The 144179-nt window shown below is 39.3% G+C and overlaps 4 protein-coding genes and 2 long non-coding RNA genes across 9 annotated transcripts; 2 read left to right on the top strand and 4 right to left on the bottom strand.

The window, feature by feature from the left end:
• Positions 1–18092: 18092 nt before the first annotated feature.
• Positions 18093–19969, bottom strand: LOC124874375. Its single transcript, XR_007039786.1, has 3 exons — positions 19912–19969; positions 19528–19666; positions 18093–18128 (listed from the first exon to the last, which is right to left on the bottom strand). It is a non-coding gene; the product is annotated as an uncharacterized LOC124874375 (long non-coding RNA).
• Positions 19970–30083: 10114 nt separating this feature from the next.
• Positions 30084–33506, bottom strand: LOC124874295. Its single transcript, XR_007039752.1, has 2 exons — positions 32118–33506; positions 30084–30521 (listed from the first exon to the last, which is right to left on the bottom strand). It is a non-coding gene; the product is annotated as an uncharacterized LOC124874295 (long non-coding RNA).
• A 4009-nt stretch (positions 33507–37515) lies between these two features.
• On the bottom strand, positions 37516–48471 carry cth (cystathionase (cystathionine gamma-lyase)). Its single transcript, XM_047375754.1, has 12 exons — positions 48199–48471; positions 45936–46017; positions 45628–45723; positions 45429–45538; positions 45098–45232; positions 44952–45009; positions 42194–42271; positions 41666–41818; positions 39864–39985; positions 39341–39393; positions 38957–39095; positions 37516–37890 (listed from the first exon to the last, which is right to left on the bottom strand). The coding sequence occupies exons 1-12, from the start codon at positions 48379–48381 to the stop codon at positions 37873–37875; spliced, it is 1227 nt and encodes a 408-aa protein (XP_047231710.1). The 5' UTR covers positions 48382–48471; the 3' UTR covers positions 37516–37872.
• Positions 48472–52183: 3712 nt separating this feature from the next.
• ankrd13c (ankyrin repeat domain 13C) lies at positions 52184–85496 on the top strand. 2 transcript variants are annotated; one of them, XM_047375173.1, is made up of 15 exons: positions 52184–52276; positions 52377–52842; positions 56838–56879; positions 62024–62128; positions 70376–70461; positions 72148–72193; positions 73901–73967; positions 75192–75336; positions 77123–77254; positions 79207–79368; positions 79954–80004; positions 82715–82794; positions 82931–83029; positions 85072–85172; positions 85292–85496. In XM_047375173.1, exons 2-15 carry the CDS (start codon positions 52479–52481, stop codon positions 85420–85422), a joined length of 1611 nt encoding a protein of 536 aa, XP_047231129.1. In that variant the 5' UTR covers positions 52184–52276; positions 52377–52478; the 3' UTR covers positions 85423–85496. The 2 variants fall into 2 exon arrangements, with proteins under 2 accessions (XP_047231129.1, XP_047231131.1); XM_047375175.1 differs by lacking the exon at positions 79954–80004 and having other exon boundaries at positions 52198–52842.
• A 6678-nt stretch (positions 85497–92174) lies between these two features.
• Positions 92175–101440, bottom strand: LOC124874079 (serine/arginine-rich splicing factor 11-like). Of its 2 annotated transcripts, XM_047375272.1 has the most exons (12): positions 101098–101440; positions 99790–99923; positions 97235–97344; positions 95263–95352; positions 95134–95180; positions 94923–95056; positions 94216–94297; positions 94007–94120; positions 93817–93906; positions 93632–93703; positions 93373–93550; positions 92175–93225 (listed from the first exon to the last, which is right to left on the bottom strand). In XM_047375272.1, exons 1-12 carry the CDS (start codon positions 101217–101219, stop codon positions 93025–93027), a joined length of 1374 nt encoding a protein of 457 aa, XP_047231228.1. In that variant the 5' UTR covers positions 101220–101440; the 3' UTR covers positions 92175–93024. The 2 variants fall into 2 exon arrangements, with proteins under 2 accessions (XP_047231228.1, XP_047231229.1); XM_047375273.1 differs by lacking the exons at positions 99790–99923; positions 101098–101440 and adding an exon at positions 97618–99774.
• Positions 101441–101955: 515 nt separating this feature from the next.
• On the top strand, positions 101956–125464 carry xxylt1 (xyloside xylosyltransferase 1). Of its 2 annotated transcripts, XM_047374033.1 has the most exons (6): positions 101974–102103; positions 102539–102618; positions 103186–103805; positions 107027–107174; positions 115034–115166; positions 124613–125464. In XM_047374033.1, exons 3-6 carry the CDS (start codon positions 103275–103277, stop codon positions 125007–125009), a joined length of 1209 nt encoding a protein of 402 aa, XP_047229989.1. In that variant the 5' UTR covers positions 101974–102103; positions 102539–102618; positions 103186–103274; the 3' UTR covers positions 125010–125464. The 2 variants fall into 2 exon arrangements, with proteins under 2 accessions (XP_047229988.1, XP_047229989.1); XM_047374032.1 differs by lacking the exon at positions 102539–102618 and having other exon boundaries at positions 101956–102103.
• Positions 125465–144179: the final 18715 nt, after the last annotated feature.

Genomic DNA, 144179 nt, shown 5'->3' with positions numbered 1-144179 from the left:
ACACATATATTCAAGACTGTCAAAGTGACATAAATATGTATGTTCACTTGACACAAACACACATCACTAGTGAAGTTGACATATTTTTTTTTGTGTGTGTTGAGTCAACAATTTTGGATGTTTGAGTGAGTTTTACTATAAGATTTAAAGGCGATTTAATTAAACCCTAATTAGTTTAAGGCCAAACAACAACAGATAGATTGTGCAATTAGAAAATAGTTTTTCACCTCTGGAGATCATTGTGCAAAGACTGATTCTTCATAAAATGAAGAACATTATGGAGAACCCTGAGCATCCTCTTCATGAGACTGTCCTACAACAACAGAGTGTCTTCAGTCAGAGGCTTCTTCAGATGTGCTGTAAGACGGAGCGCTACAGGAGATCCTTCCTGCCCACAGCCATCAGCATCTACAACGGCTCTTTGAACCTACATAATGAGCTACAACAACATTTAATTTCCCTTTGGGATTAATAAAATATTTTTGAATTTGAATTGAATTGTATTAGTTTAATTTACAAACAAAAATGGTGTAATGATATGAACTCAATGTTTGTACGTCCATATGACAAGTAGTCACTTTATTGTAAAATTTATGTTATGGTTATAATGTTACGGCTGATTTCGATTTTTGTAATATTGATAGCAAATAACATTAACGGCATTAATCAGAATCAGAATCAGCTTTATTGCCAAGTTCGTACATACAAACAAGGAATTTGACTCCGGTACACTTTGCTCTTTTGTTCTGTTTTTGCATTATAGAATATACAAAATTACAATGTACAATATACACATATATAATAAAAAGGTGCATTTGCAACATCTGTATGCTGTTGTTTTGTACTTTATTGAATGTTCAACAGAGAAACAGCCTGGGGGAAGAAACTGTCTCTGTGGCGGCTGGTTTTAGTGAACAGTGCTCTGTAGCGGCGGCCTGAAGGTAAAACTCTGAACAGTTTATGTGCAGGGTGTGTGGAGTCTGCAGAGATTTTAGCAGCTCTTTTCTTGACCCTAGACCTGTATAAGTCCTGGATGGAGGGAAGGTCAGCCCTGATTATTCTCTCTGCAGACCTGATTGTTCATTGCAGTCTGGACCTGTCCTGTTTTGTGGATGAGCCAAACCACACTGAGATGGATGAAGACAGGACAGATTGAATGATGGCAGTGTAGAAGATGACCAGCAGCTCCTGTGGAAGGTTGAACTTCTTGAGTTGCCTCAGGAAGTACAGTCTCTGCTGGGCCTTCTTTCGAACAGTGTCTATGTGTGAAGACTATCTCAGGTCCTCAGAGATGGTGGTTCCTAAGAGCCTGAAGTGGTCCACGGCCGATACCGTGTTGTTGAGGATGGTGAGGGGGGTGTATGGGGGTGGTGTTCTCCGAAAGTCCACCACCATTTCCACAGTCTTGAGTGGGTTCAGTTCAAGGTAGTTCTGACAACACCAGTGTACCAGCCGATCCACCTGCTGTCTGTATGCAGACTCATCACCGTCCTGGATCAGTCCAATGACAGTGGTGTCATCTGCAAACTTAAGGAGATTCACGGACGAGTCCGATGAGGTGCAGTTATTTGTGTACAGGGAGAAGAGGAGTGGGGATAGAACACACCCTGGGGGGCGCCAGTACTTATTGACCTGGTTTGGGAGAAGATGCTCCCCAGTCTCACCTGCTTCTGTCGGTCCGTCAGGAAGCTGTTGATCCACTGACAGGTGGAGGCTGGGACGTTGAGCTGGGTGAGCTTCTGGTGGAGGATGTCTGGTATGATGGTGTTGAAGGCCGAGTTGAAGTCTACAAACAGGATCCTGGCGTACGTCCCTGGGTGGTCGAGGTGTTGCAGGATGAAGTGTAGACCTAAGTTAACAGCATCATCTGCCGACCTGTTTGCTCAGTAAGCAAATTGCAGAGGGTCCAGCAGGGGGCCTGTGATGTCTTTCAGGTGCTTCAACACCAGCCGCTCAAAGGATTTCATGACCACAGACGTCAGGGCTACCGGCCTGTAGTCATTTAATCCTAGGATGGTGGGTTTCTTGGGAACCGGGATGATGGTGGAACGTTTGAGGCAGGAGGGGACCTCACATTTCTCCAGTGACTTGTTGAAGATCCTTGTGAAGATCAGAGCGAGTTGATTTGCATAGGCTTTGAGGCATGATGGGGAGACGTTATCAGGTCCTCCAGCTTTCTTTGTTTTCATGCGCTGAAAGAGCCTGTTTACATCTTCCTCGGAGATCTTTAGTGCAGGCAGCGGATCTGAAGGTAGGGGGTTGGTTGTTTTATGGGTCAAATTTGTTCCTGAATGGGATGTGGAGGAGATGGTTTGAGGTGTGAATGGCTTCTTGTCATGTCTGCAGTAGAAGCCATTCAGACGGTTGGCCAGGAGACGACTCTGTTCAGGATGGGTGGGGGGGCTCCTATAGGCAGTCAGGTTTCTCAGACCGGTCCATACAGCTGAAGTGTCACCAGTAGAAAGGCTGTTCTTAAGCTTCTCACTGTAGCTTCTCTTGGCTGCTTTGATGTCTTTTGTAAGCCTGTTCCTGGCCTGCCTGTAACGCGCCCAATCTCCACTGCTGTGAGCTTCTTCGATTTCCCTGCGCAGATTCCTGAGGTGTGGAGTAAACCATGGCTTGTTGTTCCCAAAGGTGCAGAAGGTCTTGGTCTGCACACACATGTCCTCACAGAAACTGATGTATGATGTCACCACATCAGTTGGTTTAGGTCAGTGGCTGAGGTTTCAAAAACAGTCCAGTCTGTGCATTCAAAGCAGGCCTGTAGCGTCTGCTTTGATTCCTCAGTCCACGTCTTAACAGTGTGAACCTTGGGTTTGGAAGCTCTTACTCTCTGTCTGTAGGTTGGGATGAGGTGGATTAGATAATGATCCGAAAAACCCAGAGCAGCCCTGGTAACAGCATGATATGAGTCCTTTAAAGTTGTGTAACAATGGTCCAGTGTGTTTTTGTCTCTGGTGGGACACTTAATATGCTGTCTGTATTTGGGGAGTTCATTGGAGAGGTTTGCTCTGTTAAAATCTCCCAGTATTATGATTCGTGTATTTTTTCTCCACATCTGTAATCAGCTCAACGAGATGTTTTTCCAGAAGTGCAGCCATGCGGTGGAAAATATGAGCCAATTATTATAAACGAGGAAAACTCTCTCGGTGAATAAAACGGTTTACAGATTATGGAAAACGACACCAGATCCGGACTACATGTTTTCCCAGCACTTTTACGTCTCTGCACCAACCTTCATTTATATAAAAGCAGGTTCCGCCTCCTCGCCTCTTCCTCGATAGCTCCGCGCTGCGATCCGCTCTCAGCAGCTGGAAGTCCGGCAACAGCAGTGCGCGGTCCGGGATGTTTTCACTCAGCCATGTCTTGGTGAAGCAGAGAACCGCTGATCCGCGGAGGTCTGAGTTTATACCGGTGAGAAGAAGCAGCTCATCCATCTTGTTGTTTAGAGAGCAGACATTTGCCAGGTGGATTGAAGGCAGTGGTGTGCGAAGTCCTCTTTTGCGGAGCTTTACCAGCGCGCCGTCACGCTTTCCCCTTCGACGCTTTTGGTGCAGTATCCCGTATAGCGCCGCAGCTCCGCTTGCCAGGAGCTCAGTGAACTTTGGATCGATGAAAGATGGTGAAAAAATCCCAAGAGAGGACTGATGTTGAGAAGTTCCTCTCTACTGAATGAGACCACAGGATTGTGGCCCGAGACCATAGAACTGTGGCTCGAAAAACATAAAAACACTCAAAATACAAAAACAAAGAGAGAACGAAGCTCCGAGGCTGCCAACGTCGGCGCCATCTTGGTTGACTACTATTAAAGAAATAAGTTATTTTTGAAAGGAAATCCACGCATTTTTCTGAAGTTCAATTTTCAGGCGGGCAACTATAGGTAACAGAAGAGTCTGATGACGAGAGTTCTGATCCTGCTGCTGTCAGCCAATCAAAGCTAGCTGGGGTCTATGGTCTGTTCAGAGACTGGTGCGGCAGACTCACTCGACTCAACGGTCTACTGTGGATGAGAATTGAGTCAGGAATTGTGACCTAACAGTAAGTTTACTAAATGTTTTTGATTACTCTGTATGGCTAAACGTATTTAATATAACACCAGCAAACAGTAAACTTCGTTTCTTGACCATAAATTAACGGTAGTTCCGTGAGACGCGACAAATAAGGCATGTGTTGTCATGCGGTTAGCTAGCAAGTTCATGTAAACGTGTGGTTGACTCTTGCATGTAACGTTAACCTTACACTTGAACTAACGTCAGACTGACATGCCCGTCAGAAACTACAAGACACACTACTGTAAATTTTCTTTGAACGGTAACCATATATTGTACAAGTGAATAAGGAACGGTACAATTCGGCAGTTCAGGCTCTTGAGCCAGCTAGCGAGAAACAATATAAGGGCACGTGAACCATGTGTGAAACATACGTGTTAAAAAAATTGATCAGTTACAGATACTGTTGTCTGTGTGAACACGTGATGTGCAGAGTTTTTCATGCCTGCTGAGAATTGCATTCATGTCAGGAGGTGACTGATGTGTTCAGAAAAGAAGTGGCTCTCTGCAGGCCTAACCTTACAATGTCTGCTCTGCTGAATAATGCATCCACCTCCTTTGTAGACACTTATTTGTAGCCTACACATTAATCACCACACATTTTTGTTGAATCTCAAAAAATGCTACTTCTACTGAGTGTAAAAAGTATTAATGTCTCTAAACATTCACAAAATATAAAACGTTATCCAGAGTATTGTATCACTATTGTCCGAGCTACCTCACCCTGTTGGCAGTCAGATGCCTCGGAGCCCCACCAGTACTTGGACCCCGGAAACAGTCACCACTTCTATCTAAAGACTCTTAAAGGAACGACTCTCAAACAGTTTCTAACTTTTAGCTCTTTTAATCTAAAGTAAGGCAGAGGAATGATTACAGAGATCAGCGCTGAGGCTCCCGTCTCGGATCGTCGCCGTCTGTTAGAGCATGACGAAGAGCCCCGATAGAAGGTCACATGAGTTTTATATCTGGCACTCCAATGCAATGGATGTTCCCTCCCTCAGTGATTATCAGTAGGCTATGTGTCACCATTGTGGTGTCTATCTGTTAGATTGCGTAGTAGCGGGTGTCCATACTTAATCGAAGTGTGCTGTAGCTTTCTAATCAAACCAGTTATACCAGCTCATTTATGACAGTCTTTGAGCCATTTATCCTTGTACTGTATGTCTATGAGCATTCTTATCCTATTGTAACAAAAGGGAAACTTTAGAACTTATATTTATTTCACTATAGTATAAAAGGGAAAAACAGCTATGAGCATATTAATAAAGGTTATTCCTAACAACCCCCGTGATGAGGTGTCATTCAAAGGCACCTCACTAATTTTTAGATCAGTTAACACCCTAGGCACTGGATAGTGGACCACCTGCAACTGGGTATCCACCTCCCGAAACAATCATTCAACCCTGTATGTGTGTGTTAAACCTATATATGACCAGGGAATCTCCTTCCAGCTGTCACGTGGTTAACCGCTCCCCCCCCAAAGAAGTAACGCCATCTCCTGCAGACCCCTGGTTGTGTCTAAGCAACAGTTGATACACGTAGTGGAGACAAGTCTAACCCCATTAAAACTGTATATGTATGATTTAGAGGAGAGAAAGGACAACAGCCTGAAGCACTGCAGAAAATTTTGTCTAACATCATGTGAATCAGTTCATGTATACCCTAAGTGTTGATTGTCTTCGTCCATCTTCTCTGCCCCCTGAGCGACATCCATCCCCAAGCGTCTTTTGGCAGGTTCAGCTACCTGAAAAGGTTAGTCTTAAAATGGAATATAAAAATCATATGTTCATACCGGCAGGTTACGCCCAATTGTAAGTAATTAGGAACTAATATTATCATTATCATTAAAGCAGGCCACATAGTGGCTTAATCAAATGGATCTTAGTCAAAAATATTTAATCAAAATCAGAAACAATGTACCTGTTTAGCACAATTAGAAACCTTTTCACTTTAAAGAAGCCTACATTTATTACCTAACACATGTCCTAAAAATCAACCTATGGAGAGGTGAACACATAACCAAAACTAACCTGCGAGGTCCTATTAATACTTTCATTCATGACATGTGCTTAACTAATTTCACTTAATCAATCTGTCATTAACTTATCTGATTATCTGTACAGCATTCATACCATTAAATCAAATATTCTGATTCCTTTAATATCAACATTATTCATTAAGTCACAGAAATCACTGTAAAGGATATCGGCTCAGACGGGGGTCCCCCTTTTCACTTATGGGTTATCCTCTGTCAATCCAGTGAGCCTGATCACGGCCCCCTCTTTGTTACATCCTTGATTTGAGGGGCCTGACCCCTTAACTATTTGCATCTGACAGGCGGTCGGCACCCTCAGTCCCCCTGAGTCCATGAAGCCCATGGTTGTAGTTATGCCCCTAAGGATGAGAGCCTAAAGGGTGTCATCCTCTTGTATCAGTTTATCTTTGACTATGTGTTGCATCTTATGTGAAATCAACAGCTATATTGTGTAAGCTGTAGCAGTGAGCGGTGCGGCAGATAAGCAACAAGGGCAGATATATTTAATTAAGGCAGCAAAGAGATAATTAGAAAAGGCCACAAAATCATACACCTATAACAATCCCCCTGTTGAGGTGGGAAAAACCCACCTTACATGTGTGTGGTGCATATGGACCTAAACTAGAATATGGGAGGCAGTTCCTTCCGTCCGTCACATAACTCTGTCCCCCAAACGGAGTGCCATTTCTCCGGTTACTGCCTGCAGCCCTCAGTGTCTGCACCCCCTCTGTTTCCCATAGAACAGACCTATGCTGGTGTGTGTCTGAAATTTAAATGATTAAAACATCGCAAATAGAAAATAATGCCCTGTTGAAAAATTTAAAACAACAAAACCCTAGAAGCACAGCGGAAATGAGCAGCACAATGTGCATCAGTATATTGTAGACCCTGAGTCGTAAACCCTGTTCAATTATCTATTGCAGTTGTCTGGTCCTCCTCCTCCTAGCACAGTATCATAATTTTTCCAGCACTTTGGTTTGGTTCCATGAGATCCACATCATCACTTGTGCTTAAACATTCAGTGGACAACATCCGTGTGTGCTCTGGCACCACATCCATTTGATATTCTGGTAATCTCAAACCTCTGGTATCACTGGAACCAATCGCACGATCAATACACTTGAGGATGAGAGCTCGAATACACGTTGCACAACAGCATACACAACCTGCGATCACCACAACAGTCAATGAAGTGAATATACTCACCAGTAGGTTTCCCCATTTTCCAGACCACGTCTCAAACATTTTTGTGAATTGTTCATCGATTCCTGAGTGCAATTTTAATTCAATGGATAGTGATTGCAATCTTTTAGGGCCTTTGTTGGAGATCCATCAGGTGCTGTAATTGTTGGGAATAAAATAACAACAAGCCTCTCCACAAACATCAATCAACCATTTTTCTGTCTTTTTTTCTTTTCTTTTTTTTAGGATAATATCCAAAGCTATTCTATTTTGACAAGAAACAATTTCAGCATCCTGTTTACACAGCCTTCAGCTGTCTCTCTTGTTTTGCCTTGTAGTCATTTAAAAGATTAGAATCGGTTCTAACAGGTTCTGAAAGGTTCCCCCTGACGAAGTGGGCCAATTGGTGTCAGGGCATCCTGGATGGAGAGGGAAACCAGGGCACAGCTTTCCTGTCCAGTCAATAGCAATTATTATTAATTATTAAAGCAATTATTCCCCATAAATCAGTTCTGTTCAGCAGCAAGTAAAAGTTCAAGGCCTTGTATAAAGTTAATTTACAATCTAAGTTGTAAACAACATCATCCATAAATAAATAACTCAGAAGCAAATAGGAAGTTGTAATTTCTATTCATCAAGTTATTTGAATTGATTAAATAGTTGAACACTCCTTTAACCCTTCATGCAAATTATTCCACAATTTCCCACATTCACAGAAGTAAACATTTGTTTGTTGATTATTCACACAGTTTTACTTTAGAAATCCTTCTCCCCTCCTTGTGTCCTTATTTCAAATTTATCTGGACATACTCCTTCAAGCTTTAACCCAGCAAATAGAATTTTTATTGTTTATTTCTTTATTACGTTCCCTCTGTTGAAGTAACCCAGCCCACTCAAAATATACGAAACAGGTTAGTTGAAAGCAAAAAGATGAGTTAATCTTACCTTATGATGTTATGGTTACTGGAATAAATTTATTTAGTTTCATAAGCACATTTATGATGTATTAGCTGGAAATGAAATGTTAAGTCAAAAGATATCCAATCGAACCTATTGGTATGTTCTTCCACAGGTGCTTTCTGATTTCTCTGAGGTTTCCTTCGGATGATGGCTCTCCCTTCCTGCGATATGATCTGCTGACCTTAGTTTTTTCCTCATCCAGAGCTCCATTTGTTTCTCCTGTTGGTTCTTTGGTTAGAGCCTCTTGTGTGTTATGAGATGAAAACTTCACAGCAGATTAAAATCTTTGAACATGTCAGTTGCTCTCTCTGAATCCAGACTGGGTTCACACCACGACTGAAGAGAGGAGGTGAAAGGTCAGGGAACGGTCCTTCCTGTGAGCAGCTGATGGGGAGTTAAACCCATGAGCTCAGTGGGTGATGATCTGATGTAAAACATCACCAAGGGCAACGCATCTTCAGCACACTTCATTTTTGCATCAGCACAAACTTTAGCCAAATGTTCTTTGATTGTGCGATTAGGTCTCTCAGCAGACCTGGTGAATGTGTCAAGCACATCTCTACATCCTTTGACTCTGTTGTCAGTACCCATAAAATCAATAACAGTTTCCTTTAGGGCTTGTTGGGAACAGGAATTGCTCCAGTACCTGTTTTCATGAAAATCTTATATGTAGATAATATAACAGAGTCATCTTCTCACCTTTAACCCACAAATCATATTTATATTGTAACCCAGTTAGTTGCTACTTTATTGTCCATTAACTAGTAGCCAAAGTTAGATATGTTCAAACCGTTATTTTCCATAATAATTTTTGAAATCATCCCCAGATTCATTAGTTGTCTGAACATAACTATGAATCAAAACCCAAAACAAATAATGAGCTCACAGAAACTAAAACATACCATTTGATCCAAGAACCTTTCATTCATGTGGCCCACATGATTCATCATTCATACCTTGGGCCTTCATTCATTCCTGTCACATCCTTCTCAACCACACGTTTTCAACCCTCAAACACAATCTTTGGATTCCTATTGTTCCTGAAACCCAGAGATCTCATGTTCTAAGTAATAATGTGTCAATGGACCCATTTGTCAGGCTGGTCCCAGCCACCTTTTCAGGCCTTCTTCACCTAGGAGAAAAATATATGTTTAGGGTTATCACTCACATCATCAGTGGGACGACTCTTCATCAACTTTTCCAGAGAAACCATGAGTATTGGGACCGGCAATGCCTGAATATAAACAGTTTGATCATACAGCCATCCCAGTATAACAAATTAACACAAACAACAAATCACAAACTTGGGTAGTGAAATCAGCATTTTTCTTTCCTTCGCCATCTTCATTTCAAAACACATAATTATATTTGTACATTGTTATTTCCATTATTATTATTATATACAAAGAAGACAAAAATAAACGACATTGCAGTCTTGCTGTGTACCAGCTTATTAAGGAGTAAAAGAAGATAAAAAGCAAATAGATTAGTTATAAACAGAATCATTCGGTTCGGAAAAAGGAAAGGATAGCCTACCTTTGTAGCACCAGGTGGTCTGACATAAAACTATGGATACTTGGCCTCTTGTTACCATTTTGCAGCATCAAGTAGTGAAAGCTGAAATATTAATTTGTACTTCTGCCTACCTCAATAAACTTATTCATGCATAAATAATGACTCTGACATCTAAACATTATTAGTTAAGTTTTAGTTAAGTTTCAGTCCAACTTTCCTTTTCATTTTCTTATCCATCCTTTTATTCTTACCTCTGTTATTTGATTTTGCATCACTGCAATGCCCCTCGTTATGCAGAGCATCCTGAGTGCCTTGTTGTTGGAAAGCGCTATATAAATAAATTTGACTCGATATAAATCGGTATGTACAATTCGCCTGGCAATTTATTGTTTTTATTGCCATCAATTAAATCAACTCTATCATTTAATGAAGCTACCACTTTTGGTGAAAACCAAGTTTTAATATATGACATTAATTTGAATCTTGTCAGAAGGCAATGGTAGATTTATTCTGTTCAAGTTATATAAAGTTAACAGCCTATTTCCTCCTGCTGAAAGTCTTAAATGATTGAAAGTTTTTCCATAAAATCCTAAATTTAAAATTGTTTGAAAGGCTGTTGCCTTAAAATTGTCACATTATCATTCTGAGAATGTTTTTCCTTCCAGCTCGTAAAATAATTTTCCACAACTGGTGCTGCCAATCCTAGAACACGCTGATGTTATTTATGGCCATGCCACAGAAACTAATCTTCATCCCCTCAAACTTTGAAATACTGCGTATTTAGAAATACTTAATCCAATTTAATTCACAATATGGCATGAGAAATACTGATCAGTTATCTTTTTGTGTTTTACACTAAGAATTAGGAAAATGAGACGTTTTGCATTTCAGTTTAAAGCTTCATCAGCTTGGAATACTTTGCCTCACTTACTTACTGTATCAGTGTTATTCATATTTACTTTATTGTAAAACATCTTTTTCTTGCTTTCAGTAAGAATAAAGGTTCATTTATTCTGGACTTAATCCTCACAGAGATGTGCGCATGAACTCTGTATGTGTATGTTGTCTTATTTTGTGTCTTGTGATGGGTGTCATGCAGTTGCTATGCTGGTGGTTGTGATTTTGGTTGTGTGTGACTATGTGGTTGTGAGAGAGTGTGTTTGTGTGTGTGTGTATTCTTGAGAATGTTGTGGGTATTCCGGTGTGATTTTTTTCATATTTGTTTGATTCGTTTTACAGAACATCTTCTGTTCTGCAAGGACCCTGTCAAAAATTAGATGGTGCATCTCAAGGGGTTACCCTTAAAATAATCAGGTGTCAGTGCTGCCACTTGTACTTTTTATTTCTTTCCATACATAATATGTGTCATGATAGGGTTAAATAAAGTCAAAATCAGGTTGAAGGACATTGGATCTGCCCAGCAAATGTTTCTGTTTGGCCCTGATAAAGCTACTCTCTTGTAATCATCTGGTTTCATAACAATGTTTGTGGTATTCATCAGCAAGATTATAATGGCTCTGAATGTTCTATTCTAATCTAGCCTTATTTAGATCTATATTTTCTAATGCAGTAAGTCATTATATTTAAGAGAGGGGTCAATAGTTTGTATTAGTTCCTATTCTTCTAATTTGTGCTAATTTCATTAGTTCTAGTGCTTATTTTAATCTCTTTCCATACCTCGATTGGTCTCTTTCTGGATAGTGTAGGCATCAGAAAGATCAGAGTATTGTGTTCATTTAATTGTGAATGTAAATATTAAATCTGAACCATAGGTACCATTTTTTAAAAAATCTTGTTAAATTACATTTAACTGTAACTGAGTCCTGTGGAAAAAACTCACTCCTCATCCGTTTAGAAGGCTTAATGAATTTGATGAACACAGAAATGAAGGACATGTTATGTCTCATAATCTTAGTTTGTCTTACCCAGTTTTATAAACACACTGTACAGTTTCCTTTTTAATCACACTTTGTATTTATTTCAAGTAACTAAAGTTTGTTTCATTTAGCTAAAGTTTTCTCCATTTAGTCCATCCAGTCCAGTAATTCTGTTAAAGTACATTTCATCTTGTGTTAAATTTGAGTCTAATTTGATCATTCTGACTGGAAAAAGTCAAACCATCTGTTAAAATCATGTTTTGAGGGGAGAGATTGTCCCTTTCTGGCACTTCGTTTCGTGTTATCATAAAGAACTGACCTAATATTATTATGGTACTGTTGGATCAGACCTGCTCTTGTAGTCTCTAATTATTAATGTGATACCTTATTTAATAAATAACGCTGAGTGTCAGATAGTTTAAAATGTTTTTACCTTTCAAGCAGGCGGTCCATGGTCAGGACTGCTTCCCCAGACATAAAAACTCAAAATTCCAATTAGTTTCATATCAGAAAACAATTTAAATTAAATGAATCCTGCCACATATACCCTCATTTTTACATAACATGAAACAGACATTCATTTCACAAAAACAGACAGACAAAATGGACGAACATTGGCCACATAAAGTTTGATTACCCTGTAAATACAGCATTTTTAGAGTGGAACCACTTTGTGTCACTTAATGGTTAAAATTTATTTCTTACCCTTTTCTGGTGACTCGGCAATTATTTCCGTGTTACTTGTTAAAGCACCTTTGTGGGTGAAACTTGCTAATATGTTTCTCCTCCCTGTCTCCAAGCATTGCTCCTACAGAACAAGCAGGGAGCTCATTTTCTAGTGACGTCTCAGTCATTCTCTCACTTCACACACACACATTCACACACTCTGGCCAACCAGGCGGTACAGCACCGTTTCCTGGTCCACATGAGAGCTTATTTCGTTATCTCTCAGACACCAAAGGTTATTCACAGTAGAGTTTATTCAGTGAGCTATGGTCTGTTAGCTTCGCATGTAGCAGTCAAGGTCCGTCAGTCTAATGTGTCCCCCATCACTTCAGTCTGCTCACTGTTGTGACTCACACACATCCACACTGGCCAATTGATGTTACACTTTTATCTTTATACAGCTGTTTACTCAAAATAATAAAAAAGAGCGGGCGGCTTTTAACCCTTTTTCTTTAGCAAGGTTAGAAAGGCCTTTTAAACTTGTATCACTCCCCCCGGCAGTATTTTTGACCGTTCTTATGGAATAGTCAGGACCCAACAACCTTACCCGGGTATGCGCATCTATATCCCTGCGTCTTTACTTTTAAAGAAGTGGGCAGCTATGAGATCTTTTAAGAAGATCAGGGAGGCCTTTTAAACCCATACTCTTCCCATCTGTAGTATCTTTTGACCCTCCTTATGGGATGATCAGGACCCGACAAACCTCTAACCCGAGTATTAGCATGCTTCATTCAGGAGGTGGCTTTTATATTGTGTGCTAGGGAAACTGATCTTCCCTTGCATACAATAAAGGAACTTGAAAGGTACAACCCTAGATTTTAGCTGTCTTTTAGAAGATTGTACAGTTCTTCCTGGCTGACATCGTTAAAATCGCACCGCTTATCTACACGCCTTACGGTTCAACGCGTTCGCAACAATTATTCTGAACCATTTCTCTGCCTCCAAGAATTACAAAAACAGCTCACTCAGAACTAACAACACAGCCAGAGTATTTTTACAGGGAAAACATTGGAGATTTTTAATAGGAATCTCCTTACCTGTCGCGGCCGCTGCTGTGATGCGTTGTCCTTCCGTGGCAACCCTATCCTATCCAAAAGTGGTTTCCGCTTCCGGGGCGCAGGCGGAAACACCAATTTGTCCGAGCTACCACACCCTGTTGGCAGTCAGACGCCTCGGAGCTCCACCGGTACTTGGACCCCGGAAACAGTCACCACTTCTATCTAAAGACTCTTAAAGGAACGACTCTCAAACAGTTTCTAACTTTTAGCTCTTTTAATCTAAATTGTCACCACCACTATTAATGAGCCCCATAGAGCGGTGTTTTTCAACCCTGGTCCTCAAGGCACACTGTCCTGCATGTTTTAGATGTCTCCCTGTTTTAGCACACCTGATTTAATCTGATGGTTGATTACAATATTTTGCTGAACCGCATGGCCGCATAGACATGGCCTATGTCACATTTGTGACAATATTTTGACTGTGGGAGTTAAAATTACACATGGTCACATTTGTTTGAGTGCATAATAAGCTTCAGGTTCTTCGTCACTGGCTCAGTCATACTCTCCTTGCACACTGATGATGAAACGCACCAAACAATCCATTTAGTTTTTGCCTTGGTCCAAAAATAATGTGATAGAAGTGCAACCGACCATTGTAATAGCTTCCCTGAACTACTGTCTCCACTGGCAGGACCTTCTTGCTGCTAGGCAACAGTGCTACAAACTGTGCCACTGTGCAGCCATTAAATCAGCATAATACATTTTATGTAATATTATTGTAATAGTGGAATACTGCCAATTCTCCAAAGTAAGAGGATCCTGTTCTGCTTCAGTATGTCATAGTACATGTTGGCATTCATGGTTCTCTCAAGGAACAGCAGCTCCCCAGTGCCAGAAGCAGTCATGCAGCTCCAGACCCTGATAATCAGGCCGCCATGCTTTACTGTAGGCAAGATGCACTTGTTACAAATGTGGGACATATGTAACAAATTTTGATTTGTTGTACAGAGCCGCACACAAGCCGAACTGTATTTGAAGAGTTGACAAAAATAGGTGTTTGACAAAAGCAAGTTATTTTGCAAGGGATTAAATGCTGGCCTGATGCACTCATGTATTTGTATGGTTTGCTTTATGTCATCCAGGATATGTACCCAAAAGCAATGACCCACATGTTTGAGTTAATTCAGAAGGTCCTTATGAAGCATAAACTGCTGAGTCTTGGCCTGATGAGTTTACTCCACCGAGAAAACTGACTGCAGATTTTATCCAATCTGTGGCTTGGTGTTCATCTGTGTCAGACTAACAAAGACCCACAGTAGGCATGTATGTATCTGTACATATGTTTGTTCTGATCAGCTTAAGATGGGTAATTGTTTCAGACGAGAAGGTTTTATTTTCTATGGCCCGATGTTGTGACACATGCCTTAGTGCACGTACTGAGACTTGTGAGATGCACTTGTCTTTGTATTCCTCACTTGGTTCCCGCCACACACACTTGACACCATCTGAACCAAATGGGTGTATATCTGTCTCATCAGAGCATAGATATGGTTCCAGTAATCCATGTCCTTAGTCTGTTTGTTTACAGCAAAGAAGAGGCCTCCTTCCGGGACGACAGCCATGCAGACCAATTTTAAGCGGGGATCTCTTTATGTAGAGCAACAATTCTTTTTTTTTTTTTGATACTCAGAGTTCTGTGCTACGAGATGCCATGTTGAACGTCCAGCGACCAGTATGAGGGACTGTGAGAGTGATAACACAAAGTGTATCAAATCTGCTCCCCATTCACAAGTGAGACCTTGTAACATCAATGACTCACATGATGCCAGGGAGGGAAAATAGTTAATTGGCCCCAATTTCACATTTTCACCTAGAGGTGTAGTCACATTTTGTTGCCAGCAATTTAGAGATTAATGGCTGTGCGTTGTTATTTCGAGGGGTCAGTACTGTTATACAAGCTGTACACTCACTACTTTGCTATAGAGTGTCATTTCTTTAGTGTTGTCGCATGAAAAGATATAGCGAAATATTTACAAAGATGCGAGAGGTGTACTTCATTCTTTCACATACTGTGTGTAGATATGTAGAAAATCTTAAATAAAGGGTTGGTATTTTAGCTTTTTGTTGTCTTTCCATGTTTTTCACTACAGCAAACAAAACATCAGTGTGGACCAGATTGCAGCTCTTTGGTGTCTACCACTGCTTCTTCAAGAAGATGACACAGAGCTTTTCTTCACCTGTCAGGTGAGCTAACATACTTGAGCAAGCAACCATAGGATTTTGAGTATATTATCAAAATATTGTTTGGATTTTTGAAGCAACACATTGAAAAAAAACATAGTGCATACTATACAAATCATAGCAACATATTGAATATCAATGCAGACTAACCATTTCTAAAAATCCTTCGAAACACTAAATCTACCATCTGGAGAATGTTTGTTGATTTTGGTTGCATTTGAACAAAGACTTGAGTAGATCTAGATGTTTCATTTATTTCTAAAAACTATTGAGTGACTGACTTCTGAATTGATTATAAGTTGCACTGAGGCAAACTTTGGTCACATCAGTGGATGTGCTGAAAACATTCCAACTCTGAGACATATGTAACAAATTTTGATTTGTTGTACAGAGCCGCACACAAGCCGAACTGTATTTGAAGAGTTGACAAAAATAGGTGTTTGACAAAAGCAAGTTATTTTGCAAGGGATTAAATGCTGGCCTGATGCACTCATGTATTTGTATGGTTTGCTTTATGTCATCCAGGATATGTACCCAAAAGCAATGACCCACATGTTTGAGTTAATTCAGAAGGTCCTTATGAATTTGGATGGTAAAAAACTCAGACCAAATACATCGTCTCTAAAAAATACACTGCCTTTGTACATTAGAGTTTAACACAAAAAAAGAGGTCTGTTAAGCTTCTAAGTCACCCAGGTCAAGGGTATCCAAAAACAGTTCAATTAAGGGAAACTGGACTGGTCAAGGTTTCTTTAAGATGTTTTAAGACAACAAACCTCCTCTGTTGAGTGAAAGCCGTTCACTGCAGGTGTAGAGGACGTCTTTGAAACCTCAAAGAAGCTATCCTCCCTGTCTTAACATCTGGACCTTGTGGCTTTCAAAGAAGTGTCATTTGTCTTTCAGATGTAAGCATAAACTGCTGAGTCTTGGCCTGATGAGTTTACTCCACCGAGAAAACTGACTGCAGATTTTATCCAATCTGTGGCTTGGTGTTCATCTGTGTCAGACTAACAAAGACCCACAATAGGCATGTATGTATCTGTACATGTGTTTGTTCTGATCAGCTTAAGATGGGTAATTGTTTCAGACGAGAAGGTTTTATTTTCTATGGCCCGATGTTGTGACACATGCCTGAGTGCACGTACTGAGACTTGTGAGATGCACTTGTCTTTGTATTCCTCACTTGGTTCCCGCCACACACACTTGACACCATCTGAACCAAATGGGTGTATATCTGTCTCATCAGAGCATAGATATGGTTCCAGTAATCCATGTCCTTAGTCTGTTTGTTTACAGCAAAGAAGAGGCCTCCTTCCGGGACGACAGCCATGCAGACCAATTTTAAGCGGGGATCTCTTTATGTAGAGCAACAATTCTTTTTTTTTTTTTGATACTCAGAGTTCTGTGCTACGAGATGCCATGTTGAACGTCCAGCGACCAGTATGAGGGACTGTGAGAGTGATAACACAAAGTGTATCAAATCTGCTCCCCATTCACAAGTGAGACCTTGTAACATCAATGACTCACATGATGCCAGGGAGGGAAAATAGTTAATTGGCCCCAATTTCACATTTTCACCTAGAGGTGTAGTCACATTTTGTTGCCAGCAATTTAGAGATTAATGGCTGTGCGTTGTTATTTCGAGGGGTCAGTACTGTTATACAAGCTGTACACTCACTACTTTGCTATAGAGTGTCATTTCTTTAGTGTTGTCGCATGAAAAGATATAGCGAAATATTTACAAAGATGCGAGAGGTGTACTTCATTCTTTCACATACTGTGTGTAGATATGTAGAAAATCTTAAATAACACAAATCATATTGTGAAGAGAAAATAAACATTTGAGCTAATAAAAATTTGTTCGGTTTGCTCAACTCTATTTTATTGGCCAGGTCTTTCTTGCCAAAACATATTTTGATCTCAGTGGGCCAAACCTGGTTAAGTAAAGGTTATTATTATTATTATTATATGTGACATTTGTAGCCCATGTCCTGGTACATGTCTGTATGTGGAGATTCTTGAGGGACTAACTGTAGCTGTACTAGCTGGATGCCTCGAGAATCTTGAAAAGGCTTTATTTTGAAATCCTCTCAGGACTGAGGTTACTCCTGTTGCTTGTGCAACTTTTTTTTTAACCAAACATCTTCCCTCCACTCAACTTCCAGTTAATATGCTTAGATACTCTGAAGAGCCAACTTCTTTAACAATTTCCAATTGGTGACTTATGCTTCTTGCATTTTAATTTTGTACAAATAGGATTTTTCCCTTTTTTTTTTTATAAAGCTTTCAAAGAAAAAATTTAAACAAAAAGTAAAACCGACATTAGATAAATAAGATTACAAGTGATGCTATAGTAAGGACATTAATAGGTTATCATTTAAAAAATGTGATAATTATTCACAGATGGAATCATTTGTACCGTTTTTAGAACATTTTGTTCCCTGAAAGCCATCGGGTTTTAGATCTCAGGTACCTCCTACTATCGTTACTACGACAACCTCAGTCTCGAGGATGGCATGACGATGTTTCAGTTCTTCTTTGGATGCTATCAAAGACAGCAGGAGAAAAAACACAGAGATCAATAACTTGTGCATTCAGAGGCTGAAACACAGACATGAGGTTAAAACTGATGGCTCGCACTGATCCATGGAGCTCAAACAAGGAAACGTAATCTACAAAATCAGTCACCTTGTCTTTATGAGCCACAGCGAGATGCCAGGCAGTCTGCAATAACTGCGAGCCAAAAGCAGATTAACAGAAGACATACCATAGAGGGTGAAAAATAGCTCCAATTTAAATTTAACAAATCTTCAGAGAGCTCCACATGATTACCCAACATCCACGTTTCTGATTCTAATCCTTGGATAAGGACCACTTGACCTGGAGTCATTTTCAATTAAAACGTTCACCAATTAGAGGGGTGAGTGTAGCAGTGCACAGTATGCACTCCGGTGAGAGAAGGTGAAACTGAGCAGTGAACCTCAGAATGGTTTCTGCACATACAAAGCGAACAGGCATGTAGCTAGTTAATTGGATACATCCTTCATCTACTCAAGATGTGAATGTCTTTGCAAAACACTCTACATATGTTCTAAGTTTAACTTGAGGAACATAAAGAAGAATTAATTCTAAAGATTTTTATGAGGAGAGTATGTGTCTCTTTAGGTCTGTGTTGCACTGCCTGCAGCACAGAATCAAGGAATGATGAATCTGCCCCTGCAGCACAGAGAGAGGATTAATCTGCACACCTTGCTCAGCTCTCATATGATTTTGCTCCAGGACTGGCTCTCTGTAAATATTCCCAAAATATTCCCATTGCTTCCTCTGGCCTGATTTGTCTTCATTTTGACACGTCCTTCTCTTTACTACATGAATCATGCTACACTGGCAGTTCCCAATCTCTGTTTCCTGAGACAAACCTCTGGCCACAAATATATTATCTCTTTATCAGTAATGTAGCCCTGGTTTTTCACCAGCAATGTTAATCTTTTATATTTCTTCCCAGAGATTGCTAAAGGCTTGTTTTTGTTTCTTTGTGAAAAGGTCAGATTTGTCCAACGTGGTCGTAGTACTGAAGGAGAGAATAATCTGAAATCAGCCTGAGCACATCAACTAGTCCTTTGGCCATCAAAACCATTTTTATCACCATCCTGAGAATTTTCAGGAAATCTAACGTAATACTTTTAAAACTTTGAATCAGCTTGAAAAGTGGTGAGTTTATCTCACCTGATTTGTATGGCCTCAAGTTTCCTACACATCTATACAACAAAATGCTTACTTCCCCCCGCTAGTTGAGTTCTAGCTCGGACCCAAGAGGAGACGGTTTCAGCCTTAGTCACCTTGGGAAATCTGGCAGAAGTTCAGATTTCCACTCTCATATTCAAACACTATTTTGACTATCAAACTGAGGTCTTTCTGGTGTTTTGCCGGTATCTAATACTTACAGCTGCATTCAGTGCCTGGTCAAGGTCTTCGATTATGTCAGCCGTGTCCTCCAATCCCACCGAGAGGCGGATCAGAGTGTCACTGATCCCCAGAATGGCCCTCACATTCTCCGGCACTGACGCATGGGTCATAATTGCCCTGAATTCAGACAGAAGACAGTGTTAGTTACACTTGAGCTGAACTCAGAAACAAATCCTGAGGTTCTGATGGAAAGCAGAATATACTCAATGCAAAGAAAGTAAGGCTAGAATAGATTTTCTTGTTGACCTCTGCTGCCCTCTAGTGATATTATTGTAAAGTGCTGCCTATCTTGCAAATGTACACATGTATAACCCAAGAATCTATTTTTAAAACTGTTAGCAGGAAAGATAGGAAATACTTACGGATGTTCTGCTAAACGTTCATAACCCCCAAGGCTCTCTGCCACTGCAAACATCTGAAACCAAACAGGCATTAAGAGAAACATAGAACAGCAGCGAAATTTAAAGGATTTGAGCAAAGCAAATTTATTTGTACAGCATATTTCAGTAATAAGACAATTCAAAGTTCTTTACATGAATTAAACATAAAAAACGAAAGCACACAATAAAGGCAGTTAAAGAAAAGTTGGACTACAAATTGAAAATTATTATGTTTCAGTTAATAGTTTGAGTACAACAGACAAAGTCAGCTCTTAACAAATGGAGTTTTAACCTTGATTTATACAAACTCAGGAATTCAGCATTTTTGCAGCATTCTTGGAGTTTGTTCCAGATTACTGGAGCATGAGAATTGAATACTGCTTGTTCTGGTTTGGTTCTGGGGATGCTAAGCCATTCAGTGATTTATAAACTATTCTCTGAGGTGCAGGGAGCCAGTTTAAGGACTTTTAAAACCGGGGTGATGACCTCTAATTTCTTAGTTTTAGTGAGAATGTGGGCAGCAGCTCTGGATCTGCTGCAGCTGTCTGATCAACTTTTTTGACTGACCTGTGGAGACTGTTGCAATAATCAATTTGACTGAATAATCAATTTGAAGATAAACACATGGGTGAGTTTTTCCAGATCCTGCTGGGACATTTAATCCTGGAAATGTTCTTCAGGCCAACTTAGTGATGGTCTTTATGTGCTTCTAAAGGATCAGGTCTGTGTTCATAGCAATGCCCAGATTTTAGGCCTGATAAGTGGTTTCAAGCTGTAGTAGCTGAAGCTGTGCTGACTCTTGAACACTTACACATTTGGTCCAACAATTTATACTTCAGTTTTGTTTTTATTCAACAGAAGAAAATGATGGCACATCTACACGTTGATTTGACCTACCTAAAGCTTGAATGGGTTCAAAGTCACCTGGTAACATCGTAATGTTAAGCTGTTTGTCATCTGCGTAGTTATGTTAAAAATCATTTTTATTAATGGTGTGAGGATATATGTTACTGGTGCCTTGGATGACTCTGCAAATCAGTTCTTTTGAGATGTCTTTAGGTTCTCAGAGAACTTGAAGGATAGAGTTAAACTGTGTGACTAACATTTTATTGGTTGCTTTCATTCATCAAGGTTTTTTAAAGCTGTTCTTCTTGATCCTCCCATGCTGACCTAATTTGCTAAATCATGAGTACTACTTAAATATTTTTGATTTTCTAAAGTTGTTTGCCTCTTAAAGAGATGAGTCTATTCATATGTCTCCAAACTGATATCTTACCATTGGCCATCCTAAATCTCTAACGTTTTGTGATCAACTTTAAAAAAAGTCAACTTTAAATGGCAAAAATGTTTCATTAACAATTATTTTATTGAATTTATTTGAGAAAAAACAAAAATGGTTGCACTGATGAATTTGTTAAAACAAGAAAAATTCATTTCATATACTGGGAACTTTGTCCAGAAGGAGGTTGTGTCAGGTGTGGTAAGTTGGAGGAATCAAGAATTCAGATGCGCAGACATCTTTGCCGTAAGTAAAGGAGGTAGGAACAAAACAGGCAGGGACGACGGTAAGAAGGAGTGACGTTTCCACAATGAGTAAACAGAATGATTGTGTATATATGGAGCGTGGTACAGGTAAGACTGATTGCATGATGCAAGTGGACCGAATGAAGCTGATTGCAGGTTGACAGATGCAGGGAAACAAAACCTGACTAGGCAACACAGAAATCCAATAACACAAACTAATCGGGAAGACATAACGTACGGAATTCGAAAAGGCTATGGAGAGAGACTTTGTTTGACTAAGAAAGGGAAACGAGGACCATCCCAAGCCGTGTATGCTTCAGGAGGATGTGGACCCAGACTTGGAGGAGAAGGAGGTAGTGCCTGAAGACTTGAGAGAATGCAATTCCATCACTGTGGCAGAGGTTGGCAGAGCTTTTAGTTAAAAAGCTTCCGGCAGCAGGGCGCCAGGTGTGGATGAGATTCAGCCTGAGATGCTGAAGGCTCTGGGACTGTCATGGTTGACATGCCTCTTCAGTGTTGCACAGAGGACTGGGACCATTGATGTACACTGCTCACAAAAATAAAGGGAACACTTAAACAACACAATATAACTCCAAGTACATCAAATTTCTGTGAAATCAAACTGTCCACTCAGAAAGCAACACTGATTGACAATCAATTTCACAGCTGTTGTTCAAACTGAATAGAAAACAGGGGGAAATCTTTGGTGATTAGCAAGACACACTCAATAAAGGAGTGGTTCTGCAGGTGGGGACCACAGACCACTTCTCAGTACCTATGCTTTCTGGCTGATGTTTTGGTCACTTTTGAATGTTGGTGCTGCTTTCACACTCGTAGTAGCATGAGACGGACTCTACAACCCACACAAGTGGCTCAGGTAGTGCAGCTCATCCAGGATGGCACATCAATGCGAGCTGTGGCAAGAAGGTTTGCTGTGTCTGTCAGCGTAGTGTCCAGAACCTGGAGGCGCTACCAGGAGACAGGACAGTACACCAGGAGACGTGGAGGAGTTGTGCTCACAGCCCAACACCGTGCAGGATGTTTGGCATTTGCCAGAGAACACCAGGATTGGCAAATTCGCCACTGGCGCCCTGTGCTCTTCACAGATGAAAGCAGGTTCACACTGAGTACATGTGACAGACGTGACAGAGTCTGGAGACACCGTGGAGAGCGATCTGCTGCCTGCAACATCCTTCAGCATGACCGGTTTGGCAGTGGGTCAGTAATGGTGTGGGGTGGCATTTCTTTGGAGGGCCACATGACCCTCCATGTGCTCGCCAGAGGTAGCCTGACTGCCATTAGATACCGAGATGAGGTCCTCAGACCCCTTGTGAGAGCATATGCTGGTGCAGTTGACCCTGGGTTCCCCCTAATGCAGGACAATCCTAGACCTCATGTGGCTGGAGTGTGTCAGCAGTTCCTGCAAGATGAAGACATTGAAGCTATGGACTGGCCCGCCCGTTCCCCAGACCTGAATCTGATTGAGGACATCTGGGCCATCATGTCTCGCTCCATCCACCAACGTCACGTTGCACCACAGACTGTCCAGGAGTTGGTGGATGCTTTAGTCCAGATCTGGGAGGAGATCCCTCAGGAGACCATCCACCGTCTCATCAGGAGCATGCCCAGGTGTTTTAGGGAGGTCATACATGATACTGAGCCTCATTTTGACTTGTTTTAAGGACATTACATCAAAGTTGGATCAGCCTGTAGTGTGTTTTTCCACTTTAATTTTGTGTGTGACTCCAAATGCAGGCCTCCATTGGTTAATAAATTTGATTTCCATTCATGTTTTTTGTGTGATTTTGTTGTCAGCACATTCAACTTTGTAGAGAACAAAGTATTCAATGAAAATATTTCATTCATTCAGATCTAGGATGTGTTATTTGAGTGTTCCCTTTATTTTTATGAGCAGTGTATATTACTGGCTTGGAGATTGCTTATTAGCTGCTATAGCTATTGACACACGGTCACATGCACCATTGCTGTGCATTGAGTCACGTCAGCCAAAACCACTTTGTTCTGATGCTGGATGAGCATGCATCTGTCACAAAAATGGTCATAGCACCTTTATTTCTTATCCGATTTTCATAAAATATAGATTAAATTAAAGGTGAGAAAATTGCTGATGTCATGATGCATAGAAATATGTACACTCCTTTAAAATAAATCTATGAGCAGTGTGGGACCTGTGCATTATAGTGTGGAGAGGTATACCAACTGTGCTAAGATCTGCCATTTTTAGCAGCTCAAGCTGCATAGTTGTGATTATTGTATCACAGTTTATTGGTTTCTGGCCTTGATGGTGAAATTTCTAAACTGATATATTAATAGAGGGTTCATGTGAGTCCTGTCACCTAGGACTATTATGAAATCAATCTTATGCATCTTCATTTGACATTAGAAGCCTGAAACTGAGACATTAAAGTCTTTAAGAATATCTTACATTTTACAGCAATAAAATAATAGGAAAATAAAGGGGTTGTCACTGCAGAGGGACTACATATAATTTAAAGTAGTTTGAAAGAGTTAGAAAAACCGGATATAATTGCATCGCAGCTTTATTTTACATTATACATCAATTGCTATAAGTGTGGAAATAAGTAAAAAATGTCGGGGAAACAGGTCTGTGAAGGCCTGGTAGATATTGTTTGTGCTTCAATTTCCTAATTGGCCATTAAGTGCTCATGGAAGCTCTGCCCTCCCATTTTATAGTTTAACATATTGTACTTAACCAAAAATATAAGTAAACTGTAGCAGGAAGGGGAGCTGGTCTTTAATGATGACTATGCTGTTTTTGCCTGTCTTACTTTTTTCTATAAAGAGTAGGTCTTATTAAAAATTCTTACCTGTTTCTAATGTGTGCTTTACTGTCTGAAGGACACATAATTATATAAATTGACATGTCACAAAATATATCAGTTTTTCCAATATCATATATTTTAGGATGTGTCATGCAGTAGTCACATAATGTCCAATCCAGTAACACATGTCAATGCTGCAGATGTATGGGGAATCTGGGTTTTATCTGATCCTTGCACGCCCAAAACAAACAATCCTGTTTGTTATGGACAGGATTTTAAGGCGCAGTTAGGCATCGGTAACCAACAATGTAATAACATTTTGCCAATAACAAAAGGAGATATTATGTTATTGGCATTGTAATTTTAAAAAAATTGTTTCAAAATGTAACGACTGTAGCCAACAATGAAACCTTAAATAAGGACTGCAAATACTGGCAAAAAAATATGTTTTGCAGTTTATTTTGGCTCATCAGTGGATGGCATAATCTACATATTTTTCCATTCATTCATTCATTAATTCAAGGATACATACAAAGTAGCTCTCTCTCCAGAATTATTTGTTAATCTTTTTAAGATGTTCCTTTAGCTTAGATACACTGTATTGCCAAAGGTAATGGGTCAGACCACCAAATCAATGAATTCTGGTGTTCCAATCATTTCCATGTCTGCAGGTGTATTCAGTGTGTGTGTAGAAACTTGACTGTCCTGCGCAGAGTCCTGACCTCAACCTTCTTGAACACCTTTTAGATGAATGAGAGCGGCGGCTGGAATTCCATTTTTCTTATCTAACTACCAACACTCTCCTAAACCTTGTGGAAGATGTTTACAGAATAGGTTGCTATTGTTGGCAATGGTTGGGTCCATGGACAAATTAAACCATATAGGTTAGGAATATGATGTCATCGAAGTGAAGTGGCTTTGATCATTAGATCACTTAATGCTATGCGCTAGAATTCAGGAACGAAACGGTCATGTATGTGTTACAAAGTTTCTATCAAAACTTTACATACATACTTTACAATGTGTTATTACATTATCAGCAAGTCTATTTGTTATTAGTGTCATTACATTTAAAACTGACAAAATGATTAAATTAATGGCAGGTATTATGTTATTTCAGCCTGGAAAGACTCGCATAATGAAGAAACAACAAGATGACGGTTAAAGAGTTTATTAATGAAAGATTATTTCTTTGGCGCTCGGACCCCTGAGGGAGACGTAAACGCTGAGGATGAAGTGGGTTTGAATAAACATCTTGGGATTATGACTAGGTACGTCTTCCCCCCCGGGATCCGATCCTGGTGAATGGAAGGAGTTGGGAGCCTATGGTGGAGAAGGGGTGGAGGAGGGTCGAAGCTCAGCAGAAGAGCGGTGTCTTCCATGCAGAAGGTCTATAAAAGTGATGCACTGGGAGATGATTGGCCGAGGAGAAGAGCGGGCCTGCCGTTGATTGGAGCAGCCAGTGAGGAGTGATTGGATGCGGTGGTGAGTCTTCCATGTTGAATTTTTGTTTAAACTCCATTTATTGCTAAAAGATGTTACTGACACCTTACTGCGATTCATGAAAATAGATTTGGCTCATTAAGAGAACCAATTGCTCATCTGAAATAACACCAACAGCAGGGTGGATCTCAGCTACCTGAACTGTAACTTAGAAGATGTTTGCTTAGAACATTAAAGGCTGAAATTGCATGTATTCTGTAACTGTGCTTTCACATGTTAAAAATAATTATTCTTTCCAAATGTGTATTACTGGCAAAATAAGAAAAAGATATGCCCAATAATGAGCCCATGTTTATGTGATGTTTAGGCCAGACTATAGTACTTTTTATTTTTTTTATCAGGATGTCCAAGGAGTCTCAAAATGCAGCCATAAATACTGTTGAATGTAGACTGCTACAGGTCATAGTGGCTACCTTTTCCCACTCTGCTGTCTTTAATCTCTATAAAATGATCACTGTATGTATAGTTGAAACCAGATATTTACATACACTATAATAAAAACATGATAGTATAAATATTAGCTGGTGCACCTCTACCGTCAGTGGTGCAGCACCAAGGGCCACAAATATCTGCAGAGAGCGCTCTATACCATAGGGGTTTGTCAAAGCATCTGTAAAACTACTGCAAGATATCTACAAATGCAGAATATGCTGTAGAGCCAACCTTCTCCTCATCTGACCAGCAGCACCTTTTCACTTTCGAATCCTCAGGCAGATTCAGAAGTCAGAAGAGTTAAAAATTACATCTAAAGAACAATTTATTTCCCGAAGAGGTTAAAATGAATAATTCCTTCAAACGTTCATGTCAAAAACTCGGAACTGTACAACAGTTTTTGCAACATTTAAATGTATCCCTACAGAGTTTTATTATTTTTAAGCCTAATTTGTTTGTAAAATTTGTTCTATTTTTTCATCTTATTGCTTCAGTGTGCAAGAAAGAATGGTCCACAGTGCATGACTTGTAGTACTTTACATATAGGTTTTTCCCTGCTGCTTTCTTGATTACCCTATTACAGTGACACCACTGCAAATTTCATTTTTTGTCCTCAGCGTCATCAATTCATCACAAACTTTAATTCACATCACCAAGAAGGACATGCATGTAACAGGCCTGTCAGTGATGAGGAGAGCTAAAATACTCCCCCATCCACAGGTCTGACAATTAATTCAAAGCTTCTTCAACAATGGCTCGGTGGCTTAGTGAAACACTTATCTACATTAGCAAGGCACAAATAAACATAAAGCTCCACTATTTAAAGCGGGTGTATTTTCTTTTTACGACGACTGTATGTTTCCGACACTGTCAAACTTAAAGATGAAAACCTGCAGTGAGAGGAACAGCTTGCTATCATTTGTTTCTCTTATTGCTTGATCCAGAAGCGGTACTTCCTCGTTTTACCCAGTTTTCATCGTTAATCATTATTTGATTGTTTTTTTCAATTTACTATTGGTGTTATCTTTTTCTTTAATAGTTTGGTGAGTGTTGCTAGTTTAGGTGGAGAGTCTATTGGCTTACATATTTTGACTGTAAAGTTGAATTAGTTATAGTTGATTCACACGTATATATATTAGAGAAATGGTTTGTACTTATTTATTGCTGTTCAAAGGTCAATGCTATTCCACAGTTTTACTTATTTCTTACTGAATTCAACGGTCTTGGGTTGTATTTATGGAGCAGTACTCAACAAGACTAGATGTTAGGCTAAAATTAAATATTCAAATGTTTATTGGGGTTTTGGTTTGATCATTGGTACTCAGGATTATTAATTCTAAATATTAATAGGTGCTAATAGCCCAACAATCACAATCTGAAACCGGGTTTCTCGCCAGCGCATTTCAGCGCTGAAAATCGTCACCACTACTCTGAAATTAGGCCGATATTTTTTATGAGCGTAGCGGCCCTTTGGCTGACATCTGGGCTCCCTCCGTGTTGTTTTTATGTCAGCTATAGCGCATGTACTGAGTCTGTACCCGCTTCCTTTTACCCTGTGGTCCTGTGCGACCGCTAACGATAAAGCTTTCTAAACTCATGTCAGCTTCGAAGGGTGGGAATAAACGGGCCTGCTGAAGAAACCCCCCCCCCCCAATAATATCTAAACATATGTTCATAACCAAGCTATCGTAATTTCATTACACTACATATGAGTTGCACATTAATTTGCATTCAGTTACTTTATGTTTTGCTTTTATTACAGCTGGGTGAGTTGGAGACAACAGCCTGCGGTGCACTTCACAGCGTTCAGAAAGGCCTGTTTCCGGAGCGTGTGTTGAACAGTCCCAGGACAGAGAAAGCAGACTGATGGCGCCAATGGCCCGTGAAGTCTGCAGACACAAGGAAGAGCACAAGAGGTGGACTCGAGATGACCAAACACTCACTTTGTTTTGTAGCTTCGACAGAAGACTGCTGGGAGAGAAAAGCTGCAAACCCTAGATGGAGCCCTTGCATGTTAGCTGCACCGTCAGAGGAGATGCCTACACGTCCCAATGTCAACTGTAAGCATTTGCAGGGTCCATTTTAACAGCACGAGTAAATCGTTGCCTGCGGATTTTTCACAGTTTATCTTACTAACCAAACGCTCATGAATGGCATCTGTGGCGTATCCTACAATGATTGCACATTGATCTGTTGAGGTGATATCTTGGGCGGTATCAATTTAGACAGAAAACATTCCTGCCTTTCTATCCTCATCTGCAAATGAGTTCTTTATTACCTGGCTAAGAACATCCATAACTAACAAGAATGTCCTTTGACAAAGGAGTCACAAGTGAACCTCTTCCCTTTTCACTACTCTCATAATGATTTTTGCTTTACCTAATGCATCTGTCGATGTGCTGTTGAAGACACGGGTCATATCCACTCAAAAGTAACAACTCTTGAGAAGTTGCCATGGTTTACAGCAGTATTTTCAAGAGAATAAGATTTGTTGTGTCCCCTGTAACTAAGTCCACATTTGCCTATGACTTTTAACACATCAATGATTTGTCCCATCGCCTGATCCCTCTTTTTTCACCTGCTCATGATTCAGACATTTGTTTGCCAGCAAGAAAGTTTTTGCTATCATGAAGTAGGCTTCCACACTATCTCTATAGAGCTTACTCTTCTCATGTTCTTTTATTCTCATGAACATGTTTCCATGCCTTGTTTTTCAAATGCATGTGAAACAAGTGCAAATGCCAAGCACACAGAACAAAAAGTGTTTATTATTTGACTGAGTATGTCAGGCATTTCCGGTTGGTACCATGGTTGTTGTGCTAGTAGGGGCTGTTTAATAGGCTGCTGAGGAAGGTAATCATAAAAGTGCCAGGGCACCAACAGCATCTTTATGTTCATGCATATATTAAAGACAATGAACTATATGTAATGCTGAAAAATTGCTGTCTCTTTCCTTTGTTTATTTAATACAAGTGAATTTCTTGCCGTTTTGTTTTTGCTAGCCCATTTGTTTCTTTCATATTTATTACCAACCAATTATATTTAAAACATGTTATTTTGCCTTCAAATATATATATTTTTATCAAATTAGTTTATTGTTGTTTTAATTCTTAAACATTGATATACTTTCTCTAATGTATGTCTGTTGTATTTTCTTCTACAGATTTCCCTGAGCCCATTTATTTTTGTCTTTTCTGTCTCAACATGCAACTGGAAATGTAAAAACAAAGGGGGACAGAGACAGAGGGAGCGGTCTGTGGAGCAGTGTCACCGTCTTAACTTCTCTCCTATTAGCTGAGGTCCAGCCTCCAGGAAGTAGGTGCTGAGCCTCATTATGGCTGCCTGGTTTTAAAAAGCATCTGGTAGTAACGGCCAACTTAGGTCATATTGTTGCAAATAAAGTCAGAAGCGTTTTGGATTTGACAGTAGATAGTGCTGTTAGTCGGGATAGATTACTGTATCCTGTTGACTAACTGGGAGAATACTTCAGTTTGTTGGGATGTACTAAGTATTAAGGCATTTACGGACCAGGTTTCAAAATAAAAGCGTGACACAATGACGGACTGTTTTCCCAATCTAACCAGAAGTAAAAAATGTTAAAAACTTCAACGTTAAATTTGCATCTTTAAGCATTTCTCGTGATACTTCATAAAGATATTGAGATATACATGTAATATATTTATGTATCCTAACAATAGACTGCAATTACTGTCTATAAATGACCTGATACAGAATCAATAGCCTAGTAAATCAGAAGAGCGGGTTGCGACTCGGAAGGAGGAGACAGAGACCGAAGTTTATGCATTTGTTCTGGTAATGCCATATAGTTAAAGTGCAAAAAGACAAGGAAAAATATTTACAATTCAACAACTGAAAAAAACATGTTCTGAATGGCCATTAAAAAGTTTATTGCACATAAGTTCAAAAGTAAACCAAAACTAGAAAGAAAAATGAAAAACATATTCATCAGGAACAGTTCATCATTTGACAGAACAGATTTCTTTTGTTTTTTGTTTTTCTTTCTAATAATAGTCCAACAGCAAGGTTTCCACAAGAATAATCAAACAGCAAAGTTTTCCCATCAGTCGTCCAACAGCAAGGTTTGCCTACTAACTCTCAAGTCATTAAACCCAACCTGGGTATAGAAGTTCAGTCCAGAGAGGCTGAAAGTGTCGCTTCCAGTACAGGTTACCTGTTGTGATGAAATTAGTGGAATACAAATTTCATGAGCTGCAAGGAGTCCCCTACCAACCTGGCAGGAGAGGTAGCAGTCTTCTGGCGGCTCTAGGCCTGCTCCATCAGCTCGCCATCAAAAAGGTACCACCTGGCCTGCACAATAAAACAAGACCAATGTTTTAATAATAATGCAAAAATCAAATATCTAATATAAATCAAATTATGCACACAAATTCAGATTATTAGCACTCACTGCACTATAAATAAATCAAAATGCAATAGTCAACGCATATGAGAACAAAATAAAAATGGTTCAACACAATATAAATCACATTCAACAATCCAATAAATATGCACCATACAAATGAGATGATATGCAATTCAATTATACACATTCAAATATTTCAGTCAGAAATAGCAGCTCATTCTGTTAAAAGTGCCAGTTAAATATTTAAGGCAATTTATTTTCCTCCAAAGGCCAGTATGGAAATTTGGGCTCATTATTGCTTCATTCAAATGAATCAGCTGTAGTGCTGCGGTTGCCAGCTACAAATACTCATTGAAATCAAAGATAACAGGTGAGCTAACCTTAGCACCAACAAGGAAGCACCAATTCCGCGATTTACACTTCACACACACTCATTCAACACAGCGTGGGTCACGATGGACGGCTACTATAGTTGTAACATATTAGCAGTAAGTGTCACGCATAATTATTACAAAACCGGCAAAAAAAAAACAACTTGAGCCATCCCACAGCTCTGCTTCCATTACTTGCCACAAAATCCATGCTGAGTGTTCTTAGCCAACACGGTGATGGGCTCTTTGGATTATCTCTTCCAAAGTGAGCGGCCTGTGGCGGTCATCCAGGAAATTATTGACTCTGTAGTTCATTCCCTGGATGACATCCTTCAGCCGCTCCCTGCGGAGAATTTATCATACTGACCGGCGGGAGTCATCCAGATGATGATTTTTATTTTCATTAATTAACCTTGTGTCACAAAAACTGTTTTTGTAAATAAAACAGCTAGATTATATAACTATTAAGTTGAAAATAATGAATCTATTAATAAACCTCCCTACAAAACCTGTTAAAAAAATTTTAAATATTAGTTTTTGATTAAAGACATTCTCCGGGAAAACTTTGCACTTCTGACACTTAGACTCTCCATCTGGACAGAGGTTACACCAGCCCTGTTTGTCACAGTGAAGTGCCAAGTGTCCAAAGTTGTCATAACACATATCTGGTTGTGGCTGCAAAGGTTATGGGGTGTAATGTTTCTTCTAGGGGTCAATCATCACTCAGATCAGCATCAGAATCTTGACCTGGTTCCGATGTCAGAGCCTGAGAGTTGTGTGTCCTTGCATCATAAAATGTGTTGCTGTCCATCTAGTATTTGTTGATTAAAACGAAGGAAAATAGAAAACACAAACAAAAAAAGAACATGACAATCTATGCATCAGTAAAGTGGTTGTGGTATGTCAACATAATAAGTAAATAAGGGATATTAATAGTTTATGAAATACTTGTATAAATAATTCAATCATTATACTTTACAGTAAAAAGTTATTTCCAACTATATTAGTTTTTTGTCAGTGCCATTATTATAACCAGATAAATCAACAGTTTGGTAACGTATTTTTAGGGAAATATTTGACCCTCATAAAAAATTTTTCTATTATAATATTAGTACATAATGTTAATGCTAAAGGGTTAAATATAGGAAGTCTGCAGTTTGCGATACTGACCAGCAAGAGTTATATGGATGACATATCCATCCCCCACGTATAAGCTGGCACCCTCGCCTAAAGACCTGAATAAGATCTCCCAGTTGCAGGTCAGCTGTGTTATTAGGATCCATCTAAAACACAGAGTGAAAAGGCAATTGCATTTCTATTTTCATCAATTAACCTTATGTGTAAAAAAAAAAAAAAGCGTTAAAACAGCGAGATTATATGAATATTACTTTTGAAAATGCTGAATCTATAAATAAAGATCCCTAAAGAAAATCCATTGTTAAAAATGTATTCTTTTCTGATTGAACCCATTTTGCAGTTATTTATTTATTACATCATTAAATAATTAAATATACCTTTTAAATGATGAAGTTAATTAAATGTAATTTTGAAAAAAAAAATTTCACTTATAAATACATATAATTATTTTACATTATATTTATTTCATGGCTCTTGCGCTGCAGTTTCATCAGGAAATTATTGAAACAGTCTACTTGACCCATTAATTACTGGTAATGTATACATTTTCTTCCACTTCACAATGATGCACTACTTTGTTTTGGTCACATAAAATCCCTGTAAAACACATTAAGGTTTATGGTTGTAATGCCACTGCACAACGAAAGGTTTCATGGGTGTAAATAAAAGGCACCTTCTTAGATGGGGATTTAAGCTATTCAGGTAAGGTTGCAAGTTTCTTCCTTTCTAAGCCGTGGCAGCTTTTTAAACATTCAACAGACTCGAATTTATATCAGTTAAATCCAGGAAGTTCACTTCAAAAGCAGATGTTTCATATTTGACGGACGAAGGGCAATTTTATTCAGATTAAATATAGGAACTCTGCAGTTAAGTCGATGGCATATCCATCACCTACCTATAGAGCCCAGTGCTGCTACCCTTGCCTAAAGACCTGAATAAGATCTCCTGGTTGCGGTTCAATTTGGTCATTAGGACAGACCGAATGGAGCTCGGTGTTTGTGTGCCCTGTTCGCCATCTTCCCGAATGTCCACCAGGCAGACAAAATGAGGCTCAGCACTTGCTTCCCAAAGGCTTCACCTGAGCCAATAGGACAGAAGCTGAGTGGGTGATGCTGTTCTGTGGTGATGACTCCGTGTCACTCCATGGTACGTTTATGGTTTTAAGGACAGAAGGGATGTCTGTGTTTTCAGTTTAGACACCTGACACTTCAGTGAACATCCTTCACAGCTGTCAGCGCTCATGCAGCCTTAGCTTGCATGGTGCATGGTTTCAGGCATGTTGAGATTCATGTTTGGTGTCTAAGGACAAAGGGAGAGATAATGAGATCACAAGGAACCAAAGACTCCACTGCTGATCTTTGAAATCACTGGTAAAGAAATGGCAATCTGGCATGCAAGTGCAAACCTTTTCCCAATCTTTAGTATTTCATGACTTAAAACAGTTTATATATATATATATATATATATATATATATATATATATATATATATATATATATATATATATATACTTTGAGTTTCTGAAGCTTGTGCCTTATCTTTATTTATCACTATACTTTCCTGATCTCTAATCAATGCTGGCATTTTAACTACATTTCTTTTCTCTCTCATTTTCTTAAACATCGACCAGACATTTTGTTTTTTATTTCTTAGCATACGGAGGAACGTTATTCTCTCCATGAGAGCCTCTGCCCTTTTCCTTTTGTAGTCTATACAGTTTTCTGTTGTTTTATTCGTCCCTAATGATTTAAGTGCCTTATGTTCCTTTAACCTTATTGGTACATTACTCTGTTTTCCGCTAGTGTTATCAGATGGCTTCTCCTTTGACAGTATATTTAAAACTTTTCCTGGTTAGCTTTGTTAAAGCACCATGTTGTTGATATGAATTCCTCTTGTCTGAATATATTGTCATGTATTATTGTACTCACTGGAAAGTGATCCCTCCCTAATGTAGATGCCCAACTAACATCCTGTTCACATGAGCTTACAAGGCAATTGGATGCTATTGTAATGCAGAGGCATGAAACTGTACCATTATTTATATTAACACTTGTACCCTGTCCATTGTTAAAGCAAACCAACGATCTTAGATCCATCATTCAACTCATTTTTGTTTTCACAATCATATGCCTTCTTTAAGACCAGTCTTCTGGACCGTAGGATCACTCTATGACAACGATGAAACCTGCTGCTGCCATTTGTTGTTTTTGGTGTTCTTGTTTTTCTTGTTTTCTCATTACCCTCTTTCATGGATTTCTTCTGTTATTCACTCAGGGTGAACTGGGTATAAAAAGTTGCTAGTTACTTTCACCTTGTAACGATGTTGGTGACCTACAGTTTACAATAAATACACCCTAAACTGCATCTTATTGTCATTGCTGTCCATTAAACATTTTATGATTACCTTCCTATGCTGGTCAAAACTGGCAATAGTGAGTGGTATACTGTTCTTAGTGTATGCATATCATTATCAACAATGTTTAAGAAAACAATGGTGGCTAACATTTATTCACGACCACAGACCTTATAATATCCTCATGGTGAGAATATTGCATATTCACTGTGATGCCCAGACTTAAGTAGATTCACATCTGTCCCATTTGTCTGCTGTATCATAGTGAAATAATCTCCCGCTCATAAGCACAAGTAAAGACAGAGTAGAGTGAGAAAGCAGGCCCAGCTTTGCTTAAAGTGATTAATTCAATCTCTTTTTTTTTGTAAAATTTCAGAGATAAACCTCACCTCTAATTGTATTGCAAATACTTTAACATATATTGGAAAACCCTGTGAACAATCTTAGCATTTAGTTCAATTCAATTCAGTTTTATTTATATAGCGCCAATTCACAGCACATGTCGTCTCAAGGCACTTCACAACAGTCAGATACATACATTCCATTTAATCCTAACAATTGAACAGTTCAGTCGGAGTTAACTTTTTATTCAAATTGGATAAAAAGTTTTTCTATCTAAGGAAACCCAGCAGATTGCATCCAGTCAATGACTTGCAGCATTCCCTCCTCCTGGATGAGCTTGTAGAGACAGTGGACAGTCACTGGCGTTGACTTTGCAGCAATCCCTCATACTGAGCATGCATGTAGCGACAGTGGAGAGGAAAAACTCCCTTTTAACAGGAAGAAACCTCCAGCAGAACCAGGCTCAGTGTGAGCGGCCATCTGCCACGACCGACTGGGGGTTGCAACTAATTTCCTGTTAGGTTTCTCATTTGCTGTCCTTAAACAACAAATTGTTTGCTGGTGTAATGAAATCCTTCTGTTATGGTTTGTTTCAGGTTCATGGTTTTAAACAGTTGGATTATTGTTCAGTCACTATAAGAATAAAAACCTGTAGTAAAAGTACAAAATAAAACAAATGGCACTCTGTGAAATCAATTTGAAGATTGAGGTTTGAAACGGTAACTTAATACAATAAAATACTTTGTAAAGATACAAAGGGATATACGTTTATTTTAATTATCATGGACAAATGCAGTTTTATCTTAAGTGACTGTCTGGTTCTGCCTCAGTACCAGTTGGAGGCGGTAATGCACCAATTTGTTCCTTGCCAACAGCCAATAAACATCAGGAAGAAAATGACGCAAGAAGCTAAGCGTGGATTGGCTCGTAGGGCTCTGTCTGGGTTGGCTGACCTCCAAAGTGAGCTAGATTTGGTGGTCAATTGTGATGCAGTACGAGATTGACTGAACCGTTCAAAGTGAGAAATTGAAGAGGGCCGAAGCTCATTGGACGAGAGATGCCGCCTATCGCAAGTTAGGTAGTACCATGGCAATTAAACCAGATTTGTGTACTTTGGGCACTGAAAATGAAATCTGTATCTTCATAAAGCATGTCGGGCAAAGAAAGCATGAAGTTCTGTCAAATTTAATGGTATCTGTCTGCTTTGATTTTATAAACCACAGTGGACCAACATCAGGACATGGTTTGACACCCAAAATCATATGTATCTGTAGAAACTACAAACTGGATCTCAAACAACTATGCCATCCCATTTTCCATCCAGACTGTGGGATGTTGATTTCCAAACGAAAAAAAGTTTGTATTTTTGTCCAAATAAAACTAGTAATGTTCCTGGTTCAGAGGCGTCTTAAATACCAGTATGTGGTCGTTGTAGCCCAGGTCCTGGATTTGTCTGTATGTGGAGGTTCCTGAGGCATTGACTAGCTGTAGTCCATGCCTTGAGAATCTCCCCAAGTTCTTGAATAGACTATTTCACAATCCTCTCAATGCGGAGGAAAATGTTGTTTTTTTTTTTACAAAACTTCTTCCTTCCACTCAGTTTTCCATCAATATGTTTTGGACAGCATTCTGAAAAACCAGCTAACACCCTTTTTGTGGGTTATCCTCCTCGTTCAGGGTCTCAGTGACTGGACATCCGTCTCCATTCTTACTGATTGTGTTGGCCATAACATATAATCACTAAAACAAAAATAAATTCTTTATTGACCACATGTACAATAACAATTTGAGAAAATGACTTTTGGATTTTCATTTGCTGTAAGCCATGATCATGAAAATTATCAGAAATGTTAGAACGATATCACTGTGTATAATGAATCTGTTATTTGAAATAAACGTTTTAATAATTTCCTAATTTATTGAGATGCGGCTGTATAAGACAATGTGATGCTTGCTAAATGAACCACTCTAAACAGATTCAGGAACCAGCAGGGTTACATAACGTGAGAAGCTGGAGTAGAAATTCCTCAGACACGTCCAATCTGTTGCATGCTTCCAAGTAAGGCAAATTGAAGTTCCACTGAAATTAAATCTTCTGTCCTTAAACCCATGTTTTTCTTTCTGGAGACCTTAAATATTTACCTTTGAAATGTCAATGAAAATTCTCCCTTTAAATATGACAACTAGCTGATTTGCTTAAAAACCAGTCCGTTTGTTTCCTGTGAATGAAGCTCTATGAAATTTGAGGTGCTGTTAATGAATGACTGAATTTCTAACCATACAGCTGGTAGCAGGAAGGATTAGTAGAAAGAAAGGAACAACTCACATTTCTGTTTCAAACTGATTTTGATTGATTTGTCACAATAAACCATTGATGAGTGAATAAAAACGTAATAAGAGTTTAGCCCTCGTAGAAAATGTTGCTTTCCACATCGTCCGAAATGTGAAAACACAAAATCCACTCCTGTAATTGCATCTTTAAAAACCCATTCACAGTAAATCAAGGCTGAGAAAGTAAGGTAAGTGATTTCCAAGCCCCCATGATTAATGTTGGTGGCACAATGGCCTACTTCATCTTCTTGCCAAAAGACACCAAACTCCTGTTTTTTGTGCATTGGGAGATATTTAAAAGTTTATAGGAGACTGTGTCAATGTAAACGTTCTAGCCTTTGATCAATAGGTGGAAGCAAAAGCTCACCATGTGTTTCACCAAAAACAATTAGTCATTTTTACAAGTTGGCATTATAAAACCTACTTTATTTCAGATTTTATTTGTAAATGCAGTTTTCGTTATTTAGATACTGAAACCCCATTTACTTTTGTATAAATGAGATTTTTCCCTTATAAAGCTTTCAAATAAAAAAATAAAAGCACAAACAAACAAAGCAGAGCCAGCATTAGATGAATAAGATTATGTAAAAATTGTGATAATTATTCAAAGATGGTATCATTTGTACTGTTTTCAGAACATTTTGTTTCTTGAAAGGTGGAACCAAGGGGGCACATTTTGATCGTCATCGGGTTTTAGATCTCAGGTACCTCCGAGCATCGTTACTATGACCACCTCAGTCTTGAGGACGCCATGCCGATGTTTCAGTTCTTCTTTGGATGCTACCAGAGACAACAGGAGAAAAACCGATCAATAACCTGTGCATTCAGAGGCTGAAACACAGACATGAGGTTAAAATTGATGGCTCGCACTGATCCATGGAGCTCAAACAAGGAAACCTAATCTACAAAATCACTCACCTTGTCTTTATGAGCCACAGCGAGATGCCAGGCAGTCTGCGACTACCAGTAGCTGCTAATAAGAGGTAAATCATCCAAACCAGCACACTAAATCTCAGTTACTACAGTTTTGATGCAACAGAATCTCAACCAGCCTGGGTCAAACTGAGTTCAAACGAGATGTGGAATCTATTTGTTTTATTAAACTGTGTTTTTCAGGCTTTAATTTATACTTTCATTACACATAAAACACATTCATAAGCCTTAGCAACAGAATAGAATAATCACAATGTCATCAAGGGAAAGCAGGGAAAGTCCCATTGCTTCCTCTGGCCTGATTTGTCTTCATTTTGACACGTCCTTCTCTTTACTACATGAATCATGCTACACTGGCAGTTCCCAATCTCTGTTTCCTGAGACAAACCTCTGGCCACAAATATATTATCTCTTTATCAGTAATGTAGCCCTGGTTTTTCACCAGCAATGTTAATCTTTTATATTTCTTCCCAGAGATTGTTAAAGGCTTGTTTTTGTTTCTTTGTGAAAAGGTCAGATTTGTCCAACGTGGTCGTAGTACTGAAGGAGAGAATAATCTGAAATCAGCCTGAGCACATCAACTAGTCCTTTGGCCATCAAAACCATCTTTATCACCAGCCTGAGAATTTTTGGGAAATCTAACGTAATACTTTTAAAACTTTGAATCAGCTTGAAAAGTGGTGAGTTTATCTCAGCTGATTTGTATGACCTCAAGTTTCCTACACATCTATACAACAAAATGCTTACTTCCCCCCGCTAGTTGAGTTCTAGCTCGAACCCAAGAGGAGACGGTTTCAGCCTTAGTCACCTTGGGAAATCTGGCAGAAGTTCAGATTTCCACTCTCATATTCAAACACTATTTTGACTATCAAACTGAGGTCTTTCTGGTGTTTTGCCGGTATCTAATACTTACAGCTGCATTCAGTGCCTGGTCAAGGTCTTCGATTATGTCAGCCGTGTCCTCCAATCCCACCGAGAGGCGGATCAGAGTGTCACTGATCCCCAGAATGGCCCTCACATTCTCCGGCACTGACGCATGGGTCATAATTGCCCTGAATTCAGACAGAAGACAGTGTTAGTTACACTTGAGCTGAACTCAGAAACAAATCCTGAGGTTCTGATGGAAAGCAGAATATACTCAATGCAAAGAAATATAGCTAGAATAGATTTTCTTGTAGATCCTCGGCTGCCCTCTAGTGGTATTATTTTAAAGTGCTGCCTATCTTGCAAATGTACACATGTATAACCCAAGAATCTATTTTTAAAACTGTTAGCAGGAAAGATAGGAGATACTTACGGATGTTCTGCTAAACTTTCATAACCCCCAAGGCTCTCTGCCACTGCAAACATCTGAAACCAAACAGGCATTAAGAGAAACGTAGAACAGCAGCGAACATTAATAGCATCTACAAAAAGATTAATAAAAAAAAATACACTATACTTAACCATAAGCAGAAATTGCTCTAATCACATTTTCCCCCACACCTGACAGTAGGCTGATAGAGGTGTGTCATATAAAGCTAAATTAAATCTGATATTCTGTGACAACTTCTTTTTATTCAGATCAGGTGATTACATTATTATGATGCTGCCTAGGGTTATTTTGCTATAAACTGAAGAGATAATATGTATAACAATGTCTTTCTCATTATAATTGCTGGTTTCAAATGTCTTGGGCCTCTACCACAAACTGTTACGTTGCAGACAGAGTGCCGATGTGGACCGTCTTCCTTTCATGCCTGCTCTTACCCTGGATATCTGAATACCAACCATTGCAAAAAATAAGAAAAAGACTTTAAATGAAATTCTCCCTAAATTACTTTAAGGTTGCTGAGGAAGGTGGTGGCGTGCTCGAGTTTTCCTTTAACATAGAAGGTGATCATCCCTGGACACCCGGTGCATTGTTTCTTCATCATCTCATACTGTGGGTGGGAGGGAAGGCCTACATTGAGGGGTGGGGGGAGAGAGAGAGAACATGACAAACCAGTCAATGACATCATCTAATCTCCCTGCACAAAGAAACAAGATGGTTTTTCACAGACTTCTTGCTCAACATTGAGGCTTGAGTAAAACCTCTAAAGTAGTGCTAGGAACTCTTTATGAACTCTTCAACTTTCAATATTTCCTCAACAGATCGGAAAATCAGATGAAGACAACTCTGTTGAACAAATGAGAGGAAATGTATGTTTTTAAACAAGATTCTGAGACATACTTGGGTGCCAAATGCTGAACATTGGAAAATGCTTAGGGATAACATCCAGTCATGTGACCATAAGCTCAAGAACCCTTTGGTTATGTAGGATGACAATGATCCAAAGTGTGCCAGCAGGTCCACCTCTGAATGGCTCAAATCAAACAAAAAGTTTTAGAGGAGCCCAGTCCAAGTCTGGACATAAATACTGAAAAGCCCTCAAATGCAGCTAAATTAAAATAAAGCCAAAATTCCTCCACATTGATGTAAAAGACTTATTGTCAGTTATTGCAAACGTCTGATGGCAGCTGTTGCTTCCAGGGGTGGCACTGCAGTGCATTTGATTTATGGGAATAATATATCTTCACACAGGGCCAGGTTGGTCTGGATACATTTTTTCCCCTCAATAAACGTTTGTTTAGCCTTTTGTGTTTACATAGGTTATCTTCGATGTTACCATTTGTTTGTTAATCCTCAAACAGCAGTCTGCAAAATGTGGCTCCAGAGCTGCAAGTGGCTCTTTGGACCTTCCACAATGGCTGTTAATAACTCGGGCTAAAAATGAAAAAGAACCAACTACTGTTTTTTAAATATAGATATAATAACTAACGCTGGTTTTAGCAGTTTTTATTTTTTCATTAAATAATTGCATTGGATTTCTAAAACAGACTAAAAGTACCAGTGATATTTTTTAGATCTATTTTCTGGTCATTAGGTTGAAAACTATTAGATTTTTTTTTTTTTTTCATCATTTTCACATAGAAGAAAATGTATCCATCATCGTTTCGCAAAGACTTAAAACATGATCCTCAAAGTGAGACAAAAGAGCAAAAAAAGTCATTTGTAAGGGGGCAAATACTTTTTTACAGCACGGTAGACGAGCACTAGTGTAGTTAACGCTTCTTTGTTTTTAGTGTTATTAAAACGGTTACACATGTACCTGTGGATACAACCAAAATAGGAAAAGCAGAAATGTATGATTAATTCAGACAAAGTAATAAGCTCCTCAATATGGGACAGTTTGAAGTTGTGAATTATTGTTAAGCCTATAGTGCCATAAAAAGAGGAGAGAAGAGAAAGATCACACGCACACAGTGTACTGGCATGAACATCAGAGTAAACTGGAGCTGAAAGTGCTGATTATAGATTAACACGATTTATGTGAGAACATCAAAGAGTTCTGCTCTATTATTATGAGCCTATTCTTATATCTGCCGCTTACACAAGAGGACTGAAACTCCTGGTAAAAACAAGTTTCAACCACAATCTTATTTTATTAATTAGCCACAATGACTCCCATTTGAGTCATTTCTAAACAGCTGTATGTTCTTTACGCTTTGGTTTGGTTCACTTTTAAAGACAGCTCTGTAATCTGGACGTGGAAGGTTGGGAGGCATGTCTCAACAAATCTTTGGTGTGACAAGAAATCACCCGGGAATATGACACGCTCCACCCTGGGATCAGCCTCCAGAAACTTGGCAGCTGCCATGGCGTTCTTGAAGTGGCGCTCCATCCGCAGGTGGAGCGTCTTCAGACCTCTGTTGCACAAGTAGCAGTCAAAGGGGGACGGTACACCACCGATGGCTGGCCACAGGGACAAAATTAGTCACACAGAGGTTGGAAACAAAGCCTCCCAAAAATCTAGATTAGGCAAACAGAACAACCCTAACAATGAAAAGGTTTAGTTTGGTGAAGGGCTTTGGCCTCAGAAATTATTGTTGGTCGTTTGTTGAATGAATGCAGGAGAGGTTCAAGGAGCCACTTCACCAGATACTAAGCAGGCAGTAGCTGCAGTGTCAGGAATTAGGTTAGCAAACCTAATTCCTGATCATTTATGTTTACTGTAATTCATTTAAACCTGGAGGGAAATGCATACTGTAAGCACACTAAGAATAATTTTAGCACAACGTTTTCAGAATGTTTGGTTTTATATTCACCAAACACTGATTAGCTGCTCACCGTTTTGCAGAAACCTCAGTTGTTCATTTAGATCCTCCCTGTTTAAAGACACCAGACCCATGACTACGTCACTGTGACCTGCCAAAGAAACAGAAGCAACAGTTCACATAAGACTTTATGTTGCAATAGGAAGTAAGACATCATTGTGTCTTTCTGTGGTGTTCATGGAGCCACTTTGAGTTTCATTGTTTATAATATGGGTAGACCCAATTCTTTCAGCCACTGATCGCTGAAGATGAAGACCTATCTTTACGTTCCTGCTACACACAGTGGGCAGGGCCGTAAGGAAGGTGAAAAACAAAATCTCAAGTGGCATCTTGGAGACACCAAAGACCCATAACAAACATTAAATGTTGTCTACATGCCAACCAGTTTTTTGGGAGGCATTCCTGGAAAAAGCCTTTTTTGTCCCACCATCACAAACAGAAACGTGTGGAGGTTGCTAAAGTCTGTTGGGATTTAAACAAGAAACATGTGCTTTAGTCTAAGACTGACGATATTAGCAACAAACACTTGTCAAAATAAGGTGAGATCTTTCCATGTAATCCATGCAACATATAGCAAACTGCTCATAGTTAACTCCATAACAAGTTACAATGAGTATTCTTATATCCCTAAGTGTAATTCATGCAATGATTATTAAAACACACAGTTGGAGCAGTGAGGAGTGAAACAAGCATGATCTCATATTCTGGAGCTGAGAGACTGGAGAGGCCTGTAATGAGCAATGTCACATGTTATCTGTCTTTTCTCTAGCAGAAATATAAACAAGAATATTCAATGAAATAATGTATGATGATTCTATGTTCTTTCACATGTATTAAATCAACAAGTTAAAAGATGTATGATGGAAATGCAGGAAAAGTATTAAAGTGTGACTGTTTTGCAACTGTGTTTTAAAGTAAATGTTGAAAGCTGAGGAATGAAATGTGTGAAACTGTGTAAAGGTTTTTCATTGGTGGTAAAAAGTCTTGTTGTTTGGTTCTAAGATATTTTAGGAGGTTTTTAAAGGTTGCCTTAGTCAAGCTTGTTAAAACAGCGTCCTTGGGGCTCGCGCTGAGCCACTAAAATTAACCTAGCCCATATACCAAGTACCAGTTGTAAATTAGGGAATGAGCAGCCGTGAACAAAAGTGAGTGGTTAAGGTGTGGATGACCGCGATAGGCTACTCGGTCACCCGGACGTCCAGTTGAAGAAGGGCGAGACTTTTGGATGAAGGCTGTCAGAGGCTAGGCGAGTCATTTCCCGACAGCAGCTTAAACAGAACTTTCAGTAAACCTGCTTAGTAAGATCTTTCAGGTTTAGGGAAGTCCGGACCTGTTGGATGGAGAGCTGGATTGAGCAATCCCTTTAGAAATGGGGAAGTAGGAGGGGTTAGCTCATCGGACAACGAAACACTTCAAGTGGGTCAAGTGTAAAAGAGAAAAAGGATGAACATGTGCAAATGTGTCTTATTCCCACTGTTCAGTATGTTGGAGGATCTGTGATGTTGTGGGTCCCTTTGCTGGGAGGCTTATAAGAGGGCATCAAATAATGAATTCTTTAAATATCAGAATGTACCCAAACGTTTCAAATCTACTGGACTCTAGCGTATCTGACTAAGATGGGTCATTACAGGTGTTTTTTTTAGCATGACATTGATCTGAACAGAAGGCCAAATCAACACAGAAACGGTTTAAAAACTAAATCAACCTTTTCCCATAACCAGTGCTGTTCACCTAACTAAAGCTTATAGAAAAACTGTGGGTACGGTACAGAGAAAAGAGCATAAAAGACAATCAAGGACTGTGGATGACGTGGAAAGATTATGCAAAGAGAAATGGTGAGAGATCCCTCCTATTTGCTCCAGACTAGGCTCTGTCATTTTAGCAACGGGGAATACGTCTATATTTTTCAGTGTGAGATGATATTTAAGCAATAAAAAATTCATTTATTTTAAAGTCATTTTACACCTCATCTTCTTCCTCTTTATTTAAACAATCTGGTTTGGTGCTGTTCCATCTATTTAACACAACAGTGCATAGAAGACTAAATCTTTACACAGAATAAAGATCAGCAGAAATTAAACTATGTTCTGATATAGACTAAAGCCTATTCCGGATTCTAATGAAACAGTTACATAAGTGCGGCTCCTCTGGTGTGTGTGTGTGTGTGTTTTGGCTCTGCCTAGTTTTTTTTCTGTTTGCCTAACAGAGGCCCTGGCTTCATGGGAAAATTTACCTACATCCGTCTACCATCTTCTCTTCACCTGGCATGGGTATAGTATTTTTCACACAATGGATGTATTCTCAATTTACAGAAACTGACTTCAGAATCTTTAAACATTTATTTATTCATTCATTCATAAAGTGGTTTCCCCTTTGCCAAATTGCACTAATTAAATGAACTCCATCTTTTCAGTTTCTTTTGTCTTTTTGGGCTGTTTATACAGATTTTTTGACATTATTTTGATTTTGACATATTTCGATAAAACTCAAGTGGTTTCTTGTACGTAAAAAAACGCAGTCTTTGTGTTTTTAAATGTTTCATTTTTGCTTTTGTTACATATTTCCAATTTTTGCTGAAACAGGGTACTGATCAAAAACCTGGACTCTACATGTACCAGTCTCTTTGCCAAAATTTATATTACATTGCTGCATTTTTACAGTGTTGTTTAATTACCTCATCTAACGCCAAAACCCACATTTTTATCAATTTGTAATAAAAAAAGCTCCAACGTTATAATGAGGAAACATATATGACCTACCTACCTACTTACCATTCATGTATTTGGTGGCTGAGTACATACAGATATCAGCGCCCAAAGCCAAGGGGCGCTAAGGGTGTACAAAACAAACACGAGTTAATCATTGAGTGAGTCTCTTACACATCAACTGTAATTTGATTGCAGGAAATCCTTAATACCTGGAAATAAGACGACATGAAGGTGTTGTCAACGACCACTACAATGTCTTTGCTATACTCGTGCACCAAGTTGGAGCAGGTCTTGATGTCCACCACCTTCATCATGGGGTTGGTTGGAGTCTCGAGCCACACCAGCTACATCAGCAGAGACAGGAACACGTGCTCAGGTGAGGTAAACATGAGGTGTAAATGAATGGTGATTACACAAAGTGCTGACTCACAGTGACTGCCCTGAATTGGAAAACAAAAACGACGCACCCAAATAAGGATAACCAGTTGTTACATAACAGCAGGTTATTCCCTTTCCTTATTGGATATTCCCCTAACCTACTTTGGTGTTGGCCTTCAGAGCAGCTTTCAGCAGCTCTGGTTTCGTACAGTCAACAAAAGTTGCCTCCAGCCCAAATCCAGATGCAACTCTTCGGAAGTATCGGTTGGTGCCTTGAAAATGAACAAGTACCATGATGAGATTCTCTGTATCATTGTAGATGACTTATAGAACACAGCAATATCCCGAAGCTGCATCTCACCTCCGTATACATCGTCCATGCAGATGATCCCATCTCCTTTCTTCAGCATGTGGGTGATGGTCGCTGTGGCTGCCAGTCCCGAGGCAAAGGCAAGGCCTGCAGGTGGATGAGGGGGTCACAAGGGGTCAGTTATCATTTTTCATGTAGTAAACTAAAATAATAAAAGGTAAGTTTAAAAACCACATTTGCTTTTATACGATTCTTACAGTTCCAAGTCCTTTTAATGACATCCCAAAGAAAGACCATATACTATATAATTTTCATAAACCCAGAATTTTCAGAATCTTTCCTGTAATCGTGTTGCTTACAGTGTTTTGCTCCATCCAGCGCTGCCACGGCCTTCTCCAGGCAGTTTCTGGTCGGGTTTCCACTCCGACTGTACTCAAAGCCCTGGGGGGTGAGAATTTTTATTACATTCATTGTTTCTTCAGAAAGACAGTACTTAGAAGAAACTACAACAGGACCTCAAGCTGTGCAGATTAATCTGAATGATTTTAAAAAATATTCTAAGGACCATGGAGAATGAATCAGTGGATGATGCTCCTGTTTCTAATGTTTTATTTTTACTCTCTACTGTCCTTAATATTTTCATTTAATTTTTTTAATGAATGGTACAATCATTGGCTGTTTTAACAAAGATCCACCAGTTTGAACATACAGTGAAAAACTGAATGGTGGGTTCACTTTAAATGGGAAAAAAATTGAATAACCCCACACTTTGTATTGTTGCTTCACATTTTCTGGTGCTGTTATTTTAATGTTGTCACCTATAGTAGCAAAACAGGGATTGTGTACTCGGCTGTGAGTGAGAAACACCATCTGTAACACAGAAATACCCCACCAACTTTACCTGCAACATACTGCATGGCGACCTGCTTTCCTACATCTATAACCCTGTTTGGTTTGTGCAAATCATTTACCACTTCAGAGAAAATAGACAATTCCTTAAGAATTGCATAAAAAAATAAATCAGGGTACTCTCCAAACCTGAAGTTAATTTAGATCAATAGAAAGAAAAGATTATATGCAGACTGGTGATGTAGTCATTTGTAAAGGTGTTTATTATATTTGCAAAATCATTCTGTTTTAGTCTTAATCAACAGATTTGACAGTTTGGTGAATCTGTTTTAACATTAACAATGACTATCAAAGGGTTGAGACAAGTTAAATCATTAACATGTTCCTGCGTGATGTTATGCATAAAGACTGTCTGTGCAGTTACATTTATGAATGACATTTCATTTACACGCCCTGCTTATTCTGCATGTTGTCTTAACCGTCTGAAAAGAAAGGTTATTTGTAAAGTAAACACCAGTGATAAATTTGATGAATGCTTTGCTTTTCTGAAAAGATAAAAAAGGACAATTTTCATCATGATTATTGTTTTTTTCTAAGACACTTTAGTAATGATAGCGTGGAGGCTTGAGAGCTGGCTTTATAAAAAAAATTGTCTAACTCTTAGTCTGTAGGTGCATCTCAATGAATCAGAACATCATCAAAAAGTTAATTTCAGAATTTAATTTAAAAAGGTAAATGTTGTAGATTACACAGATTCATTCAACACAATGTGACATACTTCTGGCTTGAATTTCTATTCATTTTGATTATGGTTCAGAAAACCCAAAATTCAATTTCTCTGAAAATTTGAATATTACAAGAGTCATAAAGAAGGATTTTTAAAACTTAAACTCCATGTCAGGCCCTGTGCAATCTATGAAGAGGCTCCTGCTGACTGAGCTGTTGGAAAGTTAAGTGAAAGGAAAAACTGTGGTAGAAAAAGGTGCACAGTCAAGAGTTTGGTGGAGATTCATAATGCTTTTGAGGCATAGTCATTGAATTTTAAAATAGGGCTGATGTCAAGCCATTTCAGAAGCTTAAACGTAGCCTGCGTTATCTGTTCCAACAGGAGTTTTAATGTGTATTTGGTGTCATCCTTTAGTTGTAAAACCCCACTGTGTCCAAGTTTTCATCATTTGATTTGAGTTGAGGTTGAAGTATTTAAAAACAGTCCTCCTCTATTATTCCACGCAAAACAGACCATCAGCATGATGCTGCCACCACCATGCTACTAAGCTGGTTCAGGAATGTATTTGTCTTCTCCATGGGGGTAGCTAAAAATTTCAGTAAAGATTGAAGGGGCTGGTTTTGAAGACACCCTTGTTTTGCGGTCATTATTTTAGTTTCTTGTTGATTTTAAACTCATCAGTGGGTGGTTTTTCAGCACATACGTTTCTTTGAACCTAATTTTGGCTTTACATTAGCTATAAGCCATAATACCCACAATTAACCGAAATTAAAGCTTTAAACATATAGTTTGTAAGAATCTGTTTTTTTTTTTTTTTTTCTGAAAACGCATTTTAGGACAATAAATCAATGACTAATAAGGCTCTGAGGTGAGAGTCCATGTTTAGCTCTAACATGTTGAACGAGTAATACAGGCTTACAGAAACAGCTGGATTTATTTTGGGCTCATTCTATGATATGGGCATCATCTCCCACGTGTATATATTACCGGTACCCCCTCCTCCTCGCCCTCCGCCTTGAATAACAGAGTCCTATCCGGCTACTTACAGCGTGGTTCCCCGGTGAGCGCTGTTTGAAGGTGGTGGACAGGGAAATCGGCGGCACCACAGCCATCGATGTCCACTGCTCCGGCTCCTGGCCGACGTGTATGGCATCTGTGGCGAAAGATTTAAAAGACGTGAGGAAGCCGGCGAACAAATCGCCTGTGTCCTGTTTGTTCGATTGGGCCATGGCTGGGTGCTGTTCTGGGTGAACCCGGAAACTCTGTACCGAGGATGAGGGCGCATTAAACCTTAATGGTAAAGGGGAAATACTATTTAGTAGGGCTGTTGAACAAGCCCGTCTCTCTCAGCCAATCAGCGTTTACGGGCTTTCAGCGAGCGGAGCTGATTGGCTGTAGCGCATTGGACGTCCGGGAACTGTTACGACACCATGTTGATTGCGTTCATGTCTGCTCGGCAGCTATGATGCAACGATTCCTGTGTTTTGAATCAGAATAAGAACCTGGTTGACTCGTATAAAAACGAGAGTTCATTTGAGTAGTCGTGTGATTTTACGTCTATATCATCTCCAGAAAAAAAAAAATCTGACCGTAAAAATGCGAGTCCCTGAGGAATAAAGTCACGTCACACCAACAAAACAGAGTAAATTGTAAACTTTTACGCGCATTTCTCATCAAAGTACCATATTCTGACTATTCCTAAACCACTACCACAGCCGCTGTTGAGGTGGCTGAAAAGATGCACCAAATTAATTGGGCGTTTTGTTTCTTTTTGAGCCTGGGAAAGAGGACAGTAACTCAGACTACAGTTTCCCGTTTGAACCACAGGGGGTAGAAGTGCTCAGTGCATACACTTTCAAATTTAACAGAGGTTAGATTTGCTGGTTTGCTTTGAAACCCAGCAGGATTGATGTTTTTGTATAGCGCCTTGCGAAAGTGTTTATAATCCAAAGATTTTCCACATTGTTTTTTACTTTACAACCTCTGACATCAAATTATTTTCTTGGGATACTTTATGACAGCCCAATAAAAGTATTACAATTAACAAATTTTAATTAAGTGACAAAAAATGTTTGTTTCTAAAATAAGAATATAGAAATGGGTGTTGTGCATTTACAACAAGACCCCTATACTGTAAAACACATAAAAACAATCCAGTGCAACCAATTGACTTTCAAAATCATCTAATTACTAAATGGAGCCCAGCTGTGTAATCTAATCTCCGTGTAAATACAGATGTTCTGGGAACTCCTGAGAGCTTTGTGAGAGAGCAATGACCAATAAACAACACTCTGAAGACTGGAAAACACAGCAGACAGGTCGGGGATAAAATTGTGGAGACATTTCAAACATGATTAACATATGAAACAATATTCAAAACTCTGAACATTTCACTAAGCACGATTCAGTCCATCATCTGAAAATGAGAAGAGTATGGCACACATGCAGTCCTATCAAATCATGACCACTCATCTAATCTGACAGGTCAGGCAAGAATAACATCGCAAAGCAGCCAAGAGGGTCAGGGTGACTCTGGAGGAGCTGCAAATTCTCATACAGCTCAGATGTTAGAATTTCTCAACAGAGCAACTATTAGCTGTGCACTCCACAAACTTAGCCTTTATGTAAGAAATGCATGAAAAAAGCAGTTTCAAAATGCCTTGAAGACACATTTACCAATGTCAAACATGGTGGTGGAAGCATTATGCTGTGGGAAAAGCCTTTGTTTAGCAGTAATGGGAAAGCTGGTCAGAATTCAACAGAAGATGGATGGAACTAAATACTGAAAAAACTAGAAAGAAAACTTTTAAGAGGCTGTCAAACAGCTGAGAATGGGACAGAGGTTTAATTTTTAGGAGGACAACAGTCATAAACATATAGCCAAAGCCACAATGTAATGGTTTAGATCAGGCTATTTTCATGTGTAAGAATTGCCCAGTTAAAGTCCAGAATGAAATGTAAGGCTGGTGGACAGGCCTTTTCCCTTTTGTCAGTTCAACTATTGCTGTACAAATAGTGCTGGGACGTTCAACTATTTAGGACTAACAGTATTTTGTAAGTCAAAATACTTGAATAATGTGAAAGAGTGTCATACAAATGTGAAATCACCAAAAAATATTAAATCAAATATCACACAGCAGTCTTGTAAAAGCAGTATGGTCACTGTATGTTGCTTTTGTACATTTTAAAACTTCTACAACATAGATTGCAAATCATTGCATCTACTTCAAATAGCTGCCAAATGTAATACTTTGATATGTAGGAATAAGATATTTAATTCCACAACTCTTTTGATAGCAGAGGAATGTGTTTGACCTTCTTTAATTAATTAACTGTGGAAAAACAATCTACCTGAAATAGCAAAAACACGATTTGCTCTATTATAGATAGTTAGATGTATTTTTATATGTATTTTTGTTTTTTAAATGCATGTACAGAAGGAAAAAAAGAAAACACACAATCAAAATTAAAGCTTTTGTCCTCAGAAAACGACAAAATGAAAGCTGAGACTTTATGTCCCATATACAAGACAAATATTTGCATGTTTTCCATTGTAAATAAAATGCAGAAACCCTTGGATCCAGACAGTTATTTGTTTTACATACATACTACTGACATCGGGCTCCCAGCTGTAAAACTATTGTTATTTTATTGTGACACCATATATAGTTTGTGTTTTGTCTAATAAAAACTTTAATGTAAAAAAACAAGGACGGGTCTACGGTTACATACTTTACTACATATGGGGGAAATGACCACAGATGACAGCTTAGTTAACTAAATATTTTTTAATGTATGATTCATTATCAGATTACAGAAAATTATCTGGCAGTTGAATTTAACTAACTTTTTGTTAAAATATTTATTAGCTGGAGTTTCACAAATGAAAAGTTTTACTACATTTCAAATTATTTACATTTTAACAAGTTTGATAACTTCTTTCTTTAATTTTGAGGTTTGGACTGTTTGTTAGATAAAACAAGTGAAGGTTTCACGTTTATACTGGAAACTGTGATCATTTTTACTACTTAAACAATTTTGGGATTTTTTTTTTTTTTTCTTTCACACCGAGAACCAAAACATACAACACTTTTTGTCATGCATGTGAGATAACTTACTAGCCTCCAGTCCATCATGAAAGGCAGTAAATAAATACATACATTTAGCCTTTAAACTAACATTGACTAGACAACATGGACTAGCCTCGATGTTGTATAAGTTTCGAATAACATGTTTTGGAAACCACAGTTTATTTCTTCTTCACCACCTCCTAATTTCTTTGAACAAACAATCTGAAGTATTTTTTTTTTTATTGTATGCCAAATTGAAGTCACAAGTCACTGGTGTTAAAGTTCGAGTCAAGTTCAAAGTCTTTCGGGATTTCATTTAGGGGAGTCTATAGTCATCAAATTTGTGACTTGAGGCTGACTCTGTGTCATGTGTCAAGTCCACACCTCTTTAAATTTCTGTGTATTTATAATTATTATTTTTTGTTTGTTCTGATTAGACATCACTGGTCACAGAATTTCACTTCTGATTAAAAGCAAATGGGTTGGGCAAATAAACGTATTTCCAAAATGCTGCAGTGCACTTTGGAAATATGGTGGAATTAGCACCAGTATATAAAACTGTAAGGCAGACAGTAAGGAATTAATCATCTATAATAATGGGAAAAAGTAGACATACAGTACATAGTGGTAACTATTAACAGACGAAAATAGAAACGAAAGTTCAGTTATTTACATCTTTTTAATACTTATTATTACAATCGTGGAGATGATACGATGATGTAGTCATTTAGTTTTACCTCCTCCATAAGCAAAGTAGATGTTCATGATTATAGAATTGACATATTTGTTGTCATTTTGCAAGACATATGATCGAAATAGAGCAATAATCTGTGTTAATTTGTGTCAGTTAGAGGAACAAAATACTGTATTTTCATGAAGAGGGAGAAATCTAAGTTACAGTAATCGTAACCTAAGGTAATAACCGTTAGTAACCTTTCTTAAACTCTCGCGATGTTTTAAGGCGGAATATTTCGTACTAGTGGGGACGCTTCTGTTGAGCAGCAACGACAGTTTAGGACGGCGGGAGGGAGCAGTTTGTTATGACAATAAACCGGTAAACAAAAGCAACCACTTATTCATCTTTAAGAAAAGTGACGTTTTCGCGTCTCTGGCGGGACGGGTGTTCGTTAAATTAAATGTTTAATAATTTCCAGCGTTTGCGTAAGGAGCTCCAGCCGGCGAATCGCATCAGTTCGCCCGGAGGGTCATCGTCAGCGGCGACACCCTCTGCTCCGTCAGCGACAACCGTTTAGAAAATGACCGGAGAGAAGCTCCGCTCCCTGCGTAAGGACCAGAGGCCGAGCAAGGACGAGGATCTCCTGGAGCCGGACGAGGAGGCTGCCACAGGGACTTTCGCTGTCCCCAAGGCGAACAACAAGAGCAGGGCGAGTAAAATATTCAGCAACCACAAGTTAATTAAGTCACCGTCCACGCAGTCGCAGAATAATGGTAACACCAACAACACACGGACAACATCGGATGTTATTGATGACAACAACAAAAACCCCATCATCAAACCCGGGCTGGACTTTCCGGTGCACGAATGCGTCTTTAAAGGAGATGTCCGACGGCTGTCTTCGCTCATCCGGACACAGAATATCGCTCAGAAGGACATCCATGGTGAGTTTACTTTATTGCTTATGCTTATTGCTTATGTAAAAAAAACCACCAGAATTAAACATTTTTAAGGTACAATGAAGCGTATTTTACTTTTGCTATTGTGCCATCAGTCTCCATAAGTAGGCGAGGCTTCTTCACGCAAGGCCTAAATAACTCCTGATAAAACACTAGTTGTAATCCAGAACTAAAAATGCACCAATTAGTCAGGCAGAGATCGGAACCAGCCGATTCTGATTTGATGGCTCTCAATGCTAAACAAATACTGAAAAATCTGATGCATTCCTCTATCCGCATTCCTCTATCCATTAAATGCATCAAAAATAAACAACTCCCACCGTTTTTACTGTAAAAACACACCAACCAACATGTGCTTTGATACATTTTTATTTAATTTAAAGGGTATGTAATATCATTTTTCCAACTTTTTTTTCAGTTATGATCAGGTTTGTCTGATTTTCTATGCCTAAAGTCAAAAACATAAAAGAAAACATAAAGAAAAACAGTGAAAACAAGAAAGATGAGAAAGCAGGTAAAATTTGCTTTAAAAACTAACTTAAATTTAGGTAGCATTCTGGTACACCACCTGATTTCTGCTCCAGTTCTGACTACCATGGGAATGATTCATGTGGATGTCAGCACTATTTCACTCAAATAGACTTCTTTATAATGTGTAAAAGTATAGCAGTGGTTAATAGAAGCAGCCAAAACTCAAACTTTTCAATATGCAATCAGTCCATGTTTTGTTGAACTGAGGGTTTATATGCACTGGTTTTTTTTTTTTTTTTGTCAAAACGTCAACACCGTTAGTCACTCCTGGTAAACACAATTGGCCCTAAAAAGTAAATTAATGCTAATGCTACAGGTGTAGTGATTGGAGGGGAGGTTAAAATTAGTCAGCAGCTGCCGTCAAACATTCACATAGAGACTAAAATAAGTTGTGGCTACAGGTAATTATCAAACTCAGCCGATTAAAAAGGGATTCTTTCTCTAAATAACACGATCCAGAGACACCAGCAGACATTTCTTGTCTGATAGAGAACACATTGAAAATTAAAAACAGTGGTCAAACAAGGCATTTTCTAAGCTGAGATGATTTATGCTCACAAACATGCACATCAATGGTATATCACATGGTTGAGTACTTCACCTACGTCTGCCACTGGGGGAGACAAACTGGTCTGTTGTCCCAGACCTAGAATAGCGGAGGTGGACCCAGTGTGGAGTCTGAAGAGAGGAGCAGAAGAAAGCGATGTGGTGGGAGGGCTGACAGTGTGAGATCAGGTGTGAAGGAGTTTGTAGTTGTCCCGGGTCCCAGCAAAGCTGTCAGCGGGCCCGACTTCGCCTATCTGTTGTAGTTGGACAAGAATCTATTTGACATTTTTCAATAAAACTTTTCTTTTAAGAAAACTATGTGTTCTCCCTTTCCCGCTGTACACGCCTAAGCGGATCACAAAGACTACTAAATTTGTAGTCTTTGTGAAGCACTTTGGGATTTTTATCAGTGAAAGGTGCTATATAAATAAACATATTTACGGTTTACTACATCATTATCCATGTGTAGTACACTCCAACTTTTTTCATAGGCTTGGCTTCAAATGCTTTTTTTAGTCAGAAAAGTGTGTTTTAAAAGCATGTAGATACTTAGAAAGCAATGGGAATCCTTGTTGTAATTTCTTTGTTATATATTTTTTGGATGTTTATTTTCTAGCTATAAATGTGATATTTCCTCTTTACTAAAAATCAGATAATGTTAGGGACATATGTTGACAAGAAATTTTAATCTTGTAATTCCTTCATTTCTGTTGGGTTCAAAGTACTACCTGTATCAAAGAAACTTCAGCACTTTTTTTCCTCTTATGAGTAATGTTGCTTAGAAAGTAATAGGAATTTGTGAAAATCGGTATCAACAAGTCAGACATCAAGAAAACTCTTTATCGGCCATCAAAAGCCTGATCAGTGCATTTCTCTGTACACTAGTTCCTTCTGATTATGATGATAGACGTTGTGTAAGAGGCTTTCCCTTCCAGGCAGTCGCATATCACTTCCCAGCAGCGAAATGAACAAGTTATCAGTCATAGAAACTTGATAAAAGTCACCTTATTTATAAGTTTATAGATGATATGTTAAGGTGTGTTTCACAAAACCTTGTTAATTGCAAGCTCATTGCAGTTGTTTAGGGCAAAGTCTAACAGATAACAACATAGTTTCCAAATAAACCCCTCTCTGCCCTAAACTGGACTGACAGCAGGACAATATTGTCTTGTTTGGGCTCACATGCCAACAGAGAATTTGGTCCCTACTTGTACTAAATGTCAACACAGGAATGTGCTCTTATATGGCTTAATTCAGCAGGGTGTCTGACAGGAAGGTGTTGTTGTGGAACCCAAACCTCCGTGTCGTAGGTCGATCTGGTTTGGCTACTTTTTGAATGTTAATCCCCATTTTAGTTCGGCTCCTGACAGATCATTGAAATTGGTTGGTTTTTTTCTGTTATGTAATACCAAATTTAAATAAAATAATCACACAGAAAGGCAGTTTAATTACTTACACAAACACTGACACACAATTGGAAATTAATTCTTGAGGTTTAACTGTTTCTCATGACTCAGTGTCCTGCCGCCTCTTTGCCAATTCTTTACCCATATCATATCTGACCATTGCCATTTGGTCCCTTCCTGCCTCCATTTCATATTTTAAAGGAAAACATTTCATGTCCATTTCCTATATCCACGGCGTTTACGTTTTTTTTTTGTGATTTAGGTAAATATTTTTCTGAAATATGAAAATAAATATTCAATTAATTACTCAAACATAGGTAAAATTTTATTGAATTGGAAATTATCACCTCATATTTTGTATTACACTTTATTTGTATTTATTTTGGCTCTGGTATCTGATTTGACAACCAACCAAAGAGATATGACTGAAAATATTAAGAAGGTTATGACCCCTGAATAAACTAAAATGTTAAGTGACCTTGTGCTGGAAGATATTGTTTGCTGGAGACATGAAATCACAGTTTCTTACAGCAAACAAAATAAGTAGAATATAGAAAATTATTTGAAGTCTATTGTGGTCATAGTGGCCAAATTTGTTTAGCATAGTAGCCCTCTTTCAGCCAGCTGACTGGCAGTGGTAAGCAACATGTGGGGGAGAGGCAGCACGGCATTACTCTGGACTTTCTCTGGTATCTCAGTAAAATGAGTTAGACTGTAGGAAAAGTATGATTTGAAAAGTATTTTTGAGAGTAACTTTTTGAAAACCTCCGTATATTGACCTCTTAACCTCAGTAACCAGCCCATGCCTAGTTATGTTGCTTGTGGGCTCCCTCACTTAGACAATGCTTTAGACTTCCAGCTAAATTGACAATTTCTAATCATTTAGATTGGGTCCCTCTTGAAAAGTTACGAATGTTTCGAAAATTCATTTTTGTTCTCTCAAAAACTGCACCTCTAGTCATTTAGAACAGCATCATGTTAGAGTTGCAGCTTGTTTTTTGCACCATATCAGCACCTTCAGGTTTTTAAGACGCTCCTACAGTGAACGCCTGTTCTCATCACTTGTTGTGTAGTAGAATCCTTTAGGGAGTTGACCGAGCAGTTTGGCTTTCTCTGAGGCATGTTTTATATCTTGGGGAAAAAGTGAAGCTTTCTTCTACGCATCTGGGAAAAAGTTATTTTTTTTGGGATTATATCTAATGATGATCTTACCATAAAGTGATTATATTCAGTAAACAAGACATACCACCACCAGATAAATTGAGAATAGTTTGTGTTGCAGTTGGTTAACAACTACTGAAGAAGCCTGTCATGGTGAGAGAACTCATAATAGACATTTATTATCATCATATAATTTTGAATTTAGTGTTTTCTGCCTTCCAGTTTAAATGTATAAATTAACCAAACTGTGACTGCTCTATAAATAATGTTCTTGCCTCTGCTCCTTCCTGTTTCTATTAAAGGCTCTATAGAAACTCTGTTTTCTCTCTTCTACAGGAAACACACCATTACATCTCGCTGTCATGATGGGACACAAAGGTGAGCAGTGTTTAAAAAACAGTCTCTGCCAGTGTATTTTTGTTTCTGACTGACTGACTGACTGTTTGTGGCTTTGTGAATGAAGATGTCTGTAAGCACATATGACATCTGTTTGTGTTTTGCTTTGTTTCTGTTTTGTTTTCGGGTTGATTTTTCTGTCTCCATGTGTCTGTCTAAGCACCACCAGATATTTGTGACAGATCACCACAGAAATCCCAGATGGCTAGATGCTTATGCATGAGTGAATGGGTGTTAAGAATAACCGCGTGGATCTCTATTGTTATGATTTTCTATTATGATTTTCTAGAAGATAATACTGAACTGAGAATTCTGATACTGCTCATATATCCACCGAATTTCTTTAACTCATGATGCCTGGCGTGGAGTAGCTGTGCGACTACCAGACCACCATTTTTACATATAAACAAATACTTACAATGTAAGTAAATACATATAAAACAATGATGGAGCATAAAATATTTGACTCGAAGTTGGATAATATAATAGGGGTGCATAATTTCAGGAAAATATATAATTGGTACTATTACTATTTTTTTTTAAACTATTTTTACTATTACTATAATTGGTACTAATACTATTTCTCAAAATTGCAATTGTAATATGAGTAAAGATTAACACACATTTTTCTTTTCTTTCTTTACCATTACATAATGTCCTCGCCATCCTCCATGAGCTTTAGCCTCCCAGCTACTAAAAATAGATCAGGTGTGGGCATTATGGGCAGTTAGTCTATCCAATAGGTCAAATATGTTATCAATATGCAGAGCAGGAACGCATGTCACCTAAAATATAGTGTTCTACCAAATATTGTGTTCAAACAGTGCTTTGCGATCATGATTTTGCATTCAATAGATTGTGCAGCTTCATAGTAAAATCAGACATGCACCTTCAGCTTTCAAAGATTTGGAGGATGATCTGATAGGCAAGCATATTTAGCTGCTTTGTAAATGTGATTGGAATGGACAGAGAAACTATCTGAAGGTGCAACCGTCCTTAAACCTTCATGAGACTAGTTATATTTTATTGAAAAATGTCAGGCACGACATCATGCATCTCAAGGCAAACGTAAAGAGCTCTAGTACATTAGTGAGTTTCAGTATTAATGTCATTATTATGGGAAACACTAATTCACTATTGAATTATTGTCTGTCATCAAAGGACGAAACCTTATTACTTATTTCTTACACCCAAAATCTTGCCTGATCTGCTTTCAGCAGTGTTGTGGATCCCTTTCAGAAACAGAGGTTTTTTTCTTTAGTGGTTGCTTTGTAAAAGATTTGTACAAATTTACCACTTGGTTTGTAAAAGATTGAAAATTGTATAGATTGTAAATCGCTGGACTAGTCCCATTTCGCCCTGGTTGCATGTTTAAATCACACCTGCTGAAAGCACATCTGCTTAAGCTTAATGTGATTATAGGTGTAGCGGAGAACAGGCAATCATGTCTGGATATGTCCCAAACCTAGTTTGTTCAGTGTCTGCTATTGAAGCATTGGTTTCAATTGATTTCACATACACAAAGGTCAGTTGCTGTCACTGGCATCAGAGCCTTGCCACTACCCTTTTGGTAGCTCAACCAGCCAAGGGACAGTGTTGTCAGATAGGAGGCCATGGCATTGATTGCACTAATGAGGTCGCTTGTTTTCTTGCCTGAATTGCCTTGTCCTCCCGGGAAGCTCAGGCAAGCCAGGCTTAAGGCTACGGCATGAGATCACTGTCTGGGTGTGGCTTCCCTTTTACTGATGGAGAGGACAAAGCCCTCTCTGTGTGTAGCATCACATGTGCATGGGTTTATTATTTGCTAGTGACAATTATGCATATAAGTCACACTGGTGTAAGCACCAATGCAAAAGTGTTATTTTACTGCTTCATTCAGCATAAAAGGGCAATTAAATTATTTATCAGGGTGGTGTTTAGTTTTTATCCAATAACTGTATCTTGAAGACCGTTACTTCATCCACATTCTTTACCCATTGTTAGACAAGCAAAGGCAACACAAAGTGCTTAATAGAAGATAAAAACGGGAGGCAAAAAAAAACAAGATAAAAAAAGGCTTTGCTTCGGATATCAGGAGACCAAACAACACTTGAAAGGGGAGCTGCACCTGCCACCTCTGTTGACCCCAAGCAGCAGTATGGATACAGTGTCTCTCCAACAACTTATGTCCAGTCTAACCAACTGCTAATCTTGCCAATGGGTGATGGTAGTCCCACAACAAGGCTTTGGGTTGTAACTCAGATATGTAACGCCACATCAGATCACATGTTTAGCATTAGACCCACTGCTTCATCGCCTGCAAAAAAGGCTAACTCAACAAAACAAAAAAAAACAAAATGAGAACATATACATCTCCCACTCCTGGCTGAACTTGCTGTATGTAAATAATCGTGTTGTCTAGAGTTTCAAAATTCAGGGGAAGCTTCAACTGTGCCACTCTCACTTATTCAGAATGCATGAGGCCCAGGCCGCTTTCTCATTTATTAAACATGATGAGTATGTAGATGGTTGGTGTAGGATTGTGAGAACATGTTACACTCAAAAGGCAGACGTTGTGGCATGTTTTCATACTGATGTTTAATAAAGGAACAAGTCTGAGCAAGAGCTCAAAAACTTGAATTAGTTCACATTGACTCATAGAATCAACTCAAGCACTTTCCATTACAGACTATTTGTATCTTGAGTACTTGTGTTATTTTCATTAGGTCAAATAGTCACTGGATAAGCTGAGTCCTAAGAAATAATGTGGCTGTACATTATTACCACCTTATTATTATCACCTGAAAGCCCACAATATCTTCTCGACAGCAGTTAGTGCTCCGTTTGCATTTGTTTGCTGCAGCACTCAACGAACTGTAACTGCTTGGCTCAAGGCTGAGACAGAGCTGTACAGATGCCAACATCATAATAAATGATGTCACAACAACGCTGACAGCTGAGCCGGAACAACAGACTTCATTTTTGGCTGGCTGTGGTTTGCTGACAATCTGCCCAGGGATTGGAGGGATTTCTGTGCCGCACTCGGTGCTGGTCTTTGAATAGAAAGAAAATGAGGCTGTCTGGCCATTTATTATTTGTTGTACAACAGTTGCAGCTTTGAGGTTCACTCTAAACATTGTCAATGTGTTCCAGTGACTTCACTGTTTTATTCGCTTGGATCTGGACTCAACTTTTGGTGATAATTAAAGGTGTAACTGTAGTTCCCGTATGGCTCGGTTCATAAAAAGGTCAGCTGTCATCTCAATCCTACATAATCTGTCTGTTCATTCTGTAGTTTAAATTAGTCATTGTGGAGGTGGCTAAAATCGGCCATATTAGAATACACTGGACCTGATGTTTACAATAAGCAGAAACCTGTAGATATTGACTACCGGTCAAACGTTTTACATTCTCTGTCAAAGAATATAAAACATATTTAAAGTTGTTTTCCAATTTTCTGTCTGCTACATAATTCCATATGTGTTCATTCACAGTTTTGATGCATTTAGTGAAAATCTACATATAATGTTAATATTCATGAAACTAGAGAAAACCATTAAATGAGAAAGTGTGTCTAAAACCTTTGACTGGTAGAGTATGTTAACCAGAAGAAGTATAAACATGTCAACCCTCTGTAAAATTCAGCAGATGATGAATCTGAACAGAAAACTGCATGACCTGCAAGTTACCATAGCAACATCAAACATGCTGAGAATATGCTTAGTAAGAAATATTAATGATTTCTAAGTGATTGTTGTGCAGTGCTTTGCAGAAGTATTCAAAACTATTACACGTTTTCACACTTTGTCACATTTTACAACCACAAATGTCAGTGTCTTTATTTAAGACTTTGAGTGATGCATCAAAAAAATGCAATGCATAATTACTTGTGGACGAAAAACTGTACATGTTTTTTTTTACATTTTGTACAAATACAAAATCTGAAAATTGTGGCCTGTATGTTTTCATACCCTTCTATTTGTGAGCCCTAAGTAACATCCAGTGCAACCAACAGTGTTCAGAAATCACCCAATTAGTAAAACTATTCAACCTGTGCATGATTTAATCTCAGTATAAGTACAGTTGTTCTGTGAAGGATTGTTAAAGAACCTTATGAGCAAAGAACATGAAAACAAACAACACAGACACAGCGATCTTAGCAAAAACAAACCCCAGATAATAGATAGTCTGTCTAGTTACTGAAAATATGTTAATTATTTCCATCTCAACAACAAACGTTTGTTTAAAAAGCTGCTTCTGGCCTACGTTAGATGTCTGTTTTGGCAATAAAACGAGTTAGTTGTAGTTTCTTAATGAGTGTGCCACTTTACTGCCTCCTTACCTTCTAAAATATTGTAAAGTTGCATTACAACAAGTGTCATCGAATGTATTTCAGGACCAGGCTGCCTGAATTCAGCATACTGAAATAGTTAGGATGTATTGCAGCTCAAGCAGGTCTTTGTGATGTGTGTATTGCATACACTGATATTGATATATTTGCTATATATCGTGCAGCCCAACTGCAAACCTACCAAGACATGGCATGTAACTGTAGAGGAGCAGCAGAGGTTTGCATCTCGGGTGGAAGAAGATACAGACCTCTGCAGATCGACTTCATGGGGGTAAATAAAGGGCTATCCTGGAAGAAAACCTGTCAGAGGCTGCAAAGCACAAGGTTCACCTTCGAACAACACTAAAAACACCGCCTGAGCTGAAAGGAAATGCTTCACATCAAATCATATTCATATGTTAGAATGGCTCAGTCAAAGTAAAAACCTAAGTCTAGTTGAGAATCTGCGTCAAGAATCAAAAATATCTGTTCACAGATGTTCTCCATCCTGTCTGACTGAACTTGAGCTACTTTGCAATGAAGAATGGAAAAAATGTCAAGTTTTGCGATGTGCAAAGCTGAAAATTGATCAAACTGTTTACCTTCTATCAGTTAATCATTTGCAAGACACGTTTGATGGTTTAATGCTGACTCACATACAGTATGTACTAGTCTGAAATGTGTATGTGAGTACGCATGTGTGTGTTTGTGTACGTGTGTGTGTAAGACAAACAGTTCCTCTCTGTGTGAGTAGCTGTTTTATAGATATGTTTTCTGTGATTATGATTACTTACCTGGCTCATTGTCCTTTTCACAGAGTGTGCCCATTTGTTGCTGGCCCACAATGCACCAGTGAAGGTGAAAAATGCTCAGGGATGGAGCCCCCTTGCAGAGGCCATTAGTTACGGAGACCGACAGATGAGTAAGTATCTAAAACAGACAAGGCAGAAAGACAAAACTGTGAAGCCCTGCTACAGGGTCTTTGTGATCACATAATGTCAGTCAGCCAGCTCGTTTACAGTCATCCTGTGGCTTCAGTCAGATATTTTTTTTCCTGTGTGAAAACCTCAATGGGGCATAGCACAAATCAGTTAAAGGGCCGTTACACATTCCTCCACACTGCTGCCTCCCATCAAGGTTTTTCGCTTCTATGGTTCATCAGAAAGAGGGTGCATTCCTCAAAGTGTTCTGATGAAATGATATTCATTACATATTTCTCTCATTCCTCATAGACTGCTTGTGCTCAAGTTCTACTCTTTAAAATTGACACCCATTTCAAAACTTGAATATGAAATGTTCAGAATATTTTGTTGCTGCAGGTATGCACAGCCCTGTTCTAAAACAAAATTAACTCTTCAGAGATGCAAGGTTAGTTATAATTTTATAGATAGGGTTTGGCTATGAAGGGATTTACAGAAAAAATTATTTAAATAAGGGCCTTGCACTGGTGTTGCACAACAAGCTTCCACCATTGAGAATTATATCGTAATTTTCCTGGCTGATAAATAGCGTATCAGTTGTTTTGCTCTGTCAGATAATACGTCAACCACAAAAAGGCCAGCACTAATGAGCTAAAACGGGCAATGCTTATTGCAAAGAAGTCTGACATAATTATGTTAAATGGATTCTACTTTCATACTTGTGTAATGAGACAAGGACAGTTGTCTAATTAAGTTAATCCTACTCAAGTTGCAACCATAGCTTCACTTAATTACACATATTTACATATGGGATTGCTATCGCTGCCATTTTAGAAATGTCAGAGCTAAAAGGAAAGCACATCACTTTAATAGGAAAATTTGCTAGCGCAGCATGATGTATGGTGAGGTTGTGGTTTTGTTTGTTTTTATTTGCATGCACAAAGCAGGTTTTTATTTTTAGTCTTGTTGGCAATATGCAAAAATGTTGTGCTGCCAGGTTTTGTGTGAAAATAAAAGAATAATGTGAATGTGAGTCGTGGCGGTGGCCCAGGGTTAAAACGCGCGACCCATATTCAAAGTTGTCAACATCCAGCTAAAGGTGCGAAACAAACAGTATCTGTTAAATCTCTTTATGTAACAGATAGCCCCCCAAACACACACACACACCACCACCACCCCCACAATGGTCAAACATAGGGGAGGCAGCTTGATGCTGTAGGAATCTTTTTTTGTTAGCACGATCAGGTATTATATGTTGGGCAATATCGGCATACTCATTTAACCTATTGGATATCCACTGTGCTGTAATAGTTATATTTATTTGTGCTGCGGAAAGGAAAAGTGACAGTATTTCCATCTACATCTGTAAGGCAGCTGTTCTGCTTGTCGCTGAATGAGATGTTGTACAGCTTCAGATTTAAATGCAAAATATAATGAAATTGTACGTGCAAAAAGGAATCGACAACATAGGTATTCAATAAGACTTGAAGTACCTTGCTGATAAGGAGCTGGATATGTAACCACCAAAGTAGCTCTTTGTATTTTTTATTATCATTATTTCAAGCACTTTTTCTCTCTTGGATCTGAGACAAGCCTAAACATTTAGGTGTTTTCTGCTCACAGATGCTATAGGAGGGAGGTGGGAAGCCAAAGGTCTCTGATGCACTTAAACAAAAATCATCGGCCACAGCTGTCCTTGTCAAAGCATAGCCACAGCGTAGCCACAGATGGATATGTTAACACAGCAAAAGGCAGGGACTTGCTTGTGTGATAGGATTTTGTTTAATCTGTGGATCCCCACATCACTGTATTGCAGCTTGTGTGGGTTTTTTTCTTTGTGCATATATTTTAGTTGTCCTATTCCAAGTCTGGATCATATGTTGTTGTTTTTTTACTTTATTCAATAATCGATGGCAGTCCAGCAATTAATGGTGAGACTCTACCCTACATATAGAAGCATGGCTATTGTAATAAGAATATATGAGAACCATGCTGTACGTAAACTGAAGCAATTTTTTTTTCTGTTCAGCAAAATAAATGTCGAGTCCTTGTCAAAGTAAGCCTGGTAGAGCTTTGCATCACAGTTATCCAGTGTGATCTAACTTAGCGTTTGTCCAAGCTTCATCTCGGATGTGTAAACGTAGAAACGTTTGTTTGTTTTACAGACAGACAAACATCCTGGCTTGAATAGGACTGAGATTATTTTCTGCTAGCTCTCTGTTGCAACTGTTGTCCATTCATATAGCTCACAAACCTTTTCTGTGTATATCGATATTTTTAGAGACCATACCAACCTGCATGCTTGTTGTCACTGAGCACATTTGTCTCCCTTTAAGTTTTATTTGTGCTTGAACTGGGAAGCAAAGTGGGCCTCAAAAATAAATGTTGTCATGTGTTATGCTGAAAAGGGCTATTTCTGTCCTAAGTTACTTTTTCACTCACACCGTTAGTTGTCAGCTTTAAGAACTGGTTTAAAGGCTGTCTCAGTGATGTTTAGTGTTATAAGATGGGGAGCAGTTTTTTTTCTATGGGAGTGCCAGGCAGTAATGCTTTCTGCAGAGGAAATAAACCACTAGGCTATACCAGAGCTGTCTACTGAATAGCTGAGGTTGAAAAACTCAAGCAGAGTTTTTCAAATTCTGTCACTTGCTCTCAATAGCCCTTTTCATGCAGCACTTTGAGAAATCTTGAAGCCTCTCTGTTACACACCAGCATCTTATTTGGGGTGGGATGTTTTATGGTTTGAGACCGTTAATTTAGGAAGCCATAATGCAGAACTGGCATGCATGTGTGAAGTAGGACAGGGGACAGTCAACACACTGCTTTTATTAACCGTGCTGTTCTCACTCCACTGATTTTGTAACATGGGCGTAGTTTCTGTACACACATTGATGTACCACTGGACCACCTGTGTTCAGTTTGGATGAATTATAAAAGCAGATCAGCACCATCATACAAACCAGAATGTTATTTATGCAATAATTGGTGCAATGAGTGTTAAAAAGGAAAGTTCCTTATTGTTTTGGGAACTGTCGTTTAAAATTCAAACTAGGCTTTGATCAATATTTAGATGCTATCTTCTGACTTTACGATAAGAAGCATCTGCTGGTTGAAGTTTGATTTAGTTTATGTTTACAGCTAGTTAAGCTACTGAAAAGTAAAGCATTGCAGTATTTCCAGCATCACAATGCATGTTAGTCCCAGTCAGTTCCTGCTTATATATTTGTAGTGAGCACCGATCAGACTTTTTCTGGCTGATACTTTTTCCAGTTTTCTTTGAAGTCTGTGCTACTGATGTTGATTTTGACGGATTCAGATTTACAAGGACTGTGACACAAAAAGGTAAACAAATGTGTGGCAAGTTCCACCATAAAGGTAGTTTAGAGACAAATAACAGGGAAGGAATTATGAGATTATGCATCAAAACACATGTTCCTTACCTTTATTTATTTAAAAAAAATCTTTTTTAATGAAATTCAAATAATTGCTTTTAACTACATGCTGTTGTTTGATGCATTTATAGATCAAAAATGGCGTTTTCAGGGTAAAAAAAAAAAGATTTGTCCTGCACTGATCAGTGCTGATCAAGCTGATTCCGATCTCTGGTTAATTGATTGGCACATCTATAGTTTCATAGCAAATTGGAGACTTAATTCAATGTAAACAATTAATTCAATGTAATAAAACAGAGATGATTATACTTTCCTGGAGATTTCTTCTTGGTAAGATACAGTTGTTGCTTTCTACTGTGACCCCACCCATGCTCAGTATGACAGATGGCTGCACAGTGGATGACTCAATGTAATCACCTTCCTTTCATAGACAACTCTTTATTAATTGCCATTAGAACTAAATGTTGACTGCATTGTGTTATAAGTAGGACTGGACTGTTTACAGTTGAATTTAAATATGCATGAATTATATTGAATTGTTTTGAATATATAATTCTGGATATGAATTGCAGCTGTTTGTTTTGTGAAGTGCCTAGATTGGTATTTTCCGTAAATTGGTGTTGTATATGTAAGCCTAATTACATTTTTAAAGGTCAGCTTTAAATACATGTTCATACATGAAGAGCTTCAGCTGCTATTTGTAGCCAGCATACGCTATCCAGCAAGTAACTATTCTCAGATATTTTGAGACCTTCCAGAGGCAGTTGTTTTATTAGTTCCACTAATTAAATTGTAGCACTTCGAGGTGATGGAAAATGTCTGTTTTCATTACAAGGTAGTAGTGGAACCCATTGATTCAGTCACCTTATTAAAGCCGAGAATGTCTGCCTGTGTTGGCTGAGTTGTCCATGGCCAGATGGTTAGATTGCACGCCTTTCGTTGTCATGGCAAGAGGTGTTGAGGATCAAGAAGAACTCCAACCAGTGCTTGTCAGCACTCATTATGCCAGTCCACAAAGATCCCAACATCCTGTGGTTGTGTCAGGTTCAATTGGCACGTGTGTGCTGTGCTCCAGCTTAGCCCAGTTTTACTTCTGAACCTGTACAACTACATGTGGAGTTGGTGAAACAATAATTATTACTCGTTTTGAACATTGACTGGTCTCCAACCCATTGGAGCCTCTTTGATAGACAGACTACTGATAATTTCAAATATGTATAGAATTTCTTTTAGTCTGATATAAAAGCAGGACACTTTGACTGCCACAGACAGAACTTACATAAACACATGATAGTCAGATGTGAATCCCTCTTTTTCCAGACTGGGTTAAGGGGCTGTGAATGTTTGATAATGTGACTGCTCATGGTTAAAAGTCTGCATGACTATGCCTCTCCCCCTGGTCAATAAAGAGGTTAAAGGCAAAGCGTATTACCAGTAAGCCTCATATCTGCCAAGTTTGTTCCCTTTGAACTTCCTGGAGTTTTTTGTTCCCTGCAGGCAGAGCACCACATTTGATTAGAAGAATCAAGTGTCCCATCTGACGGCAGAAAGTTGACCTATGTCTCAGGAAAAAAATTACATTGTTGTGCATTGTATCTGAATGCTCTCTGTACCATGTTTTATTGTCAGTCATGTTCATGGAGAAACTGTTAGTTTTGTTACAGGGGTTGGACAATGAAACTGAAACACCTGTCATTTTAGTGTGGGAGGTTTCATGGCTAAATTGGACCAGCCTGGTAACCAGTCTTCATTGATTGCACATTGCACCAGTAAGAGCAGAGTATGAAGGTTCAATTAGCAGGGTAAGAGCACAGTTTTGTTGAAAATATTGAAATGCACACAACATTATGGGTGACATACCAGAGTTCAAAAGAGGACAAATTGTTGGTGCACGTCTTGGTGGCGCATCTGTGACCAAGACAGCAAGTCTTTGTGATGTATCAAGAGCCACGGTATCCAGGGTAATGTCAGCATACCACCAAGAAGGACGAACCACATCCAACAGGATTAACTGTGGACGCAAGAGGAAGCTGTCTGAAAGGGATGTTTGGGTGCTAACCCGGATTGTATCAAAAAAACATAAAACCACGGCTGCCCAAATCACGGCAGAATTAAATGTGCACCTCAACTCTCCTGTTTCCACCAGAACTGTCCTTCAGGAGCTCCACAGGGTCAATATACACGGCCGGGCTGCTATAGCCAAACCTTTGGTCAATTATTCCAATGCCAAACGTCGGTTTCAATGGTGCAAGGAGCGCAAATCTTGGGCTGTGGACAATGTGAAACATATATTGTTCTCTGATGAGTCCACCTTTACTGTTTTCCCCACATCCGGGAGAGTTACGGTGTGGAGAAGCCCCAAAGAAGCGTACCACCCAGACTGTTGCATGCCCAGAGTGAAGCATGGGGGTGGATCAGTGATGGTTTGGGCTGCCATATCATGGCATTCCCTTGGCCCAATACTTGTGCTAGATGGGCGTGTCACTGCCAAGGACTACCGAACCATTCTTGAGGACCATGTGCATCCAATGGTTCAAACATTGTATCTTGAAGGTGGTGCCGTGTATCAGGATGACAATGCACCAATACACACAGCAAGACTGGTGAAAGATTGGTTTGATGAACATGAAAGTGAAGTTGAACATCTCCCATGGCCTGCACAGTCACCAGATCTAAATATTATTGAGCCACTTTGGAGTGTTTTGGAGGAGCGAGTCAGGAAACATTTTCCTCCACCAGTATCACGTAGTGACCTGGCCACTATCCTGCAAGAAGAATGGCTTAAAATCCCTCTGACCACTGTGCAGGACTTGTATATGTCATTCCCAAGACGAATTGACGCTGTATTGGCCGCAAAAGGAGGCCCTACAACATACTAATAAATTATTGTGGTCTAAAACCAGGTGTTTCAGTTTCATTGTCCAACCCCTGTATGTGTCCTTGCATGCCCACTATGAGCTGCACTGTCCTGTGAAAATCATAGTATCTTTGCTATATCAAATGCATATTTACCCGTAATCAACCTCTGCCAACCAATCGTCATATCATACCCGCCAGGGGGATGTTTTATACTAGAGCTTCACAATATATTTTGAATATGTAATCTTGTGTGCTATATTAATATTGGAAAGCACACTTTGCATACTGATAAGAAATTAAGCCAGGATGGAGGTTTACTGTAGTAGAAACTCAAACCAGACACAGACCAAGATGTTAAACATCAGGAAAATTTACATTTATCGCAGCCCTTAGCATTATTACCCAATGATATTACCATCATATGATTTTCTAATGTCGGGCAGCTCTAGTTTGTATTTGCTTTTACAGTGCAACTGATGAGTATTTAAGTAATTTTGTACAATATGCTCCTGCCAAAAGCCAGTTATCAATGTCAAGTTATAGCAAGGTTTTAAAGTCACAGCTTTAAAGCTAGTAGGATTTTCCACCGTAGTTTTCGCATGGTTTTAAGTCTCTGTTAGGGGATGACAGAGATAGTGCTGAAGTTTTCTCCAGCTATATGGTACTTTGAGTAACACCACTGGGGAACGGAGTGTCCACTTGTTGCTGCACAACCATTGGTCAGCTCCCACACATTTCCGCTGCTTTCAAGAAAGCCAAATTTAGCTGTTTCTAAATATTTCCAGCTCATGTGGAAACCTTAAGAATGACATCCATCACCCTTATGAAGACAGCATGGTTTTAAAACCACAGCTGGTAAGTTAAGGACGGCATGTATGCAGGCTCAACCAGAGCGGATATTAACCAGCAAATATCGTCTGGCTATTAAAACTATTGTCAAATTTAGTAGCTGTTTGTTCTGTATTTCTGCTTAAGTCTTTGTATGTCAAAATATTATGTCTAATAATGAGTATGATGTGTTTGTTTTTGCAGAGTTAGACAAAATGTTGCGTATCTGTCTTGTTATGCATTGTTTAAAATGTTTTGTAAATACTTTACAGTAAAATACAATAAAACCATGGTATTTTTACTTGAGGTTTTCATCCCATGAGAATCTCAGATCGGTGGAGAGAATCCACACATGCAGGGGGAGAACATGCAAACTCTATGCAGAAGGACCCCAGGCTGGGAGTTGAACCCAGGACCTTCTTGCTGCAAGGGAACAGTGCTACCAGTTGCACCACCTTGCAGCCCTAATCCAGAGCCATAATCTTATATTTCCTTAACTGGCCCATGCAGAGATTCACATTCAAAGGAAATAGGGTGCAAATAAAGTTGTTAGAAAATTATATACAAATAAATCAAATATATGTAAAATTTTATCATTTTTATGACTATCTCTTCAGTTCATTAAAAGTACCAAACTACCAACTTATATGCAATAAAATAACATGTTTAAAAATAGTTTCTCTATGTAGATATGACATGGAAGCAGTTCAGGACAAAATGGCAATGAGTGGGTATGAGATGTGTGCATTAATGTTTTTTTTTTCTAAAGCAAATCCAAACAAAAGTTAGACTGCAGACAATTTAAAATTTTACGAGTCAAGGGAATAGTTCATATAATAAAGATCAGTTAAGGCCAATTGAAATATTAAAGTGGGTTTTCGATGCAAGTTTCTCACTGTTAAAGCTGATTTTCAGGTGTTTTAAAAAGCAGATTTTCCTTCTGCCAAATCAACAGCAGGATAGTAGAGTGCATGGATGACCCGCTTAGAGAAGTGGGACTTAGACCCAATAAAGCAGAATATTAAGTCAAGTCAAGAGTTTTCTGTTGTTGGAGCCGATTGCATGCCGTCCAGTGCTCTTTTCTCTGTGATGAAAGTCTGTTCTTTTTGTACATAGAGGAAAAGCTTCTTCAGTGTTAATGCTTGTTTTTGTCTCTGTCCTCTCCCACAGTCACAGCATTGCTGAGGAAGCTGAAGCAGCAGTCCAGGGAGAGTGTGGAGGACAAGAGGCCCAAGCTGCTGAAAGCCCTCAAAGAGGTATGTAGTACTTGGTTGTGTTTTCCCGGCAAAATGAGATGTAGCTTTTTGTGGTAATAAAATGTTTTCTTCCCAGTTTGTTGTTTTTCTTTTAACTTTGATTCCTAATTTTATTTAGTTTCTAAATGCATAACACAGATTTTCAGGCCTGTTAACACAAGCAAATGTATAGTCGAAACCAGAGGTTTGCAAACTGGGCTTTTCAAACCCTGGGGCTTTCTACAAGCAATGGAAAAGGGGCTTTTGTATAAAAAAACATTTTTTTCTCACTATCTGAGAGTATTGAGAGACATTTTTTTTATTACTATCTTCAAAGTCAGAAGTTTATGCACATTTCTTTAGGAGTAGTTAGATTAGTTAAACTGTATGACTTTGTCAGATGTTTTAGCTGTCCTTTCAAAAGCTTCTCACAATAATTTGCTGGAGTTTTGGCCCATTCCTACTGGCAAAACTAGTATAGCTGAGTCACACTTTTATGCTGCCTTGCTCACACACTTTTTCAGCTCTGCTTGCAAATAGATAGATGTCGAAACGTATTCAAGGGGGGAAAAAAACTGAACGATAGTCTGACTGCTTCAGATTAAAGCCTGTTGTATAAATCTCCTGAGATTTAAATCTCAGTTTTCCACAATGTAACACTTTTAAAACCAATACTTTGAGTAGGTAAGGTGTACATGTTAGAACAGTGCAAAGTACTTCCAGTGGCAATATAGACTGTTTACTGTATATTCTGTACTTGCCCTTCTAATGGCACACACAACAAGCTCAGCAGACAATAACATTAGATCATGAAGCTTGTTTACGAACTAGAAGGCTCACCAGACATAGACACGTCTTTTTGTTTAAACCTGTTTGTTATTCATTCAGTGAAGTAACTCGAGGTGGGTAGAGTAGCCAGAAATAGTACACAAGTAGAAGTAAAAAGTATGGTGCAGTAAAAAACTCCTGTAAGTTCATTTCTTTGAAAATGATACTCAAGTAAATGTAACTAGTTACTACCCACCCCTGGTTAGACATGATGAGATCATACAATAATGGTAAAGCATGTTTTTTTTTTTTCCATATAATCATCTCCCCGAGATGATTAAGACTCAGAGGTTTGCAGTCCTCTTCTCACTTGCCTTTACAGATAGGCTGAGATCATAAGGGGTGAGATGAGGCAACTGGAACCTTTGTGCATAATACTGTAATTAGTCTGTGTTGAGTCGTGCCTGTCTAGTGTGTTCAGAAAGTGGGATGTTTCTGGATCCATTCTTAATCAGCTCAAGAGCGCATTTTTCCTACAGCCAGCAAAACTAAAAACATCAGAAGCAGAAATCTAGCAGTAAATTGATCAACTTAATAGGTTTTATGTGTGTATTTAAAGGCATGTATTGCTAATTTCTACTTGGAATAGAACTTTGTTTTATCATGACTACTGAAAACACACCAGTAATTCTTGTTTTAACACTGATTTTATAGTTGTCAGGCTCATATTCAACATCCTGGTGCTCTAAGTGCTCAGTCGATTACTCAAACAGTTATTAATGCAAAGTTCAAGTTAGTCCCCAGTTATTACACTGTTTGTTTCAGTTTAAGTAATATTTGCTTAGGATAACACTTCCAGTTATGTAATGAAACTGGAACCATTTCAAAACTATTTTGTTGAACATTTAGTTCTATCTAAAATTGAGTCTTTGTCTACAGCTTGGTGACTTTTACCTGGAGCTTCACTGGGACTTCCAGAGTTGGGGTGAGTTAAATGCTGTCTCAAAACAAACTTATTCATACCTCATTTTGTCACATTGTAGCTACAAACTTTAATTTATTTTGTTGGGACTTTTTGCGACGGACAAACACAAAGTAGTGGATAATTGTGAAATGGAAGGAAACAGATATTCTATTAGATCTTTTTTACAAATAAAAATCTGGACAGTATTCTGCGGGGGGCTTTCAGCCCGCTTTGCCGTCAGAAATCATCCACTTAGTAGAGTCTACCTCTGTTATGTAGTAAATGGGGTTGTTCTGAGACAACCCCATTGCCTCTGAGGTTTGTTAGAGAGCAAACGTTAACAAACAACACCAAGAAGACCAAGAGACACACCAGAAAGCTCAGGGATACAGTTGTTAAGAGCGTTATAACAGTCAGATCCTAAAACAATGCCCCAAGTTTTGAACGTCTCACAGAGCACTGTTAAGTCCACCGCACAGCACAACTGCAAACCTACCGATTCATGGCTGTCCACCTAAACTGACATGATTAAACATGCGAGCAATCAAGAGGACCGTGGTAACTGAGAATGTTTTGACAGAAGAACTATTAGTCCTGCACTCCAAAAAAAAAACAACCCAGAGCTATGATGAAATGGTTGGGTTAAAGATCCAGGCCTAAATCCCATTTAAAATCTGTGGCAAGATGTAATAATGTATCTTCACAGATGCTGTCCATCGAATCTCACTGAGCTTGACATATTTAGCAAAATAAAAATAAAGAAATGGCAGTCTGTAGATGTGAAAAGCTGGAAGACCCATGCCCCAGCTAAGTTGCTGCGAAAAGGTGGTTCAACAAAGTATAGATTCAGAACGAGTATCAGAACGAAGCGCGCACCACACTTTTTAGATTTGTATTTGAAAAAACAGTACAAACCATATATCTTTGTTCTCCCACTTCACCATTATTTGCTACTTTGTGCTGGTGTATCACACAAAATTACAAAAAGACTTTGAGGTTTGTGGTTGTAACATGTCACAATATAAGGCCCTGTAGAGTGACAGGAAGTTTTGGTTTATTAAATGTTGTAAATGAACCTCACAGATTCAGTTAGGATGTAGTCGGATTCAACAGTTGAATCAGATTGACGTCAAAGTCAGGAACATGTTAAGGATTCAGTTAGATCATCATCTCAGTGACTTCCTGCCAGTTCTATATGAAGAATGACCAGTGGTCGCATACTGAACACTACTCCTCCAGCTGGACCTGAACTGACACACATTCCTCTACAGTGAGTTTCTGGGACAAGACAGTTGTTAACCACTGCATTTGTAATTTGTGGTATTATTAATAATGTATTTCAGATGAAGTATGACTAGTGAGAAAAAAGCCCCAAGTTGAACCAGTGTATCATATCAGCATTTGGTTACTGTGGCCAAAGAGTGATCCCTGTCTGACTCCTGTGCACATTTGGGATTTTGTAAATAATTGACTAAATGGGAAAGAATAAGTATCCATATGCATGATAGAAGCAGACGTTCTGTCTCCAAAGGACTCTGAAAAGTCTTTGAGGCATTAAATATTAAGCAGTCAGAGTGCATGTTATTGCAGCTGTAAAGAACACTAGCCGCACAGTTATATGCTTCTGTAGTCTTAAATGCATTGTACCCTTAATTATTTGCAGTCTTTCTAAATTTAGATGCAGTTCAGATGTTTCACATGTACTCTCTGTGTGTTTTTATGTTGCAGTGCCCTTGCTGTCCAGAATCCTCCCATCAGATGCGTGTAAGATTTATAAGCAAGGCATCAACATCAGGCAAGTCTTATCAAAAAAAGTATACGACAAAAAAACAAAACAAATAAGCATTAAGAATGGATATTTATTAGTATTCTTGTGCCAAAGACACCGTTTTTAGTAAAATAAGTGTAGTGACATTAACTTCTGTCTATATGTACTGCTCTCAACGACTCTTCTCTCCGATATCCCTCCTCGCGTCCCATTTGTGCTCATCAGCTCAGTTTTGTGAACTAGGGTGTGAAATTAGAGCCTGCCTAGGAGGAAAGTGAATGGCAAGGCCTCCGAGCACAGATCTCTAACTTCTGTCATCTGTTTGAGTCAGAGCCTTGTAGATGGAGAATTACTGTAGATTTTACTGTGCTGTTTAGCTCACTCACTAAAAGTGCCGTCACACTGTGAAACGCTCTCACTGACACATTGTAATGAATCTTCAGTGGGAATCCATATCACTTCATTGCCTTTTGGGGAAAAGTCTAATGCTGTTAGAGTAAAGCTTACATAGCTATGACATGTAGTTACACTCTTATTAGCGCTTGTTAAAGTTCTAAAAGTAATAGCTCCTCCTTTGTCCAGAATATAAACATGAGCCTCTACATTTTAGTGCCATAATCACCTAAACCAATTTAAAGTATTAATTTGAGTTTTTCTGTCTTTGTGCTTTTCCCGTAAGAGCTAACCTTGATGTGGAGCTTCTCATTATCATCTGAAACTGCTCCTGGCTGTCTAATTTGGTATTCAAAATGTCCTCTCATTATTCTGGAGATTTAGAAAGGGAAAAAAGTGAGAGGAGAGGGGAGGGGAGGGGAAAAAACTGTCACATCAAGTTCATTTGCATTCTGATGCTACAATATGTCACACTTTTCACATGTACTCATAGCAGCCTCCACTGTACTGTGTCTGGTCCTCACATGCAGATCATTTATTCTCTTTGTTGTCGTGCTTCGGTTGAAAGCTGCAGAGTTTGACAGCACACACAGACAAACAAGGACACAAATAAGGAGTCTGGAGTTTATTCTTGATCTCCCTTGGCACTGATTAGCATGTACAGTCTCTGTAGACCAATCATGCAACATTTCTGTACCCCTTTAGTTTTAACAACACATTTTCTAAGTATAAAATAGGGTCAATAAGTTTTGCAAGTGAGTTCTTTGGTTGTCATGCAGTAATTTATTTTAACACCCCACCGCCACCCTTTAAACTAAATGTTATTTTTGTCTCTTTAAATATATTTTGTGGGTACAGGTTGGATACAACCCTGATAGACTTCACTGATATGAAATGCCAGCGTGGCGACCTCAGTTTCATCTTCAACGGCAACGCTATTCCCTCCGAGTCATTTGTTGTACTGGACAATGAACAGAAGGTCTACCAGCGGATACACCACGAGGTGAGTGAGATGTGGTGGTCCCCAAACCTGCCATGTTCATTGTAACTAACACAAGTAAGCTGTGGTTGTGAAAACCTGACAATGGTGCATCTCAATGGATTAGAATATCAAAGTATATTAAAAAGTGATTATAAAAAGTACATTTATTTCTGTTATTCAATTCAAAATATGACTCTGACTTACTATGCAAGTTTAGCTCACACAAATTGGATTTTCCAAACATTTGTTTCTGTTAATTTTTATTATCATGGCTTACAGTTGATAAAAAACACAAAATTCAGTTTCTTTGAAAAGTAGAATATAGCATAAAATAAAAGTAGATTTTTAATAAAGGATTATTATAGTATGGCCTACATAACCATGGCAAAGGCTGCTAACTTGACCGGTGTTTAACAGACTGTCACTGACACCCTCCACCCTCCAAGGAACGTAAGCCTCAAAAAGTCATTACCAAAGAAGCTGATTGTTCACAGAAGTCTATATCCGAGCAATTAGTGGAAAATTGAGTGGAAGTACAAAGTGTGATTAAAAAGGTGCACAAGTAACAACGATAACCTTGAAAAGATTGTGGAGCAAGGCCTCAAGATTCTACTTGGGTAGGTTTGTAAAGGACAGATTGATGGGAGTCACCACACACAAACTTATCCAGAACATGGACTACAAAGGTTACGTTCCTTGTGTTAAGCCTGTAATGAACAAGAAACACTGTCAGAAGCGTTATACCTGGGCTAAGGAGAAAAACGATTGGACTGTTGCTCAGGGGCTATATATCCTCTTATTTTAAATTTCTGTGGCACTAGTAGCCTTTATTTTGTAAGTTGACCGACAGGAAATGGAGTGGAGAGAGAGGGGAAGACATGCAGTGAATGTTAACGGGCCAGGACTTGAACCCGTGATAGCTGCGTCGAAGACTGTATGTGGGTCGCACGCTTTATGTTTGTGCCACCGCCGCACCACAAAAATCCTCTTTAGAGAATAAAGTGAATTTTGTATTTTATTTGGAAATCAATGTCCCAAAGTCTGGAGGAACTGTAGAGGCACAGAATCCAAGTCACTTTAGGTGCAGTTTCAAGTTTCATGTCATTTTAGTGCCATGTTATCTGCTGGTGTCGGTCCACTGTACCAATACCTCCCTTAACAACCATGGTATCACTATGCCTAAATTCATAGCATAACTGGCCTGGCGTAAACCCCTCAGGGGATCTATAGGAGCTTCCAATGCAGATGAGCTGAAGGCCGCTGTTTAAGAAACGTAGGCTTGCTGAACACTTCAGCTGTGCTGCATGCTGATCACCTCAATGTCACATCGCAATTACGGTACTCATGAAAAAGGATCACCAACCAAGCACTGAGTGCATTTACATGGAGGCACCTTTCAACTGTATTAAAAAAAAACTTTTCTTTATTGGTCTAATATTCAATTTTTTATTTTTTTTTTGTCATAAGCTGTAAGCCATTATCATCAAAATGAACAGAAATAAACACTTGGAAAGATTAACTTTGAAATAATATAATTACACATAGCAGGTCAGCTTTTAGGGGTTTTCGACTATAAATTAGGCAGACATAGACGTAAAAGTGTTTTGAACTTCCTGTACTTTAGGCTAGAATATTAAAACTAAGTATATTTAAATTGCTAAAATACTGGAACAAAATTACATTTCACTATGGATGTTTTTTTCCTTCTGTTGTTATTGATGTATCCAAAGATGTTGAATGCATGTTTGCTTTTCACCATGAAATAAGAGCTTATTTTCCTTAATGTCTCTCTGCTCTGTCTTTATAGGAGTCGGAGATGGAGACAGAGGAGGAGGTGGACATTTTGATGAGCAGTGACGTTTACTCCGCCACACTCTCCACCAAGTCCATCACTTTCTCTAGGGCACAGACCGGATGGCTTTTCAGAGAGGATAAGACGGTGGGTGTTGGTTATAATGAGGTTTTTATAATTCCCACAGACTCGGCTGTTTGAAGCATGTCCTCAAGGTCATACGCATCAATCTGGTCATGGAATCTCTGGAATTTTGAGTGGTTTGTTCCAAATACAGAAACAAAATTGAAACTTGATCATTATTCAATTGGTCCTGAACTGATTTCGTTTTAAAGTAGTAGTTAAATTCTTTACTTTTATTTTTTTTTTAAACTATTATGTTTCGCAAGTTTTCTCAAAAAATATCTTTTTATAGATATAAATACATGTCAGCACTGAATCATATACTTTATTTCTTGTAGTGTTTTGTGTTCTGCTGTGTATATCTAGAAATTGTCTCTGTGACCATTAATTCTTATTCTGGCTTATATGTCTAGTTTGGTTCTGTCATGCATCAGGGTTGTTATAGGCAGTCATGTGGAAAACAAATAGGATGTACAATTAAATAATCAGTTCTTTGTGAGATGTTTGAAGGATTTCTTGCATGATCAACCTGTTTAAGTGCAGCACCTCAAAGGGATAAGGATTTGGGATTTGACAGCCATTCCAGGACTCTCAATTTCTTAATTCTCAGCCAGTGGATTTACTGGTATTTTGGGTAATTGTCGTGTTTTAGCGTCCAGTTCTGCTTTAGCTTTATTTTTTCACATTTTTCTTGTGCACCCTCTTATACACAGTGGAATTCATGGTGTACTCTATGTTGGTCAGCTGACCAGGTCCTGCTGTGGCAAAACATCCCAAAACCATGACACTTCCACCTCCATGCCTTACAGTATGAGGTTCATTTCTGGAAATGCTATATTTCATTCATGCCAAATTTGTCCTCTGTCTACATTGTTCAAATTTAAACTCAGGTTTTCAATGACCATTATTCTAGACGCCTTGGTCTTCGTCTTTGTTCGCTCTGGCAAACTGTTGTCTGACTTTCAAATTTTTCTAGGAGAGCAGAGGTTTCCTTCCTGTACATTTTCCATGAAACTTAGACTGTTGCAGTCGGATTGTACAGGCACGTACTCTTTCACATCAACAGTAGAAAGAGCCTGCTGTAGGCCACCATGAAGACACATTAGGAGTTTTGGAGACTTCTTTTAGCATCTGCTCATGGCCTGAATTAGCCTGGACAGGCTGGCATATTGGCAGCTGTTTTGAATTTCCTCCACATTTATCATTTTCCCTACAGTGGATTGGCTGATTTAACTTTTGAGGCCTCTTAAGAACCTCCATTAGACTCATAAGATGCTACAGTCTTCTTTCTGAAGACCTCAGACAGCTTTTTCCATCTCCAGATGGTTTTAACTTTCACTTCACCAGTCAGGAGCACACCAAACTAAATGTCTGATGTTTAAACAGGTCAAACCTCCTTCAAAATGCTGAATATTGAGGTTCACGTACACATAATCTGAGAAACCTATGTCTCCTTTTAGCCATTTAAAAAGGGGTGTTCTAATTTATTTTTCACCAGAAATGGCCTTTTTATTACATTTTAGAGAACATTTAAAAGGGTATTTTTTTCAGTTTTATTTGTTTAGTCATACTACTTATGTCTGTCAGTATTGTCAGCATTTCTTTGAAATGTGTATATGGCCAAATGTTCTAGAAAGCCACTCAGACTTCCATAGTGTTTCACATGACAATTAGCTATTTGCTTTTACAACATGATTACTTTGTAGAAACTACAGCTATGCTACTCTGCCCCAAGTACTCATATGTTCCTGCTACATTTCTGAAACCAGGCATAAAAGAGAGTAAATAAATCAGAAACCCAGGAAAGGACCACTGGCGATGGGCTGGAGGTCAAAAACAACGCAGACAGAGCAGGAGGGCATAGGGGTAGTGAATCAGATAGGGGATATTAAATTCTGTCTTCTTCATGTTTTGTTCTGTTTAGAGAGGAAATTGCTGATACAGCAGGGAGATTGATCTGTTTCTTCTATCGCCAGGAGCGCGTGGGAAACTTCTTGGCAGATTTCTACTCTGTGAACGGCCTGGTGCTGGAGTCTAGGAAGAGACGAGAGCATCTGAGTGAGGAGGATATCTTGAGGAATAAAGCTATTATGGAGAGTCTGAGCAAAGGAGGAAACCTCATCGAGCAGAACTTTGAGGTGACACAACATTATGTTATGATCCTTTGTTGTTCTGATAGAAAGGTGCCTGAAATATTGCCTTGCAATACCCTTCATATCCTTTAAACATTGTCACATTTTTGTCATGTTACTGCCTTATTTGTAAAATAAAATTTAATCTAAGTGTCCTCTTACCTCCAGTTCACAGATTTGTACACGCTTATGGTGGTCTGGTATAAATGGTTTTCAAAGGCAATGCGAATGGGATGTTTGTCATGCCCATTTTATAAAACATTTCATTTCCATTCGCAAAGTTATCTCAATCACAGTTAATAATTCCTTTTAATTAATCTATTGGATGCTATGGCTTTGTGTACCATTTCACAAAGTATCTGTATCCAGCCCCTAGTTTTACACACCAGTATTTTATTAGGTTGTTAATAATTTGTAAAAAATTGGACTGTGATTTAGTACTGATATTTCATATTGAGTGTTCTTAGATACTGATTGTTTTGGCTTTTTCGAAACACAGGAGAGAATTACTGTTAAAAATGTTTAAAAAAACTTCTAATACAAGTTGGGACATCACTCATGGATAGATATCCTGTTTACTTTGACCTGCAGCGTAACCACCAGTCCAGTCTTGACACTGTCTCGTCCCTCTGGACCCTTGGGGTAGGACCTGAGTCTATCAGACTAAATTAACCTCACAATACCTAACTGTTGTTTGAATTTTGGGATAAAGCCTGTGGAAACAGCATGAATTTCCTGATGGACTTTGTTCAGACATTTGCATGACTTATTGAAAAATTCCTGCCTGCATCTGGCTGATGATTCTTTGATGTCCTGTTTGTAAGCCACTTGGTCTGAATTTTAGACCCACTACTGCCACCTTGTGATGATCCAAAGCCGCACCTCTCTCACACCCTCTTCCTTCATGACAACCCCTCACTGTAGTATGTTCTAGAGTGTGTATAGCAAGTTGTCTGAATTGAGTGTAAAGCCAGTCACACAGGAAGAACAAAGCCTCCCAACACTCACTGGATGCTTTTTAGCTGCTCTCTTGTGTTTTGTTTTTGTGCACTCTCTCTTGTTCTGTGGAAGGCTTTGTTTACTCACATTGCTCTCTGTTATCATTGAGTCCTTTTATAGAGTTATGAAAGTGAAAAGGCAGGGTAACAGTGGCCTGTAGCTCTGCTTTAGGAGTAGTTCACCTTTGATTTCAGAGAAGAGGGCTGCTGCTGTTATGTAGGTTTGTTAACAACGGCATGAAAGAACATCTCAGTCTGTGGGCGCAGGCGATTGTGCAAGACCTTCAAACTAAGCCCGACACCATTGATGACAAGAATGATTTCTATAAACCCCAGTGCCGTGGAACTAGAGGGGAGGGGACCGGCATACCAGCAGATTCGGGTCTGAACAGCCTTTGTATACTCATCACAACAACATGTCTAGGCAGCAGGGAAAACACATCTTTACAATTGTAAAGCCAAGGTTTCTTTACTCGTTTCTTTTTCACAAGTTGTTAAACCTTCCCTTAGAACATTCAGATGGCTTGTCAACCCTGTCATTGCCCCGTAATATCCTGGCCTTGTTACTTCACCACAGCTTACAGATGAGAGGTCAACTGGGGTAACATTTTCACATTTTCAAACATGAACATTCACAAGAAGGAGTTAATTCTGGGAAAATGTCAATTTTAGGATTACCAATATAGAACTTGCCCTAGATCCAGTTCAGGGACAGCCAGAACAAGCTGTCCAATCATACATGCAGCATACATGTTGTGGAAGGGAAATAATACACAATTTTCAAAATTTTACTGATTTAAGTGAAATGAGTAAAAAACACTTTATTTATGAAGCACTATTCAAAACATAAGTTACAAAGTGCTTTGCATAAAATCCGAAATAAAACCAAAATAAACTGCAGCAATAGGAAGACTATTATAGAATGCTGATGATCATAAACATACAAAAAACTTTAACTACAATTCAGTTAAACAGAAAACCCTTTGGCAAAGATGGAGGTCGTCAAGGGGGATTTAGAAAATTCACCTGACTCAGTTGTCCTCATCTTGATGGGAGGACTCTTCAATAGGTTTAAAGCCACCACATACAAAGTGCAATTCCCTTGAGTTTTATGTGGATTGTGATATAATAAGAAGAACCTGATCAAAAGATATAAGTGGTTTAGGGGGATTGCATGGAGTTAGAATAAAAATGGTAAGAGTGTGATGGGCATCTGTGTTCAGCTTGCCCAGATTCAATTCACTGCACTTTCATCTACAAGTCACTCGGGGTATTTCTCTCCTAGCTTAGGACCTCTACATTTTTCTTTGCATAATAGTCCAAGCTCAGTCAGCTTGGATTAAGAGCGTCTGTTGACATCAGTTTTGAAGCCGTACTGCAGATTCTTAGCCTTTGACTGGGCCAATCTGACACAATAAAAATATTTTGATCCAAATTATTCCATTGTCCCCCCAGTATGATGCCACCACCACTATGCTTTATGGTGGGGATAGGGTGTTCACCATAATGTGCACAGTTGGGTTTCTTTTAGCAATGGTTCACTTCTTGTTATTCTATAAAGATCTCATCTGGAGGTTGAAAAACTAATAGTTCAACAGCTGTGGATCTTGGCAGCTCCTCCAGAGTCACCATGAGCCTCTTCACTACTTCTTCTTTCCTACCCTGTTACATAATGTTTGAATAAAGTACTTTGAAGTTTGTGGTTGTTATATGATAAAATATTGAAGAGGGCGAAAAACATCTCAAAGGCCCTATAATTCAAGTTTTCTCCTATTTGGATACTGAAAGTGTTACCGCTGACAGTCATACTAAGTGGTTTTATTCAGGTGGCTGCTTTTATTGCTTCTCTGGCACTCATGGTATGGATCTGTGAGCCCATGGATATCCGGGCTTCTCATTCCTTCAGCTTCTGTGTGAAAGGTGGGTTTTTGTTCTGCAACCTTTAGGCAGATGGGGTGAAGCTACCAGCTAATGACAACAGCTAGATTTGCCGCACATGTAAGTCAAAACATTTAAATAACCACAAACTAATAACACATTTTAGATAATTTGTGAAGGATCTTTGGAAGCCCCCTGCTTAAAATTGCCACCATACTGTGTTGAAGGACTTTTAAATACTCCCATGATCTTGAGGACTGTGTTGTCCTGGGCTTCAGCTCCTGGTAGGGTCTCCCTACGTGAACTCTCCTTAGGGGACTGATCAGATTAATAGCAATATAAAAATATCTGTAGAGGTGGATTACTTTAACTGAAATTAGAGCCCTACTTGCATAATTTTATTTGGCTTGTTATCAGTGTGATGTTTTTTTAAGTGCAACCTTCTCTGACTTTATTCCTTTTTTGTTTCCTTTTAGCCGACAAGAAGGCAATCTTTAACCCCCCCCTTACCCAGCACTATTTCCTGGGAGGAATACATCACTGCAGACAATGGAAGGTAGATGTCTAAAACCTCATGAAAGAAGAACTTAGAGGAATTTAATAGAAGCTTACATGATTTTTGCCTACATGATCAATATACAGAATTGGCATGATTTGAGATGTCTTCATGTTTGTTTTATCTCTCTCTTCAGAGCACCTCATTTAGGAAGGGAGCTGGTCTGTAAAGAAAGCAAGAAAAACTTCAAAGCCACAATAGCTATGAGTCAAGACTTCCCTCTGGGCATTGAATCGTGAGTATTTATTTGAAGCTACCCTCTAGACAGTCGGGTAATAGCATAGGGGTGAATTGACACTAATCTGGTGAAATAGGAAAGAAAGGACTTGTGGAGAGCCAGTGAGAAGTTTAGATACACTCTTTATGGGCATGAATGTCTTATTGTCCCAGTTTCAACCATAATATATGATCCAAACTGCTTCCCCCTCAGATGACAGGAAATTAGCTCAAATGTTCTGTAATGACCCTGGAACCAGCAAGGCTCAACCCCACCATAAACAAGAATCTTAAACCACAGTGAGAAGGAGAATATTTAAATCAATCAATGTGAGTCATTTAGCCATAAAAACACTGTACAGACTCTTAGCATGTTGGTGGCAGCATTGTGCTAAATGTCTGCTTTACTGATGCACCTACTGGTGCATTGCATAAAATAGGTGGAGGAATGAAGAAGGAAAACTACCTTTAAATTCATCAACTTTCTCTAAATCATCAATTAGCCATTTAAAACAAAGACAAATGTGGTTGCCCAAGCAGGACAATGATCCCAAACACACTTCAGAACTGGGTTTGGGATTGATAAACCAGGCTGACACTAAGCTTCTAAAAGATTCAAGCCTTATACCTACTGAAAATGTTTGCACAATGTTTAAGTAGGTTCTGATTCTGGAAAACAACCAGTTTATGTGGGTTCTATCATTTTCTGACATAAAGAGCCAAATATTCAACCAGAAGTACGCTAGTACCTTGTTGATGGCTACCAAAAGCACAAGGTTTCTCTATTACCTGCAAAGTGACATTTATTTTAATAGTGGAGATTTCTGAATGTATTTCAAGCTGTTAACATACATTTGGCCAGATGTTCATTAAACCCAAACATATGATGACATTTATGTTGATCTGGAGTGTGTTGCCCCTTTTCCACTGGCTCAATTCAGCCCGGCTCCACTCCACTCAGTCCGCTTTGCAAGCATTTCCTTGTTTTTTCCAAACCGGTACATGGTCCCTGGTCCTAAGCAGGTCTGAATGGGGCTGAGTCGGGACTACATGTGACGTGAACAGACTGCTGTTCACTGATTGGCCATGGGACCAGGAGAAATGACAAGGCTTTCGCTGAGTCAGTGCATGAGAAGTTAATAAAATGCAATAACGTCTACAATAATATTAAGGACCACATTTGCCGGAGCGGGACAAACCCAAATATAATTTTACTATTTATAAATCATAAATTATGCCTGAAGGCTGAAAGAAAAGAAAAAGGACACATCAGCTTTCTGAATGACACACAGACGGCACGCTGTTTTTAATAACATCCTAAACCAGCTGATCACACATAAATTCAGCTGATGCACAAACATTTCCCCCAAAACACACAAAACAATACCACCATGAAACTGCGTGTTTGGTTCAGAAATTAATGGACGCTCCTTAAGCAAACCAGGAAGGGGGAGCAGACAGAAAGCAGCTGCCCGTAATCAGACTGTCTGCATCGGATCAAACGGGAGGAAGTCCTGCTGAATTTGCAGAGTGCCAATATCCAACCTAAAACTAACTCCAAAGGTCCGCGGTTTTGCTCTTTAAAGTCCTTGTCTTATAAATCCCAAAATTGCAAACTTTAGAGCTTTACCAGTCCAGACGGCAGCGTCTCTCCACTCCTCCCGCCACACCCCCCTCACATCAGAACCCATGTGTTTTATTTTATAAGTTCTGGCTGGGCTGTGGTCCAGATGATTATCCCAGTGGATCATGTTATACAATAAAAAATATATAAGACATTGTTGCACATACACTAATACAAACATTATTTGTATTTTGTTCTATATTTCACGCAAATTACTTTAATGTGACTATGTCACACAGTAACGTTAATAGCGGCACAGCCATAACTCCAGCCCTCAGTGGGTCCAAGGAAACACAACAGGTACCGTACCGAGTAGAGACAGACCGAGTGGAACAGGGCAGAGCTGCCTAAATCGAGCCAATGGAAAAGGGGCACTTGTAAACCTCTGACCAGCACTGCGTAAACCTGTAAAGATGATTGCTTTTTCCTTCCTTCAGGTTACTGAATGTCCTGGAGGTGATTGCACCCTTCAAGCACTTTAACAAACTCAGGGAGTTTGTTCAAATGAAGCTCCCCCCCGGCTTTCCTGTCAAACTCGGTGAGCAGACCGGAACACTGGGGTTTGGAGAAAGACAGAAATATTTTCATTTTTATCGTGTAAAATGTTTTTTGCAGTAAGCTGAAGATTTTCTGATTGTACTCATTGTTTCCCTGCAGACATCCCTGTCTTTCCCACCATCACAGCCACGGTCACATTTCAGGAGTTTCGCTACGACGAGTTTGATGAATTCATTTTTACCATTCCCACTGATTACAAAGAAGACCCAAGTCGCTTCCCCGACCTTTAACCTTTTGCCTCGGACTTTAACGTCAATCCCACAAAACATACCTTTAATGAATAAAAAAACTCTGGAGACCCTGACACCCACTCAGACTCTGGACACATACTGCACAGCAGCAGGACGATCAGACACACAGGATCAACTTTACAGAGGAGCTGACCCAACCGTGCTGAGGTGCCGTGTTGCTGATTCTCACTCTCACCTCCAAATCTGACGCAACAGGTGACTTTGAGATATTCCATCAGTCAAAGGGCATTGAAGGGAAAACAAACGGCGGCATAGCAGGTGAGCTTTATTTACATGATGTAAGAGTAGAATTTAAAACTACCAGTTCAGTTGACGCTTTGTATTTAAGTATGTAAGTGTTGTTTATAAGGGACTGTGTCTAACTGACATGTAGCGACGCACTGATATGTGCCTGAGAGGACGTCTGCTCAGAGTTCATTTTAGGTTCTTTTATTATTTCAGCACAGTGGACAAATCAATCTAAAAATGCAAAAAAAAAGTTTATTATATTTACAGTCAATACAAAGAGTACAATCATATACCACTGAGACTAGATATTTATATACGCTGGACAAAAAAGACACATTATTTTTTTACTGACATTTGTTTTCCTGTTTTTGGTTTATTAGGATCACCAAAATTATTTCTTAAGTTTTTTACATTTTTTTCCCGTTTGGCATACATTTCCTTAGTATTTGGTACAAGTATCTTTTAACTGTGTGACTTGAGTCAAGTTGAAGAGTATTATATTATGGTGTCTTGATGGTAGGATGGAGGGACAGAAGGAAAACAGACCGGGGCTGCTTCTCCAATAATACGGGCGCTGCTCCAGTCTGTGAAGGAAGAGCTAAGCCAAAAAGCAAAGCTCTTGATATACCTGTCGCTTCCAACGCTCACCTACGGTCACGAAATATGGATCATGATTGAAGAAACAAGACTCTGGATACGAGAGGCTGAAAGGAGCTTCATCGGTAGGGTGGCCAGCCTCAACCTTAGAGATAGGAAGAGGAGCTCTATCATCAAAAGGGGAGCTCAAAGTAGAGCCTCTGCTCCTCCACATCTGTTTGTTTTGGCATCTGATCTGATTGTCTCCCTTTAAAGGTTTTCCCAGGCATGTTCTACTGGGAGGAAACCTCTGGGTAGACCCTGATTATGCTGGACGGATTATATATCTCCTCTGGCCTAGGAATGCCTTGGGATCCCCAAGAATGAGTTGGAGAGTGTTGCTGGGTAGAGGGATATCTGGGTTTCCCTCTTGGACCTGTTGCCACCGTGACCCAAACTCCGAAAGGTGGAAGACAATAGATGGATGAATAGCTGCATGTACATTTTAAATGGTAAATTGCCTGAACTTGTATAGCGCTTTATTAAGCCCCCAGAGACCCCAAAGCGCTTTACACTACAATCAGTCATTCACCCATTTATACACATATTCACACACTGACAGTGGTAGACTACATTGTAGCCAGGGCCGCCCTGGGGCAGACTGACAGAGGTGAGGCTGCCATACACAGGCACCATTGAGCCCTCTGACCACTATCAGGAGGCAAGGAGGGTGAAATGTCTTGCCCAAGGACACAACGACTGAGACAGACAAAGCGGGCATTCGAACTGGCAACCCACCGATTACAGGTCAAACTTCTACCACCTGAGCCACAGTCGCCTCTTAGGTCAACCATTTTAGGCATCGTTCCACAAGCTTTTTACAATAGTGAGAAACTTGTTTCATTTTGGCTTATTCCTCCTGTCAGAACTGGGGTAACTGAGTCAGGTTTGTAGGTCGGCTAGTTCACACACGCCTTCTCAGCTCTGCCTACACATCTTCTGTGGGATTTACATCAGGATTTTGTCAGGGCCTCTCCCCCAAATATTGACTCAAGCCACTATGTAACTTATTTGGCCGTATCCTTAGGAACTCATTGGTGCCAAAGCTTTAACTGTCTGGCTGATGTGTTTAGACGTTGCTTCAATGTTTCCCCATAATGTTCTTTCCTACATAGTACACTAGTCCCTCCTGCTGTAAAAAAAAACCCAAAACATGATGCTGCGTACCCCTGTGCTCAGATGCTATGTATTAACCATTAAACACTTACAAATACTTCACCTGGGCTGTCCCAAGTTGTTAAAAAGGCATAATAATCTTAATTTATGTAATCTTATGAGTTTAATCAAAGTAATAAAAAAATATTCACCTCATTATTCTGGTATTTATCAAATAAGACATATTTTTTGCTATCCTAGCTGATTCAAAACAGGTAAAGTTTAGTCTGATTTAATGTCAGACAGAGAAAAAAATGGTTGTCTTTTCATACAGTGTATGTAAATATCTGGTTCCAGGTATAAAATAATTTTTATGTTTAATGATTAACTTTCACCAATCACTGATATTTACTGGATAAAAGGACACTTTTGATAAAACGAGAGCTCTTTTAGGTCAAAATCAAATGTTTTTTGTTTTAAAAGAGTTTTTCTTCTGCACATAACAGAAATGTGTTGTTTGTGTTTAGCAAGGATTTTTACAGGCCTGGCGTTGTTCACTCTATTTAGATTTTCCAGGTCTACTCTTCCTCAGTTTAAAGACACTTGTTTTGTAATATAAAATCTTTATATCAGCTTTTGAAATGTCAATCTTTACGGTACATCAGTCCCAATAAGCGGCATTGAGTCTTAAACTGTGCTACTTAAGCCTTTTGTTTTTTATTTCACCTTTTTAAACCATGTAACAAACTTGTTTAAACTGGTTCTATATGGAGAAAACAGATTTTAAAGTTTTTAATTATTACAGCACACATGCAGATTTAACACATAGAACTAAGGCTTTTCCTCTGTGCGGTATATTTGTTGATTTTTGGGTATTGGTTTGTCTTTTTTAATACTTTGAACTGACAAGAGGGTAATTTTTCTTATTTTAACGTAGCATCTGGGGAGTTATCTCAAACTCTTATTGGTTTGTAAGTTTTGGTACATATTTGTACGTATATTTCTTTTAATGAGCAGTAATCCCTGAATTCTTCGGTCATCTTTTCTTCAGTAATGTACCACGCACCTTTTTTTGATATGTTGAAACATTTATTAAAAGCTGTGTAAAAAAAAAAGTACAAAACATCCACAAAGACTGCCTGAAAAGAATAATTGACGACATCTTCTTTGAAAAAACTGGCGTCTGCAGCAAATGTTGCTTTTATTCAAATCCAGTTTTCTTTTTTCCGTGTCATTGTAGACCACAGTTAAGTTGAATTAGTGGAGGCCTGCGTCTTCATCCATCTCTGTGCTTTATTTTTATTTCCTGATTCCAGTTGCTCAAATTTTAAATGTTTTCTGTAGGAGTTTCTTCATCAAACTACATCTCAGTTGTACAGCAAAAACTGTTGTTTGAGTCTGCAACACTATTTTCATATAAAATATACTAAAAAATAAAAAATCCTCATATCTAACTGTGCGGACATCATGCTTTCCCAAATAATGAATGGCAAACACTGCTGTTTAATTTATATGACTTCTAATTATTCACAAAACACATAAACTTAATGTTGTTTGACAATAAAAATGTTTTTATATTAGTTCATTTTAATGTTTTGCCTTTGAAGCTACAAGTGGAGTTTTCTTTGGGTTTTTTTTTTTTTGCAAAATGCACTGCAGATGTGAATATTTTTCTATCTAGAAAACATGTTTGAGAGTTTCAGCTTCAAGAGTTGAGATGCAGTGCTGTGAAAAATTATTTGCATCCCTGGAGATGTTTTCTCCAAATCTGACGCAACAGGTGACTTTGAGATATTCCATCAGTCAAAGGGCATTGAAGGGAAAACAAACGGCGGCATAGCAGGTGAGCTTTATTTACATGATGTAAGAGTAGAATTTAAAACTACCAGTTCAGTTGACGCTTTGTATTTAAGTATGTAAGTGTTGTTTATAAGGGACTGTGTCTAACTGACATGTAGCGACGCACTGATATGTGCCTGAGAGGACGTCTGCTCGGAGTTCATTTTAGGTTCTTTTATTATTTCAGCACAGTGGACAAATCAATCTAAAAATGCAAAAAAAAAGTTAATTATATTTACAGTCAATACTGTGAAAAATTATTTGCATCCCTGGAGATGTTTTCTGTTGTTTTTTGTTTTTTTTTGTCACATGTCAATGCTTCAGATCAACAAATACAGGTCCTTCTCAAAATATTAGCATATTGTGATAAAGTTCATTATTTTCCATAATGTCATGATGAAAATTTAACATTCATATATTTTAGATTCATTGCACACTAACTGAAATATTTCAGGTCTTTTATTGTCTTAATACGGATGATTTTGACATACAGCTCATGAAAACCCAAAATTCCTATCTCACAAAATTAGCATATTTCATCCGACCAATAAAAGAAAAGTGTTTTTAATAAAAAAAAACGTCAACCTTCAAATAATCATGTACAGTTATGCACTCAATACTTGGTTGGGAATCCTTTTGCAGAAATGACTGCTTCAATGCGGCGTGGCATGGAGGCAATCAGCCTGTGGCACTGCTGAGGTCTTATGGAGGCCCAGGATGCTTCGATAGCAGCCTTTAGCTCATCCAGAGTGTTGGGTCTTGAGTCTCTCAATGTTCTCTTCACAATATCCCACAGATTCTCTATGGGGTTCAGGTCAGGAGAGTTGGCAGGTCAATTGAGCACAGTGATACCATGGTCAGTAAACCATTTACCAGTGGTTTTGGCACTGTGAGCAGGTGCCAGGTCGTGCTGAAAAACGAAATCTTCATCTCCATAAAGTTTTTCAGCAGATGGAAGCATGAAGTGCTCCAAAATCTCCTGATAGCTAGCTGCATTGACCCTGCCCTTGATAAAACACAGTGGACCAACACCAGCAGCTGACACGGCACCCCAGACCATCACTGACTGTGGGTACTTGACACTGGACTTCTGGCATTTTGGCATTTCCTTCTCCCCAGTCTTCCTCCAGACTCTGGCACCTTGATTTCCGAATGACATGCAGAATTTGCTTTCATCTGAAAAAAGTACTTTGGACCACTGAGCAACAGTCCAGTGCTGCTTCTCTGTAGCCCGGGTCAGGCGCTTCTGCCGCTGTTTCTGGTTCAAAAGTGGCTTGACCTGAGGAATGCGGCACCTGTAGCCCATTTCCTGCACACACCTGTGCACGGTGGCTCTGGATGTTTCTACTCCAGACTCAGTCCACTGCTTCCGCAGGTCCCCCAAGGTCTGGAATCTGCCCTTCGCCACAATCTTCCTCAGGGTCCGGTCACCTCTTCTCATTGTGCAGCGTTTTCTGCCACACTTTTTCCTTCCCACAGACTTCCCACTGAGGTGCCTTGATACAGCACTCTGGGAACAGCCTATTCGTTCAGAAATGTCTTTCTGTGTCTTACCCTCTTGCTTGAGGGTGTCAATAGTGGCCTTCTGGACAGCAGTCAGGTCGGCAGTCTTACCCATGATTGGGGTTTTGAGTGATGAACCAGGCTGGGAGTTTTAAAGGCCCCAGGAATCTTTTGCAGGTGTTTAGAGTTAACTCGTTGAATTCAGATGATTAGGTTCATAGCTCGTTTAGAGACCCTTTTAATGATATGCTAATTTTGTGAGATAGGAATTTTGGGTTTTCATGAGCTGTATGCCAAAATCATCCGTATTAAGACAATAAAAGACCTGAAATATTTCAGTTAGTGTGCAATGAATGTAAAATATATGAATGTTAAATTTTCATCATGACATTATGGAAAATAATGAAATATATCACAATATGCTAATATTTTGAGAAGGACCTGTACATTTGGATATCTGGATGACGTGTGTATACAAAAATGAGATGATAATGTCATTTAGCTAAACCGACCTGATCTTATGTGAAAAATATAAAGAGCGGGTAAAAATGGCAACATTGGAAGAGTTCTAACACGAGAACCTCTGCTGACCTGCAAAAACATCTTGATCTCCAAGACTTTTGGGAAAATGTTGTGTGGAAAGTTTTGGAAGGTGTGCATCCTGGTATATCTGGAGCTGGCCCTCAGTTCATGACCTTAAGGATAAGCACTTGGGTTGTTCAGCAGGGCATTGATCCAGAGCTCACTGAGTCCACCTCTGAATGGTTTTGGTCCAAACCATATAGTGGCATGAACTTAATCAGGCCATTCATCTTGAATTAAATCAGAAAGGAGCCCCTCTTCCTGTGACCTGCTGGATGAGTCTTCGAGGAGCTTCTGGAGTCATTTTGGAAGGTTAGTCACTTCTGAATCCCAAAGCCTTAGAAATAACTTTGTCATCTGAGCCTATTTAAATCAGGCAATGTGTTGCTTTTGAAGATTTTGTAGCCAACTTCATGTTGTCAGACAGATTCTATTTGAAGTGACCTACTGTACAGATTTGTCAGAAATCTGGCCTGGGTGTGGAAAATTGCCATCTGTGTTGGTAACAGTTGGTTCAGGGTGGTCTGGATCGTTTTTCCCCTTCATTAATTAAATCATCTTTTGGGAACTTCTTTTTGTTTCAACTCTGGGTATCGTTCTATGGCATTAAAACATCTCTGATGATCTGAATCATTTAAGTGTAACATAAAAACAAAAACTGTTGGCGGCAAATACTTTTCCACAGCTGTGTGGCTAGTGGGCTCACTGCATTGACAATATAAAATATATCTTAATGTTTTGCTGGTGGCAGATTGGAGATATGCTGCGCAGGCCCAGCTCCTCTTGTAATTACTGGTGTCTGCAGGATGTTCCTGTTGTGCTCATGGGTCAGTTATTCAGAAACCCAATTATTTAGACAGTGTTTTTATTTAAAACCCAGGTTTCATTGTTCCAGGACATTCCATAATACAGTAACGTTCAGCTAGTGTGTGCCTCTTTACCCAATTCAATATCTACATTTATCTGGCACCTCTTCCTGAATTCATCTTGTTGGTTTTTGTGAGGATTTATATCAAATGTACAGCAAAAACTGCAACATTGGATTCATAAAATGTACTAAAAAGTGAAGATCCGCATTACGCCTCAGGAAAACCTACATGGTGTTGATCAGCTAAAGTAATTCAAAAGCACACATATTTTTCAGGAAATGACATAATGAATTCATTTTAACTGAAAAATGTTTATACATTAGTACATCAACATTGTAGAGATTAAGCCACTTTTTCTTTTATATCCTTTAAAACTGTATTGGAGGCTGTTTATATGTACAATATGTGGTTAAAAGCTTTATTATGACTTTTATAAACAAAGTTAGGATTTTGTTAGGATTGTTAAAACATGATGCTGGTTGATAAATGAAAATAAGGAAAGGATTTAATCCAGACAAATAAGAAAAAATCCTACTGAAAATGTTGAATATTCTGCTTTCAGAAAAACTACACCACATTAAAACCAAAAATCATCATGATCTCTAAACAAAAGGGCATAAATTATAGTTTCGAAACCCATTTAATGTTATTTGTATTTTAGTCCTGATCCTTTCTTATTTTCTTTACAAAAATGGTCACATCTAGACCCTCAGTCCACAATGATTCTACTGTTAAGATTAAAACCTGCTAACAGTGATCAGGCACAGACATAATGTGGCCCATAGTAGGAATATGTGAAGGAGTCGATAGATGGTGGCACAAAAAGTTCTTAGTCGCTCATCTCCATGTCCTCCTGGTGGCGATCGTCTCCGTTCAGTTTGGATCTTCTGGAGACTTGACGCTCGTCTCTCTCCACCTCCTCCTGATCTCTGAGAGACGACACAGAATCTGATTCGCTCCTCTGCTCGTCTTCCTCTTCTCCTTTTTCACTGTCATAGCCTTGCTCCTCTTCATCGTAGTCCCGTGTAACCTGTAACGCAGTGTGTTACTCAGCAAACCTGGGAGGCATTGTTTGTACACAAAAACACAGGTAAACACGATTCCAAGATCTAAAACAGCTTCGGTCTGGAACATTTGAGGATCAGGACTAAACATGAGAATCAGCTGCCTGACATACTTTCACATCTCCTTTCTCGCTGTCTGATTTGCGGTCCCGCTCCCGTTCCTTGTCTTTGTTCTTCTGTTTCTTGTTGGTGGAACGTTCTCGTTCTTCTCTGGTGTGGTTCCTGTCTTCCCTCCTGTCCCTGTCCCGGTTCCTCTCGCGGTCCTTGTCCTTCTTCTTTTCCTTCTTGTGCCTGTTCAAGCAACACATCTAGTTTGTCTGTCGGCCCGTTTCAGTCAATTATATTGAAAAGAAGTTGCACATTGAAACTCACCGCCCGGGGGACGGAGACCTGGTGGGCCTTCTCCTTGGGGACCGGGAAGTACTGCGACTTTTCCTGCGCCTCCTGAAAGCCACACATTAGAATGAAATGGCTGCAGAGACCTACACAACTTAGATAAACCAAGGAAGATGATGCATGGCATTTCCTACAGTAAAAACAGCAAGGAGATCACCCACCGACTGATACTTTGGGACCTCCTGGCACTGCTGTAGCTTTTAGGGGGCGTCTTGGACCTTTTCTTGGACTTTTCCTCCTTTCTCCTGTCCCTGTTAAAGAAATAAATAATTACACAAAACATCTAAAAGTGGCTCAGTGGTAGAAATGCAGAGGTTTTGTTACGGAAAATGAGAAGATTTAACTCTGGACCTCGATCTGCTGCGACGGCTTCTGTCCTGGGAGTGGGTCCTCCTCCTCCGTGGGCTCTTGGACCTCCTCTTACTCCTTGAATGAGAACTTCGCCTAGACCTGCTCTTGGAACGTCTGTGTAAAATAAAACCAAAAACCAACATGTTTTAAAGAAAATAGTTGTTAAAAAAAGCTGCTTTTTAAAAAAATAATGAAACAGTTTTCTTTACCTGTGTTTTGACCTCGACCTCGACCGTTTGCGCCGTGACCTCGAGCTGGATCGGGAATGTTTGCGCTTGTTGTCTTTCTTACCTGCAGACATTTAGAAGAAAGATTTACACATTTAAACTGTGAGACTGTCGACTGTATGCTCACACAAACAAATGAAATTCTTGTACACTATTCAAGACAAAATAAACACGAGTTTTCTACAGGTGTATTTCACTAAATTAGGAAATAATCCAAAAGGGAATTTAAAATTTAAAACCATCCATCCATTTTCTACGCCAGCTTGTTCATACGGGGCATGAGGGAGCTGGTGCCTATATCCAGCAGTGTACAGACGAGAGGCAGGGTTCACCCTGGACAGGTTGCCAGACCATCACAGGGCGGCACAGACACACAGGACAAACAACCATGCACACACACACAAACCTAAAGGCAATTTAGAGAGACCAAATAACACTCATGTTTTTGGCCAGAGGGAACCCATGCATGCACAGGGAGAACATGCAAACTCCATGCAGAAGGACACCAGACCGGGATTCAAAGCCAGGACCTTCTTGCTGCTAAGCAACGGTGCTACCAACTGCGCAGCCTTTTTTTTTATATGATATTCTTAATTTCTATGTTCTTCAACTATAAACACCTAAAATATATCAATGTCTGAGTAATGTAGTTCTGATTGAAGTGTAAGGCACCTAAAAACTAAACTCACTTCCAGGTTCGATGGCAGCAGAAATCAGAGACTGAGCCTCTCGGACTCTCTTCATCGCCTCTTCTATCTCCTTGTTGGAGGAGTCTGCCTTTAGACCCGGCGTCAGGTTTAATCCAGCCACCAGTGGATTCAGTCTGCAAACAGCAATCCTTTAGATTAAAAAGAAGTGCTGATGACACTGCAAGTAATTTAGAAATCAGTAGTTTCTTACTTTGGGTCAATAGACTGCATAAGCTTCAGCAAGTCTGCAGAAAAAGCCTGAGAAATAAACGAGAATGATAATACTTTAGTAACAGAATTACATTTTTCCAGGCCGGGACAATAACTAGCGGATTCTTACCTGGTGGTTCATGTTTGGACCCGTAAATCCAATAGCAGTTATTTGGTCCATGTTGGGAGCTCCAAGACCTCCAAATGGGTTCGCTCCTATCTGCAAAGTTGAGCATTCATACATTTAACACTCAGGAACATAAAATTCAGTTTCTCTTAGCAAAGTCATTTGATAACAATATTGGCCTATAACTAATATTAACTAATATAGTACATACACTATATTACCAAAAGTATTGGGTCCCACCACCAAATCAATGAATTATGGTGTTACAATCACTTCCATGGCTTCAGGTGTATATGTTTGTGTTGTTCATGCACTCCTAAACCTTGTGGAAGATGTCTACAGAATAGTTAAAGTTGCTATTGCTGGCAACAGTAGGTCCGTCAACAAATTGGAACTAATAGAATAAGAAGGTAAGAATATCATCAAAGTTCATGAACGTGTAAAAGTAGACAGACAAATACTTTTGGCAATATAGTGTATTTCCACCTCGAAAAAAACGACCAAACGGCTGACATTGCTTCTCTACTTCAGGAGTGTCCTTCGACCACCTAATAATAAACATGATAATAATACCAACCGACTGTAGTCATTTGGATCGACTAGAGGAGATTATGGTTTGGTCTGGACCCCCCAGTACTTAAAATGCTGTTGTATATTAAAGGTTTATTTATGAGAATAACCTATTTAAAAGCTTTTAAAAAAGTGAAGCCTGCAGCAGCCTACTATACTGCAAACTATGTTTTTTTTAGGAAATATATTTTATTGTGGGCATGGCACTGGAGCAGCAGTAGAGCATGCGACCCATGTATAGAGAGGCTTCGGGCCTCGGCGTGACTGTCCCCTGGTTTGAGTCCCGGCCACGGCAACCTGCCCCGCATGTCCTCCACCTCCCTTCACCCCATTTTCTGTCTGCCTACTTTTAAGAAAAACAATGACAAAATAAAGGCCATAAGAGCCGCAAAACAAATCTTTAAAAAAATAAATATATATATTTTATCGTACAATGTTTACCAATTAAACAGAAGTTTTAAAGATAGCTTTTAATTGTAGATTCTTGAATAGAAGTCCTGTTGAACAGGTCAAAATCGATATATGTACACTGCTCAAAAAACTAAAGGGAACACTTAATCAACACAATATAACTCCAAGTAAATCAAACTTCTGTGAAATCAAACTGTCCATTTAGGAAGCAACACTGATTGACAATCAGGGGTGGCATTTCTTTGGAGGGTCACGTGGCCCTCCATGTGCTCGCCTGAGGTAGCCTGACTGCCATTAGATACCGAGATGAGATCCTCAGACCCCTTGTGAGACCATATGCTGGTGCAGTTGGCCCTGGGTTCCTCCTAATGCAGGACAATGCTAGACCTCATGTGGCTGGAGTGTGTCAGCAGTTCCTGCAAGATGAAGACATTGAAGCTATGGACTGGTCCACCTGTTCCCCAGACCTGAATCTGATTGAGCACATCTGGGACATCATGTCTCGCTCCATCCACCAACGTCACGTTGCACCACAGACTGTCCAGGAGTTGGTGGATGCTTTAGTCCAGGTCTGGGAGGAGATCCCTCAGGAGACCATCCACCGTCTCATCAGGAGCATGTCCAGGTGTTGTAGGGAGGTCATACATGATACTGAGCCTCATTATGACTTGTTTTAAGGACATTACATCAAAGTTGGATCAGCCTGTAGTGTGTTTTTCCACTTTAATTTTGTGTGTGACTCCAAATCCAGGCTTCCATTGGTTAATAAATTTGATTTCCATTCATGTTTTTTGTGTGATTTTGTTGTCAGCACATTCAACTTTGTACAGAACAAAGTATTCAATGAAAATATTTCATTCATTCAGATCTAGGATGTGTTATTTGAGTGTTCCCTTTATTTTTTTGAGGAGTGTAGGGAACTGTCTATAAGACCAATGTAAAAAGCCGGCTCTGATGATAATATTATTAATGCAAACTTGGTGTGAAAACTGACCGACACCAGAGGATTAGGTGTTGGAAGAAGACCTCCTCCTGGCATCATTCCTGCTACAGCGTTGGCTGGAGCCAGCAGCGACATCGCTTTAGATTCATCAGGAATGACCCCTTAAGAAAAAAACAAAAACATCTCAGTTCATGTTTGGGGAAAAAAAATGTCAGCAACACTAAAACAAGACTTGCAGACAAGCCACCTCGGTTTAACTACTCTGTAGTTAAAAACATGAAAAAGAAAATCCACTTTTTGTCTTGTCTGTAAATCTTGATGCCTAATTTATTTATTTATTTTTTTTTGTGAAAGTGTAATTGTGGGATTAGTAGCTATGAGATTAAAAATAATCACAATACACATTGTGGTCAACACTGCCAAGATTTGATCACCTGTACTTGTTTTTTAAGTCATGAACCAAACGTTAGCAAGCACAGCCAGTTGTCCCGTGGGATGTGCTCTCAAATTTCATTATCAACAAGCGACTCACGCCGGCTGCTTCGCTATAAAGCACACAAAAACATTGAGATACAGAACAAAAAAAAAAACAAAGTTCATGATTCAGATGTGGAGACAAGAATACATTTCAACATCACTTACCATAACTTCTACTAAAAGCACTCAGCGTCTTGCTGACACTACTATTAAAAAAACAATCGGCAACCACATTTCTGTAATGCTACATTTGTAAACCAAAGGTATGTTGCACAAAATACTACAAAAACATAATCTGTGCTAAACAGTCAAGGGCTATTGACAGCAATTCTGATAGAGTGATATGAAAGATATGTCCAAAGCTGAAGAAACCAAACAGCAAAATCAAAGAGAAAATCTTATCAGATGATCATCCATGGCTGTGTAATCTGAAAACAGGCTAATTTTAATCTTAAAATGTTCTCCTTTTTTAAGAGAGAGAGAGGGGGGAGAGGGAGGGAGAGACATCTGATTTCACACACACTCACACACACAGACAGACACTTGAGAAACAGGAAAAGGCTGCGGAGGACAAAACTGTTGGTGGCATTTTCAGCAGGGCCTGGAATATAGGGCTGGCTGAACCAGGAAAAACAACTGTAAAACACAACAACAAAAGAAACACCACTGTTAAACGTTAGAGTCACTCAGCTCGTTTAGAGCTATGTATGGAGAGGGACAATTTCCAAAAGGCATTTTTACAGCAAACTCAAGATGAGCTTTTCGACTGCTTATGACTTGTGGAAATTTGGGGATTTTATGCAAAGCGACACAGCAACATGAACACCCTTGTCACTTTAACATACCCACATGTCGTTTCCATACTATACCCCAGCATGCACACCTGACTAGTTCATCATCTGAGCTTGCTGTGTGATGTCCCAAATATATTTTTTCTAAATGTGATGAATTAAATACCTGGAAACAACAAACACAACATCTAGAGCCAGTATTTATTGTTTTCTCTAAACAGAGTAAAATTGAATCATGAAAGTTGTTCCATTTGCACAACTGGTCTTTAATAAGACAAAGTTGGACTTAAAACAACCTCAGAGGTGTAATAAATACATTCTTAGCAATTAGTACGGCTTATGGCAGATGGCCTAGTCAGTGAGGACAACAATATGCAAATCTAACTAGTGTTCTGATCTCAGTTAAGTGCCTATTGACGTTGTCTGAGATTTAACTAGCTGTAGGAAACAATTAAATGTTTTGGGTTTTTGGCCGAATTTTAGCAATTCCATTTTGTTTTAGTTATATTCTTTACAACCACATTTCCTTCACTTTAAGTGTCGAATCTTAAAGTCGATGTTTAAAATAGCACAAATTCAATGGCAAGATATGCCAAATTCAAAATATTCTTAAACTCTTTCTGTAAAGCAGAACCTAGAATATTTTTGCCCAAACTCATGTGGCTGACTTCTTTTTGTGCGAGTAAACTGCCTGGTCCACATTCTTGACATGGTCCACATTGCTGTGATTTTGTCCTACTGTGACTCAACGATGGCGCCTTTTTTTGATAGCGATATCTTTTGTTTAACCAGGGTCATCCCTCACCTTTGTATGCCTACTAACGACATAGATCATTATCTGTAAAACAAGGACATTCACTTGTGAAATAACTCTGCACACTTTCCCCCCAACCGTTCATTTGATTTGAGTTGTGCAGCTATCTTTTAAGAAAGGTTGCCTTGAACAGAGAGGAAAAAAAAAACAAGTTAATATTTTACTGCAGAAAAAGAAGGGGCTTGCGAATCTGGTGCCATTATTATTATTTTTAATCGCCTGAAGGCGGAAGAGGACCACTTTCAGCCAGCACTGGAGGGGGTCTCTGCAAATGACTTGTCCACTATGAAAACCACAACAAATAACAGAGAGAGAAGTTTACAGCTGTTTGTAAGACACAGACAAAAATGTACATTTTACCTTTTCAATACCTAAACACGCCAAGCACTGAAAACCTTAGAAAATACAATTTAAAAAACTAAGAATGGTTCAGATTCAGCTAATTCTATCCATTAGGCCGTTAACATGTGACATACAGGCGGAGATAGCCGCGTGAATGGCAAAGAGACAGAACGGACACCCACCTTCAGCAAAAGGGACCACGATCAAGGCCCTGTCCACGAAGACGGTGTTCGTCAGATGCTGGGACACGCCGACAGACTCGGGCTCATTGAATTTTACAAAACAGACACGGGAAGTCACAGGCAAGGGAGAGTCACTGGAAGAAAATACAGATGTGTTGTGCAAAGAATACAAAATCAGAGAATCAACATGCCCATTTCCACCCGTCAGATCGTGCTGCCAGGAAAACTGAGTCAAAGCGGATTTCTGCAATTTATTATTATCCATCAATATCAATATTTTGCTTTATTCCGGGTTCTTAACATTTTTTAAACAAAAGCAAGGGCTGTTTTCCTTCACACCCCCAGGCTTACTGCTGTCTGCAGTGACAGTTGTGTGTCTGTACATCTGTGTACGAGGCTTTCGCCAGCAGTTCTTTAGTCGTTGGTTAGTGTCATCTCTGCAACACCTTCAAAACCTACAAGTTGTTTTTATTCAGACTAAGTGTGTTTCATACAAGAGGCACAATCATCCAGCTGAGTTAAATCCATTTGGTGCTATGTACTCATGTTGGCAGGGCTTGGTAGGTCTAATCTAACGAGATCAAATAAAACCAAATCACAATCATTTTACTTTATACCCAATACAGAAAAAAACAACAGGTGATGCTTTGCATTCAACAGAGACAGGTTTACTCTAGACCCGGGGAGCAATGAATTGGTGATCCCAATAAATAAAATATTCTGTGGTAGTAAAAAAATAAAATGTGCAATGCAGTACTCAAAAATGCAAAACATTTTTTAAGCTGTTTAAATATGTCACTGTTACCTCTTACAACTTTACTAGTTTATTAGTCGGAAACCTTCGGTGATAAGAAAAGTGTCCGTTGATTTATTTTTGCAGCAAGTTAAACACAAAAATATATACATTTTCTAAATCTCGGAAGGTTTTATTTAACTATTACAAATAGTTGCTAAACATAAATGGACCCATCACTACATCCTATAATAATTTCATATTAAAGCTGTAAAGGCAATAAACTATATTAATTATTAAGGCAATTATTCATTTATAAACGGTGTTTCTACTTGACTATATAGTTCCGATATGACGAGTACATGAAACTCAAACATGGCTTTATGAGGTTACATTAAGACGATGTCTTTTGGACATTTTTATGAGAAGAGTGACGGCGAGGCTCAAGCATTAGCATTAGCATTAGCATTAGCATTAGCATACAGAATAACCAGGCCTCTGCTTGATGCTACAGGCCTCAGCTGCCAGAGTCAGGTTAAACCGGAAGAAACAGGACGTTAGTTGGGAACACTTACTCAGGTGGAAACAGCTTAAGCTCCTCTATGGTTCCGAGGAACCCAAATAGAGTCCTCATTTGCTCGGACGTTGTGCTGGGGGAGACGTTTGTCACCTGGATGACTTGAGTGTTGGAGCTCATTTTTACGAGCGCTAACCAAGCTAGCCAGCCCCGTGCTAGCCGCGTACAGTAAATGTAGGATTAAAGCAAATATTGACGCTTAGAGTTTAAAAATCAACACGCCTCTATGAAACGCGAGCATTTTCTCTGTATGTATAAAAATGTGGATGCTCTGCGGACAGAGCAGCAAAACAGCGGACGAGCCTTGCGATGCTGACGTGCTGCTTTCAGGAACAATTGGTCACGCTCGCACTTGTCATAAACGTAATAAATCTAAATTAAAAGCTTTTTTCAAAACGTTTGGCTGCTGCTCTAGCCAATAACGTATTTTCTATTGATTAGTGTCATACTTTGGATATGCCATTTTTCTCAATTGTAAATAAAAACAGTTTTTATTTTTTATTTTATTCCACATTGATACCACTTGTGCATCATTTTTTTTGAGATTCATGTGTCATTACCAATCAGAAAGTACGTTTTTTGTTACATGAAAATGACTTTTAATCTAAATCAGCCAGTGGTATGAATAATTTTAGTCCTAACTCCTTAGCTACAGAGTATTTCTACGTTTAAGACAAAGTTTTGAACAAACATGTAAAATAATAAAATATACGCTGAAAATGTCTTTAAACATTGCTACCTTAAATAATGAGATTTTTTCTCTCAATGAGTATGTTTAAACTTATCAAGCTGGATTTAGTTAGAAACTGAATATAATTCAAGGGAATATATCTCATAATTCGGACGATACCTGAAGTAAGCACGACGGTAGGGGGCGTGGCTAAGCTTGTGTCACCGGGTCCGGTTGCTATGCAGTTAGCAGGCTTCTGCTTGGCATGTGATTAGCTTAAAATCCTAAAACGAGCGAACTATGAAAATACCGGGACGTGTTCGGAGCCACAGAGGTATGAAAGGATTTGATTTAGTTTGAACAAGTGAAACTTTCTACCAGCATAGCCGAACTGAACCGTAGCGACCCACACCTGGCAGCAAATTATGCCGCTTGCTAACTTAGCAGAACCCTTGTTACTTGACATGTTGCTCTTGTGTGCGTTAATTTATTAAATTTGATTGTATAATATTTTCTAATTGAGACATTTCTGTCTAGTGATAGAAATAATGATAGTGACGAGCAATAAAAAGACTGTGGATGTGGATAGATTAACGACATTGAACAGGCATGTACTTTCTGTAACTGCATGCAAAATTTAATATATTTATTTTTGCATGATAATAGTTTTTCATTTGTCGTAGTGAAAAATGTGTTCATGCTGCTGCGTTGGATTAAATGTGTCTTTTACCGTTACGTATGGAAAATCACTTTTGTTTAATTTATGCAGACAAACTGTCAAAAACAGACGAATAGCAGACAGCAGATCAATATAGAGGTTTATTCAACATACATGTAGCCTTCAGTCAGGTAATATCCAAGATTTTTATACAACTTATAATGAAACAATGCAAAATATAAAGCTGCAATCACATAAAGAAATGCTGATTGTGATTAATACAATAATATGAATTTATAAAACGTAATGACAACTGTGTGTTTTCTATGCATTATGGTATAAGCACTTACAATGATTAAGGAAGTCACTCTAGAAGTAAAGAAATTGTTTAAAAGATGTATCAAATATTTTTTATTGCTTAAAAAAACCAAATGAAATGTCTTTAAAATAATTTTTTAGGCATCATTTAATTTTTTTTATGAATTATTTTTGTTTTATTTCTACCCAGAAGAGGTTGTTGTTGATCATTTCTTGAGGCTGGTCTAATGAAATTTTTGGTCGTTTTTGCTTTTCTTTGAGGTGACTTTTTTTTTTTTTTTAACCCACCTGGTAACTGTCATAAAATTAAAGAAAATATACAAAGATAGAAAACATCCATTGCATAAACATATGCATTTATTTTTTTAAATCCTTACTTAATTATTTGTAACACTAAACAGCTCAGATGCTTAATCTAAAACTAGGTCTTTCTCTTCTAGGAGACACTTCGTGTTTGTGACGACCAGCAAGCAGAGAATGGTGACTCTTCTCACCTAAACCTCACTTCCAGTAACTCTAACTGGTGAATATGGGCTTCTTAAGGCTGGTAGCCAGAATCGTGGGACGGATTAGCACATTCAGATCCTATCAGTTTGTGCTTCTCCTGGCTGCCACGCTTGCTGTAATAGCTTTTTACTACTTTGGTTCTGAGAGGCACAGCTTCTCCAGCACTACGAAGAGGATAAGGCAGACCCAGGCCAACACCAACAGAAATGATGCTGACCTAAATGTGGACACCAGGATTTCACACCTTCCTGAATCAGAAGAGCAAAGAGAGGAAGTCCCGAATGTAGGAGAGGAAGGTGACTTTTACAGGTCCAGGAAAGGGAGTTTCGACGCTGCCGTCCAGCGCTATCATGTTCTCATGATGTTCACCAAGGTGGACAGGAGCAAAAGCCTGCAGGATAAATTCAGGGTGGCCATGTTGTCCATGGTGAAACATGCACATTTCCTGGAAGGAGAAGTATTGGTGCTTCACTTTGTGAGTGATCAGGTCAGCCAAGAGTTGGGCCAGAGGATGCTGCAGGAGTTTCTGCAGGATTCAACATTTAAACATGAGGTGAGTGGTACCTTAAGTCACCTTTTGAATTCAGGAAAATGATCAGAAGTTTAATTAATGATAGATGTTTATTTTATTTTACAAATTTAAAGTAAAATTCCTTTCAATATAAATTAAAGTTAGCTCAATTGGGCCTTGTGCTGTTTGTTCAAAATGTTAAGGTTTAAGTAATGTATGGTGCCATCACAGAACAGCTGTGTTTATACTGAGAGTGGATTGTATTTACTAATTAGGCAGCTTGAATGGGCAGTTGGTTCCACTAGATTTTATTTAGGGGTGTCAGAGTATACATATGCATTTTTGATTTTTTTTGCAAATTTCCAATTTCTGTCCACAACTTTGACTTGTTCCAACACATAAAACCTCTGAGTTCATTAGGTCGGATAACGTGAGAATGTGTTAGCGATATTAGCGCTGAATGGCCTTATTTAGCTACTTATTTTAGACAGTTCCAAAATTGCATTAGAGTTCAGAGTTTAGATAAAATTGGAAAATATGACATTCACCTGTGAGCTTAAATCACAAGGTGGGGTTGCAGTTCAAAGTTCAGACACCTGGGGGCAGTGTTTGCCAGTTTAAATAACCCATCACTGATGAAGGGGATGTAGCTTGTTTACGCTGTTCTTCCTGCCAAAAAGGAGGATTATGTTCCTGGTCTGTTTTGTAAAATGTCCTGTCCAGTTTATCCTTTGTATGCTTTTCACAGCATGCCACCATAAACCAATTCAATTTCTTCCATAAGAGCTAGAGTCCTTTTTTCTATTTCAAGAAATCTCATAATGTAAAACATGCATTTCTAGCCTTCTGTTTTCTGAAGTTGATTCAGTTTCTTCCTGGAATAATTCAGGTTTTACTCAGCTTGGCAGTTTAAAACCTGAAAGATAGATATTTTGCCAGACTGTTAAGGGGTATGTTCAGCAGGAAAGCAGGAAATAGGATTTTCTAGTTGGATTTCCAGGACTCATACAGGGTGCTTGAAGTCTGAGCTAAAATGATAATAAAATGTTGCGTAAATTGTACAATGTTCAGAATGAAACAAAGCTTTAAAATTGTGAAGGTTTATATTTAGAAGCAAGAAATATAATATTTATTTAAACCCAGAGCAGAAACTTTCCAGAAAGTATAATTTACAACCAAACTGCTTTTCAGGAAATACATTGTAAGATGCTGTAACTAAAGAAGATCTGGTTTCTTATAGTTTGTTTTACACTGTGGGCAGCAACTCTTAAATGTTACCTCTTTTAGTACTATCTCCTCTGAGGTTCCAATAAAACTGAGCTGATGTTAAACTGTGAAATGGAAACTAGTCCTCAGACAGTCCTCAGCTATGGGTGTATCTCCCTCATACCTACACAAGTCCCGGCTGTCTAAATGAGATTAGAAAGGGCTCCAGCATAGTTTGGAAAAGTTTGGAATTTAATTTAATTATTTTCCAGGTTAGGAAATGTATAGCAAAATGTCTTTTTCTGTCCTATTTGCTAAATGTGGTTTGCAGTGATACATTACTTTGTCCATCATCTTGGTGCCTGTCTGTCCATCTATCTATCCATCCATCCATCCATCCATCCATCCATCCATCCATCCATCCATCCATCATGAAAACACCTGGACCGAACCTACAGGCTGTGTCCTCACCGCCTCTGTTAGTGTCCTGCTATCATTCCGGGTCGGTGCTGTTTTTAAACATGGTGCTTTTAGGTAATGAATCTTGAAACATTACTTCACCTACGCTGACACAAGCACTGACACTGCCTCTCCTGATGTCTTTGTGTGCACAGTCATCCCAGCACACACAAGCAAACACTCAGCTCTGCCAGAGTTACAGATGAGACAGGGAGTCCCCAGAGTCTGAGTGATATATGAGCATGCTGACATCCTTATCGACTCGTCTTGAATTTCATTCATTTTCATCCTTTTTATTATTTATCATGAAGGAGTACAACGATAACACAGTGGTTATATAATATATTTATTAGCCCCATTACTTCCCAACAGCAAAATATTCAGGGAACCAATTTGACATTTGTAGCAAACAGCCTGCTGAGTCACACTAGCCTGCAGCTGTGCTTGTTACTGCTGCATGTCCTCCATAAAACAGGATGGAGATTTGGGCAACCTGTCCTTTAATGCTAATGACGGGGTAGTACTGAAGCAGACTTGCTATATGATCCTTAGTTTTAAAACTTTTTTCTGATAACTAGGAATATTTGTTGAGTAAAGAGAAAAGACTGGAAGGCTGCAAGAAATAAAGAAAATCAGCTGAACAGGTATTTTGATGAATTAAATTCAGAGTTCATTGTTGCCTTTGGAGCTTGTATGTTTAACAAGCAAGTGTTCAAGCAAACAGGGCAGAGGAATTACGGCTTTAGATCTTTTGAAGTGAATATCCTGCCGACTGCAACTCCGCTGTCAAGAAAATTGCTCCGCAGTCACAAACATGTTTCCTTAAAGAAATGTGATGCTGCTCAGACCAGAACGTACTCAAGCATCCCTTCGAAAAGCATCAGAAATGAATGAAAGTAACAGCTCAGAATCATACCTTTTTAGATCAGCCGTGTACAGGAAAGGAAGTTCTGACCTTTTTATTAAGGCGAAGTTTTAGTTGAAAAGGTGACATTTATAGCACTAAGGTTCCATTTTCATGCCTTAAAGATCTGATTGGGACAACATCGTACCGTAATATCTTTACATTAATTGAATGAATGAGGGTTCTCCTTTAAAACATTTTCCCAACAGGTGCATTTTAGTTAAAGCAAGTTGTTGGTACGCTGCGGTCTGTTGTAAGGCTGCAGAAATAGTTAAACACATAATACTGTTACTGTTTTTTGTTTCTCCTTAAAATGTTTATATGAAAACATAAAAAATGGACTTCTGGAATATACAATAAAAAGACAGTCCATCCGTCTGTCCGTCCACAAGAGACTTTTGGAAAATAAAACAATGAAACAGATTTGTCTCATTAACTAAACTTGTTTTTGTTCAAGGAATCGAAGAGTACATATGATATATCAGGGTCTTGAAGCATTGTCCCATTTCTCAGAGGAATATTTCACGTACTTCCTGAATCATATGCAGAGCGATAGAGACAGATGTGGAGGTAAACCTCTACATCTTGCTTTCTGATGACAGACGGAGAGAAAAAAGCTGTTTGTCTCCCTGTGTGTCCATCCTGCTACGGTAAATCGTTAATGACTATTGACTGTTTTCATACTTCTACCCAGATCATCTTCCACGATGTGGTGGAACTCACACAGAAGCTGTTCCCCATCGTGGAGGCCATGCAGAAGCATTTCAGTGCAGGCTCTGGAGCTTACTACAGCGACTCCATCTTCTTCCTGTCTGTAGCCATGCATCACATCATGCCTGACAGTAAGACGAGCAGTACTTTCTGCAATTTCATATCAATGAAATTTACCTTAGAAAACATGTTTTCTCAATTTTGTTTTTTAACTATTAAACTGATGTTTTTTTAGGTATGGTGTTTAAAAAACAAACCTCCACCCCCCCTATTATCTGTAGTAATTCTCTCCCTGAGTGCTCTACATTCAGTCACATGCTGACTTATCTAACTTAGGCGGTGCACAGCTGGAAAAAGCAGCAGAGGCAGGTATCTAAGAGGCACGTGGCGAGCTGTGGAGGCCCTGGAGAGTCAGGGAGGAAGGATGGGCTCTGCTGCTGCTGCCCACACTAGAGCCCCCTGGGTTGGCGCCAGCAGTGATCTGTCCTCTGTTGTGCACTGTTTTGGCTCACTTCAGTGGGCATACAGCATGGGGCATCACTGCAAAGATAAACCAGACTATTAGGCTTTGAGGCTTTAGTCGATAGCTTTCAGAGGCACACATGTGAGACCCGTCGGGCAGACAAACACCATCCAAACTCAGGGGGCACAGTAAACTGTGATGTAATTCCTGAATTCAGTGCAGTTTATTTATGTGGTTCAGAATTGAAAGAGCAAGAGAAAAGAAAGAGCAGAAAGAGAAAACAGAAACGTGTCTAATTAAAAATCTAGTCCAGTTAAATCCAGAACAATTGCAGTCTGCATTGTTCTTTCTAAAGGCAAACATTATTTTACATAAACAAAAAAATTGCATGAAGATTTAGCTTTCCTGTGAATCCCTGAGCTGCAGTTGTGTAACAACTATTCCTGGAAATCTCAGGATGTGTGTTGCTCACTTATGGATGTGTTTGGGCATGTTTCCTTGTTGAAACACCCATTTTTATTGGCATTTTTCTTCTGCTCACCTATCACAAAACAACCTCCTCAATTAGTTTGATGCGTTGAAACTGATCGATAACCCCTGGCATACAAATAATTGGCCCGACGCATCATAATATGACAAACATCACCAAGATGGCGAAGAATAAATTAGGACACCCCCACATTTATTCCCTCCTACAATGGCTAACATTATGCACAGGTGTGTCACATCAGGTGAACAGGATTAGAAGATTAGTCGGTGTTTTGAAAGGAAGTTTGACTTGTTTAAACCTCAGACATTTAGTTTGGTGTGCTCCTGCCTGCTCAACTAAGAGCAAAGAACTGTTTGTAGCCTACAGAAAGAAGAGTGTGGAATATCACTGTATGAAAAATATTTTAAAACAAGCAGGCCGCAGGATGCTAAACGAAGTCACCAAAAACCCTAAAATGTCATCATCATCAATGTACAGCAGCTTCTTACTTCTGTTGATGTCATAGTGTGTTTTTGTAAGCAGATAGAGACTGTACAACAGTACAAACTGCATTAGAGATGTGATGTGGTGAAGACTCCAGCAACACTTTTAACTACTGAGAAACTGAGGAATCCACCAATGACTGGCTGGACAGTAAGAAATGGACAGTCCTGAGCAGCGTTGAAGCCCAGATCTTGATCCTTTTTAAGATGCTGTTTGACTGAAAACAGGCTGAGAGGGATGAGTGGAGCAAACTTTGCTCAGACCGACTTCAGACACTAGCAGCTGCAAGAAGCGTCTCACTCAGGTTATATCAGCCAAAGGGGGGTAACCTTAGCTAGTAGTCGGTAAGGTGTCGGTATATTTTCTGGGTGTTTAGAAATCCGATTCAGCTTTAGTGCCCAGTGTGCAGAAACAATGAGTTTGATTTCAGTTTCACACCCTCAAAGTGTACAGATAGTAAGTAAGTGTCTATATACACCCAGTTTATTATTCCCTTAAAGAAAGAGCTTTTAATAGTATAAATATGTTTATTTAGTTTCACAGTAGAGTAACTGACTACCCTGGCTGTAAGGTGTTCATAAGCCTGGGGGGAGAAGTGCAATTAAATAACGTTTCAAAAATCAATAAACAACATGATTAGACATTAGTATTCAAACATTTCTTAATAAAGAGATGATTATTAATAAGACATCTTCATTTTTCTATTAGATCTAAATTTGTTTATCTGTAACAGGTGTTGTAGCTTTAACATTTTATGCTCTAAATCACTTTTTTCCATGTTTAAAACTCTGACAGTGTCCAGGCTCTGCATCTGGCTTTCCTTAATTTCTCGTCCAAACCATCAGAACGAGCTGTTTATATCTGTGCTGTAAAGCTGTGAAGGGACAGAGCTGTAAGCTGTGTGTGGAGCTCAGACTGGTTCAGGCTGACTTTCAACCCCAAATTGACTGCTGCATGTGACAAATAGCAAGTGTTGTGTGATTGGTCGCTCACGTTTCATCCTGAAATTATTATTGATCATCCACATGCTCCAGCAGTGTGCTGTGCGTGTGTGCTTTCCACATCTCTATTTAAGGAATGCTTTTATCTGAAAGGGCATAATGTGTTGTGTGTCTCAGGAGAAACAGATGGGTGGGGGTGTGTCACACACAAACAGTCTGTTATTTTCTCCACAGCCTTTCTTTGACTTGTTTTTTTTTGTTTTTTTGTTTTTTTTTATAACGTCTCGTCATTCGGCGAGTCACGCAGCAAACGGGGAACATTGTTTGTGTTTAATGACAGAGTAGGAACAAAAGTGACACACACAGATAAAAACAAATTGCAGCTGTTAGAGGAGGTTCAAATGCTCATTTCTTCCACTGTCTTCTGAAGATAGAAATGTCATTTATAGAAAGACATTGGAGGCTCACATGTAGTTGAGCTGCGTGTTGTTTTTACTGAACAGCCTAGGATTTTTTTTTTGTGGATGGGATGAATCTTTTTGTACATAACATTAACAAAATATTCAGTAATGAATAAACAGGCACATAAATGCACTACATTTAGGAGGAAAATGAGGTTTGATTTGAGGGAGAGAAAACTACGTAAAGAGTGAGTGTTTTGCCAAACACTCTTTAAGTTAAAGACAGTTAATGAAGGTAAAGGGTTGGAGATTGTGATGCTGTTTTTACAACATCTACCCCTGGAGAACGTGGTGTTAAATGCACGATGAAAAGCTGTTATAAGTATTGGAAAGGTCTCCAAGAAACACTGCTTGAAGTAGTGGAAATTTGTTATATTAAGTTGTATCCCCTACAGAGGGCTCAACATGCAGGGACTTGAGGTTCTCCTGCAGCATTTTCCAGCTCTATTAATGTGGAACTACTAACTCACATCTACTAGAAATCTGACTGGGTAATTAAATTGATCTTAATCTCACTCTGAAGAATGTTTGAAAAATTCAACCTTTTAACTTGATCACATCTTATTCCGCTGCGAAAGTTAATCTAATATGAGAAACTAACTCCACTCGTACCACCATTATTGATTGGTACATGTAATTCCTATTGAAATGATGGTACTTGAAGTATTTGGTATTTTTATGCTTCACTTTTGTAAGTAGAGCAGCATGTCAAGGAACTTTTAATTAGTAACCCAGATCTTTTTCTGAGGTAAAGACACAGAAGCCACCTTCAAACTGGGAAAGATAAGAAAAAAAATGCCATTCAAGTGAGGCAGAAATCTGCTTATCTTCAAACGTTGGAAAATTGCTAAAAGAAAGTACCCATGAGAGATATAGACTTAATTATACCACAATATTTTGTGGTATTTATGGTGATGAAGATAGAATGATAGACAATCAAAAAGTGAAAGAATGCAGAACGTGACAAAAAGAAATTCTGCTTAGAAAATTTGTTGAAACAGTAAAGTCATATGCTACTGCTGTAAAATATTAAGCATCCCCTGAAGATACTGAAGGATTAAACTGAATAGGAAACAAAAATCTATATTCATTTTATTAGCTTTAAAATAATACTTTCTTCCCTTATTTTTCTTTTCACAAGAAAACAACCTTAGTTATACAGAAAAAAATGAGTTGATTATCAAGTTATTACTAAACAGATATTTGTAAAATAGATATTTTTTTGTAGTGGGGATTTTAAACAGTTTGGATAGCAGAGGTTTTCATAAAGTGACGTGCCTGAGCACCTCACTGTTTGCAAGGAAGACAGCCACAATCCGAAGCATTTGAGTTTAATGAAACTGAATATAAATAATAAAAAGGCTATTTTCGAGTCAGTGTCAGTGAAGGCAGAGAACAATGTGCCTTACAAATTGATTGTAAGTGCTGACATCAAGAACAGTTAAACTAAACAGGACAACCTCTAACTTAGGGGAATTTACTGATTCTATGTGATCAACCAATACAAATGTATCAATCTTTCCATCATCCCTGACCAGCTTTGCATTCTGTGCTTATGAAAAGCATCTCCACAGTATTATGATGCCTCCACCATGCTTCACTGGCATGTTCAGGTTGATGTGTTTTTTGCATGTTGTTCAGAAAGTTCATTTGTGGTGTCATCTGACCAGAGTGCCTTGTTCCAAATATTTGCTGTGATTTATTTTAACAGTGGTGAAATTTGTGAAGCACATAACTAATAGCTCGTCCACCCTCTGCTGCTCCTCCAGAGTAACTGCTTCTCTGATAAATGTTCACTTCTGAAGGTCATTTTGGTTGCACTGTATATATATATATATATATATATATATATATATATATATATATATATATATATATATACAGTACAGACCAAAGGTTTGGACACACCTTCTCATTCAAAGAGTTGTCTATTAGAAAAACGAGTGGCCATCATTACTTTAAGAAATGAAGGTCAGTCAGTCCGAACAATTGGGAAAACTTTGAAAGTGTCCCTGTGTGCAGTCGCAAAAACCATCAAGCGCTACAAAGAAACTGGCTCACATGAGGACCGCCCCAGGAAAGGAAGACCAAGAGTCACCTCTGCTGCGGACGATAAGTTCATCCGAGTCACCAGCCTCAGAAATCGCAGGTTAACAGCAGCTCAGATTAGAGAACAGGTCAATGCCACACAGAGTTCTAGCAGCAGACACATCTCTAGAACAACTGTTAAGAGGAGACTGTGTGAATCAGGCCTTCATTGTAAAATAGCTGCTAGGAAACCACTACTGAGGACAGGCAACAAGCAGAAGAGACTTGTTTGGGCTAAAGAACACAAGGAATGGACATTAGACCAGTGAAAATCTGTGCTTTGGTCTGATGAGTCCAAGTTTGAGATCTTTGGTTCCAACCACCGTGTCTTTGTGCGGCGCAGAAGAGGTGAACGGATGGACTCTACATGCCTGGTTCCCACCGTGAAGCATGGAGGAGGAGGTGTGATGGTGTGGGGTGCTTTGAAGGCATACTGAACCACCATGACTACCACAGCATCTTGCAGCGGCATGCTATTCCATCCAGTTTGCATTTAGTTGGACCATCATTTATTTTTCAACAGGACAATGACCCCAAACACACCTCCAGGCTGTGTAAGGGCTATTTGACCAAGAAGGAGAGTGATGGGGTGCTGCGCCAGATGACCTGGCCTCCACAGTCACCGGACCTGAACCCAATCGAGATGGTTTGGGGTGAGCTGGACCGCAGAGTGAAGGCAAAAGGACCAACAAGTGCTAAGCATCTCTGGGAACTCCTTCAAGACTGTTGGAAAACCATTTCAGGTGACTACCTCTTGAAGCTCATCAACAGAATGCCAAGAGTGTGTGGAGCAGTAATCAAAGCAAAAGGTGGCTACTTTGAAGAACCTAGAATATAAGACATATTTTCAGTTGTTTTATACTTTTTTGTTCAGTATATAATTTCACATGTGTTAATTCATAGTTTTGATGCCTTCAGTGTGAAGCTACAATATTCATAGTCATGAAAATAAAGAAAACTCTTTGAATGAGAAGGTGTGTCCTAACTTTTGGTCTGTACTGTGTGTATATATACACTGTGTGTGTGTGTGTGTATATATATACATATATATATACACACAAAGCGTTGTATAAGAGTAGGCTATGATTTTAAAAGCACTTTGTGTAGAGTCACTGGTCCGACATGAAACCCTCCACATCGAGTGTTGTAACAACCGAGGGCCCCCTTTGTGTTGAACTCCCACCTGTTAAGCCCCATCAGTGCAAACCAACAGCACTGACCATGCAGAGATTAAGCCGTGTTTCCACAGTGCATGAAGGCATTGTCATTAGCAGCATCATTGTTTGGATAGCACATAAAAACAGGTCGCTGCCACTTTGCTGAGTCGTCATTTTCCTTTCATACTTTAACAGAAACCAGTATGAACATGATTTCTTTACAGTTATACAGTTTGCATTAGAAAAGCATATGATGGAGTTTTTCCATCTGGCTTTATTAATTTCAATTGCTAACAGATAAAATATTTGATTGTTCTTTTAGAACAAATGCACAAAAGAAGTACAAATCAGCCACTCGTTTTGAGATGAAGGCCAGATATATTTGGTAAAGTTTAGCTCCGTAAAAGTTACTTAACTTTTGATTGTATTTTGTTATTAGGAGTCAAAAAAATAATAATTAAAACAAAAACAACTGCAGTGTCAGTGCTGGACTTGGTGACTAAACAAATTAATATTCTTCTCATCTTATCAATCAAATCCCAACCTTTTAATGGGATTTTATTTGACTTATTTGAAATTGGGGTCATGCATACTTAATCTAAAACCCCTAAAGGAAAGCCAGTGCAGCCATTTGCCATTAGGAGGTACTTCATTAGTAAATGGAAAGAGTATGGCACCACTGCAAACCTAACAAGACATGGCTATTCACCTAAACTAACCTGGACAGACAAGGAGCACATTAAAGCAGCCTAAAGGCTCATGGTAACTCTGGAGGAGCTGCAGAGATTCACAGCTCATGTAAGAGAATGCTGGTCATGTTCTCTCTGGCTATCATGGAAGAAGGACAAGAAGAAATTAATTGTAACAAAAACATAATAAAGGTCTCCCCTAAAGTTGGCCACACGACATGTAGGTGAGACAGCAAACAAATGGAAGAAATTGCTGTGGTCAGATAAGTGAAGTTTTTGGCCTTCATGCAAGACTCTATGTCTGGGGGAGTGTCACATTACCCCGAATACTCCATCCCCATGGTGGAACATGGTGGTGGCAGCATCATGCTGTGTGGAGGTTTTCATTCTGCAGGTAGAAAGAAACTGGTCAGAGCTGATGGCAGGATGGATGGAGTTACCTACAGGGCATTGTTGGAAGAAAACCTGACGCTGCTGAGACTGCAGCCAATGGCTTAACCTCACACAGCGATCTGGAGGAAAACAGTAGCAGCTTTTGTTAAAATGTTTTTTGAAGACAGAAAACAAATGTATTTTAAAAAGGTAATTTATTGACTAACAACACTGATGCTGAGAGATTTTCATAGATGACAACATTGATTATGTGGATTAGTTGCTGCTACTGTAAGATTCCCAGACGTTTTCCAACCATTGTGTCAATATCTTTAGCCTCAAACTACAAGCCATCATTTCTGACAGTGTCTCTTCAGGTTCACGTTGTGCCCACTCTGCACCACTCATGACTATTTCCTCTTCTTTCATCACCACAGCTACCAGCAAAATATAGGAAGCAGAAACAATGAACAGATGAAGGCCTGAATATCCTGGTTACAGTTGTTAGGATGTTGTTCTTTTAGCAGCAACATACATTTCTAGTCCTGTTTTTTGCTGCAGGGTCATAGCTTTACAGATGGGTCTGTGATTTCATTACTGGAGTTGATGCATTGTTGTTATGCTTTTCAAATAGTTTATAAAGTGTTAAAAAAACTAAACTTTTTAAAAACGAATCACCTTTAATTGAACCTGGTTAGTTTTATAGTACTGATTATTAATTCAAAGGAGATAAACCATTATGTTTGTAGCTTCAAACTTTTATTCTTGAACATGTATAAACTTTTTAAATTTGTTTGCTTTATTGTTTGGTCTTTAAGTGATCAGCCTAATGTCCTTCTCCCTTAGATCTGACTCAAATAGTGCAGCTTGACCTTGACCTCAAGTACAAGACTAACATCAGGGACCTTTTCCAGGAATTTGACAAATTTCCTCCCGGAGCAGTCATAGGAATCACCAGAGAGATGCAGCCAGTCTACAGGTAAACACACTCATCTAGAGTAAAACTCATTAGTCGAGAAAATAAATCTTGCTCGGGTCAAGAAATCTAGAACGACTTCTTTCCACGTATAATTTGAAAATGATCAATTAAGTTAGTTTTGCTTTTCTTTTTTTTTTTTTACTATTGTCTTTTTACAACTTGCTCAAAGACGCAAGATGTAATAAAGAGGTGATGGCTCTAATGCACAATGAGTTCCCAGTGACTGCTTGCAAGTAAATCCAATCTCATTTAAGTGTTGAAACATAACTTTGTTTTTGTTTGTGCTCTGTCATAAACAAGAGGCACCAACTTTCAAGCTCTTTGTTCCTCGGCTGATTTTTTTCCATCCCTCTCCAAGATATCAAATCAAACCCTTCAGGTCCGCTCCGACTGCCTCACTGTTTCCACCCAGGTGCAACATCAAAACAGGACGTCACAGTCTACGTGTTCGTTTCTGTGTGTGTGTTGGGGGGTAAAAGTACATGATGCAGTATCAGGTGCCATATTCTATGCAGCAGCTGCTTGCAGGGATAAACACCGGCAGACGGTTTCCTCTGGGGTCTTTTGGACCATGAGGGGATAAATGTATGAATGTGTGATTTCAGTGAGAAGGCAAATAAGAACTGGCCTGCTGTCAGCTGTTCTGCTAAGCTGCTTTTATTGTTTCTGTTCAACAGTTCCTGAACATTTATTAAATGTCATGCAACAAATATTACATCCGCATTTAGTTTAACGTCACATTTAAAATACAAACACTTGCTTGTTAGTTTTTTTTTTTTCAGAATTGACCTGCATTAGTAATTGCAATGCTTTTTTCTGGTTCTTCACTAGTGTAGAACCGGAAAAACATATCTCTATCCCTGCACTACCACTGTGTTGGCTGGGGGCTTTGCCAACCCTGAGAAAGCCCCGCTAAAGTTGTTCCCGTGAGGCTGGACGCACTTAATTTGAGTCCACCAGCATCATAGCAGAGTGCTGGGCCTCTTGGCTCACACAGCTCCGCTGGTTGAAAGCTCCCACACAGGATTTATGAGATGATCATTTCTACAGTTGCAACTTAATAAATCATTGAACGTGAGTTTATTTCTGTAATTCTCTTTAGAAAGTAAAGGTCATGTGTCATATGAATTATCCCATACATGGTCTATGTTAAGCGTTCATTTCTGTTCCTTTTGATTATTAAGGTTTAAAATAAGGTTTCTACAAAACATTTTATATTACTTTAATCCCTTAAAATATAGATTTTTAAAACAGAAACAGGCTCCCAGCGAAAGGTAAATCTGTGTACAGTACAGATTATGCACTGCGTACTTGGGTGGGGCTCCTTTTGCATTAATTGCTACATCAATGCGGTGTGTCATTAAGACGAAAAGCCTGCGGTACTGCTGTGGTGTGAAGGAAACCCAGGTTTCTTTAACGGTGACTTTCAGCTCATCTTCTTCTTGTCAATATTTTTTTTTTAAGATATTTTTTTGACAGTAGGCAGACAGGAAAGAGGGGTAGAGAGAGGGCGAGACATTCGGCAAATGTCGCCGGGTCCGGGACTCGAACCCGGGATGGCTGCTTCGAGTACTGTAGCCTCTGTATATGGTCGCGCGCTTAACCCCTACACCATCAGCGCCGATTCAGCAAAGAGAATCATTAAGAGTTCTTAATGTTCCTGGTAGATGGCTGCGCTGACTTTAGACTAGACATATACCAGTGGAACAACCCACTAGTCCTTTAATCTTCAGCCCAAGTAAGACGCCAGTTTATGAGTGGTTTAACACAAGGCCATGTGCTGGTTACGTTTGTATGTAGTGGCTCTGTAAGCGTTGACTTCAGCTGCAGTCCATTGCTTGGTAGTCGTCACCTAACAATCCCCGCAATGTTGTGCTGTTATCTCTGTTTGTGCACCATTTTTGACCACACTTTTTCCTTCCACCCAACTTTCTATTAAAATGCATAGTTACATCACAGCCTGCTTCTTTTACCTTTGGTATCATACCCTCCTTGTAAATGGTGTTAATGACTGTCTGCTAGATAACTGTCTAGTCAGACTTTTTCTCTACAATTCCCTATAGGCCATAACATAACATTTCTGTTTTTATTGGTCTTTTGTAATATTCAAATATTTTTTTAAACTGAATTTTGGGTTTCTATAAGCAGTAAGGCACAATCATCACACTTAATAAATAAATGCTTGAAATATATCACTATGTGTAATAAACCTTTGAGTTTCAATTTTTGAATTGAATTACTGAAAAAAATAAGCTTTTTGATGATATCCTAAATTATGAAGATGCACATGCAAACATAGAGCAAATGGAGAGGTTCGTGTGTCCACAAATAACTTATTTTATTTGTATTAACATATTTCGCTGACAAGCAATTCATTGCTTCTTTCTGTTTTAGATTAAATAAAAAAAAAAATCTTTTTTGACATTTATATCTTTAAGGCTGTGGAAAATATCAGTCCAGACTGAGTTTGCAGATGGGTTTGCTATATGCTTGCATTATTAGCCATTAGTCAGTAGGCTTTAAAATACTGTAATTTTATAGGCCTACTTTCAGTGAAGCACAGCTTGTATACTTCCTATTGTAGTGTTCTTTGTAGACAGAGGGGACTCTCAACTCCCACTCTGTTTTTGTGTTAATGGAGGGAACATCATGCAGAACAACGCATCCTCCCACCAGCCACATTCACAGCACATCCTGCCGCTGAAAAGTTCATTATTTCACAAAATACCACTCGCTTCCCTGCAGCTGAGTCATTTTTTTCAAACACAGAGGAATGAGACCTATTTCCTTCAATGTCTTGTGGACAAAAACACAAACACACTCTTTAATTGTGCAAGAAGATCCATTGAGATGCAATGTTCCAGTTCTGGTCTTTCACCGAACAAGAGGGGAAATGTTATTTTTATGATTTGTGTGAGGATTCTCCATTGTGTCATATTAATAGTATAAAAAGAATATGTTTACTCAAAAAAGTGTAACTGCTGGGCACATTTATGTTAATTATATCATATCCATTTTACCCACTATCTTTGAAGTGTATTTAAGGAGTCCAGGAAAAAATGTTTATACAACATCCTCCTCAGTTATTTGGCACCCCTTGTAAAAATGTGTATCAAGCCTTGAAATAAATGTATGTTGGGTAGCAAAGAAAACTAAATCCCACTCTTCCTACCCACCCAAGCACATTTATTCAGTTCAGAAAAATAATCAATGTTTTAAGAAATAATGGTTTACTTGTGAAATGGTGGTCTATTTGTCTTAGCCACTCTCTATAATGGGAAAGATTAGAGAACATGGCATTTCGTAGGACAGATTTGAGTTGATTTACATCAGTCAGAACATGGCTACTCTCCTGTACTTGCCCACATCTACATTCAGGGCAATAATGCAAAAGAAATAAAAAAAAACATCAAAATCAACCAGCGCTATGACATCCAAGGATTCACATTTAACTTTCTTACCACACACAATGAGCGAGTATGATACTAAGGGAGGTAAAAAAAAAAAGAAAAAGATTGGTGGTCATCAAGTTATAACTATTGCACTCTACACACCAACTGGTTGTTCAAAAATGTGGCTTTGTTGTCCTACTATCATAAACATTAACATGTGAAGTGTTTGACTGTAGGGCCGCATGAAATGAGGCAAACATGAAATTGCGATGTCATCATTGCATACTGAGATGATATCAAACGTGGTTAACCCACACTTATTCCTTATTACTCGCACAATGTTCCCACTATCCTCCCTGAGTTTGAGCATCACAACTAATAAGACCTATATCAGGTGTGAACATAAGCGGGCAAAAATAAATTTGGTTGAAAACAATGGCACTGTAAATATTATGGCCCAGAAAATACTGCATAGTAGCTGTATAGGTTGGTTTAAGTGTAAAACAAAGCATAAATATATAAAAAGACAAAATATAAAGTAACTGTGATGTTGTGGGTCTGTTCCTCTAGCAAAGAATCTGGAAACATGTATGTAGGCATGTTTAAGCCCAACATTATTAATACCGCTGGCAGATATAGGGTTTAAATAATCTAAATTTTACTATGTTTTCTTCTCTTTGGAAGCAATGTTAATGTTTTCATGCTGCCCAGCTGTAGTCCTGATTTGAACCTGATAGAACATCTTTGGAGGCCGCTAAAGATTCGGGTGATGGCAAGGAGGCGTTCCATTCTTTGGGAAACTCTGAGCTCATCAGCAAAGATACATAATGAAGATACTAGTGAAAACATGCAAAAGCAGGTCAGTAAGAAGGGTTTGAATATTGTTTAGATGATAATATTAAAACGTTTGACATGCATATATACAGTAGAGACCAAAGGTTTAGACACACCTTCTCATTCACAAAAAAGTGTGAAACAACTGAAAATATGTCTTATATTCTAGGTTCTTCAAAGTAGCCACCTTTTGCTTTGATTACTGCTCCACACACTCTTGGCATTCTGTTGATGAGCTTCAAGAGGTAGTCACCTGAAATGGTTTTCCAACAGTCTTGAAGGAGTTCCCAGAGATGCTTAGCACTTGTTGGTCCTTTTGCCTTCACTCTGCGGTCCAGCTCACCCCAAACCATCTCGATTGGGTTCAGGTCCGGTGACTGTGGAGGCCAGGTCATCTGGCGCAGCACCCCATCACTCTCCTTCTTGGTCAAATAGACCCTACACAGCCTAGAGGAGTGTTTGGGGTCATTGTCCTGTTGAAAAATAAATGATGGTCCAACTAAATGCAAACCGGATGGAATAGCATGCCGCTGCAAGATGCTGTGGTAGCCATGCTGGTTCAGTATGCATTCAATTTTGAATAAATTCCCAACAGTGTCACCAGCAAAGCACCCCCACACCATCACACCTCCTCCTCCATGCTTCACGGTGGGAACCAGGCATGTAGAGTCCATCCGTTCACCTCTTCTGCGCCACACAAAGACACGGTGGTTGGAACCAAAGATCTCACAGTTGGACTCATCAGACCAAAGCACAGATTTTCACTGGTCTAATGTCCATTCCTTGTGTTCTTTAGCCCAAACAAGTCTCTTCTGCTTGTTGCCTGTCCTCAGCAGTGGTTTCCTAGCAGCTATTTTACCATGAAGGCCTGATTCACACAGTCTCCTCTTAACAGTTGTTCTAGAGATGTGTCTGCTGCTAGAACTCTGTGTGGCATTGACCTGTTCTCTAATCTGAGCTGCTGTTAACCTGCAATTTCTGAGGCTGGTGACTCGGATGAACTTATTGTCCACAGCAGAGGTGACTCTTGGTCTTCCTTTCCTGGGGCGGTCCTCATGTGAGCCAGTTTCTTTGTAGCGCTTGATGGTTTTTGTGACTGCAGTTGGGGACACTTTCAAAGTTTTCCCAATTGTTTGGACTGACTGACCTTCATTTCTTAAAGTAATGATGGCCACTTGTTTTTCTTTACTTAGGTGCTTTTTTCTTGCCATAATACAAATTCTAACAGTCTATTCAGTAGGACTATCAGCTGTGTACTGTATCCACCTCCTGCACAACACAACTGAGGGTCCCAACCCCATTTATAAGGCTTGATATCCCACTTATTAAACCTGACAGGGCACACCTGTGAAGTAAAAACCATTTCAGGTGACTACCTCTTGAAGCTCATCAACAGAATACCAAGAGTGTGTGGAGCAGTAATCAAATCAAAAGGTGGCTACTTTGAAGAACCTAGAATATAAGACATATTTTCAGTTGTTTCACACTTTTTTGTTCAGTAAATAATTCCACATGTGTTAATTCATAGTTTTGATGCCTTCAGTGTGAATCTACAATATTCATAGTCATGAAAATAAAGACAACTATTTGAATGAGAAGATGTGTCCAAACTTTTGGTCTGTACTGTACATTTTGACATTGTTTTACACATCTTTACTAGGGGTGCAAAAATGTTTAAAGGAAGCTGTTAATCAACTGATTTCTAGGGATTTCTACTTTTAAATAATTCCATGTTTTAATGTTTATATTCTCTTTTTTTTAAAACCAATGTGGGTATTCTATTTATTATTGTGCAGCTAGGGCTGTTCAGGTGTTACCAGTTGAACATACAACCTCATGCCTCCCTGTGGGCTTTATAGTGCAATTAGAGAGAGCAGGCTGCTCCTTGTCTCAAGCAAAGTGAAGGACACATTGGTATAAGCTAACAGCACAGAGTGTCCTTGTCCTCTTCCATTTCACAAGTCCGAGAAACTTCACTGGTAAGATTGGCAGCAAAAATTGAATAGAGGATGGGAAATGTGAAATGACAGAATGACAATCTGATCTAGAGTTATGCGAAGTTGTACTGGTGTACTGGGTCTGAGTGTACTGGTACAAACAGCAGAATATAACAACTGTACTTTGGAGAACAGATGTTCTACAAGGCTAAAGTGACTGTTGCTTTTGCTTCACATCTTCATAAAGCTACTCCCAGAGGAAAGGATTGGCTGAAGTTACTCATGTATGATCTTTGCAAAACACCATGGTAGGGAAGGCAGAGGGGAAAATGAGAAGAAGAAGAAGAAGAAGTAAAGGCAGGAAAAAAAACATTTTTACAGTTTCAAGAAAGTGCTAAAAAGCTGCACAGAATGAAATTTGTCAAGCATTCAATAGAGAGCGCTTTACCCAAAATTATTAATGAAAAGTTCAATTAGGTTTATTTATATATTTCACAGCACGTCTCCTCAAGGCATTTGTCTTTCAACACACTCCACAAGTTGAGTGGAAGGAAAAAGTGTGGTAGAAAAAGCTATCCCAAGGGATAGATTTCAAGCTGTATTAATAATGGAGAGTTGTATGGAAGGAAAAACATCTATAATGAATAAATATATCATGAGTTTAACTTTTTTCTAATTTATGGAGATCCACTTGTCGAACATGAAGCTAATCTTAACTTAATCTAAACTTAAAATGAACACATTCATAAAGCTTAGCATTCTTAATGCTAATTTGTTGCTATTGAGTAGACATGCCAGAGTGCAGTATAATTATCTGTGGCTGCAGAGGCCTGTTTGTTTCTCATGAACCCTTGAAAACATTGGAGCAGCAGGCAAAACAGAAGCGGTGTTCCCTTAGCTGTCTCATCTAATAACCAGTGTGTTGTCAGTTGTATATTTTAGACATCTTGACACTGATGTCGTTCCACTTTGCTCCATGCAGCCAATTCTAGCGATTAAAAAAGTCTCATGGGACAGCTAGTGTAAATGTTCCCTTACTGACCTCACTCACCTCGGGATGTTTAGAAGCACGTAGACCCATCTTCAAAAGGATAAATGCTCTTCAAAGCCCACAAGTCCCCCGCTATCAACAGAAAACCATGGGGACAGGCTAGAGCTGCTCAATGTAGGTCATGACTCAGATTCTCTGAGTCATGATCCAGAACATTTTTATTCACAAAAATCCTTGCATCTGCATTAAGATGTGAAGTTGGCAAAGAAAAGCTCAAGAGTGATTCTGAAAAAAGTGATGCATTTTGTGTTTGAACTCCATTATTATTTTATTTACAGTAGAGCTTTGCAGGAACTAAAAATAGTCCCAGTGTTCTGGCATAGGCGTGTGTGTTCACAAGCAGCCATGCAAGGTTACTTTCCCATTCATCCTTTAGTACAGCCTGAACATTTCATCGGTAGATGTTCTTAGCTGTGTGGACAAGAACACTCTGTTCTCCAAAGCTGAATCACTCCACCTCCAACAGAAAAACATAGCTGGATTTCAGAATTTAAAATGATGGTTTTCATGGACTTGATGAAAGTAGAAACCAGAGGAACACAAACAGAGGTAAAGTTTTTACAAAATGACATCATGTAAAAAAACATAAAGCCTTGTGTTTTTCTGTTGATGGCATGAACAGTTTTGACTGCTTAATTTAAAAAAATGTTCCGTTTTACAGGAACAATACAAATATTCCCTGACATGTTTTGTTTGCAGTACAGAAATATTGTGCAAAGTCAGTCAGTCATTTTCTACCGCTTATTCCATAGTGGGTCGCAGGGAAGCTGGTGCCTATCTCCAGCAGTCTATGGGCGAGAGGCGGGGTACACCCTGGACAGGAACAGTAAACAGTACAACCTAAATAATCTTAATATATTCAGCTTATTTGAGGCAGCATTTTTACATGCAAAATCTTTTCAGTCTCTCTTTTTCTTTTTTGGGAAATACGAGAACTCCACAAACACTTTGAGCAACAATATAAATAGGGAGTATGTTATATCTACTGATACTGATGTCCTGTTTAAGCCCTGCTACACACTCTATGTTATATATACTTGCGTGTGTGTGTGTGTGTGTGTGTGTGTGTGTGTGTGTTATACAGAAAAAAAGATTTAGAGCATCTTCAAACATTTGTTTTGGAACATCAGCCCTTTAGTATTAAAGCTGATAATATAAGACAAGGTTCTGTTTTTGGTCCTTGACCTTCCAGCTGTCAGTGACTGTAGTCTTTAACAATAAATGCAGAGCTACAGAATCCATCTCACAGTCACAGTTTTTCTTCCTTTTATTTGGTTGTGCAAATCACAGAGTGGTTCCAGTGTTTAAGGGAGGCTGGTGCTAGAGCTTTTTTCTTTTTTTTTTTTTATATGTATATAATCAGCAAGGCAAATCAGAGACATGTCATAACGTCCTCATCAACATGTGATGTAAACGTGTGATGCTCATCCTGCATTATTCAGATTTTGTTTGAGAAGGAACGTTGTGCATGAAGACAGTTTAACTACAAGTGTTTCACAGTCCTAATCAGATGATCGCTCAATCAAACACTGATTGGCTGTTGTTCCCCATGATCTCACCTCTAGCTACTGATGAATGTGGTTCTTTCCACTGGCATATCTGCAAGTTGGAGCTAGGAAAGACCTGGTTTATTGGGGTTAGTGTTTGCTGTGGTGGAAACAAAGAACTGGTGCTAAGCAAACACCAGCACCAGTTTAGCACTAAAACAAATTGAGTGGAAAGAAGCCAATAAGTTGTTGAATTTAACTCAGCACATTATCATGATAATAAATATTTTCACAAAGGAGGTCTAAATATGTATTTAGCATGAGTGTTACGTTACCATTAAAATAAAGGTTGCTCTAATTGATAAAAGGGGTTTAGTTTACATGAAAATGTTAGTTCTTAGGCATGTGTGCGGAAACCTGGATGCGCACATAGGTACACGCATGTGTGTGTCCGCACTTGTGTGTGTGCACAAATGTGCATGTAAGTGTTATGGTGTTACAGAGGGGGCGCTGATTTTTGTTGGTGCAAGAAGAGGGTCTGTCCATGAAAGAGGTTGGAAATCACTGGAGTTAACGGAAAAATACCAAGGTAGAGAACTAGATCTACCAAAAACCATCCTATAATTTAGACTACTTTGTTGAGTGCAGTTCTGGTCGGAATAACTGTCCATTATTGTTAGTTAATAATTACAAGGTTGTTGAGTTTTGCTGTCTAATCTACAACCTTACACTTGTCCTTCCTCAGACACACCTTCTGGCAGTATCGTAAGGAGAACCCTAAGACCAGAGTAGGAGAACCTCCTCCTGAGGGCCTTCCTGGCTTCAACAGCGGTGTAATGCTATTGGACCTGAGCGCTATGAGAGCTTCAGCTCTATATAACCAACTGCTGAAGCCCAGCAATGTGGCCAAACTAGCAGATCAGTATCGCTTCAGGGGCCACCTGGGGGACCAGGACTTCTTCACAATGATCGGCATGGAGCATCCTGAATTGTTTTACTCCCTGGCCTGTGGCTGGAACCGACAGCTGTGCACCTGGTGGAGGGACCATGGCTACGGAGATGTGTTTCAGTTGTATTATGGTTGTGATGGACCTGTTTATATTTATCATGGGAACTGCAATTCCCCCATTCCGGACGACTAAGCTGTCTACTGGTGTCTTTTTGGCGCAGAAAAAAACATCCATTGTGTAGCAGGAGGAAATAATTTCTCTTGCTGTGGGATTTAAGACATGTTTTCCAGAGAAATTGAATTTCTTTACCATGATAACGGGCTGTGCCCCTCAGCTGGCCAACGGGATATCAAAGGGCTCCCTACAAAATGTCTGATTTTACTGGTCATTATTTTATGATCAGCCTAAAGCTCATGACTTAGACAACAGCAACATAGAGGGAGTGCGCTTTTGCATAGATTGGATTGACTCATGCAGCACCTCGCTGCAAAGATAATACATTACATTCCTGTTTCAGAGAAATTAAACCTGGTGGTTGATGTGCTAAAGGGAGTTCAGAGCTGTGGAACCAAATATAAACTTTCCAAAGAGCTGTCTGTGATTATGGATGCTGTTGTGAGTTTTTCTCAATAAATGCTGAGATAAGAGATTTATAAATCATTTTTCATTTAGGTCAACACCTTTTTTTGAAGCACAGAAACATCAATTTTATCCATGACGAAGACTGAGAATGCGACTCCACAGCATGCTGTACAGCACTGATGAAGACAAAACATCAAAATTAGGAGTGCACCAATCGATCAGCCCCAGTTTCCTTAATTTTGGGTGATCAATGATCGGCTGATACATGCATGTGAAACTGATCTTATCTACCTGGGCAAGGTCTGAAAATGTTAAAAATGAAAGACTAAAGGAACTGATTTGGTTAGTTAATTTAGTAGTTCGTACAGTAAACCTTTAATTTATATTTGAGAGCACTACCTTGTACAGTTAAAACAAGTTTGTATTGTTTCATGGGTAATGTTTAGTTTTTTTCCAATAAATTAAGATTGGAACATTGAAGGTGTATTATGACCTCAAAACACCTTGCAGTGTTAGTTATAAAAATAATTGTAATGGCCAAAATTAGAATCGGCTGGTCAGGCCTTTAAAGATTGTGATTGGCCAGAAAACTGCAGTCGGTGCTCCCTTAAATAAAATATTTCAACAGAAAAAAAGAAAGCAACAATGAGCTAAGCACATTGGCTGCAGTTGTTTGTGCTGTGGCTTTGCAGTAAGGTTGTCCAGCTTCCTGCCACAGTAAAAAAATGCATGTTAGGTTAATTGGCCCTTAGATCTAACAGTTAGTATGCATAGCTTTCTGTTTTATGTATCCCATTACACGCATAAATATGTGTCTTGGGTATCTCATTGTTATCCTGTGTTGGACTGGCAGCCTGTTCATGCTGTACACTGACCCTGAGGACAAGCACCAGTTCCCTTGTGACCATGTAAGGGTTAGAGTAATATAAAAATGGATGAATTATCTAACTTAAAATAAGCCTACTTGATGATACTCTGATCAATTGGCAGTCTATAAGTTTAGAATTGTTCTATTTATTTTCCATAATCAGTTTTCTCCATGACAGATAATGTTTGATCTGTGCTAAGTTGGACTGATTTTGCAGCAGAACCATTTTTTGGGTATGTTTGCATTAACAAGGGAGTTTTTCTACTAAACAATTTTCAGTGCTAAACTGGGTGTCATTCTTGCTTAGCACCAGGTTTTATTTTTTGTTTATTTAGACATTTGACATCAACAGCCCAAGACAAGTCCAGAAGCCATAGGCCACCAGATGGGGATCCACCACTCCAGGACGTGGCCTAAGCATCCACACAGACAACACCCCACCAAGTTGGGCACCCCCATGGTGCCATCAGAGACTCCCAGGCCATCTCTGCAACCCCAGTGCCTGCCAAACTGTTGCAGGTTCCGCTGCAGGAGTCAAGGGACTACGCCTTGTTTCCCTCCATGGTGTTTGTGTGTGTGTCTGTGGTAATGTGAATGTTGTGAGGAATTTAGATGTGTACGTCTAAAGTGGATTAAAACTAGTGTTGTGACTGGGACCACTGCTTGGCAGTAGAGTCTTCCCTTCCTCATCCCCAAAGCACTAAGCTTCTTTTGTGTATTATAATTGAGGTGAAGGACAGGGCCAAATATAGCATGGAGCTACTCATGTGCCCACAAGACCCATCCTCCCACACCCCAAGACCCTACTGCTGTGTGGTGTTGCATACAGGTCCTTCTCAAAATATTAGCATATTGTGATAAAGTTCATTATTTTCCATAATGTCATGATGAAAATTTAACATTCATATATTTTAGATTCATTGCACACTAACTGAAATATTTCAGGTCTTTTGTTGTCTTAATACGGATGATTTTGGTATACAGCTCATGAAAACCCAAAATTCCTATTTCACAAAATTAGCATATCATTAAAAGGGTCTCTAAACGAGCTATGAACCTAATCATCTGAATCAACGAGTTAACTCTAAACACCTGCAAAAGATTCCTGAGGCCTTTAAAACTCCCAGCCTGGTTCATCACTCAAAACCCCAATCATGGGTAAGACTGCCGACCTGACTGCTGTCCAGAAGGCCACTATTGACACCCTCAAGCAAGAGGGTAAGACACAGAAAGAAATTTCTGAACGAATAGGCTGTTCCCAGAGTGCTGTGTCAAGGCACCTCAGTGGGAAGTCTGTGGGAAGGAAAAAGTGTGGCAGAAAACGCTGCACAACGAGAAGAGGTGACCGGACCCTGAGGAAGATTGTGGAGAAGGGCCGATTCCAGACCTTGGGGGACCTGCGGAAGCAGTGGACTGAGTCTGGAGTAGAAACATCCAGAGCCACCGTGCACAGGCGTGTGCAGGAAATGGGCTACAGGTGCCGCATTCCCCAGGTCAAGCCACTTTTGAACCAGAAACAGTGGCAGAAGCGCCTGACCTGGGCTACAGAGATGCAGCAATGGACTGTTGCTCAGTGGTCCAAAGTACTTTTTTCAGATGAAAGCAAATTCTGCATGTCATTCGGTAATCAAGGTGCCAGAGTCTGGAGGAAGATTGTGGAGAAGGAAATGCCAGAAGTCCAGTGTCAAGTACCCACAGTCAGTGATGGTCTGGGGTGCCGTGTCAGCTGCTGGTGTTGGTCCACTGTGTTTTATCAAGGGCAAGGTCAATGCAGCTAGCTATCAGGAGATTTTGGAGCACTTCATGCTTCCATCTGCTGAAAAGCTTTATGGAGATGAAGATTTCATTTTTCAGCACGACCTGGCACCTGCTCACAGTGCCAAAACCACTGGTAAATGGTTTACTGACCATGGTATCACTGTGCTCAATTGGCCTGCCAACTCTCCTGACCTGAACCCCATAGAGAATCTGTGGGATATTGTGAAGAGAACGTTGAGAGACTCAAGACCCAACACTCTGGATGAGCTAAAGGCTGCTATCGAAGCATCCTGGGCCTCCATAAGACCTCAGCAGTGCCACAGGCTGATTGCCTCCATGCCACGCCGCATTGAAGCAGTCATTTCTGCAAAAGGATTCCCGACCAAGTATTGAGTGCATAACTGTACATGATTATTTGAAGGTTGACGTTTTTTGTATTAAAAACACTTTTATTTTATTGGTCGGATGAAATATGCTAATTTTGTGAGAGGAATTTTGGGTTTTCATGAGCTGTATGCCAAAATCATCCGTATTAAGACAATAAAAGACCTGAAATATTTCAGTTAGTGTGCAATGAATCTAAAATATATGAATGTTGAATTTTCATCATGACATTATGGAAAATAATGAACTTCATCACAATATGCTAATATTTTGAGAAGGACCTGTATGTGAGAGAGGAGTGGCTGGGTGCTAAGACACCAGCATGAATCCCCTCTTGGGGGCCTGCTCCTCCGCTGGCCCCCTGTGGCTCTGGCTCTGTACCACACTCCAAACTTCCGAAACCAATTTAAGCATTGAGTTGTTTAATTATTTGTGGAACCTACATGTAAAAAGACTTGTTTACTATTCGCCTAGGTTCCATTTTAATATTTTGTATTTAAATGTCCAGAATGTTCTAAAAACTGCAAAAATATAAAAGAAAAAACATCTGGAAATGTATTTTCTATTGAAAAATTTGTGTAGGAACTCTGTTGCTTTATCAGCACCAACTGGGGACTGAACCAGATGAAAGAAGAGCTTTAATCAGGAACTAGAGTAATGACTTGTTGAGGCATAGAAGCAAGCACTATGTGTTGGGGGTTCCATGTTTAAAACTTCAGTTTTGTTTTATTCTTTGTCTAATAAAAAAAAAAAAAAACAGCAAAATCAAAGATGAAGTGTCACAGATTTTAGGTGAGACGCAGCTCTATAAAGTACATAGACCTAGACGATATTTTCTGCTAAACGCATAAGGGCCATTTCCAATTTAGGTTTTAAACACTGATCATTGTCTAATATAACCCGGCAGAGTTAAAAACACTGTGCTTAATTCCCACTGTTAGCTGATTGGGATTGTGAAATGTTCACAATCACGTTTACTGTTTAATGCAGGGTTAATAAATTCGGATGTTTATATTAGGACCTCTGTTTGCAGTGATACTGAAATAAATGTCCGTATTTTTAAAACGGTCTCCCTACACCCTGATTTTATAAAAAACTGAGAATAAAACAGAGATAATCAAATATTAACTGTTCAGCTGTTCATTGATTTACTGGACATGTTACAGTGATGGGGTGGTGTGGCCCCTACTTGGCTATGGTGGAAAAACAGTGTCAGCTTTGCCCTCATTCAAATGAATGGGTTCATGGATGTAGGCATAAATGTTGTTGTTTTTAAAGCCGTATGAATAATCACCAGTTTAATAATAATTCTAAGATTGTTAAAACTGCAAAAAAGGACACATTTTCAGAATTTGGAGCATTTACAAAAATAAAGTAGTAAACTAGTGGACTTTAGAGCTATGTGGATGCAGGATACTTCTTACTTAGAGGTGGACCTTCTTGTAGGAAGAGGTGTAGGTGAGATGTGGTCACATCCGGAAAGATTAGGATTATTAACAGTAGTAGCACTGATGGTCATTGTCTCCTACGTTTGAACTTCAGCTGCAACTGAACACAGACCTCTATTGGCCAGCGCACACGTTCCAGAGAGAACATCAGAGCCAGGAGTGTGACTGCAGATGGTGACCCATTTTTAGTTTTCTTGCTTCGCTGCCTGAGCTGATGTTCCGATTCTAAGAAATGTCAACACTCAATAGCTGTCAGTGTCTGACTTGATGCATGCTTTAACAGAGAAACAAGCAGGGAGAATGTCTTTCCAAACAGTAGGAGGGGATAAGCTAAATTGAGAGCTTTGCTTTTCGGCTCAGCTCTCTCTTCACCACAATGGACCGGCACAGCGCCCCCATTACTGTGGCAGCCGCACCGATCCGTCTGTCAATCTCCCGCTCCATTCTTCCCTCACTCGTGAACAAGACCCCGAGATACTTAAACTCCTCCACTTGAGGTAGGAACTCCCCTCCAACCTGAAGAGGACAAGCCACCCTTTTCCGGTCAAGTACCATGGCCTCGGACTTGGAGGAGCTGATCCTCATCCCAGCCGCTTCACACTCGGCTGCGAACCACCACAACGCATGCTGTAGGTCTTGGCTAGAGGGGGCCAGCAGGACCACGTCATCCGCAAAATGAAGAGACGAAATCCACTGGTCCCCAAACCAGACCCCCTCCGGCCCTTGGCTGCGTCTAGAAATCCTGTCCATAAAAGTTATGAACAGGACCGGTGACAAAGGGCAGCCCTGCCAGAGTCCAACATGCACCGGGAACAGGTCCGACTTAGTGCCGGCAATGCGAACCAAACTCCTGCTCCGCTCGTACAGGGACCGGATGGCCCCTAATAAAGGGCCCCCGATTCCAAATTTCCTGGAGCACCCCCCACAGGGCATCACGAGGGACACAGTCGAATGCCTTCTCAAGGTCCACAAAACACGTGAACCGGTTCGGCAAACTCCCATGAACCCTCGAGCACCCTGTAGAGGGTATAGAGCTGGTCCAGTGTTCCACGGCTGGGACGAAAACCACACTGCTCCTCCTGAAGCCGAGGTTCGACTATCGGTCGGACTCTCCTCTCCAATACCCTGGCGTAGGCCTTACCAGGGAGGCTGAGGAGTGTGATCCCCCTGTAGTTGGAACACACCCTCCCTTGTCCAGGGATGTATTCAACTCCCACCTCCGGGAGAACTTTGACCAGATTGCAGGGGATGTTGGAGACATAGAGTCCGAGTGTACCATGTTCTCCGCATCTATTGTCGATGCTGCTGCCCATAGCTGCGGCCGTAAGGTCTGCAATGCCTGTCAAGGCGGCAATCCCAGAACCTAGCGGTGGACACCGGCAGTAAGGGATGCTGTCAAGCTGAAGAAGGAGTCCTATCGGCTGTGGTTGGCTTGTGGGACTCTTTAGGCGGCTGACGGGTACCGTAAGGCCAAGCGTGCTGCGGCCCGGGCTGTGGCAGAGACAAAAACCCGGGTCTGGGAGAAGTTTGGTGAGGACATGGAGAAGGACTACCGGTTTGCCTCGAAGCGATTCTGGCAAACCATCCGGCGCCTCAGGAGGGGGAAGCAGTGCTTCGCCAACACTGTTTACAGTGGGGATGGGAGGCTGCTGACCTTGACTGAGGACATTATCGGGCGGTGGAAGGAGTACTTCGAGGATCTCCTCAATCCTGCCATCACGCATTCCGTGGTGGAAACAGAGGCTGGGGACTTGGGGTTGGACTCTTTTATCACCCAGGCTGAAGTCACCGAGGTGGTTAAAAAGCTCCGCGGTGGCAAGGCTTCCGGGGTGGATGAGATCCGCCCTCAGTACCTCAAATCTCTGGATGTTGTGGGGCTGTCATGGTTGACACGCCTCTTCAACATTGCGTGGCGGTCGGGGACAGTGCCTCTGGATTGGCAGACTGGGGTGGTGGTCCCCCTTCATAAGAAGCGGAGGAGGAGTTTGGTCCGCATTGCCGGCACTAAGTCGGACCTGTTCCTGGTGCATGTTGGACTCCGGCAGGGCTGCCCTTTGTCACCGGTCCTGTTCATAACTTTTATGGACAGGATTTCTAGGCGCAGCCAAGGGCCGGAGGGGGTCTGGTATGGGAGCCAGAGGATTTTGTCTCTTCTTTTTGCAGATGACGTGGTCCTGCTGGCCCCCTCTAGCCAAGACCTACAGCATGCACTGGGGCAGTTTGCAGCCGAGTGTGAAGCGGCTGGGATGAAGATCAGCTCCTCCAAGTCAGAGGCCATGGTACTCGACCGGAAAAGGGGGGCTTGTCCTCTTCGGATTGGAGGGGAGTTCCTGCCTCAAGTGGAGGAGTTCAAGTATCTCGGGGTCTTGTTCACGAGTGAGGGAAGAATGGAGCGGGAGATTGACAGACGGATCGGTGCGGCTCTCGATTTACCGGTCGGTTTACGTTCCTACCCTCACCTATGGCCATGAACTTTGGGTCATGACCGAAAGAACGAGATCCCGGATACAAGCGGCTAAAATGAGCTTCCTCCGTAGGGTGGCCGGGCACTCCCTTAGAGATAGGGTGAGGAGCTCGGCCATCCAGGAGGGGCTCGGAGTAGAGCTGCTGCTCCTCCACATCGAGAGGAGCCAGTTGAGGTGACTTGGGCATCTTTACCGGATGCCTCCTGGACATCCTTGCTCGGGAGGTGTTCCAGGTACGTCCCACCGGGAGGAGGCCCAGGGGATGGCCCAGGACGCGCTGGAGGTACTATGTCTCTCGGCTGGCCTGGGAACGCCTTGGGCTCCCCCCGGAGGAGCTGGAGGAGGTGTCTGGGGAGAGGGACGTCTGGGTGTCTCTGCTGAGTCTGCTGCCCCCTCGACCCGGTCCCGGATAAGCGGAAGACGACGAGTACGAGTACGAGTACATTTTTATCCTGATTATGCTCAGGTGTATATTTGCATAAGGCCTGATGAATACAATCACTTGATTAGTATAGAGGCATATCTTCAAGACAAAACCTGCATTGCTTTTTTATGAGGCAAGACAGAAGTTGTTGTACTTAAACCATAGCATAAGAAAAACAAACTGCTTAGTCAGTTGCTTATCCCGGATGGCATTCATTTAAAATATAATTATTTAATGAAATAATTTTTGTTTTATTTACGGGGGTATTGTAATTTTTGTCTTGTACAGTGGGGTAAATAGGTATTTGTTCCCCTTCAGATTTTCTAAGCTTGATCACATAAAAGCACAGTCTCTAAATGTTATGATGATTTTATTTTAATGCAGAACAGAATATCAATTAAAAAAAATAAAACAATGTCTTACATAAAAACAAAAAATTGGTTTGCATGTCATAAATTAAAACGTAAAAAGTATTTGATCTCGTATGTAACAGGGATGTAACAGGGTTGGACAGAAGACTGATAGTTGAGGTGAAAAAGGTTTTAAATAAAAATCAGCTGGCTCTCCTGTCATTCAATCATTCTCCTGGTCCATCTGTGCTCTGGTCCCCTGCTGTGCACCAGCTCTCGCCTTCTTTGACCAGTATCTGACCCACCATTGTCGACAAACATTAAGGTGTTTTCATTCAGACAACTGCGACAAAAGCTGCTCAACAACTTATTTTCTGGCAATTTGATAGCGCTTCAAAAATGGTCAGTGTCACACCGAAACGTCAGTGCTGAAAAAAGAAATATGAAAAGGTGCTGCACTCAGTTGAAAAACCTTCACGTGACAGCGGATCACGCGGCTTCATCCAGAAAACTATGAAGGTCACGTCAAGTTTAGTCCATTGTAACAGCTTTGAAAAAATGGGGGCAATTTAGAATAGAGGATGACTGATACGGGGTTTTCCATAACCTGCTGATGTCAAAGTTTATAAATCAATGTATGCAGTGAACAAAAATCTTAATTCGTTTCATTTTAATCAGCCTACTGGAGAAATTGCTTCTAATGGCCATGGTTTTGCCACTAATTCATCCTTTCTGTGTTGGTATACTGTAGGTAGTGTTGAAGAAGAGACCGGGAAAAGAAAAATGGTCAGCGGTGCCAGATCTCAGTGCTTAAAAGTTAGTTTTCCAAAAAGATTGCAAGGAAAAAAAAGCCATTCTGTGGTGTAATTTTATAAAGATATAGTTTATTAATTATCTATTTCAAACGGTGCTGTGCTATTAGGTTTTACATGTTTGGGCAGATTTAACCTATTTAAATGCTTTTAAAAGTAAGCATTGTTGAAAATAGGAAAACTAATATAAATTAAAACATTTGTGTGGTTCAAAAGGCCTGCATGTTTAAGAGGTGGAAATTAGTTGAAACTAATATTTTTCCTTCTGAAGCTAAATATTTCTGTCCAGACAGGAACTTAGCTGACTAATGAGACTTCATCATTAACAAGGCCATAATCATGTCTAAAGTTTGTACAGTCATAGCCAAAAGCTTTGACCGTGATGCCAATATCATACTTTGTGACTTTCACACTGATTGTTTTTCAAACTTAAATCAGTTCGTGGTATTTTCTTACCTGCCTTTGTTAGATGTTGTGATTTGTAACTTGCTGGATCTTACTAGGTCAAAAACAAAGGAACTTGTCATTGATTAAAGATGCAGTAATGTTCTCAAAGTGAGTATGTTCTTAATGAAAAGGTGTTAACTACTAGAAGTATCTTGGCAATGTTCGATAAGGTTTGATGTAAACACAGATCTGATTATCAAGCAAGGTCAACAGAGAATCCTTTTATAGCAGACATGTAACTCTTTTTATGCCTGTAATACATTTTTAAGTAATTTTAAATCAACCTTTTACTGAAAGCCTTCAAAAAGTATATTTTGTTTGTTGCTTTGGCTGTTTGTGAACAATTAAAAACAGCCTATACTGTGAACGTTTGCTCCAAGATAGGAGTCCAGCAGATAATTAGGCACTTTCTCAACAGGTGGTGGAAAAAACAATGAAAATTATCAACCAGCCTGATCACATCCTCTTAATGGGATTTTTTTTAAATCTTATCTTTAGCCCAATGTTATGCTGTAGACCAATAACTAATTGCTACTTTAAGTACTTTAGTCACTGGGTCATAAGATTATAGAAAATGGAAAATGACTACCCTAAAACGTTTTTTTTTTCTTTGTCCAAAGCAGATATGTAGGTTTCTATTTGTTGTATTTATATTATGCTTTGATGTATTTTTCATTTTTCTAGTATTCTTTGATGGTATATGGTGTGAGGATGCATTTAAGAGGTCAATGTATGGACTGGAATGCTACAAATGAATTTCCCATTGGGGCTAATTAAGTTGTTTGAGTCTAGATGAAATTGTGCCCGGATTGTTTGGAAAGTTGCTCTTGGAGAATAAATTGATCTCCTTCATTAATCACGGCAGTGTTGTTGGGCAGAATTGTGAGTTGGACCGCTCCTTTGGATGAGAGCAACTACATGCTTGGATTGTATCATCAGGATGATTTTTTAGATGTCTCAAACTATTACAAATTAGAAAGGGGGGAAGCAAGCACCAGATAAAGATGGAAATTATCTTTCAGCTGCACCTTGGGTTTTTCATTGCTTTTATGCTTGTGCAGTCAATAGAAAATTGGTTTTATTGGAAGTAATATTTGCTCACATAATAATAAAGTGGCAGTCTGATGAAAAGACTGATGTTAGCTGGACTATTTCACAGCTTCACCTGTGCTGATGATGCAGCTATACTGATATGTAGTTAGGTGATCAATTTGTGGCAGAAAAACATAAAGTCACAATGGTTTTTATTTAAAAAATACTTTTAAGCTATAAAGTGTCCTGCAATTAATTAGTATGTATCTTGATAATTAGAGAAATAGAAAAACATTAAAGCCAAAAGGGTTTCTTGTGGCCCACCCATTGGATGAAACATGGATAGAACTGCACACAATCCAAGAGACTGGTAGGAAACTCTGCATCTTTAAATGCAGCATTAACCTACTGTTAGTCCAGCTAAGGAAGGAGGAGTCATAGCTGGAATCCCAGTGATTCCTTGGATTTCACTAATAAAACATGTCTCCCAGCCACACCTCATTCTCATTGACCCGTGCCAGCCCAGCTGATGCAAAACTGAAGATCTTTGATCTTCTGGCAAGAAAGACTCTACTTTGAAGAATCTTTGGTTCCAGAGTTGATTACGATCTGGTGTTTATGTACCCGCCGATCCAAAGACAACCAAAATTGTAGAAGAGGAATCTGAGCCAAAGATTTCCCCAGAAGCGATGGTGTCTCTAATCAAAACAGTCTTCCCGATGGCCTGAAGAAGAAGGCATCGATACTCTCTGCACCTGCGCCTGATGCGTGCCAATCCAATATAAGCTACCCCATCTGCTACTGAGAGCAGCCGCCACAGCTTCTTTGTTCACCATCCGCCACATAACTCATCGGCCCATGGACCTCCCATCCTGTTCTTTAGAACAGTTCATCATTAACGCCATAACCTTGTTTAAAGTTTGTACAGTCATGGCCAAACGTTTTGGCTGTGATGCTAAGTTAAAATAAGATAAAATTAAGATCAACTGTCCAAAAGATTATTGATTTCTAATTTGGCAAATCATTTTTTAAAACATTATTTTATTCAAATAATATTTGACTTACCTTCTGATTTTGCATTGTGACATACCAATAGTTATCCTTAATTAGTTTTAAACTATTTTGACATCACTTTCAAATTCCTCAAGATAAACCTTGGTTCTTAAACATAAACATCCACATTGAACTGTGATATCATTGCATCATTTGTATTGGTTCCCTTGTTCCTTTGTTGCACATAGTTCATTAGTTTCTTGAGGCTAAAAAGATGTGGGCTTCATGAACATTTCTTAGCTAGTAAGTTTGCAATGATGTCCTACCAACAAAATATAACTGTAACATTTATTTTCTAGTTTGAATGAAAGCAGTGCAATTATTGTTGCACATATTTTTTTAAGTTTACTGAAAGCCTGTCTTCATAATAAGCTTATCTAGACATCCATATATAGCTGTTTGAAGTTTGGTGGTAACATCGGATTAATTTAGGTGGTGCATTGTAATCCACCAAGATCAAGCCGTTTTACAATAGGCAGACTGAGATATGTTTGATCTGACGGTCTCAAGACCCACGTATTAAAGTCATTTATTTACAAAACATAAATCCGTAATGCTGTCTGGGAGGACAGAGTCCTGGAACACTGACTGGGAGCCAGACCCATATAATACATAGCATTGTCAGGTAGAAATTAGGTCTCTGTAATGCCCTACTTTAAAGTCAACAAGCAGAAATACCCCTATAAATGTCCAGCCTTGTCTTCAGAGAGAAAAGATAGAAAGAGATGGCTTTAACCAAAATTTTAATGTTTTTGTCAGCCAAATCTAGTTTTTTTGATCTGAATATAGAATCAAACATAAAAATGAATCAAACAATGAGACAATTATAATGCTCACATGAGAAATGTTATCCTTTGGTCAATTTTAATGCATATAGAACAAAGTTTGCAGTCTAGAGTGTACTTATTATTCAAGAAGCAACATGAAGCCTGTCACACTGTTTAACTACATAGTTAACTTTAAGGAGGACGTTTTATTTGTGCCTTCTAAATTTAGAGAAAACTGTTTTTACCTTCAGTGTATGTTTGCACATCTAGAAACTCATACAGCTCAGTCAGAGTGGATGGAAAGGGACTCTGTACGGCGGTTTTCTAGTGTTGCCACAGTTTTTCTGTTAGATTTAGGACAGAACATTGACTTGGCCATTTGAACACTCATTATGCTTTTGCTGCCCAATATATCAGAAATATATTGGGCTGCTATATTGATACTATCGCAATATCAATATAGCAAAGAACACCTTGGACTCCAGTGCTCGGCCATGTCCTAGAGTGGTGGGCTCCTGTCTGGTGGCATATGGCTCCTGGAGGTTGTTGAGGTAGTTGTGGTCCGCAGGGGTGTGCAGGGCTCTGGGGGGCATCACTTCCTCTTGACCTAGCAGGGGCACATTGAAGTATCCCTGCTAGGTCAATGTTTTACAGGGAGGGATGCAATGTGCCCTTCCTACCTTGGTTCCTCTGGGTTTCAGCTGTGTGTTAGGGGCTCTGGGGGGTCTCATCTACTTTGTGTCGGGCAGTATTGCTACCGGTGGTTGTCGGGGGCCTGGACCAATGGAAGGATCAGTTCTCGAGCTTGGCCTGCAAGGCTGGGGTTGTCGGTATGGCTGTGTCCAGAGGGGGGGACTCTATGCCTCTTTGGCCTGGAGGCTGTTGCCCCTGTGCCTTGCTGGTGACCTACTTTTGTGGGGTGATGCTTTGTGTCTGGCTGCGTGGGACTACTGCGGCCTTTTGGACCCGGGTCTACCTGCCCTCTGCTGCTCTTAGGTGCTGTGGATTGTGGGCCTTCTACAAATCTCACCACACTTACAAGTTTGCCCCTGCCGGTGAAAAACACACTTATTTCTACACGTATACTCACCCACACACACACACACAAACACACAAATATTCCAAAGCTTTGAAGGTCATTTTGATGCTGAATGGAATCTGGAAGCAGGGTTGGAAGTCAATCACGAAAATTAGGATAGTGTCTTGAGATATCCTTTTCGAAGAGCAAATTGCCCTGGCACATGTAGGCAATCATCTGCTCTATATGGTATTCCTGAAATTCAGGGACAGAACACATAAAGAAACTAAAAATCTCTTGTGTTAAGATTTCTTTATTTATCACAAGTCATGTTGCTATTGGGACATTTACCAGCAATATGGTATATGTGATGTTTTCCTAAGACTGAGCAGAAGTAGCTTCGATCAAAACTGTTCCATTGTAGCTTTGGCTGTATGCATAAGATTGTTTTGGTGCTTGAAGGTGGACCTCCACTCCAGTCTTAAGTCTATTAAAGCCTCAAAAAGTGTTTTTTTTCCCATTAACCTTCATGAAGCTCCATTCACCTTCCCATGTTTCTCCTGACGGCACATAAGGAGCTGATACCAGAAAACTGACCTGTTTCCTGGTACCAGCAGAATAAATAGCACCCCTGCAGCATGATTATACCACCACTATGATTCAGTGTAGGGATGGTTGGCTCAAGGTGATGTTCAGTGTTCATTTTCCCATATAATACAAAAGGTTACTTTTTTTTATACTTTTAGGTCTCATCTGTCCAAGTCATCTTCTTACACATATATTCTGTCTCCTACATGGCTCATACCAATTTGCAACAGTACTTCTCCATTCTTCCATTAAGGCCAATTTGTGGGGTGCACCTAGGCTGTGGATCTGTGCAGCTCCTCCAGAGATACCATGGGCCTTTTGTCGGCTTCTCTGAAAAACCCAGACCAGTTCTTTCCTTTAGCATTAACATATTGGCTATATAGTTGGAACTATATAGTTCAGTTATTATAAAATAGTCTAATCATTACCAAAATCTGGAGCTAGGTGACTTTGTTTAATTTTACACAATTTGAGCTTCACAAATACAGCAGGTGCCCTAAAATTTTACATGGCATTATGTGGATAAATGTGTGACAACGGTTAAGCACAGATGATGAAGCCTGACTTGAAGTTGATATGATCTCTAGAGCAAACAGAACATCTAGTTCCCTTTAAATGAAGAGACCTCCATTAGATATTTATTGTGTAACAAATTAAACCGTCATTTACTGATCTGAAATGACAAGTCAATTTGTCCTTTACCTGAACTTTGACCCCATGTATGGTATTTGTTGAAGATATGACGTCTTGTGCTTCTTGCATTGCTTCTGGCAGGATACTAAGAAGAGCATTTGTAGTAGTTCATGGAAGGAAGCAGCTTTCAGGTTGGTTCTATGTAATGCTAAAGGACATCAGTGCTTACAAAACAACCATGATGTGCCTGTGCTGATTTAATCCAATTGAGCTCACCCATCTCTGCTGGGACATTTTTAACTGAGCTGCAACACTTACATAGTCACATGTGCACACTCACATGCAAATGAATACATGTTTCAAAAATCTTAGAAAAGTGGATGAAATAACAAGATTGTTTGCGTTAAAGTAGCCTGGACATATCAGACTGTTTCTGATGTGTGAGTTTCAGAAAAGATATAAGACAAACAGAAGGCTGCTTATGTAGGTCAGTGTGCTACACTGCATCCAGCAAGCCAGCAGTGTTGAAGCTTCAGGGGAGATTAACCAGACCCTCTCTGCAGCTTTTTAAGGAAATATAATTTTCTGACACAGCAGAGGATGTTTTGCTTAGTAGAAAATTATGAAAGTTCTTCAACTTGATTGATGAGATTGAAATATTTTGGCATTTCAGGAATATACACAAGTATGATTGTGAAATAAAATGAAAAGCATACATGGTTTAAATGTTTTTAAGCAAGAAAAAGTGGAAAATTTGCTATGCCTAAATTAAAATACAGTGAATCCAACTTATTTTCTTCCAGGACTGCTCCATCCATCTTCCTGTCAATTCTGACCAGCTTCTCTGCTTCGATACTCAAGAAAAGCATCCCCACAGTATGATGCTGCAATCACTATGTTTGAAGGAGGGAATGGTGTTTTTAAGGTAATATTCAATGTTAGTTTTTTCCGTAAATACTGTTTTGCAAATACCCCAAAATTCAGTTCCTTATGTATCAAATAGAATTTCTTACAGGTGTCTTTCAGCAATGACTTACTTCTTTCCACTTTTCCAAAAAGATCAGATTTGAGCAATCAGGAACTAATAGTTGTCCTGTTGACAGACTCATCCACCTGGACGCTGGATTACTGTTGTCCCTGCAGAGCATTGAAATCCCTGGAGATTTACCTTTGAAATCCCTGCAGAGTTACCATTGAAATCTTGGGTGCTTCTCTGATTAATATCCTCTTGCCAGTCATTTTAGGTGGATGGCTATGCCTTAGTAGGTTTGCAGTTTCTCTGTACTATTTTGTTTTCAGATGACAGATTATATTGTGCTCTGTGAGATGTTCAAAGCTTGGGATATTGTTTTATAGCTCAGCTGCTTTAAACGTATCCACAACCTCATCCATGACCTGTCTGGTATGTTCCTTATGCTACATGATGCTATTGTTCTCTAACAAAGATATAAGATCATTACAGAACTGTTGTATTTATACTTGGATTAAACCCCACAATGTCTACTAGGTAATGGTTTAAGCCCTATGGTTTAGCTGGAATTTAATTAGTGATCTTAGGGCGTGAAAATAGAACTTTTCAGGTTTATATTTGTAAAACATTTAGAAAATTCCTAGTCCCTTTCCGTCCACTTTACAGTTGTGTGAAACTTTGTGTTTATCTATCACGTATAATCCCAACACAAAGCCTTGGGGTTTGTGGTTTTAAGTAACAAAATCGCTCAGAGCAAGAATACTTTCTGCATGGCTTTTTCATATCAAACACATTTGTAACTTCTCAACAAGCAGTGACAGTTGCTTGGGAGATCATTGTAAGTGTTACCAAATGGCCCTATAATGCTTGGCATGCAGCTCTGTCCCCGTTCCTTGGCCCAGATGGCCAGTGTCCACACCGTCTGTCTCTGATAAAGCAGTGGTGACACAGACTCACCAATATTCATCAAGTTAAATTGTTGCAGCCTTCTGAGCTGATGCACAGGAAGTTGTTGGGACTAACATCACTGGCAAAGAGGCATTTTAATCACATTATCTCATAGATTCAGGACATCAGGAAAGAGAATTAGGGCCATGTTAAATTTGGGTTGGTCCAGAGTTGACAGGTTTTAAAGCATCGAATCAGCCTTTAATTAGCTGCGTAATTTACACAGATACACACAGCAAATGCTGTGAGTGATGCAAACATAAACTATGAAAGTGCACTCACCGGCCACTTTATTAGGTACACCTGTCCAACTGCTCGTTAACGCAAATTTCTAACCAGCCAATCAACTGGCAGCAACTCAATGCATTTAGGCATGCAGACATGGTCAAGACAATCTGCTGCAGTTCAAAGAAGAAAGGAAGAAAGGTGATTTAAGTGACTTTGAACGTGGCATGGTTGTTGGTGCCAGATGGGCTGGTCTGAGTATTTCAGAAACTGCTGATCTACTGGGATTTTCACGCACTACCATCTCTAGGGTTTACAGAGAATGGTCCGAAAAAGAGAAAATATCCAGTGAGCGGCAGTTCTGTGGACGCAAATGCCTTGTTGATGCCAGAGGTCAGAGAAGAATGGCCAGACTGGTTTGAGCTGATAGAAAGGCAACAGTAACTCAAATAACCACTTGTTACAACTAAGGCATGCAGAAGAGCATCTCTGGACACACAACACGTTGAACCTTGAGGCGGATGGGCTACAGCAGCAGAAGACCATATTGGGTGCCACTCCTGTCAGCTAAAAACAGGAAACTCAGGCTGCAATTTGCACAGGCTCACCAAAATTGGACAATAGAAGATTGGAAAAATGTTGCCTGCTCTGATGAGTCTCAATTTCTGCTCACAGTGTAGAATCATGGTAGGGTCAGAATTTAGTGTCAACAACATGAAAGCATGGATCCATCCTGCCTTGTATCAATGGTTCAGGCTGGTAGAGATGTTGTAATGGTGTGGGAGATATTTTCTTGGCACATTTTGGGACCCTTAGTACATATTGAGCATTGTGTCAAGCCTACCTGAGTATTGTTGCTGACCATGTTCATCCCTTTATGACCACAGTGTAACCATATTCTGATGGTTACTTCCAGCAGGATAACGCGCCATGTCACAAAGCACGAATCATCTCATACTGGTTTACTGAACATGACAATGAGTTCACTGTACTGAAATGGCCTCCACAGTCACCAGATCTCAATAGAGCACCTTTGGGAGATTCACATCATGGATGTGCAGCCGACAAATCTGCAGAATCTATGTGATGCTATCATGTCAATACGGACCAAACTCTCTGAGGGATGTTTCCAGTACCTTGTTGAATCTATGCCACGAAGGATTAAGGCAGTTCTGAAGGCAAAAGGGGATCCAACCCGGTACTAGCAAGGTTTATCTCATAAAGTGGCCGGTGTGTGTATGTTCTAGGTCATGGATAGATCACCCATTGAAATGGTGGATTTTAAAGAGCTGTCAAATACGGTGGCTCTTGAAGTAGGACCCAAATGAAGACAGGCGGGCAGAGGCTGCCTGGTAAGTAAAAATATTTCTTCTTCTTCTTGTTGGTTTTATTGGCGGTTGGCAACAAACGTTTAGTAGCATTACCGCCACTTACTGGTATGGAGTGTGGTTCGTGTCGGTCTATCTATTTATATATATATATTTAATTCTACAAATTAAATAAATAAATATATCTTACCTATATGTATATATACAAATAGACATACTTACACATTACATTGTATTCTACCCTTCTATATCCTCCATACTTTCACAATTTTATCTACTATAATCAAATTCTATAAAATAATTTTGTTTTTTTTTAAAAACGAATCACTATTTGTATATGTTTACTCCCTAAATTCTTCCTCAAAATATCTAATAACTTAACCTTTTCCTTAATACCTTCAAACTCTCTTCTCATATATCTTCTTTCTCTTTCATATTTATGACATTCTAATATAACATGTTCTATTGTTTCATATTTTCCACAGTAATCACATTTACCAGTATCATGCTTTTGAATTTTAAAAAGTGTATAATTAAGTCCTGTATGCCCAAATCTCAACCTTGTTATCACTCTTTCCTCCTTTCTATTTCGTCTTCCATTTCTTCTTTCTCCTACTATCTTCTGAATTTTATAAAACCATCTTCCTGTTTTTCCTTCATTCCACCTTTTTTGCCATTTTTCCATCAGCTTTCCTTGAACAATACTCTTTCCCTCAGATTTACTTGTTTTAACTATAAAACTAATAGGATTTTGAATTATCCTCTTTGCTATTTTATCTGCCCTCTCGTTTCCTTCTACTCCAATATGTGCTGGAACCCACACAAATATAACTATCAAGCCCATTTTTTGTATTCTGTATAATGTATGAAATATTTCTAATAAAATGTCCATCCTACTATCTGATTGATTATATTTTAAACTTAATAATGCAGAGCTTGAATCTGAGCAAATGACTGTTTTTAATGGTTTTATATATTCTACCCATTGTAAAGCTAATAATATAGCCAATATTTCTCCTGTGTATACTGATAAGCCGTCTGTAATTCGTTTTCCTATTTTTAGATTGAATTCTGGTACTACAAAAGCTATTCCTACTTTTCCATTTATTTTTGATGCATCTGTATATATTTGAATATATCTATAATAATTATTTAAATGTATCTGTACTGAATAACTATCTACTATGGAAGATTTATCTTGCTTCTTTTCCATTATTGACATATCTACTGTTGCTTCTGGTAGAATCCATGGTGGTATAATT

Source organism: Girardinichthys multiradiatus, chromosome 9 (genome assembly GCF_021462225.1).
Source record: "Girardinichthys multiradiatus isolate DD_20200921_A chromosome 9, DD_fGirMul_XY1, whole genome shotgun sequence".
Taxonomy (NCBI): Eukaryota; Metazoa; Chordata; class Actinopteri; order Cyprinodontiformes; family Goodeidae; genus Girardinichthys; species Girardinichthys multiradiatus.
The sequence above is the reverse complement of the archived record's forward strand: the minus strand, read 5'-3'. Positions and strand labels throughout refer to the sequence as shown.

What these genes read in the sequence shown, in the direction of transcription:
- cth (XM_047375754.1), bottom strand. Translation starts at nt 48,381, where the DNA reads ATGGCCCAATCGAACAAACAGGACACAGGCGATTTGTTCGCCGGCTTC. An exon ending in GCTGGATGGAGCAAAACACT is followed by an intron (nt 45,724 to 45,935) that starts GTAAGCAACACG and finishes ATCCACCTGCAG; the next exon opens with GCCTTGCCTTTGCCTCGGGA. An exon ending in AGCCACCAAATACATGAATG is followed by an intron (nt 42,272 to 44,951) that starts GTAAGTAGGTAG and finishes TTTCTTTGGCAG; the next exon opens with GTCACAGTGACGTAGTCATG.
- ankrd13c (XM_047375173.1), top strand. Translation starts at nt 52,479, where the DNA reads ATGACCGGAGAGAAGCTCCGCTCCCTGCGTAAGGACCAGAGGCCGAGC. An exon ending in CTGGGACTTCCAGAGTTGGG is followed by an intron (nt 72,194 to 73,900) that starts GTGAGTTAAATG and finishes TTTATGTTGCAG; the next exon opens with TGCCCTTGCTGTCCAGAATC. An exon ending in TTCCCTCTGGGCATTGAATC is followed by an intron (nt 83,030 to 85,071) that starts GTGAGTATTTAT and finishes TCCTTCCTTCAG; the next exon opens with GTTACTGAATGTCCTGGAGG.
- LOC124874079 (XM_047375272.1), bottom strand. Translation starts at nt 101,219, where the DNA reads ATGAGCTCCAACACTCAAGTCATCCAGGTGACAAACGTCTCCCCCAGC. An exon ending in CTTAAGCTGTTTCCACCTGA is followed by an intron (nt 99,924 to 101,097) that starts GTAAGTGTTCCC and finishes ATTTTCTTCCAG; the next exon opens with TGACTCTCCCTTGCCTGTGA. An exon ending in GCGAGAAAGGAGATGTGAAA is followed by an intron (nt 93,226 to 93,372) that starts GTATGTCAGGCA and finishes ACTGCGTTACAG; the next exon opens with GTTACACGGGACTACGATGA.
- xxylt1 (XM_047374032.1), top strand. Translation starts at nt 103,275, where the DNA reads ATGGGCTTCTTAAGGCTGGTAGCCAGAATCGTGGGACGGATTAGCACA. An exon ending in GCATCACATCATGCCTGACA is followed by an intron (nt 107,175 to 115,033) that starts GTAAGACGAGCA and finishes CTTCTCCCTTAG; the next exon opens with ATCTGACTCAAATAGTGCAG. An exon ending in GAGATGCAGCCAGTCTACAG is followed by an intron (nt 115,167 to 124,612) that starts GTAAACACACTC and finishes GTCCTTCCTCAG; the next exon opens with ACACACCTTCTGGCAGTATC.